Genomic DNA, 144,179 nt, shown 5'->3' with positions numbered 1-144,179 from the left:
TAGGCTGCGTGATTTTACCCCTATGTATTTGCCTAACAAGAATATTCCTACCAAAACCAGTTTTTTGTATTAAAATAAGACACGAGGTCATTATTCTTCGGGGTCATTTTTCTACAACCCCTACGGAGAAAAATGACCCCCAGGCCATAATTTCTACGAAAAAGGGGGTCATTTTTCTACGTAGAATATTGACCAGGGGGTCAAATTTCTACGTAGAAAAATGACCCCCGGTCAATATTCTATGGGGGTCACTTTTCTTCGTTACACCGGCACAAAGACAACATGTAGATTTCTATCGACAGTCGGTATATGATGGACAGGTAAATGATCATACTCCTATTCAAGGTCAAGGTCAAGATCTAGAAAATGACTTTAGACTAACTTTTTGGTGCTAGATCCATTATGACGTCATAATCATTTTCAACTTTCTTTTTCCCGTACTTTACGGATCTAATCAAATTATGTAGAAAATAAAGTATTTTCTTGGAATCCAATTTGAAATCTTGTGAAAAGTAATCCCGATATTTATATTCAATTTAATATTATTTTAAAGAAGAGACCAAGAACATACAAATTTCCGTTTTCTGAGAGACTGTAGGCAATCTGGATACATTTCATTTGTCTGATTTGGAAAAAAAACCCTCCCGTATTCATGACAGGTTTTCTTAATCTTTCATTGAAAATGACATTTTAAAATACGTTTTTTTTTTCGTTTTATTTACCTAAATATTATGCCCCAAAACAACTTCTTTGACCAAACTAAAATTATAAAGCATCATTAAAGGAATTTATTTCTCAAATTTGAGAAATCTGTAGGCACCTTCCATTTACTAGATCTGGACCTTAATGGAATGTTCCATGCATAGGTTTCCATTAAACTTCAAGATTTGATTGATTTCAAGAGAAATTAAACTTTTACAAACTTTAACAATATGTAATTTTCCAAATTTTAAGACACATACATGTATTTAGTTTAATAAGGAATATGTTAAATATTTAGGAAATCTCTTGAAAATTCTTTTCAACAAAAAGCACCAGTATATACTAAATTACTAAGTATCTTATCAGGCACATTAATGAATATTTAAGTATGGACAGCATAAATAATGTTGTACTTGATGTGACAATTGGTTTCTGTATTTATATTAATCTATAGTTAATAATATGAACCACCGATAACTTAGCTACTTTTGATTTTTTTCCAGATCAAAATATAACGGGCATTATTTTCATAAAATAAAAAAAAATTGCTACTTATTTCTGCTTTTATTTGATCTTTGCAAAGGATATATGACTGGCGTAATGGATGGAAAGGGGATGCTTACTCCTCTTTGGCTCCCTGATCCCACTCTGAGGTTTTCAGACGCCTGTATTATTTCGTTTGTTTTTTAAGCATCAAATTACTGTTCGCTATCTTTACATTTCATTATTCCATACTGGATTCAAAATCTGTGATACTATCTCGATGGTACTTATGTTAAAATTTTCTTGTTTGACAAAGAAAATTTTACGACAAATTGCTTTCGTCGTAAATAGTAGATGCATTTTTGTGAGTCAACTGGAAGCGTTGGATAGTGTTTCATGCAAATTGGTCTCTCCGACAGTCATCCAGGTATTGTATACCAGAGGTAATTTCCTGTCATTTCTTATAAAGATCAGCTATGGGAAGGTGCTTTCCAATCAATGTATGATGTAATAATGATGTATGGATATTGGATCTTTGTTACCAAGTCTTTTCATAGATGTATGAATCCAAATGAAATGGTTATTACAATAGTGTTCTTTGTGTATGGATGAAATATATCAGAGGTGGGATCAAGTGCCATGGAGGAGTGAGCATCCCCTTCCGACCGGTCACAACCACCGTGTGCTCTTTGTGAAAAATGTTTAAGTTTGATATAAACAGACAACTCTGTAGGTTCCAAAGAACGGTAGATGAGGTCAGCATAATCGTTGTCCAAAACTGCATTATCTTGGTTTGACAACATTTTGACAAAATTCAAGAAAAAGAGGAAACAACACATCCCTCTCTTTTCTTTAGCCCTTTTTCTACATCTCGAAGGGTCCAATACATAGGTAGTGAAAAGTAAAATTATGCTCATTATCAAATGAAAGACCTACAAATACATTCACCTGTTTTATCGTGTTTTTTGGGGAATGGGTGGGTGGGATTTGATGTCAATTAAAATTCAAACGTAGATTTAATTGTAAAGTAAGAAAATCCATAGTAATGGTTATTGAAAAAAAGTCTCATCTACAGATTTATAAAGTACGATACAATGTAGACTTTTATGTGCTTCTAGAAAACATGACGTTCATCAAAAATAAGTCCTCATAATTATTTCAAAACAAGTACTTTGGACAGTTTATCTTTAGTGGGCATCATTCTTGTCAAACGACGAGAATTTCGCTAAAACAAATGTATTTTTTTACTATTTGACATATATACTTCTAAGGCTATAAAATCAAATTGTGCTTTACAAAATTGCTTTAAACGACAGTGTCAGTAGGGACAAAGTGCTTTTTTTTACAATGAAATGCCGCACTTACAGACTGTGAACAATCCATGAATCCAGTACAAGAGGAAAAACAATATGGACCCTGGACACATCAAAGTTACACCAGGTAACACCACGTGCCTATTAACGGGGAAAGTGCCCTCTGTCGACCGATCCGCCAGGAATCTCGTTTATCGAACATGTAGACGGAGAAATCCAAATTCAAATTACTATAAAAACAATAAAAAATCACTTGGTTGGTAAACTGACAGACAAAATACGCCAAAATACGACCCACGGATAGGTTGCATTTGCTAACAAAGTAATAATTACAAAAATAAAATTTTTGAATGCTGTATTTAAAAGAGATCGTTGCAAACACTCTAAAAGAAACGAATTTGTAAGTTGCCTGTTTCGGTTAAAGAAGAACATTTGCTTGTTTACCTGATTCTTTAGGAAACATAAATACCATATGGAAACGATAGTGTAATACTGAAAGTTGAGAATGCAAAAGCTAAAGTCATCCTATTTGTCGCAAAGTTTAATTGCTAATATGTGGTTAAGGTCTACGCCGCGGAGCGGTTTATAAAAAGCGTAAACTGTTCAAACCCAGGTCAAACCAGTAAAACTTGGGGAGCTATTGAATTTGTTCCTTATACTTTAATTTTCCACCATAAAGTGTTGACATTAATTCAGTTTCTCCTTTAAAAACGCCTCCAAATTTGTGAAATTTTAAAAGCAATGTCAAGCTGATTGATACGTTTTGGCGTAATCACTGTGACGATCGAAACACGGATTATACGATATAAACTAATTTTTACCCAATCAATTGAAGCGTTATAAGCAAAATCAAAATATATAGTGAATGTCAGTGGAAAGGCTTATTCTATGATCGGCTACTCGCCAAAACTATCATATAATTATTACACCAAATTAAGGGGTCCACTAAGGGGTACAGGTATACTTACCTGTATGAAAAAACTCTCTAACTGGAATAAATAATCTCTTCACAATTTTACAACGGAATACAAAAATATACTTAAACAGTGGTGACAAATTAAAAAAAAATGTTTATAGCATGCGTGAGTACCTGTAGAAGGATATATATATATATATATATATATATATATATATATATATATATATATATATAATCCGGACTTCTTGGTTAGGGAACCCAGTTAAGCATTTATATATCGGTCTGGGACCCCGATGGATTAAGCAGACTTTTTCCGGTCTCCCTAATATTTTAACTGATCATTAAGGCAGTGTACTTTGTGGTAAGATGACTGATGTCCTGAAATAAGACTCTTTCGTAATTATTTTTTTCAATGCAATTATAATTTCTGCATTTTTTATTCGCATAGGGAGAAATAATTAAATTATTTATAACCCGGCATATATTTTCATAGGAATATATATATCTATTAAGTCGCCCAGAGAAAATGTGTAATATTAATCAAAATCCGCTATATATGAATAGTTTTAATTAATATCCCATTTAGTTTACTCATTTCCTATATTTTCTTACCCTTCATTCATTCGTGAGTTCAGTATTTAAAATTTCGAAAATTCATGGTCTACAAATGACTCATGTTTGTCTGGCAATAAGTTGCCTGGTTTCCGGTCGACCTGGAGAACCAGAAAAGAAGACGATGGCAGACGCCTCGAAGTGCTTTGGATCCTTTTTCGTAAGTATAAATCTGTTACTTACTATCATTTGCAGCTGTTTTTTTTTTTTTATGTTTTATACGTCTTTTGTATATTATTTTCCCCTTTTTTATACGACGCGCTTGCATAGCGTCAATATTGACTAACAGCGAACGTCGAGGAAATTCTGAATACACATTTTTAATTTCTTTTCATTCATAATGATACATCTTTTTAAAAATCATCAAATATTTATTTTAATTAATTATCAAGTTTGTGGATGCTCATGGTTTGACGTTCGAGACATGGATATGATTGACGCATTATTTATAGAAGCTGATAGTAAGCGCGGGGGGGGGGGGGGGGGTGTTTCTTGTGTACGAGAATCTGAGATTTGTGTTTTGAGATACAATAACAAACGATTCTACAAAAATTAATGCAACACAAACCACTTCCTTCCTTTTATGACACTCTTTAGTTTTTGAACAATGAGTAAAATTTGGTTCAAGATTTGAACAAGACTTACAATGTCATATATTGTCAGACTACTTCTACAATTACATGTTCAAGAATTTAAGGTATTGCAGAGGTTTTTACTCTATTCTGCAGTTTGCAATGATGTAAACAGTTTCTTTCTATAATTTTAGATATTATAAGTAAAGATATGTTATTTTGTAGTAACAATAATTTGGCTATTAATTCATGTAATTTTCTAAGGTACTACATTTGATAATTTTTAGGTATAAATATTATTTTTTAATATTATGTCATAATCTGTTTTATCAGCATATATCATAATTATATTAATAACAACTCAAATATGAATTTGAGTCTTCAAGGTCTTTAAGTGTATTTATAATTCCTTTTCACTGCCTATAAAGCATTAAAATAAAATTTGTTATGTTCCCCAGAAACATAATTTTAGGAGGTAAATCTATTATTCGTATTTTAAATTTAAAATCCTGGATGAATATGAAATTCCTATTACCGTAAAAAACTGTTCTTAAAACAGTTTCTATATACCCCTTCCCCCTCATGTGTGCCAAAATTTAGTAAAGGTGAAATAATCATTTTTTTTGGTTAGATATTGCTTTTATTATACATAAAATATACATAACACAACTCACAAAACTGATTTAAAAAGGACCCAAATCCTGGGAGCTGAAAGGGGCTTTTGTCCTTTACCCACTGGGGCCATAAGGTGGCCCTCACTGGCTCAGACCCCATTATTAGCCTGTTGAACCCCCCTTTAAAAAATCCTGGGTCTACCAAAGATAATTTTGAAGTCTTTATATGAAATGATAAAATGTATTTATTAGCAAAAGAAAAAGGATATAAAACGGGGGTAGTGTACCACAACTACCCAATTTAAAAAAAAAAAGAAATCAAGAAAATTCTAAATAGAAGATTTAAATGTCAAAAAAGCTCCAAGATAAGTATACATACATATTTTTGTTGTATGATACATGTACTTACATGTATGATAACTCTGCTAATTGGTGTATTAATAAAATTGGGTTTACTTGTACTTTTTCTTACTTATATGCCTCTTTGGGGCACACTGTACCAATAAGTGTGTTATGAAGTACTTTTATTAGTATTTTTAATTACTACTTACTTATCACAGGCACTTGTTTCAGTAATAAATTTTTTAACCCATAGTATAGTAATAATGCAATATTATTATACTATGGGTTAATTTTTTTTTTTATCAAATCAAGTGCCTGTGTTACTTATACCTTTGGGGGGGGGGGGGGCATATGCCACCCACAAGATTTTTCCAGGACTCAATCCTGTGCAATCCTTAAATTAAAATCATTAATAAATGAATATACATTTTGGTGGGTTCTGGTGCATCCTTGAAGTCATTTTTCACATATAAAATAAAGAAAGTCTAGCATTGTTACTTTAAACAAATGAATTATGATCTACTCTGTTTCAAAAATGATATTTTTGAGTGTTTCTTCAGGGGAGGGGGGGGGGGGGGGGCTTGTGTCCAACATTCCCCACCATGACCACTTCTCTGTTCCTACGGCCCTCTATTCTACTGTACTGCTACCCTAAGAGGGGATAATAGTCTGCTCTTGGGATAGTCAGGTTGAACTGAATTCCAGCAACACTAAGTAAAACAAAGATAAATATTTGATGTGAAATTTTATTTACAAGGAATAAATGAGAATAAATGAGAAACATGTACTTCCAGTTGTACTCAAAATAATGGGAAAAATGTGATTTATGTGATTAATGAAAATTTGAAGGAGCTTAAAAAATTTTATTTAAAAATTACTTAGAAGATATGGATTTTAGAGAAATCCGTTGAATTTAGATCGGGTTCGAAATTCTTAATGTTCTCAATATGGCGCCTAAGTAAATGCAACCTCAGATTTGCATGGAGAGAACCAAAAAAAAAAAAAAAATGGTAAGTTATTAGGAATTCATTGCTCTCATAATTTGTACCGAAGTCAATATGGAGTGGTCAGAAACGGGAAGATGGGTTAAGTTGCCAAGAACAGTGGACGTAAGAACTCACACAGCAGGGGTGTGCAATTACAAAAATTAGTTACTAGCCCGTCGGGCTAGTGGCAGTAACAAAGTTACTAGCCCGAGGTTGCCAGTCACTAGCCCATTAACTACCGAAAACAATACATGTATAAGTATAACAAAAAGGTTAAAAAAACATTTAAGTTGAAATAAACAAAACAAATAATGGTTTGCGCTTTTTTCTCCCTATTTTTATCGACTATGATAATCAGGGACCTATATACTAGGTCCCTGCTATAATTATTATGTCACTGAAACGACTGGCGATAGCAACACACAAAACATATAGGTTAAAACGAATGAAAGATTAAAATTTTACAACAAGGTTAATTCGTACATCAATTCAGTCGCCGTAAATATATGTATACTTTCGTTTTAGATTTACCAGTGTTTACTAGCCCGACAGGCTAACGCAGTATAGATTTATGATAGCCCGATCTCTAAAATTGGTAGCCCCGGGCATCGGGCGATGGTAATTGCACACCCCTGCACACAAGACAATCGAAACAAACAAGTATGGTTAGAATAATGTCCGTCGAACTCAGTAACATGTATACATGTAACAGGAATGATGCTAAAAAAAATTTAAAAGGCATGCTCCATAAACTGATTAACTGAATGTAAAATAAAACAATTAATACCTTGCAAATGAAGAAAAACTCGAATTCATTTAGAAAAAAAAAGTGTTAAATATGATATTTTCTCTAATCTGCTAACAGGGACCTATATATATACTAACAATATATAGGTCCCTGCTGCTAGTTACAACCAAATTTTGCTATTTTTTCCAAATAGAAAAGCCCAGGCTCTTGATTTAAAGCCCTAGAAAAAACCCTGTATGTTAACAGTACATGTATCACCGTTGGGTGAGCGCAGATGGTGGAATATTGGATACATATTCAGTTTTAACTTTAACCCCTTCGAAATATGTTTTGGGATGTGTAAAAATGCTGTGCTCTACAATGGCCGATAGCGGCCGACAATTTACACTAACGTTATGTGTGTAACATGTACAGCATTTTCACTGAAAACTCACTGACAAATTACACCTAAAAGGAAAAGTGTACAAAGTGTACAGTGTCAAAGCAAATTCCATGTACACTCTACACCAAAGTTATGTGTGTAAAGTGTCAGAAAAACTTTCAGGTACACTCTACATCTAAAGGTGAAATCAAGATTCAAAACAGAACCAGACGTGTTTCTTTGTGTTGCTCCCGCAAGGTGCCTCTTGAAGTTCAGATAGATCTGGCCCCAAGACCATAAACTGCGAATACATTTAAGTCAAAATTTCAAACCAATATAACTTTGAAATAATTTTGATATTGAAACCAAATTTTCATCATATATTTCATTTTAAATGTTATATAAAATTGCAAATTTTTAAGCAACAACATTAAAAAAAAATTCAAGATACTAAAAAATCAAAATTCTGACTTAAGTCTATTCTCATTTTATGGTTTTGGGGCCTGAGGAAATGCTGGCAAATTAAGTTCTTTGGTAAATAATCAGTAAAGAGCAAAATTAGTATTTTATGAAAGGTTTAAAAGGGTCATCAATTAAATGACAGGTACTTAATCAGATCATGATAATAACTATCGAAAATGCTATTTAGGACACAGCTTAATAAATTGGAAAACGGATCAGTCTGCCAGTAGGAGAGGTACATCAGCATTCAAATTTTCCAGTCAAAAAATAGAAAGTGATAATTATCACACAATATAAAACAATTCTTGTTTTCATTTCACATTGTGTGAAAATGATTGTAAATATTACTGCTAAGTAAAAGAAAATGATTCACTTTATATATTTTGAAATGTATTATAACCTTTCATCCATATTTACTAGAAACAAGATTTTTAACTTCCAGAACTATATGAACTGTTTGATATCTTCTACTGGACAGACGCATTTATTCAGCCATTTCCTTACAGCGAAAATATAAATAAAAATTACTTCAGGTTTATGTGAACATCAAGAGGCACTTTGAGGGAGCAGCACGATAAAGAAACATTGGATCTGTTTTGAATCTTGATATCACCTTTAGGTGTAGAGTGTACATGAAAGTTTCACTGACATTTTACATTGGTGTAGAGTGTACATGGCATTTGCTTTGACACTGTACACTTTGTACACTTTTCCTTTTGGGTGTAATGTGTCAGCGAGTTTTCATTGAAAATGCTGTACATGTTACACACATAACGTTAGTGTAAATTGACGGCCGCTATCAGCCATCGTAGTGTTCTGATTGGGCAGGAAAATATTTACCTGTATATGATGTATACTTATGGCAACTTTCAGTTATCGTTCTTGACTTCCATTTTTGGAAATCGTCCAGACCTGATAATGTGCCAAATAAATAATAAATATGTCGTCAGTAGTCAAGTAAAGAGGTAATATTTCTTTTTTATTAGCTAAATTATGTAACAATGTCATTAATTTGAAATCAATTTCACAGGTATCATTTGCAATGAAGCGTAACTAACTAATCCCATCGTCTTTCTGCACGAGATAATCATATGCCACATTGTGTACACAAACTGTAATTAGTATTTTTACGTGGAATCCAATTTCAGTGTGTTAAAAACTGCAGGTTTTAACTTTTTCTGTAATGATAACCTACTACATTAGAAAATGTTCGGTAATACATTACAGCCATAAAAAATGCTTACCACATGTTTATAGCTATGTATTGGTAGGCAGGTGTATGTTCATGACCATCGGAAAGAATTTTTATTTTTCTCACTCTTGAAATTTTTTGGATTTTTCTTTGAGGCATGGTGATGAAAGTAATGGTAAAACAACCAGTTTTGGAAAAGAAATTAGCAGTATTATAACAGCTGGCTTTGCATATAACATTTAGAATTAGGGATCCCAAGGGGGGGGGGGGGAAGTAGGATAGTTATTCAATTCGTTTCGCCAAGCTGTCGGGGAACCACACCTGGATGCCTTAGGGCTCTCGATTGTCTATAATTAGGGCCATTCAAGGGCCCCATTCCTAATTCAAAAGAGGTACCTTTCTTCCCAATTGAATGTGTTAATTTTCCCAATAGTCATTTATCCCCAAAATTAATGAAAATATGGTTGGATCTGTAATAACTAAACTTGCTATTCATATTCCTCTGTATTACAAAACAAAAATTTAGTTCATAACAAAGACCAGAAACCCAATACAGTGGACTCCTGATATAACGAGATGCACGGGACTTATTCAGGACCCTACTTTCGTTTTGTGTACATGACTTGCATTTCGAATTTATACTTTTCTCTTTGTTGCCAGCTTACAACGACAGATTATGGTCCAATATTCATTATAACATGTGAAATTAATTAACACACACAATAATATTGAAATTGTCTAATTAAAAATTATTTATTTAAAAAAAAATTGTTAAAGTACAAACCAGCAGAGCTACAGTCTCATCAGAGACTTCTGGTTTTGACACAAGTCATCAACATATTGACTTCATTTTCATTCCATGATGTCATAAACATGCAGCAAAATGTGAAGATTTAAAGAGGCTGGGGGGTTGTGGCCATTTTTAGACTATATTGATCTCCATTAGAAGAAGCTAGAGCTCCATATGAAGATATAGAAAATGATCAAATTTTAAAACTAAAATTTTTGAAATTTTTCTTTGCCAAATGATAGTTCACAGCTTAAGATACCATATCTAAAAAAATAAGTTAAATCTGGTGGTTAATTTGTGGTTAATTTCAGGGTTCGAAATTCACTATATACAACTCGCAAAACGCGAGTTAGAATTCCCCAATTGCGAGTTAAAAATTAAGTAACTCGCAAAAACTTGCGAGTTGATTTTTTTTGCATTGAAATTGTAGCAAAATTATATAATATGACAGAACACAATGCCTTTGATTTAAATCAGTAATTTAAATAAAAGTCACACTGTAGTTGTGTTTTGTGTATTGTACAGTAGTTACTTTTTCCTTAAGTTATATGTATTTAATTTATATGAATTTAACTTTATATGAAAATTGCGAGTAGTCTTATAAAATTGCGAGTTCACTTTCTTGGTACTCGCAATTATTTGCGAGTTGTAGTTTTAAGGAGTTTCTAACCCTGAATTTGTTGACCCCCCAGCCTCCTTAAATGTAATATGTATGCCAAATTCTATTATGATCTGAATTGTGGTTATGTTACTCCTTGTATTAGACACAAAATCCTTTAACAAATATGACTGACCTCATTGCAAAAATGATGAGAAAAAAGGGAAAATTAAATGAATTTTGAACGAAACAAAGAAGAAAGCAAAATGGTAGTTAATTAACAGGGAAATTCCAATCTTTCAGGTGATGAAAAGGTGACTACAAAGATATTTTTACTTACATAACTAAGCAAATTTACGTTTGATCTCTTGAACTCTCAGTCTCTTGATTCAGAAAGCCATGATCCCTCCAAGTCAAAATGCAGTCTTGATATGCATAATCTGTTGTTATTTACTCTCAATACCTCGAAGTGTCTATGTTTTAATGTTTACATGTTTTCAAAAACCCCAGTCACATTTCCAAGAAAGACCAACGGGTGACAGTTTTTGAGGCAAAAATACCTTCTTCAGGCAACAGTCAGCTGTTCATCTGCCATTGTCTTGCCCGAATTTGACCTCTTTTTTTGTCAGCCTACCAATTTTGTGTCTGTTGGGCCATGTTATAATTTTCTCTGCATCGGTGGTCGATTCCTTCAATTGAAGCAGTCGTACAATAGTCTGTCGACCAACCTTCAATCATCATCCGAACATTGGTAGACAGTTCTTAAAGTCGGTCGTCAATGGGTCAACATTATTGGAATTGGGTTTTTGTAAATGTTGGCTGATGGTGAAAATCAAACTGTGGCTTAGTGAACGATGATTGGGCGACTATTGGCCAACTTAGAATTATCTAAATTTTGAAAATTACCAGTGTTCTTAGGAATTAATGTGACTGCTCCACGTCGCTCGATACTACTGTCGGCTGATCATGTTTTTAAGCTGACGATACGACAAAAATTTGATTTGCCTGACCATCAGCTTAAATGTGACCTAGGCATAACTCTGCACACTTTACTGAACACAAACCCACAACACATGATTGCAGTCCTGCATACTTTGAGGTATTGAGAGATACCTATACTAAATGTAGAACTCTTCAGTGAGCAGTGTTTAAAGCTTCCTTTAATTCAAACAAAGGTGTGATGGGGGGGTGGGGGTGGGGGCTTGTGATGAATTCCAGATAGGTGAACTTGTTACGTGTCCTTTAGATGAAAGACTGTTGAGGGAGTGAACAAAATAGTAGTTTAGACTATATGAATCAGCCTTGATAGTTCAGTGGTTAGAACATTTGACTAGTGAAACAGGTGTCCTTAGTTCGATTCCAACCTTTTATTTTCTTTATACATTCCCTTTCTACTACAGTAGGTTACAGATTAAAAAAAAATGTATATTTATATTTTAAAAATGTGTTTGTTATGACTTATTTACATGTTAAGGAAAACATTTAGATTTTAGAGTGATTAATAATCTGTTAAGAGAGGTCTTTTTGAGTTTGATAAAAATATCTGTAATTATGAAGCTTTTATTTCCCTACAGATGTCAACAATGAAAATGAAACAAACCAATCAGTGGATCGAATTAAAAGTTTTGGTAAAAGAAAACAGTTGCATATACATGCTAACAAGAAAGGACTTACATGAAGAAGAAGTGTTGTACAACTATGAGAATGGAAGGAGGGTTTGGTGTTTAATTGAGGTAATTTAAAGTGTTGATTCCTAGGGCTGTTTGTTTGATGAAATTTAACCATTAGAATATTTAGTTTTGAAGAAATTTAAAATAAAATTATGCATGCAATTCCATTCAGGTGAGTTTTGTGACCAAAAGTCATCTTTTTCCTGATATTTTATCACAAAATTTTGTAAGAATTACAGTAAAACATGCTTATAACAAAGTGCCAGGGATGGAAAATTTTGCTTCATTATAAGTGTAATTCGTTTATATATATCCATTAAGTTTACAATATATTTTAAAGTCACAGGGAATAAAAATCACTTTGCTCTAAGAGTCAATTCATAATAAGTGTGTTAGCTATAAGCGTGTTTTACTGCATGTAGAAAGAATGATATATAATTTCAGAATCTGTTCACCTTAAAGATTTTTTAGTTACACTGTAAAGAAATATATTCAAAAGGTGAAGGTAAAGTTGTTAATTATGTAACGCTGTACACATATCCACTTTGAGGTATCAATGGTAAAATACAATAGATTATGCACAGCGGGTCTGCATTTTAACTTTGAGGGTTTTGAGAGATTGAGAGTTAAGAGATCAAGAGAAAATTTGCTAAGTTATATAGGGAAAAAATATGTGGATCTTTTCACAAAAAATGTTACAACATATTTTTATCTTAAGTGAAAACTTATGATAAAAATCGTTTTTACAAAAATTCTTAAGAAAGTCGTAAGTGCAAAATCTGTCATAACTTTACGAGAGCCCCAACCCTCTCTTAAGTATTTTAAAAATGATTTTATTGTAAAAAATATAACCGCAAAAACCAAAATACACGTTAAATTGAACTTTGTAAAGCAACTTACAATAATATTTTTTATTACATTTTCAACAGTGAAATACTGTGATTTATTTATTGAATAAAAGTGATATTCTCTCACAGTGTGAAAGAATACCAAAATGATATTCTCTCACAGTTTGAAAGGATATCAAAGTAAGTAAAAAATAATTTCTGGCCTGTCATAAGATAGAGATAGTACCTAAGCATCTTGATAGAGCTAAAACTGCAAATTTCTTCATAAATATGTTGCTAAAAATCCATGCTATGTAATGTTTTCAATCACACAACGGCTAAACTATGACGTCTCAACCGCTCAACTATGACGTCAAGCCTATGACACTGTGTTAAGAAAAGACAGAGGCAAAGGGAAAATCAAAGAAAATGTAATAAACAGAAAATTCAATGTTTTGTAGATGAATATGGAATTTATTCCACTCGTGAGACAGGATTTTTTGATATTTTCACTCGTGCTTCGCACTCGTGAAAATATCAAAAAATCCTGTCCCACTCATGAAATAAATTCCATATTCATCTACAAAACATTGAATATCCTCTATATATTTTTTTCACAATCATTGTCAAAAATTTAAGTGGATTACACTACAAAATATTTACGATGTAAGTTTCACTTATGACCTTCTTTTACGTCAGACTTTTGATTGTGACATAGATTTTAAACTTCCTTGCTTCACAAACGATTGCATTCGATATTTGTTGTCAATAATGTTTGTTATGCTGAAAAATGTTAAAAACAAAGTTTTATTTTTATTTTCACCCACTTATTTAAGGATTATAAATCATATTGAAGTCGTTGCTAGGGATGAAGTCTGTCGTAAATAAAATCTTAACTTCAATCTGCTACGAATGTGTTCTTGTCGTAAGAAATTCTTAAGTTAAAATCTTACACAAAAACAAGTTTTTTTGTGAAGAGGGCTACTAGACCCAAGGCTAATATTTCAAGCAATCAAGAACGTCGAAAGATCGAAGTTTGAGCCATTTGGAGTTGCCTGTAGTAAGGAAATGTGTTGCTTAACTTGATAATATCTGAGAATTTTCATACCTGTAATGACATAATCCCCCTGTTATTCTGGCATTTCCCTCTCAGCCCCCTTTAGCATAGCTAGAGGAATCCAAGACACCCTTCTACTTTTAAAATGTCCCATTTCTATTTCATTTCTTATGGATAACCCTGAATACCTGGTCACCTCAATAATTATTTTAAATTTCAAGGATCATACATATGTCTCTGGTCCCCTTAAAGCTGACATGAACTCTTAAATATGCGATATTTTCAGCCTGGTACAACTTATTTCATTCTCGCACTCCCTTTTTCCGCCATATTTCTTTCAGATTCGCTCTCTTATTTTACCGGCTATATAAACCCTGATGCCTTTGTTACACTTGAGTGATTTTCTAGCCTGGCTGTCGACATGTACACATCTCTGATAGCAAAGTCTTGGAACACGCCATGAACTGACATAAAAACATGTAGACCTGTACACATCTCTGATAAAGCAGTTTTGGAACATACCATAAATCTGAAAAACTAGGAATTTTACTGAAAACCATAAAGAAGTATTTAAATTTTGAATAATTTAGATGCAATGCATTAAAATCAAAATAGCACGTGCATGTTTGATTCACACATATATTTGAACAATAAACAAGAAAAGGCTACCACATGCTACCTCATTTTTCAAATAACACTGTACTATTGAGCATTATGCCTGCTACACGGTATATGCACATACTATGCAACTTATGCATTCAAGTATAACAAATTCAGATGTACATGCATGCATGCCGAGAAAACGCATCGAATGCTTTAAAATCTACCTGAAATACTGCTATCGGTACAGGGATGTGCACATGTTGAGAGAATAACTTCCTTTTTAATGAAATATGCATCACGGAAGAAATAAATCCATTTGTAACTCAACGGTAAACACATAGTCACTAGCACTTAAACACATGTGGTCCCTGTTGATCAGTATTTTTGGTCAGGGAAAATATCAAAGGTGAAAGTGACACTGGTATTTTGCCTGATTACACAAAATAGTCAGGCAAAGAAAACGTTTCAGAAATCAAAATAACTGTTTCGATATATGTATTAATAGTTCATGAATGTGGCTTCATTACATCAAATTTAATACATAAACATACATTCTTGTTACGGATCTTACATCTTTTAAAGAAAATAAAAGGAGGGGGTGGGGGTGGAATATGTATAATACATTCTTCAATATATTTTAAACAAACGTCAGAAAAAAGTCGGATTTTCCTTGATCAAATATATTTAAATACGTACAATGAACTGGCTTCAACTGTTTTAGATATAAAACTAAAACTAATATATCGTAAATTTAAGCAACACTGAACAATTTGTTTCTGTATACATAGATTATTTTCAAATCGGGACCCTTTCAGGCATCACAAATTACAAGCATGATTGATACAATTACCGACAAGAACAGACATAATTATGTGTATATAAAATAATCTACAGTACATGTTTTGGTTTAAATTGAAGTTGAGTAAGTACATGTATTACACTATTAGTATATATTAGGGATGTCAGAGCCGGAAATAAAAATGTTGCTATCACAAACATGATTATCAAGGATTGTTTACCACTGATTGTTGTAAATGGAGAGGACGTTCAAGAATTGTTTGGTTTTGTAGATTCAAATTATAAAGCTTCAACCTGCAATTCCATAAGATCTGACGTGATGCAACTATTCATAAAGAATATTAAACAGCTGTTACAAAATTGTAAATACATGTCAACTGGGGGACAGTTATGAGTGTAATTAAATGGATATTAATATCATGCAGTCTTTTTAGCTCACCTGAGCCGAAGGCTTCTCGAGAAATCTTCTCGAGAACAGCAAACTTTTGATTGGTCATATTTATTTGGAAGCATCCTCAGGTGATATTGGTTCAAGTTTGTTCAAATCATGACCCCTGGGGGTAGGGTGGGGCCACAATGGGTTATCAAAGTTTTACATAGGAATATATAGGAAAAATCTCAAGAACAGCAAAGCCATGATTGGTCATATTTAATTGGAAGCATCCTCAGGTAATGTACATTCAAATTTGTTCAATTCATTCCCCCTCCCCCCCCCCCCCCCCAAACCAATTTTATATTTAAATTTTTCAACCTTTCAAGACTGAACTGATTTCTGCTTTTTCCTAGCCATAGTGCTCAGGTGAGCGATGTGGTCCCTGGGCCTCTTGTTAAGATTGTATTGATAATTTGCACAAAATCTCATAATTGAAAGTTCTCTCTGTTTTTATAAGAGGCACGCTTTAATTGTTTACCAGTCAAAGGTCACTGACACGACACGTAGAAATGGCTTCAATTAACGGGTACATGTAGTCTCGTTATGACAAGAAAGGACAAATGCAAGCATTTGATATCCTGCATTTAGATAAAATGTGCAGTAAATATTATATTAATTTTGAAATCAAATGCATTGGATAAATGTAGATGTATAGTATTTATTGTACTACGTAAATGTTTACAAATCAGAAATTTGTTGTACATGTATAATGGTGATAGCGTAGGTTAAATATCGTACAACTAGTCTATAAAAGACAAATAGTGAAAATGACATGAAAAATTAATTTAAATTTCAACGAATATTCGACTATCATTTGACTAAAGCCTCCAACTATTCGACTAAGCTGTTCGAATAAAATTGACATCCCTAGTATATATGAAAGTAACATTGGTAATTGAAATAGTTCTAACCGTGTACCCAAATGTAAAGTGAGGAGATTCTTGAAACCACTCATGTATGCTTACACGAGAGGGAGAGAGAGAGAGAGAATGTGTGTGTGTATACTTGTATGAAAATGCAAAAAAGTATTTATCCACAATCTTGCGGGTAGGGTTTCAAGTAATCCTTACAGATTCTCTTAAAATACAAGAAATTGTATAGGTATCAAATTTTATACTACCTAGGGAAAATTTTCAAACTGGATGGGCTTCCTATACATACATATAAAACAGGCACGTAGCACTGTTTCTCAAAATGTGTATATGCGATGGGGAGCAGGGGGCAGTAAAATGATTGATAAGCCAAAAAAACAAAAACAAAAACAAAACTTTCGGCACTTAAAAATTTGGAGGGGTTCAGAAAAATGCCGAAATACTTGGGGGAAAAATGAAAAAGGAAAAAAGGGATTGAAAAAAATCTGTAGTCAGGGGGAGGACAGATTCCATTCATACTATCATTTTCAGAAGAAAAATATTTGAGTATTCAATACAGTATCGTTGGATGAGAGTGGGGAGAACCAGCCATTCTTTAAAAAAAAAAATCCTTACAAAATTAACCATTAAAGACAGGCCTGTAGAACGCAGGGATTGGGGATGCCCCCTCCCATTTTTCCAGAGCATTTTTTTTAGCTTGTCAAAGATTTTTCAGTAAAGTGTCAATTATTTCTTCCGGCTGTCCCCTTTCAAAAACAATGCTACGTGTCTGAAAGACACTATCAAAAAAGGGAGTATCTCCCCCCCCCCCCCCCCTACTCCCCACGTGTGTGTATATTTGTTAATTTGTGTTTTGGTTAGATGCTTTGATGTTGTATTCTAAATAATTTTCTCACACCAAACTACTCAGTTTAGTTTTTAGATAATTACGAAAATCTGGCTTACATGCATGAAGCTATCATTAGAGCTGACATGAATTCTTAAAAGCGCAACATTTGCATCAATGTAGGACTTGTTTCATAATTAAAAAATTATATATGAAGCCTGTAATGCAATATATAACACACAAAGAATGTTTGTATGTTTATTAGATCTAGACAATTTTCAGTTTCACTTCATGAACAGCAATCAGACTTTTTTTTAATGATTTCTTATTTTTTATCCAGTCGCGTAAATACTAATTCCCCTTCTCACTTTTGATATATTCCCTAGCTGACCAAAATCTGATCAGCACAGACTAAGTGTATTTGAGTGCTAGGCTGTATGATGACATGACAACGTCTTTACTGTTGAGTATTTATAGAGATTATTACTTTTCTGCGATGCATATTTCAATGAAATACAAGGTGTAAATCACTCGGCATGTGCACATCTTCGAACGGGTACAGTGGTCTATTTTCCAGGTATGAATAAGTTTACAGCGTTCGACGCGTTCTCTCGGTATGCACCATTATATTTGCATATGGACATGCATATCAAATATGCTGGTTGTTTGTTCCATTCTTACAATAGATAATTGCAAATTGTTTGTACAATTTTTACTGTGAATTATTCCAAGTTAATTATGCTATATATCTGTATATTGGCATGCTTTTAAAAAACATGCACAACTATGTTTTTTTCTTCCAAACTTGCATTTATATTATTCAAAACGATACTTATAAATATCTTTATGACTGTTTTTATATCTGCTGTGGTTTTGAAATGTTTTCATCAATTCATGTGTTCCCAGATACTTTACTGTCAGAGATGTGCACGCGTCGATAGCCAAACCAAAAACTCACTCAAGTGTAACGAGGGCATTGGGGTATATATTGTTACAATAAGACAAGGTATCTGAAAGAAATATGGCAGAATACGGCTAGTTGGTATGAAACAAGTCATACATTGATGCAAATGTTGCGCTTTTAAGAATTCATGTCAGCTTTAATGATAATTTCATGCATGAAAGCTAGATTTTTGATTTATAGGATTAGTTTATTCATCAGTTTTAAGAAATAGTGAGGAATCATTGCTTAAATGTAATTGATTAATGTTTTACATGCTTAAATATAGAATATCCAAGGTTGTGCTCAAGATGTGGGGGCCAGGGAAATTCCCCATCTGTAATTACTTAATCCCCCTGTCATTCTGGCATTGCTTCCTCAAACCCCACTAGAGGAGGAATCCAAGACACCCTTCCACTTTTGAAATGTCCCCTTTCTATTTCAGTTCTTATGGACAAACCTGAATACCTGGTCACCTTAATAAAGATTTTAAAGTTCAAGAATCATGCATATATCTCTGGTCCCCTTAATGATGGGTTAATGCATGTAAGCTAGATTTTTGATTTTTAAGGATGTTTTATTCTTCAATGTCAAGGAATAGTGAGGAATCATGTTGCTTAAATGCAGAATACCCAAGGTTGTTCTCAAGATTCAGGGGCCGGGTAAATTCGCCGCCCGTAATGACATAATCCCCCAGTTATTCTTGCATTGCCCCCTCAACCCTCACTAGCAGAGGAATCCAAGACAGCCTTCCACTTTTAAAATATCCTCTTTCTATTTCAGTTCTTATGGACAACCCTGAATACCTGGTCACCTTATTAAAGATTTTAAATTTCAAGGATCATATATATATCTCTGGTCACCTTAATAATGGGTTTTATGCTAGATTTTTGTTTGATACATTTTCATTCACCAAATTGTACCACCAATTTTTTTCCTTTTGAGTTTTGCAGATCATTGTGACATTCTAGATGAAAATTGGGTATTTCATGACCTTAATAAAGATTTTTGAGTTAAACGAGTTCTTGTATGAGGGTTGTCCAGAAAGTTCTTAGACAAATGCCATAATTTTCTTGATATTGACCACTCTGCCAAATGTTTACAACATAATTTTAATATAGACCATGATTTAGTAAATATTTAAAAATTAAACAATATACACTATTTCACAAAAATTATAGGTGTGAATAGATTGTATATACAAGCTGCACAGCCAAGTATGACATTAAGTTAGTTTCATGATAACGTCAAGAATATGGATTTTGAATTTTTAGCTCACCTCAACAAAGTTGGGGAGCTTATGTAATACCGTCAGTGCAGGCGTCCGCATCCCAGGTTAAAGTTTTTGGAGCAGATTTCTTTTCAAGTACAGTCAAACCTCGTTATCTCGAACTCAAAGGGACAAAGAAAATACTTTGAGATAACCAAGGATTTAAGATATTCAGGGTAAAATACTTAAGGAATAAGCAGATGGGACTTCAAAATATAACTTCGACATATCCATGGTATTTGAGATATATCCGTGTTCAAAAAACAGAAGGTCAGCTGTACTTCTATGCCCTATATTAATCAGAGATGCATGAAGGATGCTTCTAGTATGTTTCATTATTCCAGTCAAGATTTCAGATGCTGCAAATTCAGCTAAAAGGAGCATTTCCAAGTAACTATAAGCCCTATATTGACCAGACTTGCATGGATAATACATATAAGGATGCACACTATCGGACTTGCTTCAATTGCTGGATCTGACCTACATTTTCCAGATGAGTGACCAGATTAAAGTTTTTTAAGCAGGTTTCATTTCCAAGTAACTATAAGCCCTAGGTTGAACAAACTTGTACAAATGATACATCTTAGGATGCACACTATACTTGACTTCCTTCAGATGCTGAATATGACCTACATTTTCCTTCCGGATGAGTGACCAGGATAAAGTTTTTGGAGCAGATTTCATTTCATAGTAACTATAAGCCTGGTGTTAACCAAACTTGCATGGATGATACATCTAAGGATGCACATTACTGGACTTGCTTCAGATGTTGGATCTGACCTACATTTTCCAGATAAGTGACCAGGTTTAAAGATTTTTAACAGGTCCATTACCAAGAAATTATAAGGGCAATCTGGACCAAACTTGCATGATGATGCATCATGGGATAAACACTCTCAAACTTGCTTCAGATGGTGGATTTGACTTACATTTTCTGGATGAGTGACTAGTTTAAATTTTTTAGGTAAGTCCATTCCCAAGTAACTGCAAGCCCTATTAGACTAAAATTGCATAAATGTTACATGAAGGGATGCAGACTACTAGATTATTAGTTTAGTGTGGGACTTTGCCTTACTTAAAGACAACATTCGTTGAGGTGAGCTCTGTTATCTCTTATTACCTATGATTATCAAGTATTTGTGGTGCACATACAATTTTTTCTTGATTTAGCCACATGCACTGCTAGCGTATGTGTGATATTTACATATAGACCATAATGGAGTAAATTTTTAAAATTCAATAAACGATAATTTAAGAGTATCATCAGTATGCACACTTCCTGTATATAGCTGCAGAGCCCAATCCGATGTTGCGTTTTATTTATTACACATTATTATGCTTCCTGTCAGTTTGTCTCTATATAATCAATACCCAACTATTTTCGCATAGTGTTCTAAGGAATTATATATCGTAAACAAACTATGCCGAAATAGCTAGTGCGTGGCTTCTTTTTCTGAAAAAAATCCAACAGCTCCCACGCCATGGATCGAACTCACTACCCCGACATCATCAGTCTGACTCGCTACCGATTACGCCACAGACGACATTGTCTAAAGCACTGTATTATAATATATATAAACTTAGTTTCAAATATTTTACACTTAAAGAAAAAAAAATAAGCAAATTAATTTTCTAAAATAGTTTCTTGCAATTTTTTCCCCTTCACTCAACTAAAATTCTCTGAAACTACATGTATCTGTACATGGATCATTCAAAATTAAAGAAAAAAGATAATGTACATGTAGCACAATGTGACCTCATGATAGGGGTGTACTAACATGAATGTAAGAAGTGATGAAACATTGGAAATGGAGAAGATGTTGTCGTTTTTATACAGCAGTCAGCATAATAATAACAATAGTGTTGTACTTTGCATGCACTATGCCTATAAATAGTAGTCAGGGTTTGACACATAGTGCACTCGCCTCCGGCTCGTGCACCATGTGTCAAACCCTGACTACTATTTAGGCATAGTGCATGCAAATTACAACACTATTATATAATCATGTCATAATTTTATTTTCATCAAATAACAGTAACAGTAGTTTTCCACTTTTTGCACTGTCTTTCAAATTGTACTCTCCTTTGAAAAATCATATATACCAATTTCAAATCAATGACCTAAATATATTCAAATAATTTTTAGATGTTTGTCAATGAATAATTAGTTTGTCTCTGACATCGTTTCAACCATATTTTAGATAATACATAATTTTATGATTGGACGCTGTTCCATACGAATGGCCGACATCGCTTTTTCTGTCAATTTTTGAAACATATTTGTTGCAGTATTTTCTTAAGGTCAAGAATTAGTAAATGAAAGGAGCCTACAATTTCTTTAATTTGAGAAATAGATTCCTTTAATGACTATAACTTGGTCAAACAAGAAAACATTGATGTAACCATCAATTGTCGCCCGTGAAATAAATAAAGTAAACAATGGAAATGAGTCTCGATCATAAAACCGCTTCGATATGTGTGAAAAAGGCATGCGTCTACATGATGGAGACGACAGTCGAGAATATTTTGAAAACTTATAGTCGGATGAAAATCGAACAAAAACTATACCCTTTTAAACTTTATTAATTCCTCAAGTAAATGTTGGCTGCATAAAATATAATTTGAAACCAGACACATGCATCACCTATTTTCAAAAATGTCTTTCACTTAAAGAATATAAAACACGAACTGTGTAAAGTACTTTTTTACGTTTTTATGGGATAAGTAAAATTCGATGTTCTAAAAAAAGGGACCTGTCGTTTTTTCGATAGTAAATGATAAGCAACTTTATATATAAAATATGAAAAACATATATATTTTTACAGATTCACTTTATGGAAGTAAATATATTATGTATCTCGTAATTTATAAAGGGAAAGAACATTCTGATTAACAATCTTTTTAATGTTTAGAAAACCTTTAATTCTGAATAACTTCTCCCACCTCAATCCCCATATACCAACACTTAAACTTATATGTATAGAGCAGCCCGGTCCTTCGGGCTGCAATAAGGTGTATTGGGGCATAACTTTTAGGTAAACAAGATTAAAAAAAATCATATTTTAAGCTGTTATTTTCAGTGAAAAATTAAGAAAACCTGTCATGAATATGAGAGTTTTTTTCCATGTCAGACAAAGGAAATGTATCCAGATTGCCTAGTATACTGTCTCTAAGAAAACTGTAATTTTTATGTTCTTAGCCTTTGAGGTAAAAAGTTTAATTTAACATGTACCATATAGCTGAACTCAGACAATTAGTCACCAAAATATTTGTCTATTGATGACAGGAAAGTTCTTGAATTTCTCTGCCATTGACATTAGGTGTGTAACAGGAAAATGCTGCATAAGCAAGAACAGGATTTGAACCCAGCCCTCTGTATCACTAATCAGGTGCTTTAGCATGTTTATTAACTGAGTGATCTGGCGATGGGGATCAAGCCTGTCTGATCACCAAATTCCTCCCTCCTTAAATTGTATTTGCCCTTGAAGACACAACTCAAGTTCTTTTTACCCCTGGCAAGCCTTTTACCTGCAAGTCGAGGGGTGATCAATGGCACCAAATAAATATGGGATGGACCAAACCAGGATTTGAACCTAGGTCCCCTGAATCACTAGTGTAAGTTTCTTTTTAAAAGGAATAACATTTTAATACACATAGTAAATTAGAATTTCATTTTTTTCAGGAAATGGATAAAAAATTGGTATGTATCGAGCAACTATAGCCACCTGATAGAAGGGTAAATTAGAAAGTTCAGATTACATTATGCCAACAGATATGATAACAATGCCAACCAAGCTAAAAGTTGTCCAGGTTAGAATTATTTTTTTTCATAAATTACAATGTATGTACATTTAATATTTTCATATCAACTTACATGTATGAAGGTTGTTATTTTTTTATATACCTGTTGTGTAGGAAAACTTTTGTATTGGAGACAAGTTAATGACTTAATGATAGACTCACTGCAGAGAGAGATGTTGGAAAAGTGGATTTTGTTAACAAAAGGAAGATAAGGTAAAATATGAGAGGAGTTGTGAGTTTCGTATGACACAGTACTATTTGTTAACCAAAAAATTAATCTGAAAAATCTTGAGAAATTTAACTAAAGAAAACTTCATGAAAAGGAGCACATGCACATAAGGGGAAGCAACCTATTGAAAATTATCTTGCAGCTGTTCTCAGGTCAAAAAGTGATTTAGGATTAATAACTTGTATGCATATACATGTATATAAGGAAAATCTACATAAGAGAAGAAAGGGGGTGCATCTAGATAAACAATTTTATTTCTCTATGTTAAATAGCTGACATTGACTGTGTTCTTGATTTAAAAAAATACGTACATATGTTGGGGTAACTTCAACTGAATGTTAACATCTACTTTAGTTCATCGAAACTTGTGGACAGGATCATATGATCCTGCATGTACTATTTAAGCCTTGATTTTTTTTTTAACTTAGATGCTTAATTCAGCTTTGACAACTGAGTGTGTTGAACATCATTATCAAAGATTCCATTCATTTAAGATTTTATGTTGGTTAAGAAATGTGTCATTTAGGGAGATTTGTTTTTTATATGTGCGTAAGTTATTTTGTAATTATTTTATAGCAAAGTAAATTTTTCAATTATGATTGTTCTAAGTTTTAGAGATTAATAGAGATTTTTCTTTTTTTTTTTTTTTTTTTACAGATCAAGGCTGCCAACCTTTGAGAGATACACTTCAAAAAGAGTGTTTAAATTCAAGACATTCAGTCACAGTACTCTGTAAATATTATAAAGTAAAAGTTATTTAATTTGGAAAAGCATTTGAGAAACAGAGGATGTGAAAAAGACTTTGTCCATTTCAAGCTATCTGTTGTCAAGTACCAGGAATATGTGGATTTTATTCAACAACTTTATTATGAATTTGAATAGCAACTTTCAATGTCTGGAAGCTTTTTTATCAGTAGGGATGTAGATGTGAAATTATATAAAAATTATTTTTTAAAAGATATTAATCAAGAAAATTTTTGTAGATTAATAACAGGTAAAATTTGTAATGAGAGATCTTTTATTGATCATTTGCAGTAGTAAGCGACAGTTGTTATAATTATACCCCCACTCTGAAGTAGGGGGGTATACTCATTTACCATTGTGTGTCTGTTTGTAACAATTTTTTGTCGCAGTTTTCTCAGCAACTACTCATCAAAGATGCTTGAAATTTTGACACTCTCTTTGACTAGGCATGCCATATTGTGGGATTCATGAGAGTGTATATTCACATCAGAGCGGGGGTATTACTAGTGAGCATTGGCTCACAGACTTCCTGTTTGCTGAAGTTTGTGTTTGACTTTCATGTCTTTAACATGATATGGCTTAAGGATATGCGCAGTATAGTTTGAACTATATTTTCTTATTCTCTCTATAATTTAAGAAATCCAGTAATTGAAAGATCTTTGTGCAATTTTATGATACCTGGTAATGCTTGCACACCTTATCTGAATCAAATTTTGAAGAAAATACCACATAAAACATTTTTTTTTGGGGGGGGGGGATTTTTCTTTTAAAAAATGCAAGGGTTTTCATCATTTGATATTTTTTCAAAACTCCTGATACATGTAATGTATGCTGATTTTTTTGTCAAAGAACACCTAATAGTATCATGATTTTCAATTATATTTTCTCTGAAAATTATCAGTTGGAAGGTTCACTGTAAAGTGCATGTACATTGCATATGACCTTAAAAATACTGTGGTGGCAAAAGACAAGAATTTTTTTTTCAGTTTTGGTACATGTACTATATTATTATTTCGTTAACCTGTCAATTTTAGATCAAATGAATAAAGGTTAAAAACTATTATTTGACTCTTTGTTTTCGTGAGTTATCTAGAGCAGGCTCGTAGCAACAGTTTCAAAAGAAAAAAAAAAAACCAAACTGACCAAAAGTGGGGGGGGGGGGGGACTTCCCGAAATTATCTGACAAGCAAAAAAGAAAAGGTGATTTACTGTCCAAATCCTGGAATTTGCCAGTGCTGGACCTTACAACATCAAAAAGTGTTTGTGTGAGTGTGTGTGGGGGGGGGGGGGGGGGGGGCGTGGGGGGCATCCAGCATCTAAAGGGAAACTTTCTATAGCAAAATACTATAACCCCCACCCCCATCCCCCGCATTCTACGGGCCTGCTAGAGACATCTAATAGTCTATTTTAATCAACATGTGAATGCAAATTTCAAATGGTTTTTCAACTAATATAGATAGATGTATGTTGGAAAGGACCAAGAGAATTTTGTAATTATATACATGTACATTATACAGCTGACCATATGGTCTGAAGTTGACATTAAAAATTGCAAAGTTGTAGAGTAAAATCAAAATTTGTGCCCCAAATTTTGTGATGACAGTGGCATTTTTCTTTTTAAAAAAAATTATGAGTTTAAGTGAGCTTTAATGATTTTTATCTCACATGAGCTGAAAGCTCAAGTGAGCTTTTATGATCACCTGTTGTCCAGTGTCTGCCCATCTGACTATCCACTTGTCTGTAAACTTTTCACATTCGACTTCTCAGGAACCGCTAGGCCATTTTTAACTTAGTTTACTTATGGGGGACCCATAAGTAAACTAGCGCATGTGAAACTACTATTTGCAACTGTTAAATAATTGTGTACCTCTAAAAATACCCATTATTATATATTATACATTTCAAAATTATAAAGACCAATAGCGCTTTTGAATTAGATTCAGCACGTATTGTTGAATTGGGTTCTTTGGATATAGGAAAGGGAATTTTTTTTCCAGATATCGTGTGTTGTTTTACTAAAATTTACCTTGAATTTGTTACAAAATTTTATTTACACACGTTTTTCTATACATTTGCTATCTCCAGGTCATCGGTCCACGATTTTAAAAAGTTATTTGTGTGTATCAAACCATTGACATTAAAATTTTAGATCCCTAAAAGCCTTTTCTCGACATATTCAGCCATATTTTGTTTTTAAAAACTAGAAATAAAATTGCAGTTTTGCTAAAAATTTTATTTGAAACATTTTTGCGTATCGGACAATTCCCTGGTGTTTGGAAACATACTCATGTAATTTCTGTCTTTAAAACAAATTCATCAAGTTAATTACATACCGGTATCCTTATTATGCTGCATAGGAAAAATCTTTGAAAGAATATAATGTTCAAATACTTTGTAAATTGTTATACAAACTACATTATGGCAGGTGCGTAGCCAAATAAAAGTGAAGTATACGAAGAGGACGACGGGGGTGGGGTGGGGTGGGGGTTAATTTCCAGTTTTCACAAAAAACTATATTAAAAATATTATCAAATTAGCATGGTTTAACTATGCTACAACAAAAAGTGGATGGGGGCAACCACCCTTTCAGTGAACATTTTCAATAGTCAAAAGTTAGGTTTGGAAAAGAATAGGCAGGGAACCCTCTCCCCCCCCCCCCCCCCCCATACTACGTGCCTGCTGGTGAGGGCCCAGAAGTTTCTGAGTTTTACCAAATACATGTATATCATTCATTTTCTTGCAAAATAAAAATTATATCATTTATCTTTTGTTTAGAAATAGAAGACATAATATTTATTGTTTTAACGCAAAGTTAATACTTCTACGGAAACTTAGTGTACATGTAGTTTAGGCTAAATATCTAATCGATATTTGGTATCATACTCTTTTCTATCGTTCAACAACTTGTATACTTAATGTTAATTATTAACAAAAAATATCGTATTTTAAATCATATACTACATGTAGTAGATCATGACATTCAAGGATGTGTCTGAAATTTTATTTCTCAAAGATCTTTAAAAAATATCAAAAGTTATCAATGTATCAAAGAACGAATACAAGTTCATGAATGCTTTATTTAAATTTGGCAATGATTTAATAAAGGACTTCAAATTTTATTATATAGTCATGATTATATAAAATTCAAAGCGCTCTTCAGCAGTATGACACAAAATAATTCGAAATCCGAATATTTGTTGGATGGTACCGAGATTTTTTCTTCGAATAACTCTCTCTCTCTCCCATAGATTTTATTTATTTATTCATCTATTATATTTATTTGTTTATTTTTTACAATTATGTGTATGCACTTGCATATTTGCGTATAGGCAGCTACGCGCCTATGTGGGTTTTTAAGAAATCATTAAACAGTCACCCAGTTAAAAGAAATTTATCATAATAAATGGTTTGTGTTAAACAATAAAGAATTCGAATTAACATGTTTTGCATTTTGTGATAACAGCAAGACATTCAATACGGTTTGTTTAAAAGAACAAGAGACAGCATAGATTTGCGGGTGAAGTTCTTACCCTGGTACCTTGTTGACTAATTATCTTTTCAATCAATCGCAACAGATCGAAAATAAATTTTCAGTATATTTAGTGAGAAGGACGGAAGCTGGAGTTCCCCAGGGCTCTATTCTTGGACTTCAACTTTTCTTACTTGATATACAAGACCTACCAGGTGGTCTATTGGATACCTCTAGGATATTGTCATATGATGCATGTTCGTGTCAAACACCTTTCAAAACGTGCAGAACTTAGAAAGGCTGAGCAATCACGATGAAGAATGGCTAAAAACGACTTGTGAAATTTAATCCCAATTACCAAGCTAAAATTATTAATATTTTTCAGCAATGAAGATAAAATATATGATTGCACTTAGTGTTGAATAATCAGCAAATCGATCCTTCTCTTGGTCACTATCATCTTAGACTTACATTCTCAAACCCTGGGGAGTGGAAAAACCACACTGACAGTATTATACAAAAGGCTTCCAAAGAAATTGCAGTTTTTCGTAAATTAAAAGGGTTACGTATCGTGACTTCTTAGCTTAAATGTATTCTAGTATTACGTTTATACATGTAAGACCGATACCACTTTTGGAATATGCATTAGAAGCATGGAACAGCATCTCCGCAGCTGCTCTGAAAGGCCTGATAAACTTCAGCAAGAAGCTGTACATATTGTAACTGGCGTTCCTGTTTATCGTGCCTTGCAAGATTTCAAGTATTTTGTGTTGCCACGGTATATTATTCTTAAATTGAATCATTTAACTATTCTCTGTTAAATTTTAGTTCACTATAACCTTACAACTGTAAGAAAAAAAAATGTCCACCTAAGCCAGATTTAGTATTTACGAAAATATACACTGGTCACCTTAACTCACGTGAAAGGGTTACAAAATATTAGGGAGACCAATTTTTTTGTATATTTTTACCTACAAGTTTTCTGTAAAATTTAGCGTTAAAATGGTAATTAATAAGCCCAAGTACCAACAAAAATGCATTTGGTTTTTATTTCAAAGCATAGGGGAAAAAGATAAATTTTGTCTACTTAAGCCAGATTTCATGGCATTGGTCCCCTAACCCAGAAATCAGGATTATATATATATATATATATATATATATATATATATATATATATATATATATATATATATAACTTGAATTCCCTTCACCCGAGGATGCATTATGGCAAGTGTGGTTGAAATTGGCCCAGTGGTTCATTGGAAGAAGTCCAAAATGAGAAAAATTTACAGACGATGAACGACAGACGAGAGACGGACACCCGACACTCTTTTATCAGAAAAGCTCACTTGAGCCTATGGCTCAGGTGAGCTCAAAATTAATTTGAATTATCAGGCTTATCCTTGATTCCTTAACTTCATAAACATTCTTACAGGTCTTCCAACAATCTATTGGAATTCCCATGGGTACCAATTACGCCCCGTTATTAGCAGACCTTTTTTGTATTCATATGAAGCAGAATTTGTCCAAAATCTTGTACGTGAAAAGAAGAAAACACTTGCTGTGGCCTTCAACTCGACATTTAGATATATCGACGACGTATTGTCAATAAACAATGGCTATTTCCATTCTTATGTCGATACGATATATCCTGGTGAACTTGAGATAAAAGATACCACAGAGTCTGACACATCTGTTTCATATTTGGATATTTTACTTGAAAAAGACGTTAATGGTAATCTAACAACCAAGCTTTATGATAAACGTGATGACTTTAACTTTTCCATCGTCAATTTCCCTTACTTATGCAGCAATATACCTTCATCTTTGGCATACGGGGTATATATCTCTCAGCTGATTCGATACGCAAGAGCATGCTCTACGTATGTACAATTTCTAAAACGAGGTAAATTATTTACAAATAAGTTGATGAGACAAGAATATCAGCTGTCTCGTTTAAAGTCATCATTTCGTAAGTTCTATGGCCGATACAATGACCTTGTCAGCAAATACAATTTATCATTGAGTCAAATGCTGACTGACGTTTTTCATTCTAATTGTTAGGCCATTATTTACACACTGAATTGTCGACGGTTTTTCCGTTATTTCCCCGATCATGACAAGGAGTACACGGCGGGTGTGACCGGTCGCCAGGGGATGCTCACTCCTCCATGGCACCTGATCCCACCTCTGATGTTTGGAGGTCCGTGTTTGCTCTGCTCCTATTTTGTATTGTTTTATGGACTTTTGAGTTTGAATACTGTTCGTTATCTCCATATATTTCATTACAAAGATACATAGCGGCTTTCTGTAAATGTTTTACAAACCCTCTTTCTTTACGAAAAGTAAACGGAAGGTCCAGTCAACTGGACAGTAAGATTCCTCCACACAACCTTCATTTGAAAACAACACACATTTGTTCTCAGGATATAAGTATTCAGAGGTCTTCAAAAATGTAATTTTCATAATTTTAGCACATTTTAGAAAAGCAAGTCTATGATTATCCATATTTTGAAGTATGTTGCCAGATTGTCAAGCATTCAAGGTCAACCAACTTGCAAAAAATTTCAACCACAGTTTTTATAGTGAAGAAAGAAACTTTCGCCCAAGAATTATAGAACATATAACAATTACCATACTATAAATCGAACGAACATACCGGGGCGAATCTGTGAGGGAAAGTATTCCTAGCTGCGAATATATATTTTTACCAGTCAGAATTGACATGAGAAAAAAAAGGGTGTTCATTTTGTAATTTTCGTATATTTATATCAGTTTGCAAAGATAAGTCTGTATGTATGTTTAGTGGTGTCAAAGTTCTAAAGAACTTGTAAATTGAACGTCTAAAATGTAAACGAGGGGAATTTGAAGAGTTCTCATTGTACCAAGAATGGTATCTTATTATATACATTTAATGCCTTACTTTATATACGAAGGTTATCAAAAGTAATGCCACAACTGCTATTATTTTTTTAAAAATCGAATGTTACATGCATCATCAAAATTTTTACATACTACATACACTTGATTTCAAATTCTAACAGTTTCTTAGAGTTTTTCAGCACATCTGATTTACTCCACTTCTCGAAAATATTCGACTTTTTCCTTTCCTAAAGAGCCCTAATTCCCTAATTAGGTCAGGCAAGCCTTTCTGTACTTTGGTTTGAGGATTTTTTCAGTTTTTGTTTGATAGACTAGGTGTGTTATTTACTTGAATGAAATATTGTTATTATTCATTTTTCATAAAATTATATTTTTTTCTAAATAAATGTAGAAGTATATTTAAAATTGATGCTTTCGTTACTATTAATTCAAAGGTGGAGAGATAATAAACCACTGACCTCGAATATAAGACCAAACAGAATCTTATATCAAATAAAGAACCTGGAATATAAAAAACAGTAAACACAGAAGAGTTTTGAAAACTTAACAGAGCCTCTACTACAAAAAAGAGTTGATTCTTACGTCGCGGGTTCGAAACCACTTTGGGACCTGGAGACTAGTCCTTCGGGTGAGACTGCATATATCGAGGTCCCATGTCGCAGTAGGTTTGTCACAAAAAACATCCCTCACTGCTAATTGACCCTGATAGCTGAGCAAAGTTTAAAATTTGCAGCTCTCCACCTGCAAGTGGTGGCGTCTCTCTCTGAGTGAAAAATTCTCGAGAAGGACGTTAAACAACATATAAACAAACAAACTATAAAAAGATGCGGAGAGGTTTGCACTTTGCTTCTTTCACATGAGAATGGTTTGAAAAAAAATTACTGGTTAACGGAAGTTAATTATATCATTGATAGAAGCAGGTAAATTCCATATCATATGATATCCTGTATAAATATACGCCCTAACTCAAGGCGGAAAAAGGCCAAAGTCTATAAATGGAATCCGCCTTTCATCTCCAAAGAAAAAAACTATAAGACGGAGTCAGGGTGGAATCAGGGCAGTATGTGACACGTAATATTTAAATGAATTGACGTACTCCGACTTTGAAAACGCCTTACTTGATAGGCATATTCCGCCTTACTAGCAAGGTGTATTCTGTCTCACTTGCAAGGTGTATTCCGCCTTTATTGTTAGACAAACTTTGCATTTATGGTTACAACATAATCTGCCTCTCTAAGGTTGATGCAGTCTGCCTTGGTGGTTAATCAGAGAACACTGTGGATTCTTGCTTCCCTGTATCTTTGAATAATATTTGGACTAAATCTTGTACATTTTATTGATGGACTGTATCAAATATCCTTGTTTCAGACATCTACAAGCTTCATGAATTTTGGGAGAAAATAGGGCCATAAATGATAGAATACTGAAAGCTTTTATCATAAGTATAGAAAACTATCATGAACACATGGTAGATGCATAAACATGATGAGGAATGGGAAAATTTAATATGGAGGAAAGCACTGTTAAAATTTCGCCATTAAAATGCATTCTAAGAGTTTTCATAATGGTAAAAAAATGAAGAATCCAAGTAATCTTATTTCAAATCATGACTTACATCTCAGAAGCTGACTCCTAATCCCAATTGAGCAGCAAACTACACTGTTTGCAGATGTCATAACAGTATTTCAGTTAAGGATCACGTCAAAAGATGGCTGACGCAAAATAATTTCTGAATCTCCCCTACCAATTCGGCGATTTCTGCACGAGACTGGAGCTGAATTTTTTTTATGAGATGTTTGATTGATTGATCGATTGTATGTTGTTTTACAACATGATTTGAAACGCCCTGCCGTGACATGGGCCTCGGCTTTTAAGGTCTCATCCGAAGGACCCAAAACTTTCACTTCATAGTGCCAAGCGCATGGCGAAAGAACAGTTGCTACCCATTTTTATCGACTTAGGTCAGTCGCGGCCGAGATTCGAACTCACAACCTCCCGATCACGGAGCGAGCGCTCTACCGACTGAGCTACCGTGAACGGTTTTTATGAAATGAAAAACTATCTGTAAAATTTCTGTATTGACCAGAGTCATTATAAGTTATGGCATGTTGTTTTTTCTATATACTGTATTTGAGTGGGGAGTAATTAGGTCCTGAGCTTGATTTTCAAGCAACTGCTCGACAACGAGCGAAACAAACGTGAGTGCTTTGCTGGATAGCTATGTATTTTTGGTACTTAAATCTTAATACAGAATTGTTTTAAAAGATCTAAAAAGGACACTTCTCAAAAATTTGTTTTAAATTAATACCATCCACTCAAAGTTGCGCATTTTTGGTAAGAATATATAGCAAAATTTAAAACTGTTGTGCAACCTAAAAGGGTGACACGAATCAATCTTAAAACTGGAAGTTACTAAGTATCGATAAATTTAAAAAAAGAAACTTTAATCGTATATCCGGAAAATTACGTAAAATGAAATTTTTTAGATAAATAATAAAGTTATAAAAATATATGGTAAGTTTGATTAATAATTAGCAACTGAATAAGGAATTTTCTGTCTAATATCCCTGTAATTTTTAACAAAACTTTTAATCTAAAAAGACATTTCCATACATAGCCTTTGAAAATAAGGGGGCGGGGGTGTTCTTGATGCTACCAAAAATTATGGCAAAAAGAAATGTAGTCTCAAATTTCATCACAGTCATTTTTAAAACAATTGGGACAGTGTAGGGGCAGATGTGTACGTGTAGCCTTAATGCTAATCCAGTTAGATTTAACTGACAGAGGCTCTTAAGTGCACAAATTTTATGGGAAGTACATGTATGTTGCATTTTAATGGTCGGCGTCATTTAAAATAAGAAAAAAAAAAGAAGAAAAAATACGCTAAAAATTAACTTACCGTTGTTTTTCCACAATTCCAGCCGTGACAGTAGCTCAGTGGGTAGAGCACTTGCTCCGTGATCGGAAGGTCGTTAGTTCGAATTTCGGCCGCGACTGACCTAAATCGATAAAAAAATAGGTAGCAACTGTTCCTTCGCCAGGTGCTCGAAACTTTGAAGTGATAGCTGCGGGTCCTTCGGATAAGACCTTAAAAACGGAGGCCCCGTGCCACGGCAGGCGTTGGCATGATAAAGATTCCTCACTGCTCAATGGCAATAAGCGCCGAGTAAAGGTCAAAATTTGAAGCCCTTCACCTGTATACGGTGACATCTCTATATGAATGAAAAATTCTCGAATGGAACGTAAAACAACATACAATCAATCAGTCATTCACAGTAATTCTTGAATAGAGGTCCTTCTATGTGCATTCAACGAGTATATGTTCACCTCAAAGCTTGGCAGAATATCACCCAAAATTTGTATTTTATCACTCTCTTTTCCGATAACACATAACGTATCATCTTTAGAATTGTACATACAGAAATGCATCCTGCAAGACTTTCTTTTTTAGAAACTGAATGTGATATAAAGATTCATCAACAATCATCACTTTTAAAACCCGCATTCAAAATGACAAGTGCATCCAAAGAGGAGCTCTACCTGAAAGCGTCTGCCCCTTGCGAAGAGTGGTCAAGCATGAGCATGTTATAAATGTATATCTAATAAAATATGACTTTGCAAAAAATTACTCTAAAGACTTCCACGAAATGCAATTTTGAATGAAATAAAATACATAATATTGCAAGTCTAATAAATGAATAAATAACGATGTTTGTCTATTTTTTTCCCATGTCCGTCTTTTAATTGGCTTAGTCCTACTAATCACTTAACCAAACTCCGCCTCAGTCCACCTGAACCTCAGGCGGAAAATAGTTAAGAATTTCGTACGGTATGACATTTTGTTTTTATGGGGGTTAAAAATACACTATACACACGTCAGGTGCCTGTGATATTGTTAAACAGTTAAATACTGCTTGTCCAATTATTGATTGCCCCGAAATTCAAAATGTTCTTTCAATGTAATCGAATTGTCTTAGTAATTATCGTAGTGTAGTTTTACAAGTCACGGCTCAGACAAGTTCCCCGCATTTGAACATTCTCTAAAAAACAAAATATAATGGGTACATGGTATGGAATCAAGTTTAACTAATAATTTAACAAACAAAGCCCAGTATAGTGATGCATAATGTATAACAAAAAAAAAAAAAAAAAAAAAAAAAAAAATACAGACAGTAATTGATAAATAATACTCGCAGTAGTGAAGCATGTATCATTTCTATACTTTCTATATATTAAAGGAAAGCCAACAGCTTTTGCTGAGGAAAATTATCAACTGTGTCTGTGGAAAGACGGTTTCTCAATTTTGAGATGAGAATTCCATCTTGTTGTCACTGTTTTATTTTATTTATTTATTCGAATATCGTTTCGTTATTCGATCTTTGGTTCATTAAACTAATTGTCGAATAGCCGAATATTCTTTGATATCCCTAATTGTTTGTAAATATATAATAAAGACAATTTCAGTGAGATACACTTTAAGTACACATTCAACGTATATTAGTTGTGTTTTATTTATATAAGAGAGTGCTATGAAGTTATATAAATTCACAATCTATTAACAGCTTCGAGAACGTAGCGAGATGAGTGTTCGACTACGAAAGTGAAGGTACTAGGTTCAAATCAAAGGAGTCCTTAATTTTTTTAAATTAATATGAAAAAATAATTTTATAAAATTTTCTAAGTTCTTGCTCCAGTAGAGGCAATTTGTACATAACAAACACCGATTTCAATGTAAATTGCAACTCTCCTTTCCTGAAAAGTAACGGAGCGTTCAAACAAGAGTGATATTAATAGTGGATTTTAAATATGACTAACGGCAGGTGTGTCCGGTAGATAGGGGATCTTTACCCCCCCTGGACACCTGATCCAAATCTGCTTCTTAAAAGGAATTGCGTGACTTGCCAGTGCGTTTCAGACCTGCAAATTATAAACGCGAGTTTTGATACTTTTTTTATCTAAAGTTTATTATTATTATTATTATCAACTTTGGACATTTTTGTTTGTCAACTCATCCATGAATATTCACGTAATAAAAATCACCATTAATATTTAAGAAAAGTGTAAAAATTGTGATGGGTTGAATTATAAAATAAAGACCAGACTAGAAATTCAGCACTCTAGTATTGTCTGATAACTAACAGTGATTGATCTCAGAAAATCTAACAATACGTACTGTAAACAGGGCATTAAACACGGGCCCACAGTAATTCCAGAGGTCGGCCGGGATTAGGTGCCTATGAAGAGGAAGTAACCACAGTCATCTGGCCATGAAATCTAGGTATTTATCAGGTAGTCAGAACATTTTGTGGTCAAATTTAGAATAAAAACAAAGAGCGAACATTTGTTTTAAACACGTCAGCCAAAATACGATCCAAGAAAAGAATATATTTGTAATAAGGCCATTATAACGACCATAGAATTTACGAAATGCAGACAAGGTAGATGAAATTCCTATAACATCAACTTGCCTGTCTGTCGCCTGCCTTGTTTAAAGATTGATCGCACACAGAGCATATTAATAGAAGTAATTATTTTTAATTAATGAAACATCGTTGGTATATCTGAATGTCGACTTGAAGGCCACAGCAAATGTTCATTTCTTCTCATGCAGACGTTTTTGAATAAATTCCGCTTCGAAGAAAATAAAAACAGGTCGGCTATAAAGGAGCACAATTAGTGCCCGTCACAATTTTTGTGCCCTTCAGAAGTCCAATGGTTTGTTGAAAGACCTGGTTACCCAAGACTACAAAAATTTTATCAATAAGGAACTCTTGTATCCCTTTAATATCTACTTCAAAGTACGTGTGTAGATGTGAACTGCATTTGGTCATTATTGTTATCTCTAGTGTCTTTCTAATTACTATTCCAGAAGAGAACAACCTTGACGTTATATATTTCCAAGGAAAGGGGGGCACTAGATCGGACCCTTTCTTGAACGATGAATGAAACCCTGTTCTGTTCCTTTTTTTTTAACTGGGACACTGGGGAACCCGGCATCGACCATTAGCTAAGGACCGACTCCACGGCGAATCTGATGGAGACCTCTGGCGGGAGGTACCCTAGATCTTATATATGTGCGGTCTATCCCTGAACATGTTTGTTAATGTCAGTATCATTATTACGATATCATTCTGAACTCTATGAAGTGTTTTTTTGACATCATACAATTACAGATATTGGAATCCGGTCTAGCTACCCTTGACTATATGGACTTGGTCAACAAATACCTGACCGGTTACAAGTATCCCGAATTCAAAATTCAACAACTGTTTTATCGAATAATCAGGAGTTTTATAACATTTTTCACGATTTACATGCACGTCTTGTCTCCAACAAAAATATTAACATTTAAATCATAATGTGGATGTAACAAAATATAATATAAATATGATTTAACAAGTTGAGAACTGTGTAACAAAGTGGAAAGGTTTTTTAAAAGGAATTTCTTGTCGCAAGGATTACAAACGTGAAGTACGAAAGCCTTAGACTAACCGTTCAAATGTTATGGCTAAGGTTAATTTTTTTTTTAAAAATAGGTCAAACTCCAAGGTCAAAGTAAAATAGTCAAACTTATTGGTATCCAAAGGAAGATCATGTCACAAGGATTACATATGTAAAGTATGAAAGTCCTAGCTCCAACGATTCAAAAGTTATGACCAAGATTAAAGTTGGGTAAATTTTTGCAAAACTGGATCAGACTCCAAATCTACCATTAAACAAGAGTGAAGGAAAATAACATCTTCTGAATAGTTTCATAAGACAAGTGCATATAGGCAACACCCATCATCCACGCAGTTCTAAATTTATAGGACCCGACACATATAATTATATTTTATTTTGCACAGAGTTGCTTATCGAGGACAATTGTCCAATCCGATGAATGAGCGACGAAGCATGTTTACATTTTATAACCTTTTTTGTTAGATCCACCCTCATTCTTTCTATGTACATCCTCAGCACATGCGCACGTGTAGTGCAGCCCAAAGAGTTACAATCTAAGTCTTTAGCAGTCGGAAAACTTTTTACGAAATATAATCAACAATTGAAAATTGTATAATATTGCCTTTCCTAGGGATTTTATTTGGATTCTTTGCAAAAGAAGACAGGTAAGTAACCAATGTATGTTGTACGTGACTGTGGACATACAGCACAGCTCAGGAGTTATATTGTCACCACACGATGCTAATTTACTGTATTCTAAACTTGGAGCATGCGTCTTTTAACTTTTTATTTAGTACAGTAAGTCTTATGCAATTCTGTTTCTTTTCTCAAAAAGAAGCGACTATTGGAGCATTACACAGTTTTAACGTACTCCGCACGAAGACCATGTGCTCTACCTGTCAATCTAATCCAGACAGAATAAATGAGTCCGCAAATGGAAACTTCAACAATAGACTTCGCTCATTAGACTGGCATTTCCTGTCTCATTTGTACGAATGTATATCGCGGATATCAGACAGGTAAGCCAGTCTATTCGCTCATTTGACGTACATATTTAAGAATGTTTTACATCAAGGGTACATGTACATGTACCTCCAGTAATTTTTTTTTTATTTTGTCATTCAGAAGAATTTATTTATCCAAAACACAAGAAAAATTTTCTGCGCTGGTTTGATTTGAGCAATTAAAGTTCAACTGACATTTTCTGCCTTCTCAGGGAGACCCACAACTTTCATCAAAATATGCCACGAGCATTGTTTATTCTCCTTTAATATCACGTTTTATTTTCAGTCAACACATACTCGGCCCCATTTTCGGGATTTTGGCGTTAAAAATCTATCCATATAAACATTAACATGTCATATATATCAGAAACCATTTTTTTTTACTAGGAATAAATGAAGTTCAGTTTAAAAACTTGTAAGGCTGTGTACCCAGGTAGCACAAAACATTTTCAAAACATTTTACTGCAGTTATAAAAAGGTTTTTTCAAAACATTTCAGAGTAAACATTTTTAAAATGTATTTAAAACATTTTTCTTTCCCATTGTAACATTTTAAAAACATTTTTAAAATGTTTTCAAAATGGTTAATGTAAAATCTTTAAGGAACATTTCTATAAAATGTTTTTGAAACGTTTTAAAAACGATTCGAAAGGTATGTTTTGTTTGCATATATTAAACAGTTTCATATTAGGTTATAAAAATGTTTTTAAAACATAATATAAAACATTCCTCTTCTATAAATCTGTAACATTGTAATGTTACTTTTCTAAAACATTTTGAAGGAACGTCGTCAAAATGTTTTTAAAACATTCTACATACTGCTTATAGTATAATATTTAAATGTCAGGTGTTGGTCGTGAAAATGTTTTTAAAACATTTAACAAAACGTTTTCTTCTCCTACAACTGAAACATTTTATTTATGATTCATGCAACATTTTATAGAAACATTTTCAAAATGTTTTTAAAACATTTGTATCATTTTCAATATTAATGCATTTATTTATTTTCAAAGTATGTTGTAAAAATGTTTTTAGAACATTCACTTTAACGTTTATTCTTCTAAAGACTTTAACATTTTATTTAGCATTAATGCAACATTTTGTAATGTAATTTTCAAAATGTTTTGAAAATATTCACGACTAACCCAATTGTCTGAGAAAAAAAATGCATAGAATATCCAGAGAAGATTGGGATTAAATGAAAAATTGCTTTTAAAAATTTTCTGAAGACATTAATATTACTGCAACTCGATCACTTGCATATCCCGGTATTTTCTTTCTTTTTTCAATAATACATTTTTTTTTAAAAAGTCTTGTTGAGTTCACAGACTTGTAATCAATACAAAGTTCATTGAATAAATTTAAGATACTTTAATTTTAAAAAGAAACAAAATAATAAACAAACTGTTTACAATAATTAACACAGCCTGATTTATGATGGTCTCGCCTGTTTGCATCATATTTCTTAAACTCCGAGGCAGCAGATTAGGAGTGGCTTCACTGGTCAGTTTCAGTGTCAAGATAACCTTGTTATGCAATTCTCCTGCTGGGCAGAGCGTTATAGAGTATAGTGGTTTGCAACTTATCTAGGCCAAAATTTGAATTCTGGTAAACAGGATGTGCGCGTTTTCTTGTCGCTGATTTTCAAACAAGATTTTTGCATCATATAAGCATGGAGAATGAGCGCTGGATTATTAACATTTGCATTGTGAGTATACTTTAATCAGAGATTTCAAAAGATAATTTTTAAAAATAACCTTTATGTAACCAGTACATCATTGTATTCTTGTATGCATATGTGTAGCAAAGACAAAGCTATTATGTATTTGAATTGAATACTTTAGGCAACAACAAATATACCTCCTTGTCTTACGTTGATCATAATTCAAAATATCTTATTATTGAAACATGAAATCATATTGCAGTTAGATGACAGTTCCAGCAACAGACTTGAATTCCATTCAAATTGCCACATTTGAAAGAACCGCCTCTAGCTGACAAAGACAAAGGCAATTTTTTTGTACGTAAATATCTTTGCTCTTCAGTAATATTATTGTGTTATAGTTATGAATAAGCAACAACTCTAATTCTTTTCATAATGCAAATGGGAAAAGTTCTTGTGATTTTATGATTTAATTAAAAAATGTTCTTGTATATTTTTATCATTTAAAGATCTGAAGTAGACGGATGACTTTAACACTGCTGTCTCCATGTTTACAGGTACTGCTTTACTGGAAAGATCGAGCGACTTGTTCCATTCTTTCCGAGGACAGACTTCTTGTGAATTTTATGTGTGCGATTCCATTTACATAATAGCTAGATCCGCCGCTCTGTGGAACCTATACATATACATGTAGATACATGCTATGCGGGATCGTAATTGATAACAGTGATCTAGGCCTGGTTATTCTTTTTATGGGAAGGATTTGTGTGATTCTATTGTATTCAGTGAATGGATTTTTTTCTTTAAAAATACCTGTTGGGTTAAAACAATATAACTCAGAACTTGTACTGGAAATGGAACTAAAATGTGTTTTGCATATTGCATAAGGGTTTGTATTAAAATTTGTAAAAAAAAAAAAAAAAAAAATGAATTCGTTCAGTTGTGATTTATTCTTTGAGAGTTATAATTAAGATGAAATGTATTAAAAGCGCTCTTAAAATCATACAAAATGATGTTCTCATGTCATTATTGAAAACGTCTATTGACATTTCAGGAAAGAGATGCCATTGCGACATTTGGGTAAAATGTTTTAAAAACGTTTTAAAAACCATACAAAATCACGTGATTAAAACATTTTTGGAAAATGTTTTTGTAACATTTTAGGAAAATGTTCTGATAACATTTGCTGTAACATTTGGGTAAAATGTTTTAAAAACGTTTAAAAAACCATACCAAATCACGTGATTAAAACATTTTTGGAAAATGTTTTTGTAACATTTTAATTAAATGTTCTGATAACATTTGCTGAAATATTTTGCTGAAAAGTTTTAAAAACGTTTAAAAAACCATACAAAATCACGTGATTAAAACATTTTTAAAAATGTTTTTGTAACATTTTAATTAAATGTTCTGATAACATTTGCTGAAATATTTTGCTGAAATGTTTTAAAAACGTTTAAAAAACCATACAAAATCACGTGATTAAAACATTTTTGAAAATGTTTTTGTAACATTTTGAAAATGTTTTAAAAACATTTTAAAAATGTTTTTGTGCTAGCTGGGTATGACATTTTTTTTTGGTCAAAATCTCACAAGCAAGTTTTCAGCGAGAAGCAGACCAGCAGATGGTGTCTGTTACACGGTGCAACACAGTGTGTTAGCACAGTGGAACGCCATGCTATAATATATTACAACTAAAGTGGATCAGCCAGCCAGGCTTATATATTTTTATGTGCCTCTCAACTTCAGCTATAATTTTCTGTGAAAACGTTGACGTAATCTTTGGTGGGCTACTATACTAAACAGAGTGTGCTTGGGTACGCTCGAGTACTTTAGAGTATGCTGATTACATATCCTGTTGCTCCTTAATTACATGTATTTCTCCTTTGTGCTGAAATCCTTGCTATTCTTATGAAACAAAATAAAGACATCAATGGCATTGTCTTCCTACAAATTTTTATTAAAATAGAAAATTTGGTGTTATGACTATTTGTAACACCAAATTTTCTATTTTAATAAAAATTTGTGGGAAGAGAGTATTATTATCGGTCAGAAAGAACATACAATTTTCCAATATACTGATGACTCCTCGCTTGCCCTCACCAAAATCACTTTTTGCTGCTCTTAATACTTTAGATTTTTTAAATAATTATCTGGGTTGAAAATAAACAGATCAAAAACAAAACAATTATTCTGATTGGCTCAAAAAAAAAAATTCAAATGAAGTTTTTCATCTCCCAAGATTATGGCACGCCAAATTCACAAAAAATGAGCTAATCATAGTTTCACAGTCGATAAACTAGGTTTATCGACTGTAAACTATAGTTTACGGACCGTAAACTACATTTAACGATGATAATCTATATTTCACATCTGTAAACTATAGTTTACACGATAATTTATGTTTCACAAGCGTAAACTGTAATTAACACGGAAAACAATCATTTGCTACTGCAAAATATAGTTTATCTGATAAATATAGTTTCACGATTTGTAAACCATCATTTACAACTCTAAACTATACTTAACAAAAGTAAATTATAGTTTAGGGTTTGTAAAATATACTTTACAGACATACAAAGCGCCAAATTCACAAAAATGCGATAAACATAGTTTTACATTTGAGAAACACAGTTTAGGAAAGAAACTCTTATTTTGTATCGGAGATGCACAATTTTCTGTGAAACTAGATTTCACGACCCTAAACCATAGTTTACGATCAAAACTATAGTTAACAATATTTTTTTTTTTTTTTTTTTTTTTTTTGTAAATTATAGATCGGCTAATCCAAGTTACAGCATTACAAGATTTTGCTATGTAACGACAATTACATGTATATCTTATATTAATCTGTAAATATAGACATAACACAGTGCATGTAACATTGCAGGCGCGGAATTTTTCAACAACCGAATTTTCTTCATACATAAATAAAAGTGGCCTTTTACGGATCACTTACTTTTAAAGGTGCTTAGACACAGATTTGAAGTTAATATTTTCTCAAATTTTCTGTATAATATCACGGCTTACATATTGCAATAGCATTTCACACGAAAATATAATTAAAAACTTATTTTATCTGGAAATTATTGGAACTACGAATTCCTGGACTCGTTTGATTAACACATCCTTGCACTTTCACAAATTTTATCTTTATCCTTAATATTTAAAAAAAGAAGTGATTTTGTTGTGTATTAATGAAAAACATTACATCTATAATCCAGAAAATTCAGCGTAGAAATGTTCGAAAGCAAACCCCCTCACTAATATCGTCAGTCCGTGCTTAGTGTTGTATACAGAGTTTAACAAATTGAATACACCCGTGAAACGTAAACTGTTTTTGTAAACAGGGAACGAGCTCTGTTATTGTTAATGTTTACGATTCACCGAGTGTGTTCAATTGTTAAAGTCTGCACACACCACTGAGCACGGACTGACAATGCTGTGAGTGGGTTTTGCTTTAGAACATTTCTACTCTGAATTTTCTGGATAATATAGTTTTAATATTTTTCATAAATACACAACAAAATTACCACTTTTCTTAAGTATTAAGAATAAAATTAAAATTTGTGAAAGTGCAAGGATGTGTCAATCAAACGCGTCCAGAAATTTGAAGTTTCAATATCTTCGAGATGAAATAAGATTTTTATTATATTTTAGTATGAAATGCTATAGCAACATATAAGTCATGAAATTATACAGAAAATTTGAGAAAATATTAACTTCAAATCTGTGTCCAAGCACCTTTAATTAGTAAAAACACAACAAATACTTAGGACTTCTCTCCCTCACACACACACAAATTCAAAGGAGGATGTTGAAACCCCCACAACCCCATCTAGATCCACCACTGCATTTCCTCTCTTTCAGTTTCTTTGTTTTGGTGATTAGATGTGGCGGGAAAATGCTTGGCACATTGTAAAACGCGCTTCACCCTCCTCTGCTTGAGCAAAAATCTTGTAATATTCTGTCTTTTAAGAAATTATAATTTTATCATATTTTTAAAAATTTCCCATAGGAAGTGTATATATACACGACATTTTAAAACAAATACAATTTATCCTATTTAAATAGAGAAAGTAATATTGATTCTATATAACTCGGTCTTTGCTTTAGATAATGCCCAACACTTGTCCTTAATCTCCGCACTGATAAAACCTCTCGCGATTGGTGCAGCGAAATTTTGAATTGAAAACTATCCTTAACAGGTGTTTAGATTGATAAACTATATTTAACACCTCTTAACTATAGTTTACGAGTGTGAGTTATAGTTTATGACGATAAACTATGATTGGCAAATGTGAATCATAGTTTAGCTCTCAAAACTATAGATTACGATCGATAAGTATAGTTTACGTCTGTTAAATATAGTTTTTGAGTATAAATGACAGTTAACTATAGTTTACGACCGAAATCTATAGTTAACGAATGTAAAACACATTTTATCTGATAAATATAGTTTCACGATTTGTAAAACTTTGATTAACAACTCTTAACTATGGTTAACAAATGCAAATTATAGTTTACATATGAGAATCTATATTTATCAGCAAAATCTATTGTTAACGTTTATTTACAGACAGATAAACATAGATTAGCGTTCCTAAACTACACATTACAACGGTTAAATATAGTTTTACAAATGCAAACTACAGTTAACGAATCGTTAACTATAGTTTACAGTTCGTAAACTATAGTTTACAATCGATAAACCTAGTTTATCAACTGTTAAACTAGGTTTATCCAATTTTTGTGAATTTGGCGTGCCATACAAGATGGAAGTTAGATTGGAGATCAACAACTCTCTTTTTTGCTTGGTATAAATTTTTCTTTTGAATTAGAAAGTATTACTGAAATACATTATAATATCTATACTTATAAATTAATAAATTTTGTAAATAAACTCCAAAACGCCTGCACCGGAGCTCATACTTGCTCCTTTAATATTACTCTAGATATGAGATGATGTCCGTAAATTATATTTGGATTTCACTCGCATAGTAATTATCCTTAATTTAATTAAAAGTCTACATGTACTTTCATTTTCGATAAACAGCCCCGAAATAGCAAAAAAGAGAGTAAGGTGGTGGTTAAGGTTGGCGGATCTAAGTTACTGGCAATTTGTAATGAAACTAACAACAAACGATCATTTAATTATTTGATAAAAAATCATTAGCGAATTATTCAATCAAAACTTAATTTAAGAGATATAGCAAAAAATAATTTGTGATAACCGATTAAAGAACAAAATGTGTAAATCGTTTTCGTCAGTTCCCGATCTTAGTCTAGAACTTCGTGTGGCATCAAACCTGATGTTAATAAGAAGATATAGATATAGATAAAAAAAAAAGATATAGAAAAAAAATTGTAATAACTGATTAAAAAAACATAATGTGCAAATCGTTTTCTTAGTCTTGATGGAAATTTCTAGAACTTCGTATGGCATCAAAACCGATGTTAAGAAAGCTCTAAACACTGCTCACTGAAGAGTAAGGATTTCAAGTTAGTTTTATGCAGAAAGAGTGATCTGCCCTTTGATGTAAAATTTAATAAACAGGAATCTACAGTAAATGACACAACTTGAAATCGATTAAAGTATTCATAACATTATATTAGACCAATATAAAATAATTAAAGACATCATTTGCATGTACTTTCCCAATGTAAGTACACAACAGTGATTTCTATGCACTAATACTTTATTGTCTTTCAACATTTCTCCTGGAGAAATATGGTAGGTACCCTTGTTGAAAATGAACTAGATAAACTCAGTATGCACCCTTTTATATGATAAAATTTTCTCAAAGTCCAAAAATCATTTTTCATTAGTGATTAGAGCTTCCTTAAAAAGAAATAAAATAATGGTAAAGCTATTGATTACAATGTAAGTTGAGAATATATCTATATGTTGAAAGACTTTAGTAGTGCTGATGAATTTATTAGTAAAATGTTCATACTCGCCACTGGGAGCATCATGGCAACGAACCCAAATAATGATTTGTATAATATAAACTTACTTACATGTAGAGAGAAAATATCGATTAATGAATATGATAAAAAATATGAAGTGAATGCGGCGCATTCTAAGTTTCCACATTTTACTGCTAAAAATTTGTGCTTAAATCAATACAATACAGTTTCCTGCATAAAGAATTTTGTATTAAATGCTTGGTTTATACATAAGATATGGGTAGCTAATTTTTAAAATAAAATGTGCTAAGGCCAAATAAAAAAAATGTGTGGTTCCGGTTACACCTCCAAAAAATTAGGGTAGGTAGGTAGTTTTTATTTATTTTATTTTTTATTTTAGTCAGTGCAAGAATTATTTTTTAGTCCAAAGTTATGGTGCTCATATATATCATTGAGTGTTGAATGGTTGATAGTGGGACGTATCCATGGTAACAGACTGCGGTTGGAGGCTTTCTTTGCCAAATCTCCCAACAAATAAGCCAGTTTTTTTTTAGCTTTGTGCCATATGTCAAGGCTGTGGTGAATGTGGCGAAATCCTTCCGACTCTGAAGAAAATTTGTTTCTCGATCTTATCATATTGATCATTATTTTCAATTGCGTAAAACCACAGTATAATGTTATAAAAATATAGATATTTACTCAGTAAAGCAATGATAGTTTTACTGCCGTCTGATACGATCTCCCAAACTACAAGGGGAATACTGTAAACCACAATTTCTAAACCTCTCTCAATCAGCAATTTTTCCATTTTTGGGCTACTTCTTTCAACTTCGCGCGAGTCAGCAATATCTAAATGAACAACAAGTATAAGCTTTCCTAAAAAGCTTGTCTGACTTGAGCAAATTTATTTTTACGTGAAAAATCAAGACATGTTAAATACTGTGTAATCAACATGAGTCTGAGTCATGAAATGAATTCTTTTGCTAAGAAACAAGAAAAGTTCAATTCAGTGGCATCAACATAAAATAAAACTTAAAAATAAAACTTCTGTATACATTATATTACTTGTATTTTCTTTTTTCTTAGATGTAGGAACCCGGTGGGGGGGGGGGGGGCGTGCCCCCCCTCCAATAATTTTGCCGATTTATATACATAGCTATTTTATGATTGTGTCCCCTAAATCATGTAAATATTAACTTCTGATAACTTTTGTATGCTCTATAAGGAATTTTTCATTGATAGTGTCCACCCTAAACTGCAAATTTCTGAAATTTCTTCCAACAGGTCTGTTCATGGATACAAAGACAAAGATATAGCCAGTCTTTTTGAAAGAAAAAGTTGCAACACATAAAAATCTAAAATCACTACGGCTGAAAATTACAGACAATGATATCACTTATTAAACTAAACATTAATCGGTGAACAATTTTGATAGTTAAGAAATGTCGTACATGTATTTAAAAAAATAAATAAACGTATCTAACATCTTTGCATTTAAGCAAAAGAATATTCAACATCTATCCTTCACTTTGATAATTTTTAAACTATGTTATAGTTATATTATAGATATAAATTGGTTATTGGTAAATGCACTCACAATTTTTAATTCACGAGGGGCGGAAATCAAACATCTGCAAGTTATGAATATGTGTAGATTCATAAAAATTCTAAAGGTAGAGAGACTTAGTATGCATTGAAAATAAACATCCATTAGTTAATCTGATAAAGATAATCGCAAGTGTTGACCTGACCAGCTTCATTCCTGCTGTTTTGCTGGACATGAATGATGCATTCGAGAATGGCCAAATGTTATGTAACCTGTAATGTATAATGTGATAATAATGATATCAGCTCCAATGCTCTGGCTTGTTTGAGTGTTTAGCATGTTTCTTTTACTCTTCATGCTCTCCAGTTGATAGTTAAGATAGTATGAAGTTTCCAAGATCAAGTTATCACACGAATTCTATTGAACGACTTGACCAACAAGCCTTGGCTAAATCTAATACTGTCTGACGCTATGACGTCAGACAATTAATCGGCTATCATTGTCCATGAACACAGCAATGGCTTTATTTGCTGAAAAACCTGCAAAATGTGTATATTCCACATCATCATGTACTGTAGACATATAAATGTTGTATCTTCATAAAATCTCAATGAGTATACCAACTTTACCATAATTCAATGACATGTACTACCTGGAGAATCATATCGGAAATCAACAGCTAAGCTTAGAGGTTTTCCTCCCAATTTTCTGTGATGTGGCTTTTAAAGAAATTCTGAATTGCTTCCTGATATGTAGAAAAAAAATCTGCTTTAATTTCTCATTCACATTTAAAATATTTATTTATTTATTTTATAGATTATATATGTATTATTTGTCCTTACTTTATACAAAAGCTGGTGATGATAGAAAGCACGTGAACATCCAATCATCAAATTGATGAACTTTGCCCCATTGCAAAACTTGCTCCATGATGTACCGGACAAAAGTATGAAGTTATAGGTGAACTTTGACCTAACCATAGAATTGGTAAATGATTTGCAGGGGAATACTTCTGTGTAAGTTTTTTATTTAATTAACGAGCAAGAGATTTAGGACTGATCACCACGATCAAAATTTCATTTATTGACATGTAAATACTTCTTAATCTGGCTATATCGTCTTAAGTGATTTCTTGTCCAGGATTTATTCCAATACTTTAGCTGCTGGCCACATATAATAACAAGAGGCCCATGGGCCACATCGCTCACCTGATTAACTTTGGCCATGCTGTTCATTACCAGACTTCCCCCCTTGTAATACCTATTGTGGCCCCGCCCTACCCCCGGGGGTCATGATTTTAACAATTTAGAATCTATACTACCCCAGGATGCTTCCACATAAGTTTCAGTTTTCTGGTCCAGTGGTTCTTGAGAAGATTTTTAAGATTTTTCCTATATATTTCAATGTTTCCCTATTGTGGCCCCGCCCTACCCCCGGGGTCATGATTTGAACAATTTAGAATCTACACTATCCCAGGATGCTTCCACATAAGTTTCAGCTTTTTTGGCTCAGTGGTTCTTGAGAAGAAGATTTTTAAAGATTTTTCCTATATATTTCAATGTATAAATTGGATTCCCTATTGTGGCCCCGCCCTATCCCCGGGGGTCATGATTTTAACAATTTAGATTCTACACTATCCCAGGATGCTTCCACGTAAGTTTCGGCTTTTCTGGCTCTGTGGTTCTTGAGAAGAAGATTTTTAAAGATTTTTCCTATAAGGGACAGCAAAATAAAAAGGTACTGTGCTTCACCGTACCTTTTCCGGGTTTTGATTCAGAGTTTGATATATATACTCTGTTATAATAAGATACAAATCAGCAATATCTTCTTCAAACATTTACTCATTAGTTACAAAGCCACTGACTTGACTATGGGTACCAAACCTCTATAAAGGTAAATGTATCAGAGTCACATTCCTCTAGAAGGTTCTGTACAAGTCTATAGTAATATAAAAACTTAATTACGGAGTAATATTCCTCTAAAAGCTATGCACAGCTCTTGAAGCATAATAAGCTACGGGTAACATTCTTCTGGACGGCTATGTACAGATCAATGTACTACGACGAAAAATTAGCTACACAGTAGTTATCCTGTACAATGCTAAATGCATCTCTAATAAGACAAAATCTTAGCTACGAAGTAATATTCCTCTGGACGTCTACAAACACATCTACGGAGTAATATTCCCCTGGACGGCTTTACAATGCTCTAAGAAGGCAAAAACTTATCTACGGAGTAATATTCCCCTGAACGGCTTTACACCGCTCTAACAAAACAAAACTTATCTACGGAGTAACATTCCTCTGGAAGGCTATGTACCGCTCTAAAAAGGCAAAAACTTATCAAAGAAGTAATATTCCCCTGGACGGCTATGTACAGCTTAAAAAAGGCAAAAATTTATCTACGGAGTAATATTCCCCTGGAAGGCTATGTACAGCTTAAAAAAGGCAAAAATTTATCTACGGAGTAATATTCCCCTGGAAGGCTATGTACAGCTCTAAAAACGCAAAAAGTTTTCTATGGAATAATTTTCCCCCGGACGGCTATGCACCGCTCTAACAGCTCTGACAAGACAAAAACTTATGTACGGAGTAATATTCCCCTGGATGGCTATGTACAGCTCTAGCAAGACAAACACATATCTACGGAGTAACATTCCCCTGCATGACTAGGCAAAGCTCTAACAAGATAAAACAATCGACGGAGTAATATTCCTCTGGGCGGCTTTTCATCGCCTTAAAAAGACAAAAAAAAACTTGTTTGCGGAGTAATATTCCTCTGGACGGCTATATGCATCGTTCTAAAAAGACCCAAAAAAAAACTAACTAAGGAGTAACATTCCCCTGAATGGCTATACACCGGTTCAGCAAGACACAAACTTCTCTTCGGAATAATATTCCTCTGGACGGCTATGTACCACTCTGACACGACAAAAACTGAGCTTCGGAGTAATATTTCTTTGAACTGATATGCACAGCACGTAGCCATTCCATTCATTTGAGTATGATGAACATCCGTTATATGTTCTTCGTCGTAGTAAAGTTTCTTCAAATTCAGTGTCATTATCTCCTTGCCCTCCAGTATAACCTTTAAAAAAAAAAAAAAGAATGAATAAATGACATTATGTAGTACTAAAATAATGGAATGTACTTCATACCGTAGATTTCACACATCGTAATTCATTCTGTAGCACTTTTTTTCAATATTTTTCAGTCTTTCAACTTACCATGTTAAACTTACGCTTCTGAGGAAACCTTGAAAATTATAAATGTGTTTATATTTAGACACAAGGTAGTATCTTTAAATTTTATTTTGTAAAAAGGCGATCAAAAACTTTCAAAACTTTAGTAAGGCCATGGTAAGAGCCAGGCGCTTCACAGTTGCTGATCTTGTGTTGTTGAGTTTGCTCCGTGGTAACAAAACATGTTCATTTTAAAATTTAATAACATGACTTCTATTAAAGCACATGGTATAAAACTTTACACATCAACAAAAGAATATTTTTACATATGTTAATTTGCTAAATTTAAAATATCTTGAAGAAAGTTTTACGAAGATTGACAATGTCCACGAACTTTCCGAACAACCCTCGTAATTCACTTTGTAGCGCTTTTTTTAAAAAAAAACATTTTTCAGTCTTTCAACTACCATGTTAAACTTACGCGTCTGAGGAGAACTTGAAATTATAAACGTGTATATATTTAGACACAAGGTAGTATCTGTAAAATTTATTCATAGGCTAATAAGCCTAAATTAACGATCATCTACGAATAAAGAATCCCCACGAAAGCATAATGAATTTGTGCTAGCAAGATAATAATATGACAATTCACCTATACATTGATAAAAGAAAACAATAATTATTGATCTTAATAATACGTCACTTAATCTATATCTGTACGAATTTTATTTACATATAGCTCACTTACAGGAGAAAATGAGGGACGATATGATCCTCTTACAAAATTGTCGACTGAGTATATCTTGACATAGCAGCAGGAAAAGTATATGAGTAACGGTGGATCAAATCTCTTATTCGAGTATTTCGATTTCATGAGCCCCCCCCCCCCCCCTTTCCTTAACATATATCATATACTTTAGAAAGGCTTACCATTACTTACAAAAAGTTGACTTGCTTGGTGCTCAAACAAATTATTTCAAGTACAATACTTATAAAACTTTACCCTAGCATCTGAGCCCCTTATCCTATCCTGGGGTCTTGAAAGTTACATTTTTTTAAATGTACTCAGTGTGTCTGCTAGATAAACAGGTGTAGAGAAAAATATAGAGAATGTTTTTAAACATAAAAAAGTTAAACCAAGTCCTAGTCCTCCGGTCTTGCTGTCATGATATTCAAACTTTTTGTAGAATCAGCCTACCTTATCAGTGCTTATTATTAAAAAATTACACGGCATGGACTCAGTCCATAAGTTGCCCTTGAGTAGATCTAGAGTTGAAAGAATTCTTTTCTTCCTATGTGGTACATGTTCTATGGAGCCGAGCCCTAGCACCCCAATCCCTAAACCTGAGGTCATAAATTTTCAAATTGACAGAAGCCTTGATCCCTTATGTACCATACTCAGTGTGTCTGCTAGACCATAGAAGTAAAAAAGAGGACGATTTTTAAAAGCATGTCCACTACATGAATATAGTCGGTATAAAGCCCAATCTTAGCATTTTATGGTCTTGAAATTTACGTTTTTAGTAGAAGCTTCCCTAGCTTATCTAACTGGAGATGAAAACCATGAAAACATGAGTTTGGGGGGAAATGCGATTCTTGAAGATTGCATTAAAATTTATAAATTTTCTCCAAAATTTGATAAACAGATAAATGCCGCTGAGCGTGGGGTTCAAAGATATTACAATAAATGTTTACGACGACTGACTAACAGTGATTGTAATACGCCACCTGAGTGTCTCAAATGATTTTTAAAAAGTTAACTTTTTTAAAACTAGCATAATTGTTTAGAATATACTCACAAAAAAGAATATACTCACATGTATGTGATTTATGAAGTACCATGTCTTCACATTTCGTTAAAAATACTTTCATACGATATTTCCAATATGCTGACTGACGCATTCGTCAGAATTTGTCCTAGCACTTTTCATCCATATTTCGTAGATTTTCAAAAATAATCTGACTCCCGTTTGCAGCCAAGAGTTGAATAAACGAAATTACCGATGAGGCTCATTAGAAAGATAAATGACCTCCCCGAAGCCCCGACTCCGCAGTGCTGTTGATCATTTAGACAGATATATTCCAAGAGAATAAATAAAGACATCAGTGGCAAATTTGCCTAAAAAATCCTAGATACAATTTTTTACGCGTATAATGTAAAGACTAATAAACAGTTTAAAAACTATAATTATAAATATGAAAAAAAAAAAACAATGTTTGTTATATTTATTTTGATGTGAATAGACGTCGTGGTATAAGTACAACAATTATTTGTACATACAGATGACTGCTATTTTTTTTAACTTAATATGCAATTAGTTTTAAAAGTCTGTAAAAAAAAAATATTCGTCCCACCAAAGCTACGATATAAGCAAATAAGTCTGCTTTCAATACAACTTTCATCATTATATAATTCGATGTATTTTATTTGTAAAACCCTTCTTACGCTTAATAATTCTAAGGAAACTACATGTATACATACTATACAACTATACATGAAATATGAGTAGCAAAGTGGTAATAATTACGAATAAAAATAACCCAGGTTAATACACGGACTTATAAAAATAAAATAATAAAATTCAGAATAGAATACATGTTTAGGCTTTTTCTGTAAGTCACTGGTTACTATTCTATAATGCAGTTTTTTAAATATTGAAACCTCCTATGTTCATATGATGTAAAAAGAAATTCGAATTCTAGGCAATTTGTATTTTAGTTTAAATCACAATGTATGACACTCATGTTCAAAATCTTACTCAGATTCTAAATTTGATCCTCATGAAACGTTGATGTTTTATTTATTAGTAACCAGCTTTAATGTTACAACATTGTATTTGCTAACTCCTTTCTTTCGAATGTATTAATGCGATGCAGGGATCATCTTCACTAAGGAGTGTCAGGTTTGGGCAGATCTTGTAAAGTAGGGTAATTGGTAGTCTGGCCTTAATTGCAGTGTAAAGAGCTGCAGCCACTTCAGAAATTAACATTGCCTGCTTAACACACAATAAATTACCGAAACTCTGTCAGTTCAGTCAATTTTTGCAAACGCTTTTGTCTATCCATGTGAAGTAAGAACATACTGACCTTGCCAAGACTTTGTGAAAGTAACTGGGAGCGGAGTGAAAGACATAGGCGTCGAAAACAAACGGAAAGTGGATGGCGGCTAAACAACAAAAAATGTCAATGCTTATTTATTATGACAATGTTTGCAAAAAAAAAAAAAGCCCCCCCCCCCCCCCCGTTTCGACGCCTATGAATGAATTAGAATTTTTTGTTTTAAATTTAAAACATTGATCCACATACATGTTTCATTATAATTTGACGCTGCTTATGAATTAATCTCACGAATTCTATTTTCCGTGTCATAGAATAACTAAAGAAACGAGAAAAAAATTATGTAGAGAATGAATTTAAAAAGAAAAAGACGTACCTAAATAAAATAAATATGCAGGACGCACCTCAAAACATTATTCCTATAATCTTAAACTGTGTTATAAATATAATAGACAAAGTAAGTTATTTCGGAGGGGGGGGGGGGTCTAAAGTTTAGGGACCAAACAATTATTCGAAAAAAATATGATATACTAGTAGAAGATCAATTTGAACGATGGAAAAACAATATGTTTGGGTCCCTTGTATTGCGATTTTAGTACTGTTGGAATATTCTAAATATTTCTTCCCTTTTTCAACATGTTCAGTGCATATAAATGTCCTCAGTAATAATGTACTTGTAGATATTATGGCACATACAATATATATCAACAATAATAGTATTTAGACAGATTCCAACCCCATTCTCCTCATAAACTAAAACACTAAACAAACAAACACACTGTAAGCATTGTAACCAATGCAACACTTGTATCTACATATGGTGGAGATAATCTATTTCCAAAACTTCCGATCTTACTTAAAATTATGTGCTAAAAGTATACAACTTATGAATTTGCACCTCCTAGATCTGTTTAAAAATTATGCTGAAATGATACGTTATGTATTTTAGCAATTTTAGAAGTGGCGATTTGGTCCTATTAAGCTATGATAAAAACAACAGGTGTGCACTTTGCGCCACCTTCTAGCTAGTTTGATAAGTAATGTTGCCAATAAAAAATGAATTTGCTCAACTTTCGCTAGGTTAGATTATTAAATTCAATATTGAAGTGCAATCGACTGAAATGTTCTTTTATTAACGTTTATCGGCGAAGAAATGTTCTCTTAATATTTTTAGTCAGGGAAGAAATACATGGACCAGACCCAGCCTCGATTCCACTCCTGTAGTCTTGATATAAAAATTCTTGTTCTTTAAAATTTAACCTAGTATTGTATATCATTGATAAAGCCCCATACATGCAGTAAACCCCAGCGGTGCGTCAGCATGCAGAACAATCAAAGACCTTGTAAAAGGAATATGACCAAGCATGGAACATGGGGGTGGGGTGGGGGTGGGGGTGGGGGTTATTGTAGCTATATATACAACTTCACTGATCTTCCCCTTGGCATGGATGTTTGTTTTTTTTTTCTCGTGAAATTGTCCCAAACAAGCGTGAATATATATATCACAATATAATACCCGTTACATAGATCATATTCTGTTCCAAGATGCGGATAAGAATTATTTTAAAAAATTTCGTTCATGCACCAGATGCTGTAAGCACTGAAAAGTAGAAGCCAAAGAAGCCATTATTAACAATTCAGTAGTAAGTTAGAACATTATTACAAATAATACAAATTATAACATTACAAAATTTGCAAATCCATCAACAAAATAGACGTAACATTATTATTTCCTACGAACTGCAAATTCAAACATGACCTATACAATGAGACACGTTGTTATAATACCTTTAAAAAAAGTTACCTATATAAAATTATACTAAAACAATATGTGTTTGTGAAACACTGATGTCCCCGTATGACAGCTTTTGGCGAAGGTTGAAGTTTCTCATATGCAAGTCAAACTCCAAGGTTGAGGGAGGAAAGTGTTCTTACCCAAAGAAAGGACTTGTTTTCAATGAATATATCTGTGAACTATGAAAGCCCAAGCAATAACCATTAAAACGTTATGAGAGTTGGAGGGGATATAGTGACGCAATCGTGTGTGTTCGTTTGTGAGTGAGTTAGCGCTGTACGAAACGGAAGTGACGTTATTTGCATCGGGATCGAAATGCTCCTTGCGAGGGGATGCTCCGCCCTACTGTGCCCTCGTTTTTTATTTGTTTTGTTTCATAAACTATTCTTTTAGTACTCATAAAATGCACATATTCGTACAAAGGGCAATGAGATTTTCAGTGTTTCCAAAGTGCGTACTTATGTATGTTACAAAATAATTTTTGTCTGGAATTTTTTTTAGTGCCTAAAACTTTAGTTCAATTTTGGCGCAATTTACATGTGGGATCTGACCATGAACATGTCTATAGGAACCGGGAGGAGGGCACGGGGGCGTGCCCCCCAATAATTTTGCCGATTTATAGATTACTATAGAAAACATAGCTACTACATGCTTGTGCCCCCTCAAAAAAAACCTCTGATGACCTTTTTTTGCTTGTCAAGGAATTTTGGGTAGTTGATAGTGTCCCCTCCACTGAAAATGTATGGCTGTGCCTCCCCTCCCCCCCCCCCCCCCCAACTGAAATTGCTTCCTATGGGCCTGATTAGGAATTGAGACTGATATAAAGCACGGCGATCCTGTTCAAAACTGAATTTACTCAAGACGGAATTCAATTTTTACTGCACTGTCCTATGTATTCTGAATATCGGTCAAAACTTTTTGAAAACACTGGTTGTAACCAAATGCTAGCAGATATGGATGCAATGTGTATGCTTATTTCAAATTACCAAAATATTGCAAAATATTTGTATTCATCTTTTACATTTAGACAATCACTTATTTTCAGAAAATGAGAATAATAATTGTACTTATATGGCATACGATTTTCCAATAGCTTCTAACAGAACACTGCTTATCTAAGCACACAAGTTCATGCTTAAAAAATGTAAATATTTCAATATTATGTATATTTTCATATTCTTTTTTGTTAATCTTTTAACGTAGTGCTTAGTCGCCCGCGTGGCGCAGTGATTAGAGCGTCTGCTCTAGAGTCGCGACGTAAGGAGTTGATCCTTACGTCGCGGGTTCGAATCCCACTGTGGGACGTGGAGACCGGTCCTTCGGATGAGACCGTATAAACGAGGTCCCGTGTCGCAGTAGGTGCTGGAACGAAAAAGATCCCTCACTGCTCAATGGCCGTAAGTGCCGAGTATAGGACAAAATTTGCAGCTCTCCACCGGCAAGTGGTGGCGTCTCCATATGAGTGAAAAATTCTCGAGAGGGACGTTAAACAACATACAAACAAACAAACGTACTGCTCTTTTCTTTATGTATTTATTTTGTTATATGGGCTGGGTGATTTATGTATGTATCAGCTGTATTTAAACATAACATATACACATTTCACTACAATGTATAAATAAATAAATAATTATTTACTATACTATATAAAAAATCCAAACAATGATGGAAAATAAACAGCTTATATTTAGGAATTATACTCGTGGTATTAAAAAAGTAAGGTAGTCATTGTTTACATTAAACCCCTTTTGGATATCAGGCGTAAAAACCATGTTTACCTACTTCTGTCACCAAATCTTGTTTTGGTAGATATTTTAAACCCAAGTCTTGTTTTGGTAGATATTTTCTTTTAAAATCGCGATTTAAGTCCCTGTATTTCTCTATAATTCCACTGTTTATCATCAAAGGTGAAAAATGCTACAAAATTTTGAAAATGTCAAAGCTACGAAAGTAATTGCGAATACGACAGAAATACACATGTACATGTTATGGGTTAATTACTGGTGAGTTCCGATGTGTTCATGAAATCAAGGGAAATACCAGAGGTCTACAAAAAGTTCGCGGAATTTCGATGAAGAAGCCGAAAATGATTCATTAACATTTCATTTTTCTGCAGGTTTTCAACACAGGCACTTGGGGTATGGACCCCCTCCCCCTTTCCATTTTTAAGTTTGGGGTCGAGTAACCTTTTGCACTACATATTATCGATAATGTAACCGTATTGTCTCTATAAGCTGTTTTTATATAGTTTTCGACTGATACATAAAAAGAGAGAAAGCTTGCAACTCTTTTCTCGTCGTCTGCCTCACCTTGCTTGAACTTCGCGTGATTATTTATCTAAAACATAAGAAAACATGGAATACGCATAAATCAATAAATTTGTTACACATTCTTCTCCATTTAATTTTTATGTGCCCCCGATTTGTAAATATTTCGATTAAATCACCCGCATCTAGGGTAAATTTTGTTGGTGTGCACCAGCTGGGCATATTTTTGGTCTATCCCGGTCACTACTTAAATTTTTATAATCTTCTCCCTTTGGATTTACAGCTACAACTGAAAGATCTAGAATCAACGTCAGTAGAGCTGACACCAAGGAAATTACTTGCAACAAGCGATTTATCCCCCAAATAAAGTGTTGATCAATTATAGAGCACGTCAAATAGACACAAATTTTGACGTGTCAGTATGTATGGTATTCTTGGCAAAACAATTTCTTTTTATTGATTGTAAACTAGATATATGTATATGTACGTATTTTTGACAAAAAATTCAGACCAATACTTTTATATGGGATCTTAAAAATTAGAAAATGACACTAATAACATAACTATTGTCAGGAGTTCAAAAAAATATATATGTTTACGCTCAAACTGTGTGATCGAGAGGGTGCGTGTGTGTGTGTGTTGGGGGGGGGGGGAGGTTAAGCCTATCATGATTGAAAAGATTCATTAATACGTACACAACAATATCAAGATTACTGGAGTAATTGAAAAACATGATTATTATGCATGATCACACGTGTATCATAACAGATAATTAAAAAAGGGGGGAACCGGGGGGGGGGGGGGGGTAAGGGTTAAATTGTCTACATGTAAATCAGGACAGTTGTCTTGTTTAAAGTTTCATAATTATACAAAATCATTTGTTCCTTTTAAGATACATGTATCTGTATCATAAAGCGAAAGATGTATGAGAAAAAAATGAGTATAGCAAAGATATGACAAACTAAACTGTACTGTAAAACAAGAAAAGACTGCAAAATATAAGTACCGTAAAAACAAAGGTTGTATGTTATCGTGCATGTCTAGGTCATACAACTTTTATTTTTAGCGAGAACTTGTGAACAGCATTGAATTGGAGCAAGCAAAGGTGAGAAATGTGTTTTAATGACCCTTTTGATGAATGTATCCAAATTCTTGGTGTACCGTCATTCATTTTTAGCTCACCTGAGCCAAAGGCTCAAGTGAGCTTTTCTGATCAAAATTTCAAAATTTGTCCGTTGTCTGTCGTCGTTGTCGTAAACTTTTCACAATTTCATCTTCTTCTCCAGAACCACTGGGCCAATTTCAACCAAACTTGGCACAGAGTATCCTTGGATGAAGGGGATTCAAGTTTATTCAAATGAAGGGCCACGCCTTCTTCCAAGGGGAGATAATTGCGAATTCATGAAAAATTTATGGCATCTTTAAAAAATCTTCTTCTCAAGAACCACTGTGTTAGAAAGTTTGAAACTTATGTGGAAGCATCCTCAGGTAGTGTAGATTCAAGTTTGTTCAAATCATGACCCCCAAGGGTAGGGTGGGGCCACAGTGGGCTATCAAAGTTTTACATAGGAATACATAGGGAAAATCTTTAAAAATCTTCTTCTCAAGAACAGCAAAGTCTTGATTGGTCATATTTATACGGAAGCATCCTCAGATAGTGTTGATTCAATTTTGTTCAAATCATGACCGCCGGGGGTAGGGTGGGGCCACATTGGGCAATCAAAGTTTTACATAGGAATACATAGAGAAAATCTTTAAAAATCTTCTTCTCAAGAACAGCAAAGTCTTGATTGGTCATATTTATATGGAAGCATCCTCAGATAGTGTTGATTCAAGTTTGTTCAAATCGTGACCCCCGGGGGTAGGGTGGGGCCACATTGGGCTATCAAAGTTTTACATAGGAATACATTGAAAAATATTTAAAAACCTTCTTCTCAAGAACAACTAAGTCAAGATTGGTCATATTTATGTGGAAGCATCCCAGGTAGTGTTGATTCAAGTTTGTTCAAATCATGACCCCCGGGGTAGGGTGGGGCCACAGTGGCCAATCAAAGTTTTACATAGGAATACATAGAGAAAATCTTTAAAATCTTCTTCTCAAGAACAACAAAGCCAATATTGGTCATATTTTTATGGAAGCATCCTGAGATAGTGTTGATTCAAGTTTGTTCAAATCATGACCCCCGGGGGTAGGTAGGGCCACAATGAAAGTTTAAACTTGTAGGGAAAAATCACAGTTAGTCAAAAAAAATGTGTAAGCATCCTTGGTTAGTGTAGATTCAATTTTGTTGAAATCATACCCTCAGCCTCCTCCCTTTTAGGGGTAGATCGGGACCACTTATGCATTTAAGCATTGCAATACTAAACTGATTTTTGCTTTTTTCGCAGGCACAGTGCTCAGGTGAGCGATGTGGCCCCTGGGCCTCTTGTTTAGTACTTGAGATCATGGTAACTTCTTCAACTTTTCTGCGCACGCGTACAATAAGTAGAAAGAAGGGAAGCAATATTTTCGTCTTGGGCCAGACAAACGTTATTTTTTTCTCCATAAATGTAAATTATTTTAGGTTTGGAAACCAGTAATTTTTTGAAACTTAATACTTTCGGGAAATGAACAAAATTTGCACGGATTATGCTAAAATTCTATTTTTGTCAAATTTTACGTTTGTACGCCACAGTCTCACTTTAAGTGCATTTTTTTTTTATCAATGGTTCAACCCGACTGAATATACATTTAAAAGATTCATTGCATATATTTGTTTTTAAGACTTTGCGAAGATAAATTTTCATTTATACCGACATAAGATGCAATATCTATCTGCTGTACACATCCAAGACCTACATACATGTATGTAGCCAATTGTAACCTTAACCTGCGACAAAACTTCTATGAAACTCCGAAATAGAGAAAAAACAAGACATTGCCCAGGCAGACTACAGACATTTCATAATATACATTTTTAAATCTTATTATTTTTCTTACCTATTACATATCTATTACAAACTATACACCATTTTAAACAACAAATCCTGCATTTTTGTTCCATGTGAAAAAGTCAAGGAAATCATGGTATTACAATGATTAATTGTGACATAAACACCGATGTCATAATTTGAATATTTTTCAAAATGGACTAAACTTATCAACATATTGCTGAATTGTAAAGCTTTTTTTTTCAATACATGTCGCCAATATTCATTCATTCAGATGTTGATAAAAGGAAATATTCCAAAAGAATAGAAGATTTGAGGATGCTTATCAGAAGGCTAGCAACAAGGTTAAAGGACAGGGACGGGCATTATGCAATAAATGACACGGTACTCCAGAAAGCCTAAGGACTTTAAGAACCGAAGATTTAATTGGTGAAGTGGAGACTCTTAGATAGTTTAGCAAACTCCTGAGAAAAGTCTCAGATGGATGCTTTCAGAAAATTGATGCTGGCAATATCAGCATTTCCAGCATATATTGAACTTTGAACTATGATATGAAGTTATCAGCGTACAAAAATATTCAATAATGCAATACCCCAAGAAAAGAGTTTGATCTCTGCATTCGCCAATCTCAATTTTTAGGCCTTTTTCTGTGGGGGTTCCTTAGGAATAGGGTCTACAATCTTAGACTGCGGATACTGAATGAGCTCAAAAGAAACGTAAACCTTCAAATGAGGAGTGTATAAGCAAAAATGAGTGACAAGGTTATACAAATTCCGAGAAGCAACTTTCATTTGTAGTTGAAAAAGAGGAGATCATTAAGAACATTTAATATGGGCTTTTGACGTTGTGAAATTCAACGTAATAAAAATGACCTAATTTAGAAATTTCGCTGATTTTCATTAATGTTTAAGATTTGGTCCATTGTTTAATATATTTTAGTTGGTAATTGTACATAATGAATCTTATGGATACATGCATCAAATTGATAAAATCACTTGTCTGTATCTTTTTCTTGTGTTTGTTAAATTGAAGATTCAAAATGTAACATATATTATGAAACACCCTGTATATGATCTATTCTTAAAAAAAATACAATATTGTATATTTACAATCAACATGTATTTTGCTTTATGAGGAAAGCTACGGCATTCAAAACACCATAACACGGACAGGGGGCCAAAAGGTTAAAGTATGCGTTTTATTTTGACGTCACAAACGTTTAACGCCGTGGAAGTCAATGTCATAAGCGAAAATCAAATTTCACGCTCACATTGAACAGAAGCTGTTGCAATGGCTCTTCCATTAAATGTATACTAACTTACCCGAAGGATAATACAGGGATTTTGAAATTAAAAAAAACACCTTTGCAGTCAAGGCAAGGAGTTAAATAATGTAAATATATATAAGGATTGAATCAATCTAACGCGCGTTACTCAATTTGTTTGCACACACCGTTGCAGTTATGAGACTATATCTTTTAAAAAATAATGATTCAGTGCTTAAATATCATAAGTTTATCCCCAGTGTGCATTGATTTATATGCCTTTTTGTACCATCCTTGATTTTTTTTTTTTTTTTTTTTTTGCATCTGCTTTGATCAATTATCAGAGAAATGGTTACTTTTGTATAAGAAAATGAAGCTCATTTAAATCAAATATCAAATTTGTCCGAAGGAATGCACGTATCTTATTTGTCTGAAAGAAAGCTAATTTATCCTAAAACTATTTCAATTCGTCCTATCAAAAATATCTTATTTATTCGAAGAAATATCTAGTAGTTCTTCCGATAACTTATTCGTCATAAAGAAAAAAAAATGTCCGAAAAAAAAAATCTAATTTGTCCGAACAGGTACAAATATCTAATTATTCCTTTTTTTATATGGCCTTAAGGGGTTAGCACGTCCATGGCCTCTAGCCAAAATAAGTCAAATTATATATCAATTCAGGCAAAGATTTTTTGTTCGTATCAATTGTCCTTAAGGGTATGTCCTCATCCTAGCCTAGGGTTATTCGGACAAGGTCAAAGACCGGTTTGAGAAGTATAAAATTCTTGAACAGCTGTTGAAATATCGATAATTTTGAAATAGAAAACATTTGAAGATAATTACTAATCAAAGATCTAGAGGTACAATGGTCATTTGGACATAGACATGGTCACTGGTTTTGATGTGTAAAATTGTTGTCACATAACTTTATAATGAGATATGAAACTTGCAAAGGTAATATTGTCCTAAAGGTTAATAATGATCATATGATGTGACATGACCCTGATCAAAACTCATTAAGACAAGGTCAAGTCACACGGATCAGAGAAGCATCAGAAATGAAAGACTCTAAAATACAAAACTTTTCTTTTATTGGAAGAGCAACATAAAGTCATGGTCACGTAACTGGGGAGTTAAATGTTTATTTTGATGTGGACTGAGGATAATTTTTTGTATTTAATACGACTAGACAACATTCGATCATCTTGTTTTTACATTTCACAAGACTAAGGTTATCGGAATTATCAGTGGAGGTAAAATTTTTGACAAGATTTTAATTTTTTTTAAATGGTAACTTAGGATAAACCTTATTCCGATTGCTTCGTCTCGACTTTTGCCATATATATATGACTGTGGCATCAAACATAAAAATGAGACTTGTTGTGTACAGATCAGCAACTTCTATTATTTAGAATATTATGAAATTGCTGTTTATCCGATTTTTTTTTTTTAAATATTTTAGGGGAAAAAAATCAAACTTCATATTAAATTAAAACATATCAGTAAGTAAGGAGATACGTGTAAATCTTGTTAATCAATGTCCTAATCAAAAGTAGATATCTAATCGAGGTAGATACATGTATTCGACTGTGTCAAATTTCGTTGAACCTAGTGCGGAGAAAACTAAACTGTTCAAAATGACCGGATGTTTAAATTTGGTCTCAACTTTCAAAAAAAAAAAAAAAATTATTCCCAGTTCAAAAATTCAATGTTCAACCCGGATCATATTTTTTCTCTTTACATTGTTATAATTTAAAGAAGGAGCTCAAGGTACTTAATTTTTAAATGAATGCTTTTGTTCTTTAACACAATTAAAAGATGGCAAGGAACCGAATTTCATTTTTTAAAAAAATACAACGTTGAATGATTTCATGTTGTCACACATCGATATCAAACATATTAAACTGGAATTTTGATTTTTTTTTTTTTTTTTTTTTTTACGCGTCGCTTGCATGTACATTTATAGGTGCATTTTAAAAATGATTTCCTATGTTGATAAGCTTTTTGGCCAAAATCTGCATTTTATTTTTTGTAAACATACGATATTTTACATGTGAATATTTCCAGACTAAGTTAATTTTCTCATTAACTTTTGCAATTTTGTACAAGTTAGCACTTACGTTAAGGACGTTCGATCCTGAGCTTTTGAGCAGATTTTGGTCTGGAGGTTTATTTCTAAAATTCTGCATTATTTTTAAGTTCTAACATTAAATCTGGATTCTACAATGCAAATTATACTATATCCAATGAAAAAACCGCGATTAAATTCCATTCAAACAGGATTAAGCCAGGAACTATATTTTGTGGCGGAAGATTTTTTAGAAGAAAATGATCATTTTTTCCCTTTTGAAATATAAACAGTACTGTTAAGTTTACATTCCTATTTTTCCATGCTGGTTGCACACAGAGCTATTTTGTGCATTGAAATGTTTAATGCTGGTTCTAAAATATTAATTAAATCAGTTTTTTTGTGAATTCTATCATCATATTGTGACAAATATAGAAAATATATTCTGAAACTCCAGGAAAAAATTGAGCCAATTTTATCATAAAATTAACAGTTTTTTAGTAATATCTAAAAAATAACATCATAGACCTCCACTTTTGATTTTCTTTTCTGAATATATAAGATAACTCTGATCAATCTACTTAAATTCAGCGAAAGTTTAAGACTTTAAATTATTTTTCTTGCTTGTTAAATTTTTAATGCCCGAAAAATGACACTTTGTGAGTGCAGAAAGGTCAAATAATTGATTATGCGAAGCAATTTGAAATTTTTTTTTGGTCACAATTTTAATGTGTCTTTTTTAAGAGAGAATAATAGCATACTTTGTCCCATGATTTATTTGGATAAAAAATATTGGAGGCAAAACGTCGAAGATGTTATTTTTGATTAAGACACAAATTCAGTGCAAAAAGGTCATTTTAAATGTACTGTAGCGCCAAAAGAAGCATATTGACCCCCATTTTTTGTTTTGATTTTTAATTAAGCTATGTGTGTAGAAGCTAAAAATATACTTGACAAAAAAAAGTTTAAGACTTTAAATATCAGGATCCAACGTCGTTAAGTAACTTTCTTTGACTTGGTATTTTGTATAATAATGAATCTACAATCGGAGGAAATAAAGAAAGAATGAATATACAGAGTGTGTCCAGGCATGGATCAGAAGTAATCTTATGATTGCATCTTTAACCACAACAATCACAGGGGTCGATATAACATACTTAGCTAGATTTTACCTTCCTATTTTTATATATCTTCGATAATATGATAGTAAAATCAAGCAAAGTATGTTACCGGTCCCAGTGATCTGGATACAAAAAAAGAAGGAAAAGATATAGCTTCCTTACAGTTACACTTGTTTTGCTTGTGTTGATTCTTACGCATAAAAAGCGCTTCTATTATTTGTTAGTAACGAAAACGCTTAGTCCGATATTACGAAATACAATCATGCAGGTCGTGGATCACATATCAAAATAAATTGTACTGCCTGATAGTGTTAGGTATACACGTGTGCATTCTTACAGTGAACACCAATAGTAAACAGACATTTGCTGTCCAATCTGAGAAATGAGCCGAATCATTATCAAAGAAAAGTGGGACTTTTTATTCATCGTCATTAGGGTTGCAGCAAATGTGATATGAACGGTTTGTTTCGTGCTCTAGAGTATGCAATTTGAATTTCGGGACATGAAGTATTTGTAAACCTTGGTCTTCTCAGTACATTTACAAAGGAGTCAAACTATCTATCCTATATTACGCAGCAAGTTACATAAGGATATTGTGGAAGACGCTTGTGACGAAACTGATCCAAATATTTTTTCTCGACACTCAAGCAACAACGGTAAGTCAGATCAGATAAATTACATTCGTAAAATAAATAGATGAATAAATAAAAAAAAAAAACAACAAACAAACAAATAAATAAATAAGATTTAAGAATGTTCCAAATAAGTTACAGCCTTACTACATGTACATGTACTTATTTTTCCAACAATGAGATATACAGTGAGTATAAAATACATGTAAGTATGTTTACATGTAAAATCAATTTCCTTTTTGTTATTAACAAGAATATAATTAAATACCTGCATAATTCGATAAGGTTTAAAGAGGAAACACGATATTCTAAAATATTTCCTGGCTACTTTTATGAATTTTAAATAAAACACGAATGCACATGATATAGACATTGTGAACTGGTATTGTACCTTGGATAACGAGTCAGTAAATAGGTGAGATGCTTTGCATGACTAATTTTAAGTTGCATACAATCTGGTTGCTAGCTTAGACCCCTTTACTCTTTCTCCAAAGCTTTCCGGCAGGAAAACTGGTCTGGATTAGTTTTTTTTTCGTCTGGAAATGTGGATCTTTTCCTTAGGTGGAATAGCCCACCTCGGTCTAGAAGTTATGGCAGGACGCCTTCCCCTTTTACATTTCTTGCAATCTCTGATGTATCCATCTGTATTTTCTTGGTTTCTATCAGTTAACCCGAACCCAGGACAAACAGAACAATATATATTATTACGACGTAGCACCTAAATGTGCATTTAATACGCACCTACATGTAGCTGGTATAGATAGATATATGCAGTGCATATATACTGTATGTTCGTGTTTATACATAGTTATACGGTCTTTTAATTAATAATATTAAATTATGCAAGTGTGTTAGTATAATGGCCCAATGATTTGTATGAAAAACGTCAGTCAACATTCGACTTAACGACAGATTGTATTTGCAAATGAAGTCATTGTATTGACTATAGAACATGTAGAATTCTGACTTTAAACGGGATTTTTGATATCCTTATATCATCATTACCCTTTTTTCAAAAGACTGCTTTGTTTTATAAATTATTCTTACGTAGAGCATTTTCTTGCGCATCGAATCAACTGAGAGACGTGAACTTCATATGCAGGTCATAATCGTATATTGCTACATAAATGAGGGAAGTTTGCGATAGTAAAGTTGGGGTAGGATGAGGCCACAAGAAAAATTTCATGTCAATGTATTGTACATTTGATCAAATATCTACCATGTGTTTGTATTGAATTGTTACGGAGGTTGGAAGAAATGATTATACACCTAGACATTTTCGTTTTATTAGTATGTACAATTTGCGTTAAAAGTATAGTCAAGTTTCAATTAAATTGCTTCAACTAGTGCATCTTTGGTTCATGCAATTATCAGTACACCTCATTTTAATGTTCAAGTCGTTCTTTCAGACTTGATTTCAATACAATATTTTGTGTGTCCTTTAGCTAAAATAAATATTTGTACCAAACTACAAAAGCAACATTTACACCAAATTATAACAAGCACAAATAAAAAAAAAAACGAAGAAGCCTTTTATAAAAAATTATGTTACAGTATTGTTTTCTACAGCTGGGGCCTATATAAAAGAAATCCTAAGCCCTCTGTCCCAAAGTTTGAATTATCACATCATGAAAATACATATCAAAAAGTGACATCGTTTCAATGTTAAAATTAAAGTTACATAACTTTTTGTTCAAGGAAAAATATACTTTTCATTCTCGTTCAATCTGTGAGAATATTTAGACTGAATTGCACAACCCAGATGATTGCAACATTGTTTGAAAGCTAAGTAAACCCTTTGAATGATCAATTGCGGACCATTTGTTAAGGTTAAATTGTCATTATAGATTAGCAAACAGTTGTCTTCGTTCTATGACCAGCGCGGATAGAATGTGATCTGCATTCCTGAGTATTACAAGATGCTCGCAGTGGGTGGCGGCGGAGAAGAGTTTGATTTGTTGTTAATGTCTGTTTAATATGTCATGTTGTTTTATTACAAGACTTTTATAACCTGTAACTAACTTTCGTTTTGGCCCATACGTTTTCAAAAAAAAAAAAAAAAAAAAAAAACTTCTAAACTGTGAAAGATCTTTCGGCAAGAACTAAAAACTTGAGTAAAAGCAGTAAGTTTTCTTAAAAAATAATTCAGTATTCTTGCTTGAAGATGGGGTTATATATTGCTAAGAATGGTGCCTTATCTATATAAATATTATATCTTTATAAAATACGATGTAAAGCTTAGTGTCAAGCGGATTTAAAAAGAAAAAAAATCAGAAACCTTTTTTTTATCTGCAACAATAAGCAGATAAGTGAGTTTACTAAATTTTTAATGATATAAAATTTCTTATAGTACCGTCAACTTCTATTTCCTTAAACTGTCGATGAAAAAAACTTAAAGTACATAGTATTTAAGCGGAGTAAAATTTATATTCCTACAGATGAATTTTAAATAAGAGGGGGGAGGGGGTTATGTCTCAGGATGGTTTTCGCCAAAAGAGAAAAAAAAATAATACAGACTTCGAACGAAGGAAATTGTTTTGTTTTTTACTCACAGTGGAAATCTAACCCGTGTCTGAAATGCTGTATGTTTTAAAGGGTCTATCTGCAATTCTGGATCCCCTCAACTACAATAATGTATTTCTAAAAATAGTTTAAAGGAGGAATGTAAGCAATTCGCCCGCTCTTTGAATATTTATCTTTTAAATCAGTTCGGTCGATTTTATTCGGAAAAAATGGAGAAATTTACTTTTCTAAATACTTTTTAACTAACATAATCTCTTAAGATATTAGGAATAAACAACGTTTTCTTTACATTGTACGTAGAATTATACATAATGTACATGCATCTCTACATCATGTATCCATCTGAGAAAATAATTACCAGTTAAATAACTTTACAGATTTTCTGCTGAAAAAATTAATTTAATCAATTGGTCTTTAAAAAATATATTTTTATTCAAAGTTTTGTTAGTGAAATTTATCCATTGTGTTCTGTAAGTATAATATTTCATTAGAGTCTTTGTTTTTGAGAGTAGATATATTAATTTAATATGCATTTTTAAATAAAAATAATAATTTGACTTTGCACATTCCGTGGTTATCAAAGAAGCATCCTCAACCCTTTTTAAATCATGACCATCTGTGCGATGAATAATATGCAGATTTTTCATTACTGAAAACAAGCGTGCACGGAAGTGAGTGACCTAGTATCTTATTAATTAATAGGCGTGCTCAGGAGACTGTGTATTATGTATGTTATATATACATGTATATTCATTCCGAATTTTTCATATCAAATAACTAATTTTTTTTATTTTTAGGGACATTGTACATCAGTGATTCCTCTGTATTGGATACACACAAGAACGTATAGATGCAGCGTTTTCTGTAATTGCAAAGAAAAAATATGGCAAGAAAGATGCAGAAATAATCCTCCACTATATACCAAGGGTTTTGAATAGTGAAATAATTGTGCAAGGATTCTACATATTAGTCCTAGTTCAGTTCTTGCATGTATAAGTCAAATATACCATTCAATTCCTCTACACGTTCAAAATGAAGGCGAGGACAATGCATGAGCACTGGAAACCACTTCATTAAAACTTATTCACATCAATTTCAAACGTTATAAGTAATAAATATTTAAGCTTACAAGAGATATACATGTATAAAGCTTACTAGAAAAAATATTACTTCTTAGTTAAGATTCTGTCTTACTGGAATTGCCCAAAGAGAGGAATATAATTTCTTACAAAAGATTTTGTCTATAACTACATGTATATAGAGCTGTATACATGTATATCCTTCCGGAGCCTTCAGATTCATGTATGATTTTGTCTCACTAGAACTGTGCATATATTTCTAGAGCAATATACCTGGAGTAATTTTTTAAAAACTTTTTTATTGTCCTACTAAAAGCTGTACGTAACCTACTAAAGGAATCTTAGTCCAGAGTTTTTTGAGGGTTTTTTGTCTAGGGGAATGTAACAGCGTAGTTAAGATTTTGTATTACCAGAGTTGTATGTTACTCCGTCATATAAATTATTTTAGAGAAGTATTTATACGTAGTTAAAATTAAAACTAAATAGTCTCACTAGATTTGTACATAGCCTTCAAGAAGGATATTACTCTAGGGCTAAGTTTTTTCCTAAGTAGAGCTGAACAAAGCCATCTAGAGGAATATTACTCTGCAGTTCAGATTTTTTCTTACAAGAAATGTACGTAGCCTTCTAGAGGAATATTACTTCATAGATCAAATTTTGTCTTATAAGAACTGAACATGGAATATTTTTTCTAAAGGAATATTTCTCCGTAGTTCAGATTTTGTCTTATTAGAACTGTACATAGCCTCCTAGAGGAACATTACCCCATAGTTGAGATTTTGCTTATTAGAACTGTACAAAGCCTCCTAGAGGAATATTCCTCCATAGTTCAGATTTTATCTTATTAGAACTGTACAAAGCCTCCTAGAGGAATATTCCTCCATAGTTCAGATTTTATCTTGTTAGAACTGTGCATAGCCTCCTAGAGGAATATTACTCCGTAGTTCAAATTTTGTCTTAATAGATCTGTGCATACTTAGCATCCTAGAGGAATATTACCCTTAGTTCAGATTTTGTCTTATTAGAACTGTACATAGCCTTCTAGAGGAATATTACTACGTAGTTCTTTTTTTCTCTTAAAAGAACTGTTCATACTCAGCCTGCTGGAGGAATATTACCCTGTAGTAAAGACTTTGTCTACACGGGTGTGTTGAGTTTTCACCCCCGCATTCTGGATGTCTCTTTGGAACTACAGAAATTCTCTCAGACGAATATTACTCTGTAGTTAATATTTTGTTTTATTGGAATTCCGTAGATAAGATTTTTTTTTATTAGTGATGTACATAGCCTTCTAGAGGAATATTACTCTGTAGATAAGATTTAAAAAAAAAAGAAATTTATATAGCCTTGTAGAGGAATATTACTCCGCAGTTAATGTTTTGTCTCATTAGAATTTTCAAAGTCTTTTAGAGGAATATTACTCCTTAGATAATATTTTGTCTTTTTAGTGTACAGTTTTTCAGTGGAATATTACTCTGTAGTTAATTTTTGTCTTATCAGAATTCCTCTAGAAAAATATTATTCCGTAGATAAAAGTTTGTCTTCTAAGAGCTGTAAATAGCCTTCTAGAGGAAAATTGCTCCGTAGATAGGTTTTCGTCGTAGTAGAACTGTACATAGCGAAATATTACTCCGTACTTCAGATTTTGTCTCAAATAGAACTGTGCATGCTTAGCCTTCTGGAGGAATAATACTCCGTAGATTAGTTTTTGTTGTAGTAGAACTGTACATAGAGGAATATTACTCCGTAGTTCAGATTTTATCGTAATAGAAGTGTGTATACTTAGCCTTCTGGAGGAATATTACCCCGTACTTCAGATTAATTTTGTCTCAATAGAACTGTGCATACTTAGCCTTCTGGGGGAATATTACTCCGTAGATTAGTTTTTGTTGTAGTAGAACTGTACATAGAGGAATATTACTCCGTAGTTCAGATTTTATCGTAATAGAAGTGTGTATACTTAGCCTTCTGGAGGAATATTACCCCGTACTTCAGATTAATTTTGTCTCAATAGAACTGTGCATACTTAGCCTTCTGGGGGAATATTACTCTGTATATTAGTTCTTGTCTTAGAACAACTAAACATAGAGGAATATGTTACTCCGTAATTCAGATTTTCTCTTTTTAGAATTGTACATAGCCTTCTAGAGGAATATTACTCTGTAGTGCAAAGTTTCTCTCATTAGAATTCCACAGTCTTCTAGAGGAATATTACTAGAACTGTACATAACCTTCTTACTAGAGCTGTATATAGCTTCTAGAGGAATATTACTCCGTAGTGAATTTTTCATACTACAGAAGTTTTGCAATGGCCTTCTAGAGGAATATTACTCCGGAGGTCAAGTTTATGTCAGACTAGAACTGTACATATATATTTATAGAGGAATGTTACTCCATAGTTCAGTGTTTTTATTAAAGGACTTTTCTACGTATGAATAAATTTTTGAAGATATTGTCGATTTGTTTCTTCTTATTATTATAACAGAGTCTGTAATGATTCAAATATCAAACTCTGAATCGAATCCCGGAAAAGGTACGGTGAAGCACAGTACCTTTTTATTTTGCTGTCCCTTCTATATATTTCAATGTAAAAATTGGATTACCTATTGTGGCCCCGCCCTATCTCCGGGGGTCATGATTTGAACAATTTAAAATCTACACTACCCCAGGATGCTTCCACGTAAGTTTCGGCTTTTCTGGCTCAGTGGTTCTTGAGAAGAAGATTTTTAAAGATTTTTCCTATATATTTCAATGTAAAACTTGTATTCCCTATTGTGGCCCTGCCCTACCCCCAGGGGTCATGATTTGAACAATTTAGAATCTACACTATCCCAGGATGCTTCCACATAAGTTTCAGCTTTTCTGGCTCAGTGGTTCTTGAGAAGAAGATTTTTAAAGATTTTTCCTATATATTTCAATGTAAAAATTGGATTCCCTATTGTGGCCCCGCCCTACCCCCGGGGGTCATGATTTGAACAATTTAAAATCTACACTACCCCAGGATGCTTCCACGTAAGTTTCGGCTTTTCTGGCTCTGTGGTTCTTGAGAAGAAGATTTTTAAAGATTTTTCCTATATATTTCAATGTAAAACTTGTATTCCCTATTGTGGCCCTGCCCTACCCCCGGGGGTCATGATTTGAACAATTTAGAATCTACACTATCCCAGGATGCTTCCACATAAGTTTCAGCTTTTCTGGCTCAGTGGTTCTTGAGAAGAAGATTTTTAAGGATTTTTCCTATATATTTCAATGTAAAACTTGGATTCCCTCTTGTGGCCCCGCCCTACCCCCGGGGGTCATGATTTTTACAATTTAGAATCTACACTACCCCAGGATGCTTCCACATAAGTTTCAGCTTTTCTGGTCCAGTGGTTCTTGAGAAGAAGATTTTTAAAGATTTTTCCTATATATTTCTATGTAAAACATTGATTCCACATTGTGGCCCCGCCCTACCCCCGGGGGTCATGATTTGAACAATTTAGAATCTACACTACCCCAGGATGCTTCCATATAAGTTTCAGCTTTACTGGCCCTGTGGTTCTTGAGAAGAAGATTTTTTAATGACCCCACCCTATTTTTGTCTTCTCTTGATTATCTCCCCTTGTGAGGGGACTTGGCCCTTCATTTTAACAATTTAAATTCCCCTTCACCCAAGGATGCTTTGTACCAAGTTTGGTCAAAATTGGCCCAGTGGTTCTTGAGAAGAAGTCAAAAATGTGAAAAGTTTACAGACGGACGGACAGACAGACAGACAGACGGACAGACGGACGGACGGGCGAGGGACAAAATGTGATCAGAAAAGCTCACTTGAGCCTTCGGCTCAGGTGAGCTAAAAATTGTCTCATTCAAATAAATTTTCTCCTTGTTTGTTCGATTTTATGAATTTAATCAATTTAATGCAGTACACTCAAGCTTAGCATACATATTCCAGTTTGGAAAACTTTTATCTATAGATGTTTTTTAAAGCTTTGATGATAGATGTTTGTAGTTTCTAGCTCACCTGAGCCAAAGGTTCAAGTGAGCTTTTCTGATCAAAGTTTGTCTGTTTGTCGTGCATCCATCTAGTTGTGTATCTGTCTGTCTGTTATCTTTGCACATTTCCAACTTCTTCTCCAGAACCACTGGGCCAATTTCAATCAGACATGCCACAAAGCATCCTTGGGTACAGGGAATTCAGGGGTCTTGAATTACGCTTTCCTTTTGCCCGAGACGAGTGGAAAGTCATCTCGGGAAACCTAGTTATTGGTCACACTAATCCATCCGGGAAAGTATTAAAATCTAGAAACAATTGTTTAATATCTTATTTGAAACAAATATGAAACAAAACTTCACAAAAAGGTTTATTTCACGAACTTCAGCAGGTTGAATTTTCCTGAAAACCAACAGGGGGTTCAGAGTTTTAGATCGAAATATAAAATAGGATGTAGATTCAAGTTTGATCAAATCATGGCCCTGGGTGCTAAGGTGGGGCCATAAAAAGGGGGATATGCATAGAACTATGTATGTAAAATCTGTAAAACAACAAGATAACATTTAGTCAAATGAATATGTAAGCATCCCCATGTAATATAAATTCAACATTGTTCAAATCATGGTCCCTGGGTCAAGGTTGGGGCAATAAAAGTTGGTCAAAGTTTTGCATAGGAATACGAGGGGTTATCAGAAAGTTCGTGGACTGGCGCCATAAAATTAAAAACTATGTAGTCTGTACTTAGAAAATTTACAAGGAATATAAAACAACAAAAGTTTAATACGTTTTGAAAATTTTAGCTTGATACGTTGATAATTTGTCAATATACCACTTCATATGGTCACCCGGTGCTGTCGCCGTTTAGTTTTATGACGTTCGACGACTTCATTACTTTTTAATGTCCGCTCCTCAATACACTTACCTTTACAAAATATATTGTAGCTAAACACTGACTGAAATCCAACTTGCTTATGACTTTAAAATTTTATGAACAGCTGATTTCAATGCAAAATATTGTAAATGGATCTATACATGTACTAAACAAAAAGCGCCTCATTTGACTGTGTCAGCTTAATCCGCTTGTGGAATTTCTACCACACACGAGCAACGTTGTCGAAAAAAGACCGCGCATCGGCACAAAATGTGTCTCTCCTCTCTCTGAATCTTTAGCGCCATTCAAAAAAGGCCTTTCTGTACACATTTTGTCCCTCTCTATAACCTGTTCAAAACATTTCCAATAACTATGCAAAATTTTCCAAAGTAAAATTTTATAAATTTCGGGAAAAAGACCCGCGCACACCCCTTTTCTGGTGTCATTTTTAACCTCTATTGTTTTAGCAACATTAATAGAATTTAAGATAAGATTTTATAGAAATAAGAAAATGAGATAAATATTGTAAATTTTACAGAACAATTGTGTCACATCACAATAATGAATTAATGTGAAAATTGGATGACAAATATTCATATCAAAAGCTTCGTCTCCGTTACACTCACTGTAGAAATGCATCATATTTTGAGGTTGTGCCGTGTTGTCATACCATCCATCGCCTACAAAAACATTGATTATTTATTCAAAGATGAAACGTATGTCTTATAGTTTATTCTGTAGACAGGAAAGATGATGTTAAATAAATGTGTAAAAATTCATTGATGTATCTTAAGCGGTTTTAATTTTATGGCGCCAGTCCACGAATTTTTGGATTACCCCTTGTATATTGGAATAATTCTTTAAAACTTTCCTTCTCAAGAAATGCAGGGCATAAGTGAGTTAAGTTAATATGAAAGAATCCATAATTAGAATTTGTTCAACTCCTGTTCCCCAGGACAAGGAGGAGGGGGCAGGGGAAGTTTTTCACAAGAATGTTCAGGAACAACTCTTTAAAATCTTCTTTCCAAGAAAAGCAAGGCAGCTGAGTCAGCCAAATTAATATGCAAACATTCTTATTTAAGTAGTTTTAACTTTGTTCAAATCAAGGCCTTCAGGGGGAGTTAAATTTTACTTAGGAATATAAAGACTTTCTTAATAACTAAGCTATGATTGTAAACATGATTTCAATTAGTTTACTACAGATTAAAATTGTTGTGTGACCCATAACATTGAATTTCTAGCATTGTAGGAGATGGCAAAAATGATACAGGATGAAAATGAACAGAAACAGGCATCTTTAGAGATGGAGGTGCAGAATGTTTTGAAACCGAAGTCGGACCAGTTGACTGACATGGTAAAACAAACCTTAAAATCACTTATCAAGTCACGTAGAATTGCAGAGGGAAAATGCGACTTGCATGTAGACTTCACTGTGGAAAAGACAAAATGTGAGGTAAAGTTAAATATGAATAATTGCATTTCTGGAGAATGAGTTTGCATTTGATGAGATATTAACTTTCACACGTAAATAACTTGAGCATACTTAAGTAGTTTATGAAATAAATTATTATACATTTATTGCATTTTTAGAAGGGAGGCATCACAAATTGTCAGGTCTGGGAAGGCTACATCCCAAAGGCATGTAGCACGTTAGGGATATAACCCTATTCATACCTGACAATTTGTGATATCTCAAGGGCAAATTGTATTATCCTGAAGAATTTTAAAAATAAAAGTAAGTTTTATAACAGCAATTATGACAATTAACGATGACATGATCATCAAGAAACACTGAATTATCATTGTTTTTAACTCACCTGAGCTGAAAGCTCAAGTGAGCTTTTCTGTTTAAAGTTTGTCTGGCATCTGTCTGTTGTGTGTTGTTGCTAACTTTTTACATTTTCAGCTTCTTCTCAAGAACCACTGGGCCAGTTTCAACCAAACTTGTCCCAAAGCATTCTTGGGTAAAGGGAATTCAAATTGTTTAAATGAAGGGCCAAGTCCCTTTACAAGGGGAGAAGTTTAAGAAATAATGAAAAGGGATTATTAAAGAATTTTCTTCTCTAGAATCATTGTCATGACACTTGATTCATAGGTAGGGCCACAATGGGGGTTCAGTGTTTTACATAGGAATATATAGGAAAATTCTTTTAAAAATCTTCTTTTCGAGCACAAAAAGGCTGATTACTCAAATTAATATGCAAGCATCCCCATGTTGTTCAGATTCAAGTTTGTTCAAGTCATGACCCCTGGGGCTAAAATGGGGCCACAATAGGGCATTCAAATCTTTACATAGGAATATATAGGAAAAATCCATGTAGAAGATTTAATGCAGAATCTGATTCAAATTTTACCCCTGGGGCTAGGATGGGGCCACAGTAGGGGATTCAGATTTTTACGTACATAAGAAAATTCTTTAAAAATTTTCTTTTTGAGAACAAGGCTGTACTTAGATAAATTAATATGCAAGAATCTCCATGTAGTGCTGAATAATTTCATTCAAGTCACGGCTAGGGTGGGGCCACTGTAGGGATTCAAAGTTTGACATAGCTAATTATAGGAAAAAAAATGTTTCTAAAGAAACTTCCCTGGAATATCAATGCTAAAATTACTATATTTATTTGCAAATATCCTTATGTAGTGTAGATTGAATTTTATCCATGTTATGGCCCTGAGGTTGGGGGGGGGGGGGGGGGGCAGTTGGATTCAAGGATTCTTGAACAAAATTTTGTCAAATTAATGAATGTATGCAATTTTCAATATATATGCCCACTGACTTAGATTGGGTCCATAAGAAGGGGTTTTATTACATATTCATTTATCAGAGAGAGAGTGACTCAAGTGAGCATCGTGGCGCATGGGCCTCTTGTTTCTAGAATTGTCTTGTGGTTTCCATGTGCCTTGCAGAACGTTACGTCCGGTGATGACAGGGAGGTGTTATCACCCTCTGAATGATGTTGGGAGAATGTTATCTCCCTCTGATGAGAATTCAGAGGGAGATGTCGCAAGATATCATTCTGCATATGACATGTCTTATTCTGAAGGGTAATAATTTTTGTTGTCTGAAAAAAAAGTATATGAAACATATATTACCTTTGAATTAATGGATTATCTATTTAGATCTGGGGAAAACATGTTTATATTAATTATAGAACAAATTTGTTTCTATTTATAAATCTTATGCCACCATTATAAAATTACTGACTTTTATGAGGTGAACATAATCATTTAGCTATCTGAGAAGAACAATATTCACCCAGCTCGAAGGGCAAGGTGAATATTGTTCTGCGAGGATAGCTAAATGATTATCTTCACCAAATAAAAGTCAATATTTGTTTTATTATGTGAATACCATAACGAAGTGTTTCAGTTCAGTGACCCTTCATTCAGTTGGCTAACCTTGCCGTTGTTTGTGTTTGGAAAACTGTTTAGTAAACCAGCATGTTTACCAACACTGTACAAATAGCCATAGCATTAGCTCTTTGAGCCTTTGGCTCAGAAGAGCTATAAAGCTGCATTTGTAATGAAAAACTATGGATCTTTTTTTAAAATAATATTTGAAAGTAAATAAATTTCAAAATAGCTAACTTTGCAATATTGCTGTCATCTCACTAAATGTTTAAAAAAAAACTTGTCTTCAGACAGACAATTATGGTAAAACTTGTATACAATTTTATAAATCTAAGCTATTTTGCCACAATAGAAATTATGATTGGATCCCTGATGCAGGCGGGACCACATTTTAGAATTTTGCTGTCATGATGCTACATTCAATACTTTTTTACCCATTCGAAACAATGTCAATATGAAAAAGAAAAATCACAGCATTGTGTTGGGTCCTCTACCTACAAGAGATGTTTGTAAAACACTTATGCCCCCCCCCCCCCCAAATAAGAATTTTTTTTAAAGTCCATGGGGCATAGCTCTGTCAAAAATGCCTCAATCGTATCCAGAACAAAGCTTGACTTAGATATTTATCTGATAAATCTGTATACCAAATTTCATATCAATATGTTCAACCTCTGCAAAGAAAGTGAACAGAAACTGCATATAATTGGAATTTTTCTAAGTCCAAGGGGCATAACTCTGTCCAAAATGGTCCGATCATACTCAAAACAGAACTTGACCTAGATATTCCTATGGTATATCTGTAAAAAAAAATTCATTTGAATAAGTGCAACCTCTGTGAAGAAAATGAACAGAAATAGATGGACAGACAGCAGCAAAGTAATATGCCCTCCCTTCTTTATTTACAAATTTAAACTTGTTTTTGGCTCCAGCATCGTTTGGATGAGGAAGAGTGCTTTGAACAATACCCTGCGATCACTTGGGTCTAAAATATTGTAGCGTCTACTGTATTTAAATTGAGGACACTTCTCAGTTGCCTCATATTTCACAGATCCACCTCTATTTGCAGGCTTTCGAATTTTGTCCCAAGCAGAGTCTTGTACCTCAAGGTATGTAACTCTTACCTAAATTAAAAAAAAAATGATGTGTTCTTAATGATGAGAACTATTGAATCATACAAATGCAAAATTTAGGGGGAAAAATTAAAAGAAAAGTAACATGAGTTCATAACAGAGGCCCATGGGTCCCAGTAAAACGTGAACATGCATTTTCAATTATCTTTTGTTTCACTAAAACTATAAATCTAATAAAGTGCCCCGCCACAGCATGATATGCCTGTCAAATTTTGATGATCATAGGCCTTAAAGTATCCAAAATATGCCTCCTTTGTACACTTAGCATGCTTACTCTGGTTACTTAATACCCAGTGGTGGATCAGAGTAGAGAAAATGCATTTCCACTTTATAAGTAGTTGTGCAGCCCACCCCACAGGAACCACTGACCCTGGGGGCTGGAAATTTTATCATTAATTTTATTTCATCATAAATGGTTGATTAATACCAAAGAGCACATTTCAAAGCATTAATTTATTTTCAGAATAAATTTTCCTGAATAAATTTTACAAATTATTCATGAACAGTTCATGAAGATCCAATGAACTTATTATTGGACAATTCTTGAAATGATGAATCTTCTTGACTCTTCATGAATTATTCATGAAAAAAATATTCATGAATATTTATCCATTTTCTTTCATGAATAAAAATTCATGATTTGAAAATGTCCAATAATAAGTTCATAGGATCTTCATGAACATTTCATGAATAAAATTCAAGGAAAATCATGAATTATTCATGATCATCTCACAGGGGTAGGGTTGGGGAACAAATCAAAGTACTAAGAAGTACTGAAAGCCGGGCTCGTTTACATGGTAATGAAAAAAGGCCGTGATGACAGTTTAAAAACAAGTTCAGACATTGAGAGGATATGTTACACACAAATATCTCTATGTATACAAAATAAATTATTAATTCTAATATGCTTGTTTAAAATGAAAAGTGGTTTCTTTACAGTGATTTAAATTGTCTCCCTTGTTGCATATGGTAGCACATTTCTGCAATACATATTTTTTTTCAAACCAGTAAAAAATACTTATTTCTAAAACAAACATCTTTTTGCCTTTATATATTTTTTCTAGAGTTTTTATATGTTGATTGTAATACAATTTACTAATTATAAATAAAGAAATTCTGTTGCCATTTGTTTAAGGTTTATGACAGTTTGACTGGACTATATATATGCCCCAATCATTTTAATGCAGAGCCAAAATTTATTGAATTTTCAATTATACATAAACTTGAAATAAATTACCCAGGTCTTTTCAATGGTGAAGCCAAGAATCCCCCTAGGACTCACAGACTGGTGGAAATACACAAAGAGCTCTCCAATATGTTGGGCATAAACAGCTGCATCTCCTTTATAAGAACATCCAGGTTCTTCTGTGTTTGACGATCTTAATTTTTTCCTTTGAGGGGAGAAATCTGGATCCTCCACTTTCAAGGATTTTTTTACCTGTCAGAATATGAATTAAATCCAAATAAACACAAACATATGCGTATATACATATGGGTTAAAAAATACAGCCAATTCTTGATAAACAAACACCTTTTGTTATAAATAAATCAGGGCGGTATAATCCAAATGGCAATGAATTGAATTCAGCCATTTCTTTGATTTCCAGACTATGGCTACACCACCCATGATTATAGTAGTTCAACTAGAAACGATCTCGTTGTGAGCAACGAGAGGTCTTCCGTCCGATTCTTGAATAAAAAACAAACAAGAGGCCCATGGGCCTTATAGGTCACCTGAGTATTGTGAAACAACTTTCCAACAATTGAATTTGGTTTGTATTTTAAACCAGAGGCCATGTAATTCACAATTTTGAAAGAGGCACTATTGCTCATCATAACTATACAGTTAGCATGCTTACTTTGATTACTTAATACCCAGAGGCAGAGCAGAGGAACAAAAACAAGAGAAGTAGGAAGATCAGGATCAACAAAATAATTAGTCTAGTATTCACTATCAACTCAGAAATTGAGTTCTAATCTGTCCCCCACTTAACACTAATCACCATGCAGCCTATTAACAAACTATTAGTGCTTCTGTACTATTTATAAACCCATATTAAGACCTCTAGCATTGACTTCTCTTATGGTCTTTGAAGAACTTTTAATAAGATAAGTTATTTTTGTCTCATTTTTATTTATCTATTACTTACAGGTCTACCTGATTATTAAAACTAAGAAAGTACTTTTTTAATTAAACGATAAACATTCTTGCATAATTATCTTAATCTATTAACCTTTCAAATACATTATTTACAGTGATTAATTATCAAAGGTAAATGGAAAAGGGGAATAACTTCTCTCAGTAGAATACAAATTAATAGAGCCCTGCCCAGGACCAGAATGCTTAGACGAATGGTCCAGATGTTTAAAAATCTGGTAGAAATACGCTTACTCATATCATTTCAACTTTTACTCAGTTTGCTTCCGATATGCCAAGAAGCAGAGAAGAATTTCACAGGTACAATGCATTTTCACTACAGATTCAACAAAGCCTTACCCTAACACCAGAACCCAAGACCAAGGGTCAAGAAATTTACAAATTTGGAAGAGTTACCCTCATCATTATTACTATGGACTTCAAAGAATTAACACTTTTCCACCATATTATCAAAAGCCCCCCCCCCCCCCTCATTATGCCAGAATCCCTGACCCAAGGACCACAAGATTTAAAAATTTTGTTCGAAGCTTCCATTTTTATCATAGCTAAGCAATTTATTTATCAGCTCAACACTAAGGAGCAGACAGGATTAATTAATGATTAATTAATAGAATTAATGCTTTTTTCACTATATAATCAATAGAGCCCCGCCCTAACACCAGAACCCCTGACCCTGGGGCCATGAAATTCACAATTTTGGAAAAGGCATCCTTATGCATCATAACCATGCACTTAGTTTGTTTAAATAGTCTCCAGTAGCAGAGAAGAAGATTTTCAAAGAATCAATGCATTTTCACTATATAATCAATAGAGCCCCCCCCCCCCCCCTAACACCAGAACCCCTGACTCTGGGGCCATGAAATTCACAATTTTTGAAAAGGCATCCTTATGCATCATAACCATGCACTTAGTTTGTTTTAATAATACCCAGGAGCAGAGAAGAAGATTTTCAAAGAATTAAAGCATTTTCACTATATAATCAATAGAGCCCCACCCTAACACCAGAATCCCTGACCCAGGGGCCATGGCTTTCACAATTCTGGAAGAGGCCCACCTCCTCCTCATAACTATGTACTTAGTTTATCACCTTAATGCCCAGGAGCAGAGGAGAAGATTTTCAAAGAATTAATGCATTTTCACTATATAGTCGATAGAGCCCCGCCCTAACACCAGAACCCCTGACCCTGGGACCATGAAATTCACAATTTTGGAAGAGGCACTCTTGCTCATCATAACTATGTACTTAGTTACTTTATTAAATATCCAGAAGTAGAGAAGAAGATTTTCAAAGAATTAATGCATTTTCACTATATAATCAATAGAGCCCCGCCCTAACACCAGAACCCCTGACCCAGGGGCCATGAAATTCACAATTTTTAAAAAAGCACTTTAGCTCATCATAACTATGTACTTAGTTACTTTATTTAATGCCCAGGAGCAAAGAAGAAGGTTTTCAAAGAATTAATGCTTTTTCACTATATAATCTATAGAGCCCCGCCCTAACACCAGAACCCCTGACCCAGGGGCCATAAATTTCACAATTTTGAAAGAGGCACTCTTGCTTATCATAACTATGTACTTAGTTCCTTTATTTGATACCCAGGAGCAGAGAAGAAGATTTTCAAAGAATTAATGCATTTTCACTATATAATCAATAGAGCCCCGCTCTAACACCAGAACCCCTGACCCTGGGGCCATGAATTTCACAATTTTGGAAGAGGCACTCTTGCTCATCATAACTATGTACTTAGTAACTTTATTTAATACCCAGGAGCAGAGAAGAAGATTTTCAAAGAAATAATACACTTTCACTATATGATCTACATGTATATAGCCCCACCCTGGGGCCAGAACCCCTGACCCTGGGGCCATGAATTTCACAATTTTGGTAGAGGGCTCAATGCTCATTACAATGATGCCAACAGTTTGACTGCTTGATGTCCAGGAGTAAAGAAGAAGATTTTTAAAGATTGCAGTATTTTTGGTGGTTTTAGCCCCACCCCTCAGGCCCCAGCGGGGCAGGGACCATGAAATTCATAATTTTTGTTCCCCTTCACCCATAAATGCTGTATACCAAATTTGGATGTAATTGGTTCAGTGGTTCCAGAGAAGAAGCTAAAAATGTTCAAAAGTTTACGAACGACGAACGACGTACGACGACGGACGAAAATGGATAGCAATAGGTCACCTGAGTTTACTCAGGTTACCTAAAAATTATTGGAAAAAGTGATAAAAAAAAATCGGACATTCGGGGGAGCGAACCCAGGTCGCCCACGTGACAATCCAATGCGCTAACCATTCGGCCATTGAAAACACCGTTTCAACAAAATTTTCAAATGAAAATATCCCGAGATTGCCTGTTTTGATTCTAAAACAAATTACATATTTTGCATTCGCAAAAGTGTCCCTGTTAATAATACTAATATCAAAGAAAAATATTGGAAAACAAAAAAGTTGAAAAACTGGACTTTTTAAATTCGCTTCCGGTAGCGACCAGAACTACTGACGACACACGAAAATGTGATTCTGCAAACCTAAAAGTCACGAACAATCGTCTCCAAGAAGTCTCCAGTTTATATCTTAAGCTATTTTCAACAAAAAGGGGCGACAAAATTACATTTCAAATTCAGGAAATTGGTCATAACTTAGCACCTGAAGCGAATTTCCAAATTTCCTCCAAAACGTATCAAGTTCCTATCGATGCGCATTATTCCTGAAAATTTCATAGAAATCCACTGAATAGTTGTTGAGAAATCGCGTGCACAAAAAAGTGGGGGGAAAAAATAAGAATAAGAATAACTAGAAACGATCTCGTTGCGAGCAACGAGAGGTCTTCCGTCCGATTCTGATATAAAAAACGAAAAATCTAGCTGGAAAAAGTGATAAAAAAATCAGACATACGGGGGATCGAATCCGACGCACTAACCATTCGGCGATTGAAAACACTGCTTCAAATTTTTAAATGCGAATATCTCGAGATTGTCTTTTTCGATTCTAAAACAAATTATATATTAAGCATTCTCTAGAGAGTCATTGTTAGGATTACCAATATCAAAGAAAAATATTGAAAAACAAAAAAGTTGAAAAATTGTACTTTTAAAATTCGCTTCCGTTAGCGACCGGAAGCACTGATGACTCACGAATAGGGGCTTATGCACATCTAATAACCATGCCCTATGCTCTCAAACAAGTCTCCAGTTCATATCTTTTGCCATTTTTTAGAAAAATGTGCGACAAAATTGCATTTTAAAATCAGAAAATTGGCCATACAGTACCGACCGGACACAACCTAACACCAGAGCGAACCCAAAGCGCACCCCGGGTTCGCTTCCTGGGTTCGCTCGGGGTCCGCTGCGGGTTCGCTTTCAGAAAATTTGGGACCGCTCTGGGTGCGCTTCGGGTTCGCTCTGCGTTCGCTCGGGGTCAGCTCTGGGTCCGCTAGAGCGAACCCGGCGTTCGCTTACCGGGTTCGCTTTACGCACTCATGCGTGAAGCAGACCCCGCTTTAATCTTGCCGCCAGTAAGCCCCGCCCCTTATATATTCCAAATACAGTAGTGAAATCGATCATTACTGTTTTTATGGCGATCGAAACATGTACATGTAAGTGACAATACGGAGAACGTTGATAAATTTTCAAGAATTTCACCGTACATTCGACGTAGAATTATCACTTTTATTTTTCTTAACTTACCAGCTAAGTATATCTCGAAAGAAAAAGAAGAAAAGGTGTTAAATTTATTTTCGATGTATCGGATGGAGTGAAATTGATAAGAGTATCTTAATAAAAAAAATGTTTTCGAATTCATTTGTTTACATTATTCATGCGTTTTAAAATAAGTTGGAACTTCCAATTGTAATTGCAATTGCTAAATCGTAATTTTAATGTTTGAAAGACAAACAACTTAATTATGATCTTATCTGTGAAATAGCGGAGACATACTGTACACGTTAAATGCTAAGTTTTCACATTTAGCAGTTTATATTTAAGCTAGATTGTCGTCCATTACATGTATATGTAGGTCGTGATAATCACAAAAAATTCTCATACAGTGTAACTTGATTTCCTATTTAAGATCATTTATAATTTACTTCCATGCTATAAGTCATTGTTTTATAAGGCGAGTTTAACGGAAGACTTATAAAAAAAAACAACAATCAAAAAACCAAAACAAACAAACAAACAAAAACTAATAACTGGTCCACTGATAAGAATATATTATTTTTTTTTAAGTTGTTTTCAAATACATGTAAATGATCATTTGAATAGTTTGTGTTCCTTACTGGTTCATGATCCCATCCCCATCCCCCCCCCCCCCCCCCCCCACGCCCCACTACATACATGTACATACAGGAGCGACATGTTGAGAAACAAAATTCTAAATGTTTAAAAATAAATAAAAATAGAAAGAAAACAAACAGAACAAGAATTTCATATCTGTAAACTCGCATGATTAAGTAGATAAAATTAAGATAATAACGCCCGATGTTTTTTTTTTTGTAATATTGTTTTATTTCGATGAGCCCCCACTCCTCTCCGTACTCGCATTGTTTTCTGTGGGCCGGTTGTAGCGATTCTAATTTCAAATAATATACAGTGTTCTCTCTCTCTCTCGTAAAGCTGTTTTACTGATTTTCAGCATTCAGGTGGAAGCAAATTACATGGACATGTACTCTTCATGCTACGTACCAAAGATCTATGACGTTTCCAAATTCAAAAAGCAAAAAAAAAAAAAAAAAAAAAAAAAAAAAGAATAATAATTGAATTTCTCATTCATAACGTGCCCAGACGAGGTACATGTAAGTTAAGGGGCATCGAATGTAGGGGGAGTATATACTCAGGTATACCGTGACCATGGAGACAGTATAATTGCTCTTAGCACCCGCAATATCTTCGATACAGGTGGATGATTACCTTGGCTTCACTTTGAAACTATAATTATTAAAGCGTTAAAATTAAATAATTATGACAATTACAAAGTTCAAATACAGGTACCTATGTAATGAAAAAATATATATACGTTTTCGTATTAAGGTATCTTTGCAAGTTCAATTTACTAATGTTGGAATTACGTGTACTTTTTATGCACAAGTACAAAACGTACCCGTCTAGTATTTTTTTTCTCCAATTTACGTATTGACATAATGCACATTTATAATGTACAATGTACATTTAATTTTTTTTTCATGATCAATTATTAAGATCGATAATTTCGATGTGTATCTGGATAAATTAAAATTTGCATGTAAATTAAAATAATAAATAAAAAATAATTAAATTAAAGCACGTACATGTTCTTATACTGAATCTTGAGATGATAAAATTCTATAATTTATCGAAGACCCGTTTTCTTTTATTCTTTTTTTTTTTTTAGTAACAATTGTTATAACCATTATTATCGTCTTTTTTTCTATTATGAATTAAAGTACTTATTGTCTGATAAATTTACGCAATGTATATTTATATATTAATGGATTTTAAAAATATGAAGAAAATAAATATGTAACTATACATGTAACATGCTACCTGGATAATAAAAATATATAATCAATGTATTAATAGAAATAAAAATTAATGAAAATAGATTTGTGAATATTGCAAGTTGTCTGGAGAATTGAAATATATAAATGTAAAATCATGTTTAAAAATCATATTAATAATATTTAACACTGTACATTCACACGCTTTGTGTGTACAATGTTTAGATTACAAACTGGCATGTTGACTGGTCGATGCGCTGACGGTCAATGCATTTTATCACTTATCCTGATTGACAGACCTGTTCTGCATGTTGATCGGTCGACGCGCTGATGAGTTAATCGCTAATCCTGATTGACAGTTCTGTTACGCAACACCGAACGCGCGTTCGCTTTCTGGGACCGCAACTGAATCTGGGGTTCGCTTTCAGCGTTCGCTCTGGGTCCGCTCTGGGTTCGCTACGGGTGCGCTCTGGGTTCGCTCGGGGTCAGCACTAGCAGACCCCAAGCGAACCCGAAGCGAACCTAGAGAGCGAACCCGGGGTGCTCTCTGGGTTCGCTTTCTGTTAGGTTGTGTCTGGTCGGTACTGTAACTTGGCACAAAACGCGAATTTCCAAATTTCCTCCCAGATGTATCAGGTTCCTATTGATGCGCATAATTTCTGAAAACTTCATTGAAATCCACTGAATAGTTGCTGAGAAATCGCGTGCAGAAAATTTGGGAAAAAAATAAGAAAAAAAATAATAACTAAAAACGATCTCGTTGCGAGCAACGAGAGGTCTTCCGTCCGGTTCTGATATATAGAAAAATCTAGCTGAAAAAGTGAAAAAAAAATTCGGACATACGGGGGATCGAACCCGGGTCGCTCGCGTGAAAATCCAACTCGCTAACCATTCGGCTATTGAAAACACTGCTTCAAATTTTTAAATGCAAATATCTTGAGATTGTTTTCGATTCTAACACAAATTAAATTTTAAGCATTCTCTAAAGAGTCACTGTTAGGATTACCAATATCAAAGAAAAATATTGAAAAACAAAAATGTTGAAAAATTGCTCTCTTTAATTTCTGAAAATTTCATTGAAATCCACTGAATAGTTGCCGAGAAATCGCGTGCACAAAATTTTGGAAAAAAAAAAGAAAAATAATAACTAGAAACTCATTGCAAGCAATGAGAGGTCTTCCGTCCTATTTTGAAAATAACAAGAGGCCCACGGGCCTTATAGGTCACCTGAGTATCATGCAACAACTTCGCCACAATGGATTCATGTTTTAAACCAGAGGCCATGAAATTCACAATTTCGAAAGAGGCACACTTGCTCATCATAATTTTACATTTAGTAAGCTTACTTAATACCCAGAAAGAGAGCAGAGGATTATCAAAGAATTAATGCATTTTCACTATGTAATCATTAGAGCCTTGCCCTAACACCAGAACCATGATGCAGGGACCATAAAATTCACAATTTTGGAAGAGGCATCCTTACATATCATAACAATACTCTTAGTTCATCAGCTTAATACACAGGAGAAAAGAAGAAGATTTTCAAAGAATTATTGCATTTTTACTATGTAATCATTAGCTCCACCCTAACACCAGAACCCCTGACCCAGGGGCCATGAAATTCATAATTTTTGAAGAGGTACCTTTACTCATCATAACTATGCATCAGTTTGTTTGTTAAATACCCAGGATCAAAGAAAAAGATTTTTAAAGAAAAAAAGCATTATCACTATATATTCAACAGAGCCCCACCCTAACACCAGAACCCCTGACCTAGGGGCCATGAATTTCACAATTTTGGAACAGGCACCCTTACATATCATAACTATACTCTTAGTTCATCGGCTTATTACCCAGGAGAAAAGGAGAAGATTGTCAAAGAATTATTGCATTTTTACTATGTAATCATTAGAGCCCCGCCAAAAAACCAGAACCCCTGACCAGGGGGCCATGAAATTCACAATATAGGAAAAGGCACCCTTATTCATCATAACTATGCCTTCAGCTTGTTTGCCCTGGATCAGAGAAGATTTTTAAAAGAAATAATGCATTTTCACTATACATGTATATTCAACAGAACGCTGCCCTAACACCAGAACCCCTCACCCTGGGGCCATGAAATTCACAATTTTGGAAGAGGCACCTTTCATCATCATAACTATGTATTTATTTTGTTTTCATAATATCCAAGAGCACAGAAGAAGCTTTTTAAAGAAATAATGCATTATCACTATATATTCAACAGAGCCCCACCCTAACACCAGAACCCCTGACCCTTGGGCCATGAAATTCACAATTTTGGAAGAGGCACTCTTTCTCATCTTAACTATGTACTTAGTTCATCGGCTTAATACCCAGGAGCAGAGGAGAAGATTTTTGAATAATTAATGCATTTTCACTATATAATCATTAGATACCCACCCTAAAACCGGAACCCCTTACCCAGGGGCCATGAAATTCACAATTTTAGAAGAGACACCTTTCCTCATCATAACTATGCATATTGTTTGTTTCCTAAATACCCAAGAGCAGAGGAGAAGATTTTTTAAGAATAATGCTTTTCACTACATATTCAACAGAGCCCCACCCTAGCACAAGAACCCCTGACCCTGGGGCCATAAATTTCACAATTAAGGTAGAGGGTTCAATGCTTATTACATTCATGCCAACAGTTTGCCTGCTTGATGCCCAGGAGTAAAGAAGATTTTTAAAGATTGCATTAATTCTGATGGTTTTAGCCCCACCCCTCAGGCCCCAGGGGGTAGGGGTCATGAATTTCACAATTTTTACTCCCCTTCACATATAGATGCTATGGGCCAAATTTGGTTGAAATTGGTTCAGTGGTTCCAGAGAAGAAGCTGAAAATGTTCAAATGTTAACGCACGACGGACGACGCACGCCGATGGACGAAAACAGATAGCAATAGGTCACCTGAGTAAACTCAGGTGACCTAAAAATGTAAATTAAAGCTGAAAAATTGAAGAAGAAAAAAAATTCAGACACTTTGGAGATTTTACCCTGGTTGTCAGCGTGAAAATCCAACGAGCTAACCATTACGCCATTTCAACTCCCGCTTCAAAGTGAATATGACGACTATCAAGAGTTTGGTTTTATCAATTCGAAAACAAAATATATATTTAATATTTTTGAAAAGAGGCTCTCTAACCCTACAGATATTACAGAAAAATATTGAAGATGAAAAAATCGATTTTTTAAATTTGCTTCTGCAAGCGACCGGAACTAACGACGACGCAGGAAAAGGTCCCTTCGCCAATCTAGAAATCATGTTCTATCATCTCTAACAAAAAAAAAACCACTCAACATCATTTATAAAGTTGAAAACGTAAATTTAAGCAAACAAATTCGGGATTAAACCCAGATCGCCTTTGTGAAAATTCAATATGGAAGCCACTACACCAGTGTAATTTTACTAGCCATCATCGATGTTAACTTTGTATCATTGCCTGAAGTAGCGAGCGTCAGTGAGGTTAAAAGTTCTTTTATATAGTGTGGAATTATAGAATGAGAGCTAGCTAGCCAAATTTTGTGCAAGCAGATTCACATCGCAATTCGTTACTTGAGTTTAAACAATAACAAAAAAATATATTACTGATGAACTGATGATACTGTTTACTTCTTTTTATTCTTTTTGTGTTCACATTTTTATTCCATGCAATTCCATATACCTGTATTACAAACAAATGTGTCCGTAAAATCTTTTTCTGCACTTTTGCATCAGACCATTTTTCTACTGTGAAAGAGTCACAATACATTATTTTGCGCCAATCGTGACAAGTAAATCTTTGCGCCTTTTCTTTGATATGTATTTTCTATTGAATGGTTTCCATTCTCATATATATTATTGTATGTACCGTACAAATTACTCATTTTATTGCATTTGGAGGTCAGAGTATCTATGTTTTTAAAAACAGATTATCCATTTCATAATCTGCCAGATCCAACAACAATTCCTTTATATTTCATTGGTCCTTGTGGTAGTTTCGATCAACAAGACGCTCAGCTTTCTCCGTAAACTCCGACCTGCCAATCGGCAATCTTCGACTGACTCAGCTACGCTCCATACAAACCTCAGAAGTGATTGGTGGAAAAATATGCATCAAATCGATTACATTTCTCCGCCAGAAACTGCCTTGTAACTCATTTCATGTTTTACTCAGCATAAAGCAAGAATCTTCTTTAAATATTTAAAAGAATATGAAAAGAATAAAATCTATTCATCATGTTCATATTGGCATTAACATAGTTTTGAAATAAATGTGTACGAAGAGTCCATCTTTTGTTGATACTTACAATTTAACAATTATAAAAGATAAAATCCGCCCACCCGCCCCAATTTTTTAGCAAATTAGGATGAGAATCTAAAGATTAATTTTGGCCTTAGGGGTCTCAAGATATTTTTTTTTTATATTTTCTACTTTGGAGGCTAGCAAGCAAGAATATGTAAAGAGATCAGTTATTTTAATTGTTGACAGCTGTATCATGATACATGTTGTATTGCATGACCATATCGTGATATGTATCGTATCATTAGGTAGCTTGCGATACTCAGGCCTAGTGGTGAAGCACGTTCCCACACTTTTATACCAAATTTTGTAGGTTTGGCGGGCAGATACTGTTTGAAGGCCAACCTTCCTTTGAATGCGATCATTCCCTCATCAATGGACTGCTCCTTGTGAGGATTGTAGTTTACTAAGCACATCTCAGAAACTTTGTCAATGACTGGTCTGATGTGACAAAGTTTGTCATGACCTGGTCGCCCCTTAGATGGATTTTGTTGTGTGTCGTCCATATGAAAATACTTTGAAAGTCTCTCAAACCGTGTCCTTGTCATGATTGCTGGTATACTTGGAAGTTCAAAAGGCCACGATGACTTCCATGCAAGGGTATATGAGGGAACACCTAAGACAGTTAATTAACTATTTTTACAGCGAACTAAATTGATAATACTAGTGTGTCTTTAAGTTTTTAAAAAAGACCAATTGTTTAAAATCTAATACATTAGAATTTTTTCTCCTTTACATATATAAAGTCTATTATTAGAGAGGGAAAATTTCAATGTAAATAAATGTATATGTTTGCCATTCGGTACGATTAAGAGCCACCCCCCCCCCCCGTGCCTTTTCTCCCGAAATTGATTTCATAGTTAGTATTTTCAGTATGTTTTAATCAACATTTAATGCATATAACAATTAATATATCTTATCATAGTTTACTGGAAAAATTACAGCTAAATAGCGACCAATGCGCTGGTAAAAAAAAATGTGTAATATCATCTACACTGACAAACCTTTGTTTGCCTTATATGGCTATTGCTATTAATGCACACAGAGGATCTTACCACGAGACTGACCAGTTGTTGATTGAATACGTTTATGCCAAATACATGTTTACATGTTACTTCGAACATGTGGTTTAGGTCAATCTATGATCATGTCCATGGAGTGCAAAATACAAATGTTCTTATGAATAAAATGCAAACATTAGAAACTATGAAAGATATCACGGGTGTTTTTAATTTGTTGTTAACTAGAAAAAATATGTTCAATTAGATGTATACTTAGTTAGTGTCAAGTTCAGAACACCAGCACTTCAAGGGTAAGGAAAATGAGCAGCTTCTCATATGTATTTAAATCGACAAAACATTTTTTACATAACAATACTCGTGATCACGTGTGTTGGCCAGGGAATCCACCTGTCAATTGTATTCACCGATAGTACAATAGCGTAAAATTCCTGTAGTATTTGTAGTAACCCATAATGCAATTCTCATTCAGCTGATTTGTCAGTTAAAGTCACATTGGTGCCTTATTTGCTAATCTGACGCCAAAAAATATAGTCCCGGTTCCCATGCAAAATATTTGTCCAAAAAGAAATATTCAGTCATGACAGCAGAAAATTGTATCATAGAGAATACTTATAGTTTAAAGAACAAGGTACAGTTTCAATACAAATTATGCCCTATATTCTTCTAAAATATGAAAGTCATATCAAAATTCGTTCTTTCTAAATCATAGGAATTCCCTGCAGTAAGGATACACAGATCGTTTTTCTCATATGACCTCCTAAATGCTAATTGTGACGTCATAAACTTGTACATTTTCCCGTATTTTCTTAAAAAGTTGCAGAAGACATCAATTTTCTGTAATCAGTGGAATTTTCTTTCAGAAAACATGCTCTACCACCGTCGCCCAAAGAGATTTAGATATATGTGATTTTTCATAGCAGTTTACATAATATATCCAAAAATTAAAGTGGGCGACGGTGGCAGACACTATTTTCTAAAGGAAAATTAGCACAGAAATGAGTCATTTTGAGGCTTTTCTGCATTAAACTTAGAAATGTACCAAATTAATGATGCCATATTTCCAGAAAGGTCCTCCTTCATGCCATATTCTTTAATGATTTATCGTATTCATCTACTCAACTATTGTTAAAGCCAATTTCATAACTTTTTAAGAACATTTAATTTTTAGGGCACAATAAAGCTCAAACCGTACCTTCTTCTTTGAATGAATTCAAGAGAGATCGATTGAAGTACATTTCTATAGAATGATATTATAGGGTGAAAACTAATATGCAACATAACTTTTTTGTTCACCATATTCACATTATCCAAGGTTTTAGTATTCCAGGACTGGGTCACATTGTTGCCAATGTCATTTACATATCCTGACTATTCCAAAACTGGATCACATAGTAGCAATTTCATTAACTGTCTCCACGTGCTAGTCACTTCCTAGCCACATTTCCGTGAACAATTTACCCTATCTCTCTGTAGTCTCGCTAACTCTTGCCAGAGCCACTGCCAGAGCTACTCTAAAGTCATCTGGTTTATAATTTGCAGAACACCGAAAAATAAAAGGTTCCGAACACATTAGTAGGGGTGTTCCACATAAGTTTCAGCTTTTCTTGCCCAGTGGTTCTTAAGAAGAAGATTTTTAAAGGTTTTTTCCTATCTATTTTTATGTAAAATTTGGATTCCCTATTGTGGCCCAACCCTAACCCCGGGGATCATGATTTGAACAATTTAGAATCTACACTACCCCAGGATACTTCCACATAAGTTACAGCTTTTCTGGCCCAGTAGTTCTTGAGAAGATTTTTTAATGACCCCACCCTATTTTTGTCTTTTCTTGATCATCTCCCCTTGGAAGAAGACTTGGCCCTTCATTTTAAGAATTTAAACTCCCATTCACCCAATGATGCTTTGTACCAAGTCTGGTTAAAATTGGCCCAGTGGTTCTTGACAAGAAGTTGAAAATGTGAAAAGTTTACAGACGGACAGATAGACGGACAGTCGGACAGCAAGACGGACGGACGAAGGACAAAATGTCAGAAAAGCTCACTTGAGCCTTTGGCTCTGGTGAGCTAAAAATGGATTGAATGAGAAGAAGTTGAAAATGTGAAAAGTTTACAGACGGACCGACAGACAGACAGACGGACAACGGGTGATCAGAAAAGCTCACTTGAGCTAATAAAAAGGCTAGTGAAAGTTCAATATTGCTAGTAAAAAAAAATTCCACTACCTAAAATTTGCTAGTGGTCAAAAAAGTTAATTTTGATTCCTGCTTCTTATCGATTATGAAACAAGTCGCCGACATCGCTGATATAAATAATAAGGGTTTATTTGGGTGTAAAATTTTGTCAGTGATGTTGGCGACTTTTTTTTAAATAATCAATTAGTAGTATTGAAGAGCTCCAAAAGATCGACAATCAATTGTTGGCAACAATCAGTTCATCACTAGTACTTATCATATCAATCATACCTGACAAACACAAATGATTTCTTTTTCCATTAAGGGTTTTCTCCTGATACAGAGGATATCTGCTTTTGAGGACATCGTTTTCCCTCTGATCATAGATTTTTCTACTCCAATATGAGAATGATTCCTGAAAATATAAGACAACAAAGAAATTGAACAAACCTACAACCCCTTACAGAAATTTCTGATAAGTGACTTATAAGTGATTTATTCTTTTACTTATAAGTTCTTTATTCTGAACTTACACTTCACTGATACATTTAACTTTTGAGTGACTAATAAGTTACTCATTAGGATTTTATATGCAAATGAGCTGCTTGACCTGTAAGTGACTTATAAGCCAGTATTAGCCACTTATGCCTTTTGCAAGTATAGTCACTTATAAGTGACTATAAGTGATTTATAAGTCAAGCATTAACCCTTCATACTTTATCAAGTATGAGTCATCTATAAGTCACTTATAAGTGAAGTACAGCACTACCTGTAAGGTCTTAATTTAGAACAGAACTTCCAATCATGCAGGGGTTGCATGATATGTTCAAAGCTTTTTTTTTTTTTTTACATATACATATGTATCTCCACTTTAGATGAAATAATCAAGTTAAAATTTTATGAAAAAAATCCCTTTCATATGACATTTCTTTGATGATGCAAACTTTACATATTAATTCAGTTTACAAACAAGAATGTTGGACAAAAAGGCAACAAGATTTAATGACCTTGAGGTTTCTTCAAATTTATGAAATCTGAAAGCAATTGAGTCAATTGATTCAAAATTTCAGGCAAAGGAAGTTAAAATAGAGAGATTATGTAAATAGAACCTACTTGTTGTACCTGATGTGAAGGCATACTCAAAATAAATCTGAAATCTCCAACAACATCCTTTGACAGACACTAACTTAGTTTCAAATTCTTGTTGCTCATCTCTGCAGAGACAAACTTTCTGATTTGTTACCTTGAATACCCATAATGCTCCTTGAGAGAAGTCTAGTATAGGGTAAAAATTCTAAGTCCACACTTATTCTTGCTCATACCATACTGATCTTCACTTATAAGTGAGGTATAAGTGAAATATTCACTGATATGTAGCTATTCTTTACTTATAAGTGAAGTATTAACGAAATACGTTCCTCACTTATACTTACTTTGACTTATAGTACACTTATAAGTAAATTTAAAAATTTATAAGTGACTTATAAATTGCTAATAAGTGGATTATAAAACACTTGTAAGTTTCTATTAGTTTTTTCTGTAAGGGACATTGAAAGTGTTCTGATCAACTTTTTTTGTCAACTGTAGATTGGATTAGTAAACTACATGAACATGATATATGAATCTACAAGAGGCCCACGCGCCTTATAGGTCACCTGAGTATCATGTAACAACTTTCCAGCAATTGAATTTGGTTCATGTTTTAAACCAAAATCCATGAAATTCACAATTTTGAAAGAGGCACCATAGCTTATCATAATAATACACTTATCATGCTTACTCTGGTTACTTATACCCAGAGGTAGACCAGAGTAGAGATAATGCATTTCCACTTTATAACCACCACTTGTGCACCCCACCCCACAGGAAGCACTGACCTTGGGGCCACATGTTTCAAAATTTTGGAAAGGATGACTGCACTTAACGCCTGTTTTTGGGTCTTTTTCGGTTGCTTCTGTTGCTTTTATTTCTAAACCTTATCTCACTTTTGTATGTTTATGAAAGAATACTGTCAATTTGGAACCACATTTAAATCTTAAAATGATTTTAGACTGTGATACAATAAAATGATTCAATGTTTTTTGTCCTTACTGCTTTCCAAATATAGTGAATTTACACTTACCTGCCCTTGATTGAACATTACGTATGCATGAGAGGTGGAGCTAATATTGTAAGAATGAGTCTAAAATTAGACTTGATAGATAACAATGACATGTTTGGAAAAAAGAACGTGACCACTCTTTCAAGTTTCCCTCTCCATTCTGTATGGCACAAATACACTTCTGACAAAGGTTTCAAAACGAAATTAACAATATGAGCACGTCAATGTAATTAAAGCAGATTTTATATCAATGCCAGATGACTAAACGTGTTCGAACACAATGTCCTAGTTAGCACATGCTACCTTACAAGTCACGCGATGGAATTAAGTATTCACAAAGTTACCTGAGGTAAGAAATCACGTGGTGAATTATAATATTCAACATGTCACAATCCTTAGTTACAACACAGAGAACGAATGTAAGAAGAAGCAGTTTTTTCTCTTTTTAACCATGAGCGCATGTTTGTCTATTAATCTCCTTTTGACACATTATTATTTATGCAAATATACAACTATTGTTAAACGTAGAACAATAGACAAACATGCGCTGACTATGTATAAAGTCAGTGAAAAAGTGGGCGTCCTCATTATCGAACGGAGATTTAAGAAATTGTGATGACCCCTGCCTTTGAAAACAGATTCGAACTTCGTAAATATACACTTTTATTAAACGTAATTAGATAAAGTTGTAGATTGGATGTTGACCATTCTTGCAATGAAAAGAAAAATGTTTGTTTTGAAAGTTTATTTTGTCGCAAATTCCGCATGTCCTTAAGTGCAGTCATCCTTTATCATAAATTTTATTTCATCATAAATGGTTGATTAATACCAAAGAGAAGATTGCAAAGCATTAATATATTTTCAGACAAAGAAAAATTTAAATAGTAACGTGTTCATTTCAATGAAATCATTCTATATAATCTTAATTCTTGATTTATTTAAGGTTCAATTTAACAGTATGAATTAACCAACCCCCCCCCCCCCCCTTTTCAATCTCTGCTACATAATGATCGATATATGAATTAATTTAAAGAAAAAAGGCCTGTCTAGTAAGTTAATGTTTGGTCTGGTTAAATTTTATATAGATTTTACCAGACCTTATGTCCTGTAAATTTTTGCCTTTCACATAGACTTGATTTTTAAGTAATAAATGGCTTACGTGATTAAATATTTTGCTTGGGGGGATTATACTTGTAAGTATGTTAATTTTCCCAATTTGACAAAAATGTCGAGGATTTTTCCCAATTTAGAGGGACCCGGTCCCTATACCAAGAAGTGCTGTGACAGCCCTGTTAGTCACACAATTACTCAACAAAAAGTGTACATCCAAAAATGAAAAATTTAAGCAATTTTGATTAGTTTATTTAATACCCAGGAGCAGAGAAGTGGTTTTTTGGCCCCACCCCTCAGGCCCCATGGGGGCAGGGACCATGAAATTCACAATTTTGTTCCCCTTCACCCATAAATGCTTTGTGCCAAATTTGGTTGAAATTGGTTGAGTGGATGCAGAGAAGAAGCTGAAAATGTTCAAATATCAATTGTGAAGAAGCACCCCTCCTCATCTTAAAAATGTACATAGTTCATTGGTTTAATACCCAGAAGCAGAAGAAAATTTTTAAAAGAGACACTGTGACGTACAAAGGGGAAAATTGACAAATGTAGAATTTTTGCATGACCCATGTTAATTTTGTTCAATTCCTAAAAGTATTATGTTTCAGAAAATTACAGGTTTCAGAACCTAAAAATTCTATTTTTATGGAGAAAAATAAAAAGTAAAAATAATTTCAGTATGCCCCATAACGAAAATATTGCTAAATACGTACTTCTTCCTCCCTATTGTTACAAGTTTGAGCTAATATTAAAAGTGGTGTGACCTTGACAAACACTAAAACAACGAAACGGTAGATACAACCTTTGTTATTCCGGCACTTATATTGTGCAGTATTTTCTTGCAGTTTAATTGTCATATCTTAGCTATATACTCATAATTTTCATAAGTCTTTCTCTGTATGCTAGAGATATCATAAAAAGACAGACATGATTTTGACTCATTGGTGTTACTTTAAAGAATTTATGCATTTTCACTATATATGGTCCGTGTAACACTTAACAGTTCAAATTTCTAAAATGATTTAGAGTTTTAGAATTTTAATATATTAGTTCAAATATCTAACTTTCAAAAACTCAAACTGATTTGGAATATTGAAATTTAACATTTTTAATTCAAAAATCTAAATTTTCAAATTTCCAAACAGGTTTTAAAATTTTGATATTATAGATTTTTACCTTAAATGTTCAAAATTCAAATTTCCAAAAAACGATTTTTGTATTTTAAACTTTTGAGTTTTTAATATACTGTTTGATCAGAAAGTTTATGCTTAATAATGTACAGTTCAGTAACATTTTTCGTCTTTTGATCATTGAAAATTAACTTCGAACTTTGAAATTTCAACTTTGAAACGTTTTAGATTTTTAGAAATTTGGAATTTTGATTCAAATATTCTAATTTCAAATAACCAAAACATTTTGAGTTTTAGAATTTTACTTTAACTATCCAAAATATCAAATTTCTAAACCCGGTTTGAATTTTGAATATCAGTTCAATATTCTAACTATCTAAAAGCTCTTTTGCTTAATCAAAAGTGTTTTTGAAATAGTTTCTAAATTCAAATCAGGTTTGGAATTTGATATTTTGGATATTTGAAGTAAATATCTAAACACTCAAAGAGTTTTGGTGATTTGAAATTTGAATGTCTGAATCAATGTTCTAAATTTTAAAAAATCTAAAACGTTTTGAAAGTTGAAATTTAGAAGTTTGAAGTAAATTTTGAAATATCAAAAGTCGTAAAACTCTCCGTACTTGCGTGAATGTTGCAGAATAACCTCCTCGGTCTCGAAATGTTGTTTGAAAGATAAAAGCCTCGGCGTACAGACAATGTACTGAACTTTAGATTGTTTAGCGTAAACTTTCTGAACAAACAGTAGATTAAAAACTCAAAAGTTTAAAATACATAATTTGTTTTTGGAAATTTGAATTTTGAATGTTTAAGGTAAAAATCTAAAAACTTAAAATTCTTAAACCTGTTTGGAAATTTGAAAATTTAGATTTTTGAACCAAAATATTAAATTTCAATATACCAGATCAGTTTGAATTTTCGAAATTTAGAAATTTGAACTAATATATTAACATTCTAAAACTCTAAATCATTTTAGAAATTTAAATTGTTAAGTGTTACACGGACCATATATAATTAATACAGCACCGCCCTAAAACCAGAACCCCTGACCCACGGGCCAAAACATTCACAATTTTAGAATAGGCAGTCTTATTCAACATAACCATGTACTTGGTAAGTTTATTTAATACCCAGGAGCAGAGAAGATTCTTAATAAAGAATATATATGTATTTTCACTATATTATCAATAGAGCCCCACCATAACACCAGAATCCCTGACCCACAGGCCAAAAAATTCACAATTTTAAAAGAGACATTCTTATTCATCATAACTTTGTACTTTTGTTAGTTTATTTAATACTTAGGAGCAGAGAAGAAGATTTTCAAAGAATTTATGCATTTTCACTATATAATCAATAGACCCGCCCTAACACCAGAACCCCTGACCCTGGGGCCATGAAATTCACAATTTTGGAAGATTTATAAAGATTGCTTTAATTAAAGTATGTAGTCTAATAAAGATAATAGACAACACTAACCCCATAAAGTGTAAGGACAACAACCCCGCTATGTACTCTTATAAAGATAATAGACAACACTAACCCCATAAAGTGTAACAACCCCACTATGTTCTTATACAAAGATAATAGACAACACTAACCTCACAAAGTGTTAGGACAACAACCCCACTATATACTCTAATAAAGATAATAGACAACACTAACCCCATAAAGTGTTAGGACAACAACCCCGCTATGTACTCTTATAAAGATAATAGACAACACTAACCCCATAAAGTGTAACAACCCCACTATGTTCTTATATAAAGATAATAGACAACACTAACCTCATAAAGTGTTAGGACAACAACCCCACCATGTACTCTTATAAAGACAATAGACAACACTAACCCCATAAAGTGTTATGACAACAACCCCACTATGTACTCTTATAAAGATAATAGACAACACTAACCCCACAAAGTGTTAGGAAAACAACCCCCCTATGTACGCTTATGAAGATAATAGACAATACTTACCCGATAAAGTGTCACAACCCCACTATGTTCTTATATAAAGATAATAGACAACACTAACCCTACAAAGTGTTAGACAACAACCCCAATATGTTCTGATAGAAAATATCAGACATCTTAATAACCTCACAGTGTTAAACAAACAACCCCGCTGTGTTCTCATGTAACAGATACCAGTAACCATATGAATTCAAGTGTTTAACAACCCCGGTATGTTCTTATTTCAGAATACTCTACCATGGACTGGTAATAAAAGTGCAAATACCCCCACTATGTTCAATCGCAACTTCTGGGGCCTTTCCGACTAGCTGAAAAACGACCTCGAATGTATTAGGTAAACGCCATGACAACAACCCCCTTTTCACGATCTATGAAATAAATGCATGAAGACATTTTATCTGTGGAATATGGAGTTCAACTTTATTCAATGTAATGATATTCCCTAAAATTTACTATAGAAGGGACTTCTAACTCCGTCTATCCTATATTTGAATAAACAGGAAATGTATAACTTTTTAACATCAGGTGATGTTAATACATTCGAGGTTGTTTTTCTGACCTCTGACAGAAAGACCCTGAGATGATGCGATTGCCACTATGTTATATCATTTTTTAACTTTTAAAAATACCAAACAATACTCATGATACTTTTTCCTATTTTGATAACATGCATACTCCAAAATTTGTTTTAAACATTTTTCAAACTATTTTTAATTGAATAATCTCTTTATCTTTACTCCTTATTTCTAATGAAAATTTTTCCTTTGAATCTGCTGGTGCGTGAATTTTAAGTGTGCATTATGCATCAAAAGCATACATAATTTCATTGTTAAATAATGATAATAAAAAAAAAAGACATGATTCTGATTTTTAAAAAAAAATTTAATTAAACTTTTCAGTTACTTGACAAGTTAAACACAGATAAGAAACATGTCAATAAATGTAGAACACAGAAAAAACATCAAAATTTGAGACAATCTTCATAGCAGCTGTAAAAAAAAAAATAAATCAACTACCTGCAATTTTAAAAAGCAAGTAAATAGTGAGTTGTCAAATAACTCCAAAACTTGCATGTTACTGCTACTTATTTTAAGCAAAATGTATGAATTCAAATGAAGATAAAAAAAAACAAGAGGCCCATGGGCCACATCGCTCACCTGAGCACATTGGCAAGGCAAAAGCACAAATCGGTTCAGTATTGAAAAGATTGGGGGGGGGGGCTTGAATTTTAAACTACCTGATGATGCTTCCATGTCAATATAACAAATGGCTTTGTTGTACTTGAGAAGATTTTTAAAAAATTTTCCCATATATTCCTTTGTAAAAATTTGATCCTCCATTGTGGCTCCTCCCTATCCTAGGGGTCATCATTTGAACAAACTTGAATCTACACTACCTGAGGATGCTTCCATATCAATATGACTAAACATAGCTTTTCTGTTCTTGAGAAGAAATTTTTTTCTATATGTTCTTATGTAAAACTTTCAATCCCCCTATTGGGCCCCACCCTACCCTCGGGTGTCATCATTTGAACAAAATTGCATTTACACTACCTGAGGATGCTTCCATATCAAAATGACTAATCATGATTTTCAGTTCTTGAGAAGAAAATATTTTCCTATATGTTCCTATGTAAAATTTTCGATCCCCCATTATGGCCCATCCCTATCCCCTGGGGTCATCATTTTAACAAACTTGAATCTACACTACCTGAGAATGCTTCCATATCAAAATGACTAATCATGGCTTTGCAGTTCTTCATCAGAAGATATCTTCCTATATATTTCTATTTCAGACTTTTATCCTCCATTGTGGCCCCACCCTACCCCCAGGGGTCATGATTTGAACAAACTTGAATCTACACTACCTGAGGATACTTCCACATAAATATGATCAATCAGGGCTTTGCTGTTCCTGAGAAGAAGATTTTTAAAGATTTTTCCTATATATTTCTATATAAAACTTTGATCCTCCATTGTGGCCCCGCCCTACCCCCGGGGGGTTAGGATTTGAACAAACTTGAATCTACACTACCTGAGGATGCTTTCATATAAATATGACCAATTAGGGCTTTGCTGTTATTGAGAAGATTTTTAAAGATTTTTCCAATATACTTCTATGTAAAACTTTGATCCTCCATTGTGGCCACGCCCTACCTCCAGGGGTCATGATTTGGACAAACTTGAATCTACACTACCTGAGGATGCTTCCATATCAATATGACCAATTAGGGCTTTGCTGTTATTGAGAAGAAGATTTTTAAAATTTTTTTCTACATATTTCTATGTAAAACTTTGATCCTCCATTGTGGCTCCGCCCTACCCCAGGGGGTCATGATTTGAACAAACTTGAATCTACACTACCTGAGGATGTTTCCATATAAATATGACTCATCATGGCTTTGCTGTTATTGAGAAGAAGATTTTTAAAGATTTTTCCTATATATTTCTATGTAAAACTTTGATCCTCCATTGTGGCCAGGCCCTACCCCCGGGGGTCATGATTTGGACAAACTTGAATCTACACTACCTGAGGATGTTTCCATATCAATATGACCAATTAGGGCTTTGCTGTTCTTGAGAAGAAGATTATTAAAGGTTTTTCCTATATATTTCTATGTAAAACTTTGATCCTCCATTGTGGCCCCGCCCTACCCCAGGGGGTCATGATTTGAACAAACTTGAATCTACACTACCTGAGGATGCTTCCATATAAATATGACTCATCATGGCTTTGCTGTTCTTGAGAAGAAGATTTTTAAAGGTTTTTCCTATATATTTCTATGTAAAACTTTGATCCTCCACTGTGGCCCCGCCCTACCCCCGGGGGTCATGATTTGAACAAACTTAAATCTACACTACCTGAGGATGCTTCCACATGAGTTTTATCTTCCCTGGCTTTGTGGTTCTTGAGAAGAAGATTTTTAAAAGATGCTATTAATTTTTCACTAATTCTTTATTATCTCCCCTTGAAAGAGGGTGTGACCCTTCATTTGAACAAACTTGAATCCCCTTCACCCAAGAATATTTTGTGGCAAGTTTGGTTGAAATTGGCCCAGTGGTTCTTGAGAAGAAGTCGAAAATGTGAAAAGTTTACAGACGGACGGATGGACAGACAGACAGACGGACAGACAGACTACAGACAAAATGTGTGATCAGAAAAGCTCACCTGAGCCTTCGGCTCAGGTGAGCTAAAAATGTGTAGTCTAATATCTCATCATTTTGCATTTTAAATTTGATCTTAAAACAAAAATAATGATGTACATCCTTTGGGAAAATAAACTAAAACCCAAAATTTAGATAAAGTCTATAAATACAAGAGAATTTACATGATTACAAATTAAAATGCAGTCTAATTGTGAAAATGCCGCACCCCCACCCCCCCAAAAAAAAATGAAAAAAAAAAACAACAACAACAAAACAATTGATTTATAATTTTCAGAAAAATAAAAATTAAACAACATAAATGTACATTTCAGTTATTTATTTCTCACATTTAAAATGAGATCGCCAATTAAACAAGAGGCCCATGGGCCTTGAAGGTCACCTGAGTATCATGGAACAACTTTCAACTAAGTAAAGCCAAAATATTTTAAGAAAGAAATATACACTTGTATCTCAGAAATCATGAAATACATGGGTGACTTGCTTAACTTTCATGTAAGAATTCTGTACCATTATCATGTCATCAGTGAATGTATTTCAGATTTTTTCACAGAATATTCTTGAAGATATAAATCATGTGACATTTAGTCACATAATCATTATACTCTCACATTCGATGTGCTCTTTGCTATGCAATGTATAATGCATTTGCAGGAAGAAGATGCGGGACCCTAAGTAAAAGTGACTTTGTGTAAGTTAAGAGTACTAAACAACTTTTGTTACAGTTGTAAACCTTTAAGTGCCCCAATAGAAATTTCATAATTTTTTAGAGCGATAAATTGTGCAGTTCATGGTTTTGTTTAGCTCATACATGTGATTTTACACAAGGTATGCATCCTTTTGAAAATAAACTCTGATGTGTGAGCAGTGATATGCTGCAAATTAATCCTCTTCTTTCTTACAGTCCTTTAAACATACTGTAATAAAAATTGAGACATACACAAAAAGCCGTATCAGATTTATTGTGTTTTATATTCTCTCAGGATAATGATTTACATGTAATCAATGGAATTCTTTTTCATAACATCAGGTTTGGAAAGAGTCATGATTAAACATCTTAATATCTAAAATTGTGCAATAACTTAAATAAAAATATGACACAATACTCAACATAAAAAAGCAAATCAAGGGGAGAAAACCAAAGTCGCATACTGCAAAGAGGACCATTCCCTTATAAAAGAGTACATTGATCCAGATAAAATTTACTGCTTGCTTAACTTCCATTATGCACACACTAATGTATATACACACTCAAAAGCATGTTACTACATGTATATACATGTACATGTAAATATTACAATGGATCAATTATTGACTTTAATATGTTCATAATAATGATTTTAATAAAAAAATTTAAATAATTAAGTCGTAGTTATTGACTATAGTATTGCATTTATTTATAAAGCCTGGTGAACAATTCATTGATATTTAACTTTGTTCAATTTTCAAACAATATGAAAGTGCTTTATTGGTCTACTGTCTGAAATTTTACCACCAATCATACTACGTAGGAAGCAATCTTCACTTTATTTCTATATCATCTGAAAGAAGCAAGGTTTACCTCCCTTTACGGGCTGGCCATTGACCCCCTCTTTCTATGCTACTTACCTTTAAAAAGTGAATGCTTCATATTTGGTGATTTCATACAATTACAACATAAAATAGATATTGTGAAATCATGGTAGCAATGAAACATTTTTTTTTAATTAGAGTTAGCAATATTATAGAAAGTTTTGAGTCTGTACCTGAATTGTCCACCTAGCATAAATTGTATACATACATTTTAATATTTGCAGATGTTGTTAAAATTGAACCATAAAGTTATCCTAAACTTTTCACAATATGATCAAAAATGTATTGAACAGATAAATGCAACATGGCAAGAACAAAAATATATTTAGTACATGGTTTAAATCATTTGCTTTAATTGTAGTTTAAAACAATGGAAGGGAAAAAAAATTAAAATTTAAAAAAAAAAAAAAGTAAGAAAAGATTTCATAAAGCAGTGAATTTATATTAATTAAATATACTTTTAAATTCATAGTATATGTGATTACAATTTAATTCAAATATTTGCATAATGAATACCGATTTATAGCTAATTGAAATATTTCAAAGAAATGGAAAATTTTCCTATATTCAGTCATTGTTGTGAACGAACTTCTTCACATAACAAAAGCTAAAAGAAAGATTAAAGTTGTTTACAAGGGCCTGAAATCATTTATCAACACTTTTATTAAATAATACAAATTTTAGATTTAAGAAATAAATCTTAAGGTCATAGGATGCCTGAAATCCAGAGATATGGGGTTTTATCACAGTTTCTTGAATTGTGTTGGTTCTAGATTCCAATTATTCATTAAATGGTAAGTGAGGGTAAACTTAAATTTCTTAGGGGGATATTTTGTTCATATTTTTTTTGCACTGAATTTCAATATACATATATTCAGCTATTAAAAGTATAGATTTGGGGATAATGCAAAAAGAGAAAGGATGGATTGATAGGAAAACTTCATAATAAATATGTGTTTTAAACAAGTCTATACAAACTTTTCATAAATTTGTATATATATATATATATATATTTTTTTAAGTATCCACATCCTACGTCCTTTAAATGTCCTATTTTACAAAATCAAATATAATATTGTATCTATTCCAATATATGCCTTCCGCAGATGAAAATTAAACAAAAATAAGTACAATTAATTAACATAGATCTACCTGCCTCTTTATAATCAAATATACATTGGAAAAGGATATAAATGTACATTTAAAAAGGTTTAATAGAACTTGAAAATGATAAATTTGGTAATGATTTGGTGATAAAATTTTCTATATACACATAATTTAATTAGTTACAAGAGCTGGTCTAGGACTTAAACTCTTGATCAACAGTACACTGTACGCCTAAAGTAGATAGTTTCATCCACAAGATTTGAGCATAGATGCTTGATGGTAGTACTTATATATACAAATGTCATAGTTAGAAAATTCTAAATTGTCTTAGTGTACGTAACTCAACAACATATCAGTATCACCAAAAACATAATGAAAAATAAATAAATAAGAAATGAATTCTAAATCTATATGATTAATATATGTACAACAGAATGCATGCAGATAACATTTTCACATGTAACATGGCAGAAAGTCTTTTCAGAAATGAAATGTTATTTAACAGTTTCACACGTAACACTGTAGATCATAAGTCTTTTCAGAAATGGAGTGTTGATTTAACAGTTTCACATATTCAATGGGAGCCAGTCTTTTCAGATTTGGAATTTTGATTTAACAGTTTCGCATGTAACATGGGAACCAGTCTTTTCCGGAATGGAATGTTGATTTAACAGTTTCACATGTAACACGGCCGGGAGAGAGTCTTTTCAGAAATAGAATTTTGATTCAACAGTTTCACATGTAACACGGGAGATAACTAGTCTTTTCAGAAATGGAATGTTGATTTGAAACAGTTTCACATGTAATACAGGAGCCAGTATTTTTTATAAACCAAATGTTGATAAAACAGTATCACATTAACACAGTTTGGAGTTAGTCTTTGACATAACAGGGATAACTGTTCTGTATACAATGTCTTGGCAGATCTGATACACCATTGTGACACTTGGTTGTATGATAACTACATTAATTATGTGTATATAATAAATTAACACAAAAATTCTTTCATTCTAATTCTTAAATTCAATATATATGTATCAGCATAAATTAATCTACTAAAGAAATCAATGTTAATTTAAATGCCCATGAGATGAAATATTAATTTTATAATTGTATAATACATGTACATGGATTACCAAAACAGATAGTACTTTACAAACACAAAAACATGAAATGGAAAAAAAAAAAAAAAGTAAATTTAACTCATCATTGGAATAGAAGTATTAAAATGCTACTTGAGTGTATATTTCATCCACACTTAACAGATCAAGTCATGTAGGCACATCACAAAAAAAAGTATGTTATAAAAAATATCTTTTAATATTTGATCCAATCAAATCTTGCAGATATACACCAGTACTTGATTCTTTTTAAATACTAACATAATATTCCAATTTTAAAAAAGAACATTATAACATTCCATTTATACATGGCTTAAATGTTTAATTCAATAATTACAAAAATTTGCAAAGAAATTTACATATTGTGTAATTACACAAAAATTTACATATTCTGTTATAAGAAAACAATGTTGTAATGGAGCTTGAATCGTGATTAAACAATATACTATATAAAAGACAGGCAGCACGTACGTTTTTTGCCGTTTGTTGAAAGGTTGCAAACTTAACATACATGAACTAAATAATTTCATCTCATGGGCATTATAATTTTAAAACACAATTTTGTCCCAATAACTTCCCAATAAGGAAATTTATGTGAATTTTAAAATCATATACATGTACATGTACTTAAACATACAGGGGAGTTATTGGGACAAATAAGGTAGATGATGAGTGGCAACCCTTGTTTTTGCCTAACCACTCTTGGCAGTTTGTAAATATTTAGCTTCCACTGGAAACTAAATATTTACATACTGCCTGTGTTGTGCTCTAGAGGGTTTTTATATAATACTGGACAAGACAATTATTATACACTTCTATCATTAGCTAGCTTAAGTAAAATTTGCAGCACAATAAATTATATTATGGTCAGACCAATAAGCCTGGAGAACATCTGTTTGTATATCAGTAAAGTTGGTAAATATTAGGTCTAACCGTGTCTTGTTTTTTGTGGTTATCTTGTTTATAACTTGCTCACAACCAAAGTTTTCTCTCATAAAGTTTAGGAAATGCTGATACTGACCAGTATTCAAATCCAAATTACAATCTCCCATAATCACAATTTTTTTATCTTTGTCAACAAATGGAAGCAATCTGTTCTTCAACGTATCGTAAAAAAGTTGAAGAGTACAAGAAGGTTGCTTATATAAAACTACACACTGTATTGGAGTATTGGACGCCATAATGGAAATTATGGAAAATTCAACGGATTTGGTAGTAAAAGAGTTGTATGTCACACACTGTAATTGATTCCTCAGATATATGACAATGCCATGATGTGATCTGGTCTGGGAAGAATTTGCATCATTTCTGAACATTGTAAAACCCTCCAAAGTAAAGTATTTATCAGAATCTAATTCACAAAGCCAAGATTCAGCTATACCAATAACATCTGCAGCTAAAACACTTGGTTCTGATTTCATATCAAGGTAGTGTTTGTGTAGAGATCTTGCATTGTTGAACAAAAATTTAATATCTTTACATACAGAGTAAAGTGGTGTGTATGAGAGCTGCAATCTATTTTCTCTCAATCTTTCCATCTCTTTATCAACATTTTCATCTTTAGAAAGACTTTTTTCATTGAAATCCAGAATGAATAGTCCATCAAGTGACCTTACTCTAGAGAGTGCAACATAATGTATATGAGGAATTTTGCGCTGCTTTGTCTGTGCTAAGCTGATGACTGCACTTGAAAGAGTTGCTCCTTGTGCTTTATGGATTGTCTTTCCAGCAGCTGGTTGGAGTGGAAACTGAATTCTCTCATAGGTCTTCCTGTTATACACAAATGTTCTTTTTGCTTCAAATATGGGAGTCCATGTAGTATTAACATTTGTGCTAAACAAATGGCTGTATTGATGTCTTCTTGAAATACCAATGTTCGAGTCAGCAAACAGAACCCATACTATAGCTGGTCTTAATAGCGATTGTTGATATTCAATGTATTTCACAACACATGAAGCACCATTTGTCAATCCATCTGTAACATCAAGATTTACGGATATGTCATAGAGCATATCTACAGCAATAACCAAGTTAGTTCTTAATTGTCCAGTAGATGCTGGGTTTTCAGGCAAGTTTTGAACTAGTTTTAATTTCACTGATGCAGAGAGTTTTGTCTGTGATAAAACGTCTGTGTCTGCTCTTACATTTACTTTATTTGTTGAAAGGTTTTCTATTAGATTGTTATTAAAACAATCAACAAACTTGTTCTCAATAAACAGATGAGGTGCCTCCTTAGGATAGACTTGCATGTCTTGCCTGATGATGTGTTGATAAATGAGTTCTTTATCTTCATCTGTCATCTTGTTTTCACGGAGTCTATTCAACATTTCTGCAAATCTGAGGTCATCCTTTTGTCTCATAATTTCAGTTAGTTCATGCATATGAAAATGTTCATGCCATAAATTTTTTGCTAAACTCTGACCAGGATTAGAAAGGTCTTTGAAAATCCATTTGTCTCCAACAGGTGGTAACTGATACAAATCACCAACAGCTATGATGCTAATACCACCAAAATCTTGTTTTCTACCAGTAAGTTGCTGAAGTCTGTCATTTATAAATGTCAGCATATTATTTCCTACCATTGAAATTTCATCAATTATCACAACTGACAAATTACGGTACTTTGTCCTAAATGAGTTCAATTCATCTGCACTCATGTGTTGCTGGGTTTGATACATTTTCCTGTGAAATGCTGATGCAATAGTAGTCCCTTTGATGTTATATGCAGCTTTTCCAGTGTGAGCACAAAGTAATATTCTAATATCATCTGGGTTTTCACCTTCTTTTGAGTACAGTTTTCTGTGTAATGTTTGAAAAATTGCATCAATAACCACTGATTTTCCTGTACCTGCTCCACCAGTTAGAAAAGCATATAATGGTTCATCTCTGATTTGAATCCAGTTTGTTACATGATTGTAAAATTCTCTCTGCTTAGTATTCAGGGATTGCAAAAGTTTATAATACTGCTCATCAGGAATGCGGACAGCACTCATTTCTGTTTCAGATACTTTTGAAGACAAGCCAAGTTCTGGACCAATATCAAAATCTCTGTGTTGAACTGTATCAGGATCATAATGAACAAATTCCTCAGATGGTTCAGAACTTATCTCTGCATCCTCTGCCTCAGCATGTTCTGTATTTGGTGCTACTGTCTCCATATTATCAAGATCTTCTTCAGCTTGAAGTCGAGCTTGTTCTAATTCATCCACAAAATGCTCATACTGCTTTTGCTTAACTTGTATTATACATGCTTTTTGCCTGTAGTGCTGTTCATAAGTTTGATGACTACCAAGTAGGTCAGCATTCTCATTTCTCCAAGGCAGAAAGAGAAGAATTCTTTCTCTGTAATACTGTTCAGAATTTGTTTTTTGGCTGTACCCTACATATCTAATAACTCGTTTGTTTTTTCGTCTTCTGATCTTAATCCCATTTTTCAAATGAACTAAAACATCCTGATCAGTAAAAAAAGTTTCTTCAGAAATATCTTCTGGGTTATCATCATTCACTTCCTCTTGTAAATCTTTTCTGATTTCTTTGGGGAAAGTTACTTCCAATTCGGAAACAACATCAGCTAAACACCAATTTTCTAGCTGTTTTGGTCTTCTTGCATATCTTTGTATCATACTGTCTGCCTTAATATCAGTTGAATCCTTGGGTAACTCATTCAATTCATCTTGATGTTTGAGTAAGAAAACTCTGTCTTCAGGTGGTGAAGTATTTATAAAAACAACCTCTCTAGTAGCTTGTGTAAGTGGCATCTGAAGGATCAAGTAACTTGCCTCTTGTGCACTGACCTCAACAAAGTTTAAGAACTTGTTTCCAATATGTCGAACTTGACGCTTAAGATCCATATTTCCCTCTGCAGCTTCTTGAGATGCCTTATCAAGCATTGCACTGATTCCTCTCTGAGATTTGCTGATATAAGCAACAATGTATGTGGCACATGCATAAGGATCAAGTACAAACTGAATATCTAAGTTAGCATTCCAGGCCTTTAACACTGATGAATTATAGTAATTCACTCTCATCTCAGATGGACTTCTCTTCAGAAATATTTTGGGACCTTTCAAGGAAGCTCGAATACATTTTATATACTCATCCTCACACATTTCTACAATAGTCTCTAAGAAGGACTCATAGTCTAAACTGCAACCATCTTTGTAATCATTCATTTTCTTCTGAATATCAGAATATATCTTTCTATAATGCTCAACATCAACATCCAATGGTTCAAGAAGCATGGTTTTGGGCAAAGGTGGCAATGGAAATCCAAATCTGCATACAGATCTACCGCCTTTTTTGCAAGTCTTCGAGTGTTTATGTACTTGAAGCTCTACAAGCTGCTCCATTTGAGGATTATTTTCCTGCAAACTACATGTGACATACTTATCTACATAAGCTTCAATTTCCTCATTACTATTTTCTTTGTGCTTTGGAGCATCACTTGTCCATACCAGCATATGAATATGTGGTGAACCTCTGTTTTGGAATTCTACTCTTCGAAACACATCAGTGACAACACCTAAAGGATTGTGAGGACTTTTAAGAACAGTATTGATGAAGAGTTGAACTCTGTTGTCAAAGAATCTTGCACATGTTACTGGATCTTGTTTAACTAGTTTTGATTTTTCATTCCAATTCAAGGCCTCTAGTTCTTCTTGTGACAGGGTTTTTCCATCTAGTGTTGCCAATGTTTTAAGCAGATCTTGCCATCTGGTATCGGCTGATGACAGAGAAATAAACCAGGTTGGGAGACCTAACTGTCTTATCATGGCAAATACATCCTTCTTTTTAGATGAAAGATATGCAGGAGAATTTCGAAGTGTTCTGAATATATAATACCCTTCATTTAATCTTACAATTTTTTCTGCATTTGCTGGATTTAAAACTTGTTCTGCAGTGATTTTCTTGCCCTTTGATTTACATCTTCTAAGTGCCAAGTTAACTTTATCACTAACCTGTTTAATTTGAATTTTCTTCAATTTAAAAAAGATGTTAGGTACAGATTGTGCTGCTCGTCTATCAACACTGCGCAACTCCCATTTTGCGATATCACTGTAGTGTACTGGAACTTCTCTTTCCTCACTTTCAATTCTGCGGTGACCACAAAATATTGTTGGAAAACAGAGATATTCTGCATCTTTATCTGTAAATAAACTTATTGGTTTTTGGTTTTCTCCTGGGGCAAACACATAGAGTTTATTTGTATCAATATCTGCTTCATCAACAAGTGTATCAGAATTGCCTTGAATACAATCATTTGAAGAAACTTCACAAAAATCATCATCATTTCCTTCAGATTCACGATCATCGCTTTCATTTGAACTACCTATCAGTTCTTGTACTGTTTCTTCTTTACTTTTTTCAATTTCATCTCTCCAAGAATGGTCTATCACTAAACCAGAATCTTTATACAACTCACTATTTTTCATAAGCCACTGTAAAGCACTCATCACCATATTTGGACGAACATTTTCTGTGAAGCATGCCGATTTGTGAGATAATCTTTTCTTTAATTTTACAGCTATAGTCACATGCTCATCTATTTGTCGTGGAAGGGCATTTACAGTTGGCTGAATATCAACTGGGACATTTACAACATTTCCTTTGACAGACATTTGACCTCCTCTAGGTAATTCTCTTATTTGCATGAATGGTATGCGTTGAGATATCAACCTCTCTTCCAGTGGGTGTAATTTCAAAGCATCTGGTTGGTCAGGCCATTTCATTCCATTTCTAACAGAAAGTTTTGGAATTTTCTCATCCTTCAGAGCTGAACAGCAGGTTATACATAACCATTCTATACCATCCACAGATCTTAATCCAGTACAAATACTTTTACTACTAGCACTAAGATTAGTTGTATCTAGCTTCACAACACTTTTCCAAAACCAAGTTTGATGACAACATGTACACACATAAATTGGACCAATTTTCACTTCTTCATGAAATTTCTCTATACAATCTTCCAACGAATTACCATGACACCTTTTCTTTAATAATTTGTTTTCATGGTCTGTAAATTCTGCATCAAGCCTCCTTTTAGCTTTAGAAACTCTTTCACTCTCTCTTTCTTTTTCTCTATAATTTCTTCTACTTTGTTGTTTACAAAGCCGTTCTTTCTCCAGCTGCTGCACATTGTCTCTTTTCTTTTTCTTTGCTTCTCTTTCTTTTAAACAAAATCCTGTATTTAGCCTTGCCTTGTTCATACTTTTTAATGTACGTTCTCTTTCCTTGAGCTTTGTTTCAGGATTTTCTCTGACACTTTTTTTGGAAGTAAGTTCTTTCTCTTTAAATTCTTTACTTTGTCTTGCCTTGTTCATACTTTTTAATGTACGTTCTCTTTCCTTGAGCTTTGTTTCAGGATTTTCTCTGACACTTTTTTTGGAAGCAAGTTCTTTCTCTTTAAATTCTTTACTTTGTCTTGCCTTGTTCATACTTTTTAATGTACGTTCTCTTTCCTTGAGCTTTGTTTCAGGATTTTCTCTGACACTTTTTTTGGAAGCAAGTTCTTTCTCTTTAAACTCTTTATTTTTTCTTGCCTTGTTCATGCTTTTTAATGTACGTTCTCTTTCCTTGAGCTTTGTTTCAGGATTTTCTCTGACACTTTTTCTGGAAGTGAGTTCTTTCCCTTTAAATTCTTTACTTTTTCTTGCTTTGGTCATACTTCTTAAGGTACTTTCTTTGTCTTTCTGTTTTATCTGTGAGTTTTCCCTCCTTTTTTGCATGTAGTTTCTCATATATTCATTTCGATTTCCGTGTGATGATTCAGAAATAGTACATAATCTAGACATGTTATTTTGGAACTCAAAGTACTTGTCAATTAAGGAAAGTCTCTCACAAATGGACACATTTGTTTTTCGTTTTACAGACACTGGTTGAATCTCAAACTGGCTTATCAATGATATATTACAACTTTGATAAAATGCAAACATGTAGTCCACAAGTTGATCAATATCCCCAAAAGTGATTTTTACAGCCTTGCCATCTGCACATGAAAGACCATCTTTTCCATGGGAATGTGAATCAAAAAATACAGGACACCTCTTGTCATCCACATATATTCCAGAACAAATTCCTCCAACTATAATTAATCCTTGATTGTATCTTGTAAAGAGCAGCTCAATACCTTCCTTCAAATTATTATTTTGACATGACTGATCCCAATCTATATGAGTCACTGTTCCATAGATCTGTTCAAAATAGCTTATTTCATACTGGTTGTCATGCACATAAACAGACTTGGGAAGTTCTTGGAATTGTAGCATTTTTGAAACAAATTGAACACTTGATTGTAATTCTGCAATTCTGAGTCTAAATAAATCATCCCCAGCAAAGAGCACCTCATCAAGTTCTGATGTAGTGGATGCATTTTGCAAAATGATAGACATCAAAGCATTACATGTGCACTGAACTCCTCGAGAAAAAGTTGGAAATAAATTATTTGCTTGATTAATTGTTCCAAATAATCTAGTGCCCGAAGGCAAACTGGCAATGTTACTGGCGCCCGAAGGCAAATTTGTAATGTTTCTGGTGCCCGAAGGCAAATTTGCAATGTTACTGGCGCCCGAAGGCAAATCTAGTACTCTTTTTAAGGAGGCAGTATCCCCCCGGTCCTTAGTACTATTTTTTACGTGGCTAGTATCCACGAGTCTCAAAGGTCTGTCAAATGTTTCGTCAATCGTTGGGTCCTTTGTACTATTTTTTATGTGGCTAGTATCCACGAGTCTATTGTCACTGCTGGCACGACTCCGGTTCCCCTTCTTGGCCAATCCAACCCGCCAGTTCTTCTTGCGTGGCATCACCAGGTTTCTGCAAAACACATACAACTACTAGTACATGTAATTCAATCAGTATTCTTTAAGTAATATTTAGTACTTACTTCTTTCAATAATACCTTTCCCTAAAATAACAGAAGAACCCTCTCTAAACTGCACACTAAAGAGTTCAGATTCTGTGGTGTTTTTCTCAAGTTAGAGTGATCTGCCATTTGATATAAATTCAAATAAATTGAAATCTACAGTGTATTACTCAATTTGTAATTAATGCAAGCATTCAAAACATTTTATAATGCCAAGATAAATTAACTTAATATTTAATTTGCATATATTTTCTCCACTGGAGTAAAACAGTAGTGAATTCTGTTATTGTAAATTTCTTGTCTTTGAACATTTTTTTCTGGGAGTAAATGCCACACACCATAATACTGAAAATTAAATAGATAAGCTTATTATTTACCCCTTTATACATTACAATTTTCTCAATGTCCCAAAAAACATTTTGCACTCGGGTATAGAGAGTCCTTAATATAACCCTTGGCCTAGTGTGAGACATAAGTTTAGAGCTGAAGTTTTAATACGAAAAACTAGTTAATCTTTTCTCAAGAACAGTATGACCACTATTAATCAAACCAATATGAAGCCTTGCCCTTGTTTTTATATTCAAGTTTGTATAATCTCTAGTGATAGGGTGTCAAGTAGGGAATAAAAAGTTTTACACTGGAATACAGAGGAAAGAATCTATAAAATTCTTCTTTTTAAGAATGATTGGGTAATAAGTCAAAGTAATGGCACCTATTCTAATATTGTTAATGATTTTCTTTTCCAAGTCAAAGTCCTTATTGCTATAGTGGTTCAACTTTCTTCATAGAAATACTGGTAACAAAAAATACTCGGAACAATCTCATAAAATACCCCCCCCCCCTTCTGCATTTCTTTTAATGTGCCATTCAAATTTTGTAAATGTGACACTGAACTTGCCAAAAGACCTTGGTTAAATGACACATTCTCTGGTCATTAGTAATTTTTTAATGAAACATGGACATGCCATGTTTCTTCATTAGAAAATTATAGATTTACACTTTTAATACCAGTGTCCTTGAACTTGCTGCAATGACCTTGGATCAGGATCAAGACATACCCTCAGGTCATAAAGAATTTTGGTAGGAAGTATGAGCTTACACTGATACTCCATAACTAAGCTGTACCCTGGAAAAGAATTTTATACTTTTTCTGGCATTGACCTTGAACTTATCAGAATGACCTTAGATCAAAGTCAAGACACACCCTCTGTTCACAAACAATCTCTATACCAAGTATGAACTTCCAATGATTCTCCATTACAAAGTTATAGCCCAGACAATAATTAATTTTTATCTACCTGACCTTGAACTTGCTAGAATGACCTTGGGTAAACTTCATGATATACCCTCATGTCATAAAGATTTTTTGTAGAAAGTATGAGCTTCCAATGATTGTCCCTTACAATGTTACAGACCACACAAGAATTTTATTTGTTTCTCTAGTGACCTCGAACTTACTGGAAAACACATAAGCTGTACTAAAGTTAACTACACAAATATTAATTATCTATGAACAACTGCATTCATGTCTTTTGAACAAATGAAAAAACAACTTAAGCTAGCTGAGCTTTTGATATTCTTTATCAGTTCTTCCTACCCACTATTCAATTAAACTACAATGCTGCATGAAAATTCACAAAATTTTTAACACCAAAGAATGAAATATGTGGACATAACAAACAGTATTCGAGCTCAAATGTCCATTAAACATTACAAAATAGGAGCAGAGCAAACACGGACCTCTAAGACATCAGAGGTGGGATCAGGTGCCATGGAGGAGTGAGCTTCCCGTGCCGAACAGTCACACCCGCCGTGTGCTCCTCGTCATGATCAGGAAATAATGGAAAATCCGTCAACAATTCAGTGTGTAAATAATGGCCTAACAATTAGTATGATAAAGGTCAGTCAGCATTTGACTTAATGAAAAATTGTATTCTCTGACAAGGTCATGGTATCGCCAAAGAACTTACAAAATGATGACTTTATATGAGACTGCTGATATTCTTGTTCCATCAACTTGTTTGTCAATAACTTCCCTCATTTTAGAAATTGTTCATACATAGAGAATGCTCTGGCGTATTGAATCAACTGAGAGATATAAACCCCGTATGCAGGTGATAAGGGTATATTGCTGCATAAGTAAGGGAAGTTGACGATTGAAAAGTTAATAAAAGTCATCACTTTTATCATAAAGCTTTGGTGTTAGATTACCATTACAATCTTTTTCTAATAAAATTACCAAATATGAAACAGATGTGTTAGACTCTGTGGTATCTTTTATCTCAAGCTCACCGGGATATATCGCGTAGACATAAGAATAGAAATAACCATTGTTAATTGACAATACATTGTCCATACATCTAAATGTTGAGTTGAAGGCCACAGCAAGAATCTAAAACGTTATAAATATATTGAATTTTGACTCAGGCGAGTTGTCCTTAAACTGCATTTGCAGAAACACCAAAAAACTTTAGCACTTGGAATACAGCAAAACACGCTTACAAGAACATACTTATAATGAATTGGCGCTTACAGTGAAGTGATTTTAATTTCCCATGACTTTAAAATATATAGTAAAATATTTTTAAAAAATTAAACAATTTAAAAAATTTGTGTCATAACGCCATTGAATACCCCTGCAGACAGCCAAAATTTCATACGCCACATTTAGTTTTAAATTTGTTTGCACAAAAGATTTTTTTTCTATAAGTTCAAGGTGCATAACTCAGATAATCAAAGTACTGAGACAGTACTGAAAGATGGGGTCAAAATAAACTTCATGCTAGATTTCACAAATTTTATTAACGCATTGGGAAAATTTTTTATAGGGTTTTGATACCAACTTATTTTTTTTAATAGCACATAAAAAAATGTGAAAATATATCTTAACGATTTTCATTTACTTTGTAGTAGAAATATCGAAGTAAAGAAACCTTTTTGAATTGTTCGAATTTCACCGGGTCCGAATTAATATATTTCCGGAACCAAACAATCGATTATGCGTACGCAGTCATAATACTACGCAGGTGAGTAGTTTGTTTACTAGTGTTATTTACAATTAAATTATTTACGTTTGAAATTTTCAAAATTCTTCATTAATTTGAGTATGAAAAACATCATATCAATCTCTTCAGTTTGATACAGAGTGTTTGTATTTTGATCAAAACAATTTCTGCACTCTTTCATATAGCATAGATTTGATTAATGTGTTCTACACACGGTTTCCGTTTTGAGGCCTTGACTGACAGTAAACTAACAGACGGGGTCACGTGACCCCGTCTAAAAACTATACAATGTTAACCTTATTAGGATGGCCCTATAATCAAAGATGGTAATTTAACTGTTTTGTGAAATTGTTTCTATACATACATCCCTAAAAAAGTTTGAAAGCGGAAACTGAAAATTTCTTCTTTTTTTTAAAGTTCAAAAGGGATAACTCTGTCAAAAATCAACGAACCATGACTAAATTCAAACTTGACCTGAATTTGCTGGTTAAATAACTTCAAATGCAACTTCAACCTTATGCATACATCCCTACAAAAGTAAGAGAGTGGAAACTGAAAATTTATTTTTTTCTAAATTCAAGAGGGATAACTCTGTCAAAAACCATCAGAGCATGACCAAATTCGAACTTGACTTGGGTTTTACTATGACGTATCCGTATGTCAGATTTGAGTTGAATGTGTGCAACTGTTGCAGAGATAATGAACAGAGAGTCAATGATGACGGAATGACAGAATAGGGTAACACTATATGCCTCCTGCTATTATAAAGCAGGGGCATAATTAATGGCTATAACGAATTACGCTTAAAGTGAAGCAAAAGCGTCCATCCATGGCACTTTGTTATAAGTGCGTTTTACTGTATATCTGCAAGACTACACTGATACATGTATTATTATTCTAATGATGTGTTAGAAGTTTTGTTTGATAATTATGAACATGCAAAAAACAATCTAAATTTCCTGCACCTGAAAAAGAAAAATTCAGCAACTAAATCTTAGTCTTTTGCTTCCAAAAGTAACTAATACTAATTGTAATGGTGGTCATTACAGTGTTTACCAAACAGCTCATTTACTCAAGTAAATATTACTGTAAAATGATATGCCAATAAGAGTTCAATGCATGTGCATACACATGCTGACAATCTTCCCTTTTTGAATGATTTTATGTTTATGCTGCATATATATATATATATATATACATTTGAAAAAGTTCAATGAAATGCTAAATGCATTTAAGTTTAAACCTAATAGCAGCCATTTTCAATACGCATCAATGATATCCCGACTTTTTTTCAATTTAGAAACCTCACTTTATGGACACATAACATAAACCTACATTATAAATCTTCTTTCATTGATAATTGAGAAATTAACTGAATGAATAGCCTATAAAGAGCAAGAACACGTGCAGGCATAGGACTCCATACTAATTACATGTTTATCTACTGATCTTCAATGAATTTCATGAAATCCTTCAATGACATCAGGGGTCTAACATAAAAATATCTTAATTCATGTCCTCTGGAATTTTCCTTTTAAATTCATTCTGTTAATAAACAGTAAAGTTAAATATGTACATATTGTCATTATGTATTAAACAGTAGTATTATTAAGTAATGTTATGTTTTAATGATAAAAATATTATAAAATTGCAAGTACTCTTTGGAAATTACGAGTTAATTTTTTGATACTAACAATTAATTCTGAGTTGTCTGTTTGAAGAGTTTCTAGCCCTGCACTCACGAATAATTATTGGCATACCAGTAATTTGCCTAATTGCTTTGAGAGTCTCTGAATCATTTAGGTGTATTCAAATAAAATTAAGATTCCTGAATAAACATATATACATACATGTATTTGCTAGTCGCTAAGTGCATGAATAAATGATTTGATAAATACAAGTATCCCAAACTAAAAGAACAAGATGAAAAAACTAACACCTTTTTTTGAGTAGTTTAATCAAATCTAATATACTAAATAAGTAAATTATAAGTATACACACAAATATTAACATGTACCATATACATTATATATGGCGCAAAACGTCTTATGTGGTGAATATAGTCTCAGTACGAATTGTCAATAGGGGGCAAAACTTCCCATTGCCAAAATAAATCAAAGAATTAGCCTTAACAATCTGTATTGAATACAAAAATATGTAAAAAGTTGAAACAGTATCTTAATCCCAAATTTTAAAATGTAGAAATTTTCCACCATACCAAATCGGACGTAATTCAATGATCTACCCCGCTGCTTCCGAGATAATTCGATCTGATTATTTCATGACATTTAAAGTTCTGAGCATAAATTCCCTATATACAATAAGAAAGCAAAACAAAAACAATATTAAACACCCAGTGCAGATAATTTATTACTGCATATAAAATGCTTTTTCTTCGTAGCTCGTCCATCATAAGCCATTATTTCAACAAAGCTGAAAGGGATCTAATGATTACCAAAAAGAATGCGATGTATTTGCAAAAGCACGTAACAAAATCGTAACACTCAAACCCACCGTTCGTAATGCAAAACCTTAGACCTGAAAAAAAACGTATATATTCTACTTAGGACGCTCGAGTCTATCTTCTTCCAGACGATCGTTTCTGCGCATGCGTGGATGTTCTAATGGTAGGCCTAAACACCGGGTTGATTAACCGTCGCTATAAAAATCACAACTGTTTTCTTCCTTGCGCGAATGAATTTAAGATATTGTTTAAAAACATCAAACATCACATAAACATTTGTTACATATAATTAAATTGTACATTATGACGAAAATGCTTCTTCAAAATTGAATATATATAGGCCTAATTGTGCAATTTAACTTAGCCCCACCCTGGGGCCTGGACCCAAAACTGAGGGGTAATACATTCCACAGTGTTGAGGGCTATTATATTCATGCCAACATTTAACTGCTTTCAGATCACAATTTAGAAACATAAGACATTTTTTTTTAATTTATACATTTTCAATATATGACAAAGTTACATTTGTAGCCCCACCCTGGGACCTGAACCCTGAACCTAGGGGCCATAGATTTCACAATTTTGGTAGAGAACTCGTTGCTCAATATAATAGTAAAACATTTAACCTCCTTGAAATTTGGGAGTTAAGAAAAAAATCTAAGATATGCATTTTCAACATTCACACACCTGACCTTGACCCCACCCTAGAGCCTGAACTCTGAGCCCAGGGGCCATGAATTTCACAATTTTGGTAGAGGGCTCAATGCTTATTATAATCATGCTAACAGTTTGACTGCTTGTTGTCCAGGAGTAAAGAAGAAGATTTTTAAAGATTGCATTAATTTTAGTGGTTTTTGCCCCACCCCTCAGGCCCCAGGGGGGCAGGAACCATGAAATTCACAAATGTTGTCCCCCTTCACCCATTAATGCTATATGCCAAAATTGGTTGAAATTGATTAAGCGGTTTCAGAGAAGAAGCTGAAAATGTTCAAATGTTAACGCACACCGACGGACAAAAATGGATAGCAATAGGTCACCTGAGTAAACTCAGGTGACCTAAAAATAAAGCTTTTTTTTTCCAAAAGCAAGGAAAATAGTAAGATTTATCTATCTGTCCCCCATTTATCGCTATTACCATACAGACTTTTAACAAAATATCTCAAACTGGCCTCACTTGGCCTTTGAAGAACATTAAAAAAGATAAGTTATTTTTGTTTCACTTTTATTCATCTATTACTTCCAGGTCTACCTGATCATTAAAACTAGGAAAGTACTTTTTGTATTATATAATCAATGTTCTTGCATAATTCTCTTATTCTATTAACCTTTCAAATACATTATCTACACTGATTAATTATCAAAGGTGAATGGCAAAGGGGAATAACTTCACTCAGTAGAATACAAATTAATAGAGCCCTGGCCAGGACCAGAACACTTGACCAAATGGTCCAGATGTTTAAAATTCTGGTAAAAATACCCTTGCTTATTAAAACTTTTACTCTGTTTGCCTCCAATATGCCCAGGAGCAGAGAAGATTTTCAAAGAAATAATGCACTTTTACTATTTAACACAGCCCTACCCTAACACCAGAACCATGACCGAGGGTCATGAAATTTACAAATTTAGAAGAGGTACCCTCATCATCATAACTATGCAATTAGTTGAAGATTTTCAAAGAATTCACACATTTTCACTATATTATCAATAGAGCCCCCCCTCCCACCCCCTCAGAAAAACAGCAGAACCCCTGGGACCACAAGTTTTAAAAATTTTGTAAAAGCATCCTTGTTCATCATAACTATACACTTGTTTCTTTGCTTTATAACCAGGAGTAGAAAAAATATTTTGAAAGAAATTATGAATTTTCACTATATAATCAGTAGAACCACCCCCCCTTTCACAAGAACCCCTGACCCTGGGGCCATGAATTTCACAATTTTGGAAGAGGCATTTTTGCTTATCATAACCATGCAATTCCTTTGTTTAAATAATACCCAGGAGCAGAGAAGATTTTCAAAGAATTGATGCATTTTCACTATATAATCAATAGAGCCCCACCCTAACAGCAGAACCCCTGATTCAGGGGCCATGAAATTCACAATTTCTGAAGAGGCACTCTTGCTCATCATAACTATGTTTTTAGTTAATTTCTTTAATACCCATAAGCAGAAAAGAAGATATTCAAAGAAATAATGCATTTTCACTATATAATCAATAACCCCCCCCCCCCTTCACCAAAACCCCTGACCCAGGGGCAATGAAATTCAAAATTTCTGAAGAGGCACTCTTGCTCATCATAACTATGTACTTAGTTAGTTTATTTCATACCCATAAGCAGAGAAGAAGATTTTCAAAGAAATAATGCATTTTCACTATATAATCAATAGAGCCCCCCCCCCCCCCTTTCACCAGAACCCCTGACCCAGGGGCCATGAAATTCACAATTTTGGAAGGGGCATTCTTGCTTATCATAACTGTGTACTTAGTTAGTTTATTTTATACCCAGGAGCAGAGAAGAAGATTTTTGAAGAAATAATGCACTTTTACTATATGATCTATATAGCCCCACCCTAGCCCCAGAACCCCTTACCCTGGGGCCATGAATTTCACAATTTTGGTAGAGGGCTCAATGCTTATTACAATCATGCTAACAGTTTGACTGCTTGATGTCCAGGAGTAAAGAAGAAGATTTTTAAAGATTGCATTAATTTTAGTGGTTTTTGCCCCACCCCTCAGGCCCCAGGGGGGCAGGGACCATGAAATTCACAAATGTTGTCCCCCTTCACCCATAGATGTTATATGCCAAATTTGGTTGAAATTGGTTGAGCGGTTTCAGAGAAGAAGCTGAAAATGTTTAAATGTTAACGCACAACGCACGACGCACGCCGACGGACGAAAACGGATAGCAATAGGTCACCTGAGTGACTCAGGTGACCTAAAAAGACGAAAACTATGACTGTCAAAGAAATTCACCATGCCGAATGCATTGTTCATAAAAGATCCTTTTGTCTTAAAACTGAACACTACTCATAAACATAAGTAATCAGAGATTACAGAGCTCAACTAAAAAAATATTGACTTTAAGTAAAACAAGGTCCCACATTAAACTAAAAATCTAGAAGTTTACATACCAAATTACAAAATTGATGCAATTTTGATGTGATAGGGTTTGCAGTAGCTTGAGAATAGATATCCAAATACTTGAAACTTAAGTCGCCCATCAAGAAAATGTAATTCAAATCCAGGACCCATGTAAATGTTATCTTTTTTGGATCAACTTTCAAAATTTGAATAATCTTCTTTTTCTGAAAAGTAAGTCAGGTCCGGAATGTCGCCCTCTGGGGAAGGCAATTTAATGGCAAGAATGAATCGGGATTGTGCTTGTTCTTTTGAAATGTTTTTAACTCATACTACATGTATATCTGTCAAAAAAAAATACAGTAAAATATATTTTTTTAATGATAATGTTGATTTTTTTAAAGGTTATGTTTTAATTTATTGTAAAATAATATTGTTGTCTTGATTTTATGGGCACTTATAACATGTACTAACCATTGATCTGGATGTCTTTAATAGTTGCTTTCCTTAAATTTGTGAACTATATTCAGATCACAAATTGTATTAAAGTCATATGTTTGTTACTTCAACTCTCTAACAAATATACGACGTCTGCTGGTACATTGTATTGCTGCATGTTAAAGTGTGGCATAGATCATCAAAGTGCCACTGTTTACTTTCAGTGGTATTCTAAACTCTACAAAGGAATATAGAAGCAAATGTTATTTCATTTTTATTTATAAAGTGTTTATAACCACATACAACAATGTCCGAGTTACTGCTTTAAAATTCATTGCAATTTATTTGCAGCATAGTTGTCATGTACTGTGAACTACTTTCTTATATTGGTAAAAGGTGAAAAGTATATAAACTTTCAGGCAATTGGTTTGTCTGGAAAACTTAAATACCATAATAGCTACAAAAAATTGGACCAAGCAGCTTTAACAGAAAAAAGGGATTAGCTCAGGTTTTGGGATAAACTAAAGTCTTTTTTTTTTTTGTTTTAATGTGTTGTTTTGTTTGTTTTTTTTAAATCTTTTTTGAAAAAATTAGGAAGTAAGTTGGGGTGTGGAGCTCAGCAGCCCTGATTGCAGGCAAAGACCCTCAAGTGAAATACTATTTGAGAAAATTTCAGGGATTTTCACTGCCCTGTGCAGGGCCGAATATGGGCCTTATAATTCCCAATTGCAAAATTGATCTCTACCATAAACCAATAAAGTAAATCATCGAAGTTCTGTTATAAAAAACACGACAAGGTTTGGAAAATCTGAAGAAAACATTTTAAGAAATTTGATTAAAACTTTATTATAAATGACCTATTCTCTGATAGATTTACAATTCAGAATAATTAAGTGATAAGATCAATTTTATTCATCATAGATGTTTCTTTCTTGAAAAACATGATGCATTATAATTTCCCAATTAAGTGATTAAATGTTGTTTAATTCCCAATTCCAAGGGCCTAGGCCCCATTCCCAAAATGGGGTGGAAATCCCTGCCATTTAGTGATTTTCAACTTACCATCCCTTAAATTGCAAAGTAAATTTTAAAATGGCGTTAACTTCTTTTCATAAATTTAAGAACAAAGCAAGTTAAACAAGAAGTCTGTGAGCCAATGCTCACTAATAATACCCCTGCTCTGATGTGAATACACAAGTTCGGTTATAGACAAAGACAGTGATAATTAGGAAATTGACATCGGATTTGTAAAACCTGAATCCCAACATATGGCATGCCTAAACAAAGATTGTGCTAAAATTTCAAGAATCTGCGATAAGTAGCTGCTGAGAAAACTACGACCAAAATTTGCTATGTATGTTTCGGACAGACGCACAGATAAACAGGAAGTTGACATCGGATTTGTTCCAAAAATGAATCCCATTATATGGCATGCCTAAACAAAGATTGTGCTAAAATTTCAAGCATCTGCGATGAGTAGTTGCTGAGAAAAGTACGACCAAAATTTTTTATGTATGGTACGGACAGACGCACAGATAAACAGGAAGTTGACATCGGATTCGTACAAAAATGAATCCCACCATATGGCATGCCTAAACAAAGAGTGTGCTAAAATTTCAAGCATCTGCGATGAGTAGTTGCTGAGAAAAGTATGACCAAAATTTTTTATGTATGGTACGGACAGACACAAGGATAAACAGGAAGTTGACATCAGATTCGTACAAAAATGAATCCCAACATATGGCATGCCTAAACAAAGAGTGTGCTAAAATTTCAAGCACCTGTAATGAGTAGTTGCTGAGAAAACTGTGACCAAAGTTTGTTATGTGTTGTACGGACAGACGCACGGATAAACAGGAAGTTGACATCAGATTAGTACAAAAATGTATCCCACCATATGGCATGCCTTAACAAAGATTGTGCTAAAATTTCAAGCATCTGCGATGAGTAGTTGCTGAGAAAAGTATGACCAAAATTTTTTATGTATGGTACGGACAGACGCACGGATAAACAGGAAGTTGACATCGGATTCATACAAAAATGAATCCCACCATATGGCATGCCTAAACAAAGATTGTGCTAAAATTTCAAGCACTTGTGATGAGTAGTTGCTGAGAAAACTTCGACCAAAATTTGTTACGGACAGACAGACACACAGACGGACAGACAGACAGACAGACACACATGGGTAAAACAGTACACCCCCCTCTCCTTCGGAGCGGGGGTATAAAAATTATCAGTGATTGCACATTTTAGTAATATAAAATTTATGCTATTAATTTTGACCATCAAAATATGAGCAAACTGGCAAATGGGTACCATTAGCAGTACAGAGGAATTTTGGACTAAGACAAACAAGCGATAGTATTGATTACAAATAAATAATACAACAGGAAAGAGTAGCTAAAATAATCTAAACAATCAGACTGTAATGCTGTTATGTTATGTTAAACTAATGTAGAAAAACATATAGAAAGCAGTTTAATTGCATTAAATTATAAAATTTTACAAACGTACTCTAAAGTACTCTGTTTAGCAGGACTGATAAATTACTATAAAAGAAAATTATTTAAAATGAATTTAAATAAATTATCTTCCCTTTTTCTGATCATTGCACTATAGCTCATTTAGAATGAAATTCAATAAATTCATTTTGTTTTCATCTTAAATCATTAAATACAATAGAAATATATTTAATTTATGTGAGTTACAAAACACTTATCTTTCAGTTGACTGAGTGATGACTGATCGTAAATAATTTAATGACTCATTAAATGTGACAGAACTTAACAATCACGACTAGAGATTTGAAATTTTTCAGCTGGAGTTTGGATCTCAAAGCTGGAGATTTTTTATGTACATTTTTTCAAATCGCAAAAAAAAAAAAAAAAAAAAAAAAATAATAATAATAGTAAATAAAACATTTAAACCCCTAAAAAATACTGTCTCCATCTTAATTATACTTCATAATTTTTATTTCACAAAGTCTAGACTCTAGTATTAAACAAGAGGCCCAAGGGCCTTAACGGTCACCTGAGTATAATACAACAATTTAGAAGTTAAATACACTGATAGATGAAGCATTGTTGCGCTAAAGCAAGAAAAGTAGCAAGATCAGGATCAACAAAATAATTAGTCTAGTATTCAGTATCAACTCATAAATTAAGTTCTAATCTGTCCCCCACTTAACACTATCACCATGCAGACTATTAACAAACTATTAGTGCTTCTGTACTGTTTTTAAACCCATATTAAGACCGCTAGCATTGACCTCTCTTATGGTCTTTGAAGAACTTTTAATAAGGTAAGTTATTTTTGTCTCATTTTTATTTATTTATTACTTACAGGTCTACCTGATTACTAAAACTAAGAAAGTACTTTTTTTATTATACGATAAACATTCTTGCATAATTATCTTAATCTATTAACCTTTCAAATACATTATTTACAGTGACTAATTATCAAAGATGAATGGAAAAGGGGAATAACTTCTCTCAGTAGCATACAAATTAATAGAGCCCTGCCCAGGACCAGAATGCTTAGACGAATGGTCCAGATGTTTAAAAATCTGGTAGAAATACGCTTACTCATATCATTTCAACTTTTACTCAGTTTGCCTCCGATATGCCCAGAAGCAGAGAAGAATTTCACAGGTACAATGCATTTCACTACAGATTCAACAAAGCCTTACCCTAACACCAGAACCCAAGACCAAGGGTCAAGAAATTTACAAATTTGGAAGAGTTACCCTCATCATCATAACTATGGACTTCAAAGAATTAACACTTTTCCACTATATTATCAACCCACCCCCCCCCCCACCCCCCTCGTTATGCTAGAACCCCTGACCCTAGGACCACAAGATTTAAAAATTCTGTTCGAAGCACCCATTTTCATCATAACTAAGCAATTTATTTATCAGCTCAACACTATTCTAAGGAGCAGACAGGATTAATTTATGATTAATAGAATTAATGCTTTTTCACTATATAATCAATAGAGCCCCCCCACCCCCTCAAGAACCCCAAAAACTGAGACCATATATTTAAAAATTTTGGAAGAGGCATCCTTTTCTATCATAATCATGCACTTAGTTTGTTTAAATAATCTCCAGTAACAGAGAAAAAGATTTTCAAAGAATCAATGAATTTTCACTATATAATCAATAGAGCCCTGCCCTAACACCAGAACCCCTGACCCTGGGGCCATGAAATTCACAATTTTTGAAAAGGCATCCTTATGCATCATAATCATGCACTTAGTTTGTTTAAATAGTCTCCAGTAGTAGAGAAGAAGATTTTCAAAGAATCAATGCATTTTCACTATATAATCAATAGAGCCCCGCCCTAACACCAGAACCCCTGACCCTGGGGCCATGAAATTCACAATTTTTGAAAAGGCATCCTTATGCATCATAACCATGCACTTAGTTTGTTTAAATAATACCCAGAAGCAGAGAAGAAGATTTTCAAAGAATTAAAGCATTTTCACTATATAATCAATAGAGCCCTGCCCTTACACCAGAACCCCTGACCCTGGGGCCATGAATTTCACAATTTTGGAAGAGGCACTCTTGCTCATCATAACTATGTACTTAGTAACTTTATTTAATACCCAGGAGCAGAGAAGAATATTTTCAAAGAAATAATGCACTTTCACTATATGAGCTATATAGCCCCACCCTGGGGCCAGAACCCCTGACCCTGGGGCCATGAATTTCACAATTTTGGTAGAGGGTTCAATGCTTATTACAATGATGCCAACAGTTTGACTGTTTGATGTCCAGGAGTAAAGATGAAGATTTTTAAAGATTGCATTATTTTTGGTGGTTTTAGCCCCACCCCTCAGGCCCCAGGGGTGGGGGGTGGGGGCAGGGACCATGAAATTCACAATTTTTGTTCCCCTTCACCCATAAATGCTACATACCAAATTTGGTTGAAATTGGTTGAGTGGTTCTAGAGAAGAAGTTAAAAATGTTCAAAAGTTAACGGACGACACACGACAACGGATGAAAACAAATAGTAATAGGTCACCTGAGTGACTCAGGTGACCTAAAAATATGATAAAGTCTTGATTCAAATGAAGTATAATTGAGCATTAAAAACAAAATTAATTCATTTAAATTAATCAAGAGTTAACATCATCATTAAAACATTAGATAATATTTTATTTTTGATTTTGGTACATCAACCAGTAAGTTAAGTAAAACATGGGTTTTGTGTAATTTATTCTATGTAATTTAATTTATTTGTAAATAGAATATAAAATTAACCTCTCAAAAAATACAACAAATAAAGTCAGGTATATTATTTAACATGTAGTGTGATCTATTTTTAGATAAAATGTCACCTACATTATAACTATCTTTTAACAGTGTTTAATGACCACTGCAGTATTAGAAGATGGCAACTGGGTATTTTAGCAACTAGTTACAATGTTCTGCACTCAGTAATAAACATTGATGGTCATTTATCAAGTTGATATACCACTAATTTTTACAACCTAATTATACGACCACATGTTGATTCCTACCAAGCCTACTGCTGCGAAAATTTCCATTTCTTGCCATTCTAAGCAATTATACTACGAAACATGATAAAAATTAATGCCAAAATATTCAATTTGAAAAATTTTAAACACGGAAGATTTAAAAATTAATCAGGAGGGGCGGAAAGGGGGTGAAAAATCCGGAGACTTACCGCATTTGCTTTTTGTGTTTCCGAATTTCCTCAATGCTAATGACAAAGTGCCCCAACGCAGCTACTTCCGTATCCTGCGCAGGCGCAGTTAGTTTTAAATGTGTGCGCATGCTCAGGTATTCGGAACTCCTCGATTCAATTTACCGAACTCCTCTAAACAGCAATTTTCAGAATGTCTTAGCTTTTGGGCTAGTGACACTGTCCAAAAATGTCTGTGAAGATTTGTGGGGTTAAATCTAATTTTAGTTTTTTCAACCTCATAAAGTAATTTTAGACATAATTAAACCTCTTCATTGGGGGGTTTACCCCACAGTACGAAAATAACCTCACACTGCTGGAAAATACGTTCATTTTACCCCACAATGTATCTCTCGTAAGAACAGACGGACAGACAGACTGACGGACGCCAGACAAAATGTGATCAGAAAAGCTCACTTGAGCCTTCGACTCAGGTGAGCTAATAAAAAATACAATTTTTGATAAACATTTTTAATCTGAAAGTAAACCCCAAACAGTCATTTAATAATTTAAATCCTGTGTAAGTGCAAAAAGGTCAAGAATATTACAATCAGTAAATAACCTATCTCTCATTAGTTGGAGGCGAAAGGTATATATTTTAATCACTTTTTGTAATCATTTGGGTATGTTCTTCATATTAAAGATTGAAAACATTGTGACAAAGACTTCTGAAGGATATTTACAAATGTAGGATAGAAAAATTGACTTAAAAAAATTAAGTTCATTTGCCTACCTTTTTTTTAAATGTGAACTTATCTTTTATGCCAATTGAATAAAAAAGAAATTATTCTTGAGAAATATTGTTCAGTATTGTTCAGTTAATAAAGTCTATAAATGACGATGTTTGAAGAAGTATTTTTGTGATTTTTCATATTCTCTTCTTGACAAATACCCCTAAAATAACTGAAAATGTGTAGTCACAATATGTAATTACCATTCCAAGTTTCACAGGCTGTACTACATTTAAAAACAAGGAAACATATCATGAGCTTTTAATTGATTGATAAGCAAGTACTAATTTATCATTTTGAAAAGTTTGAAAATCTTGTGACAAAGACTTTTCCGACATAGGTTCTACCTTAAAGGTCACAGTGACCTTGAGATAAGTTGCGACACACCTTCTACCTAGGATGTATATATTTGCGAAGTTTGATAGTTCTAGGTCTAATAGTTTTCTAGTTATGAGCCGGACAGGATTTTTCCATATTTGGCCATAGCATCTTTATTAAAGGTCAGAGCGACCTACTTTTTGTGCGCGACACACCGTCTACCCAAGAAGTATCAGCTGACAAAGTTTGATAATCCTAGACCTAATAGTATTGAACTTATGAGCCGGACACGAATGGACAGACGGACAGACAGACAGACGGACAGACATGAAGCCTATAACATAATACATCCCATCTTAAGACAGGCGTATAAAAAAAAGATTTTCACCTGTACACTTGAAAAAAAAAATACTCACAAAGTGAAAAATCCAAAAGATTTCAACAAATTCTCGAATAAAAGCTCGTATTTGCCTTCAGATATTTCTCTTTTTGCCAAACAATCAATGAAAATTCGTTCCAGGGCAAAAGTGAAATGCAGTATATTTGGAACAAACCTGTAGAGAAAAAAAAATCATTTTAAAGTAGAATGAAACTCATCATGAACCACAGACGATATTAAGCATACAGATTTTGGCCATGTTGAAAAATTCAACTGTCATATTGCACTCTTTAAAGATTAATTGATTGATTGTTGTTTTAACAACCCTCTCGAGATTTTTTCACTCAAAGGTCAAAGGAAAGGTCAAGGTAAAAATGGTGATGCAATTGAATAGTTCTCTTTAGTATGTATCAACATGTGAAGTTTGATAACACCATCTTCAATGGTAATGTAAAATCACACATATTTTCAAGGGGTTAAATTTTAGTGGTTTGAGGAAAATATATTGGTTCCTGGGGATTTGATTTCATGGTGGAAGAATTGGACAGTAGTAATATAACAAAGCACTGTGATTTTTGGGAGTTGATTATATCAACTCTCCTTAGTCAGTGGGTCAGAAAGTGAAAATGACAAACAGCCGCCAAGGAAAATGAGCAATGCGAATAAGAAAAATAGTTCCGCATTAAACTAGTTTAAAGCAGAAAATATAATTCTTGACAATATATAGTCAACAATTGCTTTGTGTTCAACTTTAGTCTGTCATTTTAATTTCTTCATAAGCATCTTTCACCTTAATAATCATACCGATTCCGATATGTATTCATACATCGTGCATGTATTCTAATTTTAAGACAGGAAATTCCCTCCTAACACATCTTCCCTAGCCAAGGGTTTCTGATACACTACTCTCCTCATGAACCCCTGGCATACAATTTTGGTAAAGGCACTCTTGCTAATCATAACTATGTACTTAGTTTATTTAATACCCAGGAGCAGAGAAGAAGATTTTCAAAGAAATAATGCATTTTCACTATATAATCAATATAGCCCCGCCCTAGCACTAGAACCCCTGACCCTGGGGCCATGAATTTCACAATTTTAATAGAGGACTCAATGCTGATTACAATCATACCAACAGTTTGACTGCTTGATGTCCAGGAGTAAAGTAGAAGATTTTTAAAGATTGCACTAATTTTAGTGGTTTTGGCCCCACCCCCAGGCCCCAGGGGGGCAGGGACAATGAAAATCACAATTTTTGTTCCCCTTCACCCATAGTTGCTATATGCCAAAATTAGTTGAAATTGGTTTGGTGGTTTCAGAGAAGAAGCTGAAAATGTTTAAATGTTAATGACGACGCACGACGAATGACGCCCGACGACGGACGAAAACAGATAGCAATAGGTCACCTGAGTGACTCAGGTGACCTAAAAAGAAAAATGGGGTTGTTGTATTTTTATTCAATAGAAGGTGTGATAATTTGTGGGCGAATAAATTTTGATGTGGGCCCCAGAATTGCACGGTTTAGTAGCCCACATGGCCAGGGGTCTAGAATTACGCTTTCCCGTTGCCCGGGGTGAGTAAAAAACTGTACAGGAAAATATGATCGTGGGTCATGCTCACCCACTCGGGAAAGTAAAAATAAAAGACAGTAGACACCAATATTGTTAAAAGTTATTCTTTTCACAAGTTTTGATTGAAAATTGAATTAATTTACTTAGCTAGTAAAGTTGTGTGAAGCGGTATGAAGCGTTTCCCGTCAAATAAATGGTATATTATCACTACCGGAAATGCTTGCTTGCTGTATAAATGAAAAACCAAATACGGTACTCTTTTGATTTCCCGGAATTGATACGAACGTGACTTGAGGGCTATAACTCTTGAAAAAAAATTTTAAATGATTTATGTTAGAATTTACATAATAAAAGTATCGACTGAACAATAATTTTGACTTTAAAAAATTATTAATACAATTCAATACAGCATACAGTGTATCAATATATCTATATCAAAAATACAATGCAATATTAATATTATAGGATATTAACAGGTCCAGCACAATCTCTTGATTAAGCTATGTAGCTTTAAAAAGCTATATAGCTTTATTAACAGAGCTCCAGATAATTTTTTACCCCAAAGTGTATTTACTCCCTGATTTTCAAATCAATGCAGGTTTTGATTTTCAGCAAAATGATTGAAGATTATTTTGTTTATATATAAATATTTTGACCTTTATTTTGATTTTGAGCTTGTAATCGAAATATAAGTGTTTTTGAAGAGGGAAAAAACTACAAAGGTCAGTTCCTTCATTTTTTAAAATAAATTTTGAAAATACCAACAATACTTTTGGCTAAAATTTGGAAGCATTCTTTTTTGACAAGGAAGATTATACAGTAGGTCAAGGAACCAAAGAGTCAGAGACACAGAAAACTTTTCCTCCATTTAATATGATATCATATCAAGAGTAAACTGACAGAAAAGAATCATCGTTAATATAGCAAGCTGAGGGAAATAAAAAAAATGGCTTTGAACCCCTTAATAAAAAAGTTATGCCTAGTGCATAGTCTTTCTTTGTAATAGAAATTGATTTTAATCTAAATCCATACATGCCAACTTTCCCGATTTAGGCGGGATCCTCCCGATTTTACCCTTTGATCCCGCTCTCCCGATCGGGAAAGCAAAATTGCCCTAAAATCCCGATTTGAAAAAATTCAACCTAAAATTTCCGATTTTCAGTGTTTCCCTACCACAATATTTTGTCAATCGGGATTAGAATATCAGACTTGTTTATTCAATGCACACAGATTAGTCTCTTTGTTTATTTAACTCATGCAGAGGTGTTAATTAGCCACAGGAAATCACTTCTCGCTTGAACGCACACAGCTGTCCAGGTACAGGTAACATATAGCCTGGAGCAGTTAGGGGATTAAACTTTTCAGTCAGAAGGGGTATGCATAGTGAAACACATAGATTTAGGGGTTAATTAAATATCATTTTATTAAAAACAAAAATTAAATACAGTGATATGATAAACTAACAACAAAATCGGAATTAATCCATGTTGATGGTTTTTTAAAAACGAAAGTAGAAAGCAACAAAGCATAGCTGCTGATTTTATCTGCTTGTAATAAAAATATTGTAAAGTTTACCGGTTAAAAATAAGATAAAAATAATTTAGATGAAACAAAAAGTCATACCTTAAGTATACTGAACCCCCTCCCCCCCCCCCCCCAATGTGTCATGACAAGGGAATACCCACACGGCACTGCCAAGATTATGCAAAAGTTCATCATAATAAAAACAATTTTAATTTTTGTTTGGGATAGGGGGTATCCTTGTTTTAAATAATTGATGATCTCAAGAGTAAATTCATTTCTTCAAATTGTTTTGTGTGTGTGATAAAATTAATCATCATGATGTATACTTATTAATAGGGAATAAAATGACACTTCTATTTAAAGTGCATACCACAAACAAATTTTCTTATCTCTCTCTCTCTCTCTCTCTCACACACACACACACACACAATGCATTGCAATTTTTCAATATTTCTTTCATTTTAATGTCTAATTAGGAAATTCTAATTGTGTAAAATGGAAATATAGAATTTTACAAATGTTTCCCAAAAACTGTACAGTAACAAAACCTCATATATTTCTAAAACTTTGCAAAAAAATTTATTGAACAGAAAGTTGTACATTTTCACATTTTTCACCAAATTATATGTCTTTTTCAAACATAATATTGTTAAACTAAAAAGATATTTGAATTTTGGAAGGAAAAAAATGGTTTGTATTATTTATTCTTAAATTGTGTTAACAAGTGATATTGATATTATAAATTAACCAAAAAAAAAAAAAAAAAAAAAATGGGATAAACATTTATTTTCACGACAAAATGTCGCGAATTTAAAGCTTTGAAAATTGTCGTCACGCGCAAAATCCCCCATGGGAGTTTTCAAAAGTTGGCATGTATGTAAATCTCTGATTCTTCCTCCTGAAATGGAGATCGATCACGCCATTACTAGAATATTCCTGGTTACTAAAAGGCTTTTAAATCTGTACTTCATTTGGAGAAAAATCAAACACCAAGTTGACCTCAACTCATATCATTAAGTAAGTTGTACTTGTATTCTTCAAACTGTTGTATGCAGTACTTTCATGGTGTAATGCTTATCTACGATTGCTAATGCATAATTGTACACCCTAGTTTAATTTTCAATGCGTATCTTGTAAAATTCAATGCGTATTTCTGCAAATACACACCTCATCTAGAGCTCTGATTAAGCTATTCAAAATAGCTTAATAAAGCTATTTATATGAAGTTTATCACAAAAACGTTTTTTGTAAGGCGTAGATAATAGGGCTGTCACGGTTCCAAAATTTTTTGGGTCGGGTCGGTTCTGTAAATTTTCGGTTCGGTTTCGGGTTTTTCGGGTCGGGTATTTAAATCTATTTTAAACCTTCATTTCATGAATTTAACTTGAAAAATCTTTATTTGTTACATTAAATTTACATTGAAAACAAGTCTTAACCATGCGAATGTCTAGACATCGGTGACTTGGCCTAATATTAGCCACAACCTGACCATTCCTGCTCGTTTTGATAATTATCTAATACTTCCGTGACAAGTGTTTTGTCATGGAATGAAGTAGATTTCAGTTGTGATTTTATTTATCACTGTTATCGTCATCATTCCTTTAATTTCGACGCCATTTTTGTATTGAACAGACTCTAATATATAAACCAGACCGGAACTGAAATCCGGAAAAATGGAACTGGAACCGAACCGAACAACTTGGACCGCGGTTCTCGGTTATTTCGGGTACTCGTGACAGCCCTAGTAGATAAATAAATAGTGTGTTTCCGGTTCCCCGACCAACCCTAGAATATTCGAGCCGACCTTGAACATTTTTTCTGCCATATATTTCCAGGAGTAACAGGGTTTCAGATTTGTGTCGGCCTTCGGCCATTTGCCGATAAAAATTCAAAATGGCAGGAAAAAAATAAAATTTAATCTGCCAAAATGGCCTATAGGTTAACATTGATCAGGCATAACGGCCGATTAACTTCTGTATGTAAAGGCCAGTCGTATATTTTCCCCCCATTCAGATCCAATCACTTTTTTTTTTACTACTTTCTGCAACTGCAGATTTCATCAGCCAATGACATTTGGATCTTAGATCTTGACAAAAAACTTTTACTTCCAAATCCAAGTGCAAAGAGCATAAACGTAGTGATGAATGTTTAAAACATCGAAGGATTCAATGCCTTGTTGATATTTTTACCGCCATGATTGAATAAGGGGTCAGACTAATAACAATGTTGCAAGGTTTTACTATAGAATGGAAAACATTTTTAGTCTAGACAATCTGTGAACGTAATAATACATATAAATTAAATCAGAAAAACAAGTCTAGTTTCTGGATAACTACTTTTAAAACCTGTAATCCCAAGAAATAAATACATGTACTGATGAACATGTAATGGGAGGTGGGACTAATATCAGTAAAATACCCATTGAATGGAATTTTTTAAAATAAATTCCCCTTCTGTTTCAATATAATGATTTAGTTTAAAGTAAACAAAATATTATTTTCCCCTTTATTAAAAGGAAAATTAATAAACATTTTTGAATATTTAATGTAATTAGATAATCCATTCTAATTTTTTTTTCCAATCTCCCTTTACTATCAGGCAATGAGAATACTTTTAAATGTTAACGTTATATAAAAAAATTAAAGGAAAACAACTGAGTTTCACTTGTTCAGTATTTTACCTCTAAAGCCATTTACCTGACTTCATTTAAGCATGCGATGAAAGAATTTTAAAGGAATTGTATATTTTCAACTATCACTTGGCTTGTTAAAATGATAAATGTCGAACGGACCCGACACTATAAATTGGCCTATACTTTTAGGAAGTTAAGGACAGAATGGCCTTTAACTTTTCTGGTAAATATGCCAGATGTCCTATAGTTACAGTTCAATCTGAAACCTTGAGTAAATTATTCCAGTTTTACTATTAGAAATCTTAATCTGAATCACTTCCCTGTTTGAAAAATGCTTGTCATCATGATCATAGACACATTAACATGATTAATCAGAAATATTTTGAATGTGATTTCTCTAATGGAAAATGGCAGCGTGCTTGCCAATAAAATGTTTACATAAAATAAAATGTTTTCCCTACCTACCTACCTACCTACCCTATTTTTTCTCAGGGTGGAATAGGAAACACACTATTTATTCATTTTGGCCTAAGAAAAAAACAAAAAGTCGCAAGTAATTGACTATTCATATATGTACTATGGACTATCAAAAAATACAACCCAAATCTGAGAAGTTCTAACATTGCTGTTGTTGAATAATTTTAAGCAAAAGATGAATTTCCATTGTTTGATTAACTGTGGACTATATTGAGTGCGGTGAGGCGTGAATAAGTATGATTGCTTCTCATTGTGTTGAACTGTTACCAATCAATTATCCTGTTGGCCATAACTGACCTCCTTTATAATTTCATTCAAAGAAATAACTGTGTGGTCACTCATCAATAGCCCCAAAACTTTTAAAACTTTGAGTACAAATTCTCAAGGAGATGCAATTTGGTGAGTGATTTTTACATGCATTGTATTCAGAAGAGTTCAAAGTTTAATATTTCCACTGCACCAAGGTGCGACTTTTTGCACATGCTGAAAAAATAAAACATTTGAGAAAAAAGTGTGATAAAATAGCTTAATTAATCAAGAGATTGTGCCGGACCTGATTAATACAATATTTAGTATATCAGAGATATAAATAGCATAAATATTTTAATTGGAGTGAGGGAGGGGGGGGGGAGGGGTTCACACATATTCGAACCATGGGAAAATGTTAGCCTGTAAATGGATGTTTGAACGTATCAATAAAATCTTAAAACTTGTTTTTGGTGGGCAAGTGAATATCAAAGAGAATAATGCCACAATATAAAAAGCAGGGGTAAGAGTCAGGGAAATCTCAGATTTCTTTGAGGACTGATACAATGAGATTGTATTTGCGATCTACAATGATGCGCACTTACGTTTTTTTAAGGTGCGGATGTTTATTATCAATTTTGGCCATCTCTGAGCGGTTTAGTCCGAACTTGTCACGATTAAATTCTGATACGGTCATGTTTTCAAACGCTTTATCAAGATCTTCTATGAGGCACGCCTCTACTGTAGCCTCGATTTCTTTAATTTCGCTGGGAGGCACACCTGCGAGATGCCATTCCTTTAAGATTATATCTATCATGCCCGCCTCGGTGGATTCCACTCCTAATTCATCTACGAAATGAGAATCCCAGTCAGACGTGCTCTTCGGTGTGATGGAACTTCCATATGACTCACTCGTTGGCTGCGAGGACTCCTCACTCGTTGGCTGAGAAGACTCCTGGACATTCTCTAGTTCCTCCATTGTACTCATGGCTGCAGCAGAAAGATAAAACGTACGCTCAAATAGGGTACAAGTGATTTCGGCACCTGGTGAATTCGGCACCTAACGAAAAAGTGAATTAAGTGAATTCGGCAACTGGTGAATTCGGCTTCAGAATCTGGTGAATTCGGCACCAGTTTGTGTTAATTCGGTAACCGTGTAATTGTTGAGTGTTTTGTTAATATTTTTCGTGTGATTAATTGGTTAATCGCTTTTACAGAGAAAAAAAGGTGTTTCGATTTTTTTTTATTTACGAATAAAGTCATTTTTCAAAATAAATATGCGTGTTTGTAAAGTATAGAACTAATGAGTTAAAGTTCATCTGTGGAAAACTCAATTAGAAATACTGTAAGTTTAAGACCTTTTCTTTAAAGAAAATTTCGAAATAATTCTATAATTCGTACTGAAACCACAGGCACTTGTTTCTGTAATAAATTTTTTGACCCATAGTATAATATATAACAGCGTGAAGCTGTGTCTTCACGAAACACTAGAGCATCCACTAATGAAGACTTTTTTTATTCCTCATGTGAAAGCATGTCAAGCGGATACTTTTTACTTTAATGGCATTAAGGACTGGAATTTTTTACCAGCTTCTATTAAATGTACTAAAGGAAAGATTACTTTTAAGAAACAAGTTAAGAGTTTTATCTTACAAAATGGCATTTTAGAACATGAAAGTGATATGTTTCATCATTAACTTATAAAACATATTTTATTATTTTATTGATCCTATATGTTGTCATACTTAAATTAAATTTAACGTGTAAGCAACGCAGTGCTAAGATTATACACAGGCACTTGGGGTCTGGACCCCCACCCCCCTTTTCCATTTTTTTTTTCTTTTTAAATATGGAGTCGATTCACCTTTTTCCTTTTTTTGTTTCTAATATGCACTTTATGTTATCAATAATGTAACTCTGTTGTCTCTATATGCTGTTTTTAAATATACCGTTTTCGACTGATACATAAAAAGAGAGAAGGCTTGCAACTCTTTTCTCATCGTCTGCCTCACCTCGCTTAAACTTCGCCTGATTATTTATCGAAAGAATAAGAAAACATGGAATATGCATACATCAATAAATTCGTTATACATTCTTCTTTCTTTTCATATTTCCATTTAATTTTTATGTGCCCCCGATTTGTAAATATTTCGATTAAATCATCCGCATCTAGGGTAAATTTTGTTGATGTGCACCAGCTGGGACGGAAGTGCAATAACGGTAACTCTAACTTTATAAATGTTCTGCATTAAAAAAAATTCCAGGCTTTGTAATAACAATATTGTGGAATTTGGTTGTCTAGGTCGTCTATTTAAAGTATAATCTTCATCCATTAAAATTTGCTAGTTAAAGTTATCTTGTTATTCACAGAACTTACCGTTACATGTTATATGAAGAGAAAATTCGGGATGTATTCCTTCTCGCATTTAATGTTCCGAATACGCGACTTCCGAGATACGTTTCCGACCCGATTTTTACATCACGCAAAAGTGAAATGTAGGGCATGTTTACTTCCGTTTTCATCGTAAACGATGGCGTCATTAGATACAGACTGCGATTACGACTATAATTTCAATTCTTGGCAAGTGCCTATGCTGAAAGACCTTTTATCCTTTAAAGGAATAGCTTTTTCAATATATTAAAATCATCATTTGATAAGACTTTGTGAACTGGGAGTTGAAATTCAGAAGTGGCAGATGATTAGGCCTACAGGGTGGTGATGTCAAACTGTTGGAGATAAAGTTTTCCGAAATATAACAAGTGTTGATAGTTGGTCTGAAGATCTCATAAAACTGCCGAACATTGAGATTTCCGATGTTTTCATAAAACTTTTGAACGATGGCTGGAGTACGTTATTCTCGGTTGAAAACATAGACAGAGACAAGACAATGGATACAGACTAAAACAACCACGTTGATAAAGTGAAAGTGTCCCCCCTGTCTGATGATTTTCAGTACATCAAGTGTGACACAGTTCCTGAGACTAGCCAGATGCAGATCCGTACAAGACCTGGATATTTGTTGAGGGCAATGAACAGATTCACTCAGGTGGATGTAGTGTAAATATTCTGGTTTTCACATTATGACTACAGATTCTCCAGTAGAATTTAAAGCAATAATTATCAAAAATGTTATTTCATAAAGATATACTAATGCTTTTTGTTCATAAAAAAAACATACACAGAGGGAGCCCTGTCTCAGCCTACAAGCATTTATGATTATGTAAATTGCTCAATACACTATTCATGTCATGGAATTTCATATTCAATACTTCATCACTTTGAACAAAAGTTCTCTTGATTTTAGAGATGATGGGTCGTGTAAGCACTGTACAGCTTCGATATTTGCTGTGGCTTCATTCTGTGAGAGGCACAAAGACTGTCACACTCAAGTCGGAACAGATATTCCATGTGTTTGGGACAATTTTTTAAGCCTCGTGTCATCTCATCTTGTATTGGCCAATTACATAAAACTACAGGACTATACAGGAGAAGAACCTGAAGTTAGCGCTCACCATTCAATAAACAACCCATGCAAGTCCTTGAACAACAACTCTATTAAAGAAATTGAAGAAAAAAAATTGTTTCAACTCCTGTGTTTTTACACAAAATGTGGATTTTTCTGTGAGCAAATACATTATGATCCTTTGAAATTTGAGGAAATAGTACAAAAATGTGAATATCTCTTCGACAAACATTTGAAAGTTGCAATTATGTCTCTCTAAGTATAGCAGAGCAACAAATTTGTAAATGAGATAAGCATGTAATGCATAATAATTTATGGCATTCTTGATTATAACAGTGAGGAAAAACTTAAAACACTTTTGGTCTTAGGTACAGGATTCATTAATATTCATAATTTATTGATGGCAGAATACCTGAACTGATAAATATAAATTAGGAACAAACAATAAAATATTTCAATCATCATGATCATATGATTAAATTCTTTCATAAATAAATACAATATTTACATTACAGTTTGTATCAGACCTGGGGTAATGGTAATGCATTGTAATCATTACATTTTTTCAAAGTAATTGGATGTAATGTGTAATGGACTCATCTTTCAATTACAATTGTAATGTTTATGCATTAATTTAAAAAAAATGTCAGTAATGACCATTGCCTTTCAATTACATTTTGGTTTTAAATCTCTCTTCATTATTGAATCTGAAACAAATAAAGGTCACTGAGAGGTTATTTTTTTTTTATTTATAATGTTAAAGTCTTAAAATTAAAATCCTATATCTTACTTTAAAAAAAAAAAAATGTTTATTCAGTGGTGATTGACAGACATACTACATGTAAATAATTGTTTTAATGGAAAACTTCTTGACAAGACAGTTATAAAATCAATTGAAGAAAGCCAGAATTGTTTTGAAAAAAAAAGAAGAAATCATTGGGTTTCAAAGAAGCCACAAAACAAGTGACATTAATACATTTATTTAAAAAAAAAACGGAGGAACTAACATCAGAGACTGAACAAAACTGCAACATTAAAAGTGTTCCGATCCACTTTCTTTGTCAACTGTAGATCATGGTAGATTGGTAAACTACATGGACATGATAAATGAATACAAAATCCAAATACCACTCTGACTTACAGACATGAGGGAAAGCATATCAACCAAGCACAAAGTGTGAAAAGTATAGATATAAATTGTGTGGTCATAAAATTTGTGTTTTTCTCTTATAAAATGTAATGTGTAATGTAATTCATTACTTAAACAAAGTAATTGTAATTTAATTAATTACTTTTCTAAATGAGGGTAATGGTAATTGTAATGGTAAAAATTTCGAAGTAATTGTAATTTAATGCATTACATTTAAAGTAATTGACCCCAGGTCTGGTATGTTTTAGATGCCTTTATGGAATGAACATTCAGATACATAAAAAAGATCTTATTCTTTTGATTTAATTTACATGTAAGCACTTGTTTCAGATGTCATATTATGTGCATAGCTACTATTCATGATCATAGAGCATTCATGAACACATCTTTGGATAGTACAATTACATGCATCATATATAGATCATTATTCGTTTGTCAAGTGGTGATACAAGAGGGAGTGATTCCAACAAGGCACTTTAATGTGTTATGGCTCTTATAGTTATTGTATGTTTGATGCTGTGCTCTAGGGGTACGTGGCCGCTGAACAAACATCTCTGTTCAGTCGACTACTCTGAACTCTTGTCCAAGGAAAAGCATTCTTGAATGAGTGTGGTATGAATTTCCTTATACTTGTGCTCTTGAAGGCCATTTAATTTGAGGTCCAAATACCTATATAAAATACAGTTACTTAGTAATACTTTTCAAAGTCAAAATACTAATATTCTGTGTGAATTATATTATTTGTGAATCTAAATAAATAAATATATATATATAATATATTTACCAATTACCAGTAATTAATTTATTTAAGGAAATAAACCATTTGTAATATAATAAAAAATTAAGATATATTCATAAAATATTAACAATATTTAGATTTTTATTTGAAACTTAGACAAATTAGTGAACTTGCAGTTTGAATCTAATATTTCTTAGTAACACACCCTATATATGAGATTAATCCATGTGCTAAATATTTGGTATACCTGACTCTCGGCTACCCCAAACAAGTTTGCAAGTAAAGAGGTGTTGACACCAAGTCAAATTCTAAGGAGTGTGATCAAGAATTCTTCGAATCTAGTCAGCTTCCTGGATGGCCCTGTTTTTTTTTTTACATTGACCCTTTTCACACTTCTTCTCTGTTGATGTAGAGGTATACATGTATATTCATAGCGGTTGTACTCGCATATGCATGCTGAGGTTTTTCAATGGAGGTGGTTTCTATTTTGGAATCTTGAAATTGTAGCGACTAAATAGGGTAGGGATAGGATTGTTTTCAGTGGGACAGCCATCTACAAAATGTAGGGAACAAACGGAGTGGTATCGTCTAGGGGAAAACTCCTCATCTCGAAAGACCTGCTGAGGCCGCTGCCTTCGTAATTTGAATTTCCTCTTAAAATTGGACGCCTTGCATCCAAGGATAAGTGGCTCAACTGGCCTCCCGTCTGCTGCACACCCTGACAAAGAACACCAGTAGTGGCTGGGAGTATCTGTGTTCTTCCTTTTTTTCAGACGTCGAATAATTTCGTCTGCTCAATATTTCGTTGCGATGTAAACATTCGCCATTACAATGCCCTACATTTCCTTATTATCACGTGACTGCTGTGTGTAAAAGTCAGCCGTAAACCACGATTCCGGCGTATCTCGAAAGTTCCGTATTACATTACATGTAATGATGATACCCGAAAATACCGGGCACTTCCGTCCCAGCTGGTGCACATCAACAAAATTTACCCTAGATGCGGATGATTTAATCGAAATATTTACAAATCGGGGGCACATAAAAATTAAATG

The 144,179-nt window shown here is 33.5% G+C and overlaps 2 protein-coding genes and 2 long non-coding RNA genes across 4 annotated transcripts; 2 read left to right on the top strand and 2 right to left on the bottom strand.

Annotated features, from left to right (window-relative positions):
* Positions 1-23,694: 23,694 nt before the first annotated feature.
* On the top strand, positions 23,695-25,832 carry LOC133186416 (uncharacterized). Its single transcript, XR_009721039.1, has 3 exons — positions 23,695-23,800; positions 23,906-24,004; positions 24,678-25,832. It is a non-coding gene; the product is annotated as an uncharacterized LOC133186416 (long non-coding RNA).
* A 49,130-nt stretch (positions 25,833-74,962) lies between these two features.
* On the bottom strand, positions 74,963-76,741 carry LOC133186415 (uncharacterized). The gene is made up of 3 exons (XR_009721038.1): positions 76,256-76,741; positions 75,804-75,868; positions 74,963-75,118 (listed from the first exon to the last, which is right to left on the bottom strand). It is a non-coding gene; the product is annotated as an uncharacterized LOC133186415 (long non-coding RNA).
* Positions 76,742-78,666: 1,925 nt separating this feature from the next.
* LOC133186306 (uncharacterized) lies at positions 78,667-138,774 on the bottom strand. The gene is made up of 5 exons (XM_061321532.1): positions 138,377-138,774; positions 131,359-131,496; positions 94,344-94,467; positions 80,157-80,357; positions 78,667-78,910 (listed from the first exon to the last, which is right to left on the bottom strand). The coding sequence occupies exons 1-5, from the start codon at positions 138,757-138,759 to the stop codon at positions 78,689-78,691; spliced, it is 1,068 nt and encodes a 355-aa protein (XP_061177516.1). The 5' UTR covers positions 138,760-138,774; the 3' UTR covers positions 78,667-78,688.
* Positions 138,775-140,528: 1,754 nt separating this feature from the next.
* Positions 140,529-141,593, top strand: LOC133186414 (uncharacterized). Its single transcript, XM_061321670.1, has 2 exons — positions 140,529-140,829; positions 141,077-141,593. Exons 1-2 carry the CDS (start codon positions 140,762-140,764, stop codon positions 141,492-141,494), a joined length of 486 nt encoding a protein of 161 aa, XP_061177654.1. The 5' UTR covers positions 140,529-140,761; the 3' UTR covers positions 141,495-141,593.
* The last annotated feature ends 2,586 nt before the right edge of the window (positions 141,594-144,179 follow it).

Source organism: Saccostrea echinata, unplaced genomic scaffold, assembly GCF_033153115.1.
Source record: "Saccostrea echinata isolate AGI-Se365-2 ecotype Australia unplaced genomic scaffold, CSIRO_AGI_Sech_v1 ptg000013l, whole genome shotgun sequence".
NCBI classification, from domain to species: Eukaryota; Metazoa; Mollusca; class Bivalvia; order Ostreida; family Ostreidae; genus Saccostrea; species Saccostrea echinata.
Note: the sequence above shows the minus strand (reverse complement) of the source record. Positions and strands in the feature narration are given on the sequence as shown.

Coding starts and splice junctions, on each gene's coding strand:
- LOC133186306 (XM_061321532.1), bottom strand. CDS start 138,759: ATGAGTACAATGGAGGAACTAGAGAATGTCCAGGAGTCTTCTCAGCCA. Junction 131,497..138,376: donor CATCCGCACCTTAAAAAAAC/GTAAGTGCGCAT, acceptor TTTTCTCTACAG/GTTTGTTCCAAATATACTGC. Junction 80,358..94,343: donor AAATCATTTGTGTTTGTCAG/GTATGATTGATA, acceptor ATATTCTGACAG/GTAAAAAAATCCTTGAAAGT.
- LOC133186414 (XM_061321670.1), top strand. CDS start 140,762: ATGCAGATCCGTACAAGACCTGGATATTTGTTGAGGGCAATGAACAGA. Junction 140,830..141,076: donor TTCACTCAGGTGGATGTAGT/GTAAATATTCTG, acceptor TCTTGATTTTAG/AGATGATGGGTCGTGTAAGC.